We start from the raw sequence: 144,179 nt of genomic DNA on the forward strand, positions 1-144,179 counted from the left end.
ATGTACCATTAAGTCACCCCTCTACTCTCTAAAAGTGAAACTATCTGTTTTCTGTCCCCAAGATCTCCTTATTTCATACATTTCATATAGTGTGTGACCTTTTGGGTCCAGCTTCTTTGAATTGGCTGCTATGAGCAAGACATATTCATGTTGTAACATTTAACAGTACTCGCTTTCTTTTTTTGCTGACTAATATTCCGCTCAATGTGGATCCAATGTACAGACATTGGGTTGTTCTTACGTTTCAGCTATTTTGAAACCATATGCATGGTTTTTATTTATTTGTTTATTAATTGCTTGTACATGAAGGAGCGGAATTGCCATGCCATGCCATAACTATGTCTAACTTTTTGAAGCACCATGTTTCTTTTGCATCTTTTGAATCAGTCTCTAGTGTCAAGTCAAACAGAATAAACTGTTTATACTTGGGGTACAGGTATTGTCTCTGCTCTTTTCCCTTGGGTCTCACCTGATCCTAGGTGGAACAGCCAGTGCCATGCATGGGCCAGCTCAAGATAGGTTGCAAGGCGGTTGAAGCTCTCACCAGTCCTGAAGATTTTATAACATTCTTTATTGAGGCTGAGAGTATTTCTCCATCAAACAATTGGAGCTCCCCAACCCCCATCTCTGTCCACCTCACTCCCTCCTTTCTTCCTTCCCTTCTTCTGCTGGGGATTTAACCCATCCCTCAGATGCTGGACAAGCACTCTACCATGGGACACAAGTAGAACTAAAACTGTACCCAAGCAACAGTTATAAAGTTAACTGGGCACAGTCCGGGTCAATAAAGGAGGCTTCTCTGTAACAGTAAGTGCCAGCTTTTACTGACTGTCTTACTCAGGGTTTCTATTGCTATGAGGGGACACCATGACCATGGCAATTCTTATATAGGAAAAACATTTAATTGGGTGGCTTACAGTTCAGAGATTTAGTCCATCATCATCATGGTGGGACATGGCAACATGCAGGCAGACATGGTGCTGGAGAATGAGCTGAGAGTTTTACATCTTGATCCGCGCAGGTAGCAGAAGGAGTCTGAGTTCCATACTGAGCAAGCTAGAGCAGAAGAGTCCTCAAAGCCCATCCCCATGGTGACACACTTCCTCCAACAAGGCCATACTAAAGGGACCAGTCCCCCATTTCGGCAGCCATGACAGTAACACGTGCTCGCTATGACCTTGTTCTAGTCACTAGAAAGTCAGATCCCTGCCTCGTGGCAGGGAACCAGTCAGAAGTTAGCTGGTGGTGCTATGCTTTACGACCCTGGGTGTGCTTTACGGACAAGCACACAGCAATGACGCAGAGCATAGCAACCACCCTGGGAGGGCCTGTGGGCCATAACAACCAGTTGGCCAATCAACACAGGGCAAGCCCTCCAAGCCTGGAGGGCACACCAATCCTGAGCCTGTGCGTACCCCTAGACACTCCCCTTACACTGCCCTACAAGATCTCTCGGCAGCCGGTTCAAACTGTCTTTTGTAGCCATCCGCCATGGTGGGTGGACAAAAGACCCGAGCTAACATGGGGTTAGCCGTTAAATTACAATAAAGCCTCGTGCAGTTTGCATCAAGCTCTCAAATCTTCCTGGTGATTGGGGTGACTGCAGTTGTGGCCTGGGACCCTGGATACCTGCGTTTTCCGGGGGTCTAACTATACTCCTGATAGTGCCACTTATTATGGAGGCTATTTTCTTTCCTGCCACCACATTTAAAGCTAGTGTTACCTGATTATGTGTGACCAAGGCTTACTTTTACTATGTCTGAGTGTCCTGGTCCCATTCCCTTAAGTTCTTAGAAACCAAACCCAAATTTAACCAGCATTTCTAGAATTCCTTGTCAGTTCCCACATGATATGGCCTGAATATTTGTACCCTACCCCTTTAATCTGTTGAGATTTGAATCCTAACCCCCAAGGTGATGTTACTAAGAACACCCTTTGGTCTTAGTCCTTTTCTGTTACTATAACAGAATACCTGGGATTGGGCAATTTATAAGAGCATTGGGTTACTTTCCATGGTTGTAGAGGCCGCAGCTGAAGAGCAGGTAGCTGCATGGTGAGGGCCAAATGTTGTTTTAACTCACGGTGGAAAGACAAAAAGAACAGCCAACCCCTCAACAAATGAGCACTTGCCACTGTTGTGAAGAACTTGAGTTCAGTTCCAAGCTCCCATATCAGGCAGCTCACAACCACACCTAATTCTAGTTCTAGGGGATCTGATGGCCTCTTCTGGTCTTCCTGGGAATACACATATGGACAGAAACAAAAGCAGGCACATAAATAAAATTAAAATAAATCTTAAAAAAAAAGTAATAGCCCCTCCGTGGCTCTGAAGAAAGCATACACAACCACTGTTTCTGTGTTAAGGTGGCTGTGTCTGTTTTTTTCTTTTTTTTCTTTTTTGTTTTTTTTGAGACAGGATTTCTCTGTGACTTTGGAGGCTGTCCTGGAACTAGCTCTTGTAGACCAGGCTGGTCTCGAACTCACAGAAATCCCCCTGCCTCTGCTTCCCGAGTGCTGGGATTAAAGGCATGTGCCACCAACACCCAGCTGTGTGTGGCTTTTTTGTGTAAGCATTTTTGGTAACCTCTCCCATTGTGACTTCCCTTAATCTGGGTCCTCGAAGGGGCTCATTAAGGAAGAGTTTGTGTGTTTCTAGATAATTTCAGTGTTCAGCTCACCTGTAAAGTGGAAGGAATCCTTTTTCATGAAATCAGGCCTCTCAGAAGTAGCAAGCAAACATTAAATAGAAACACATTCTCCTGTAAGTGATGTTTCCATGAGACCTTCCTTGCTTACCAGGCCAGCAGAATGGTAACACTGGGTGTGTCAAGTGCCCTGAAGTTGGTGGCTAGATACAAGTGCCTGAGATGGTAAGTGCCAAAGCCTCTTCCAGCTAGCTCCTCCCCTCCCCCATGCCCTTTCTTTTCTCCACCCCCCCCTTTCCTGCTTGGTTGCTTCTCTGCAGTAAATATTTATTTAAAAACCAATGAACAAAAAATCCTCCTGTCTCCAGTAAGTTTCTCAGTAGGAGATGCACGCACTTTTCCACAGGAAAATCTGACTAAATCGAGGACTAACTCTTTCCTCTCAGGCCAGTTGCACACAGGAGAGAATGCCAGTTCAGCCCTTGTACTGCTGGACACCTCAGTAGCTGCGGGGCAAATTGGGCAGGTTTGAGCAGTGCAGGGCTGTGCTGGTTTCCTAGCAACCCGAGAAACTATGGGGTAACATGCCACCCACGACCCAGCAGAGATCCTGCAGCCAGCGGCCCATGGCGGAGCGTGGGTTGGCTCCGAGACAGTTGCAGGAGCACCGGAACTGCAGGCGGTAAGAGCGGTGCTACTGGGGCTCGTGCTTCTGGCCAGGAAAGCTTGGATCCCCTGGGCTGAGTCTGAGAAGGTCCTTGCTGCTAGGAGTTGCCTTCTAGCAGTGTCCCTTGTGACCTTACTATTGCAACTGAGTAAAACGACCAGTTCCCCCCCCCCCCCCGCAAAGGGCACAGCCCTTCGGATTTGTTTGTTGCCACCAACCCCCAGGAGAAGTAGTTTAAAATCCCCAGGGCCAGATAGGAAAATGGTGGCACACAGTGGACACTAGGGAGGCTGTCCTAGTCTAGGCCTCTGATCACTTGTCTTCAACACACTCTCTGGGAGTAGCCAATGTTTTTAACAGATGCTCTGGGACCCCTGGTCCAACTTACAGCATCCATGAAGCCTGGGGTCTTTAGCCCTCCAGCTGGAGGCTCTGGTCAAGCAGAATGCTTGGTGGGAGATTGCTTGAGGTCCTGGGAAGGCAGGTCACTACTTTGAAGGGTTGGTGGGGCAGGCAAAATACGGTTTTGTTTTCCCCTTATGAGTGAGTTTTAGCTGAACAAGAGGCACTTCGATGTGGTGATGAAAAAGGCAGCAGGCCTCAAATCAGAAAGGCTAATAGCTCAATATGTAGCCTGTGCTTGCCTTAAGCTGGTAGTCCTCCTGCCTCAGCCTCCAGAACACAGGGATTAGAGTTGTGTCCTCATACCCAGCTCTCTGGGCTCTTGTTTTCTTACTGTGAAATGGTGATGGGTCAATGAATCAGCTTTGCAGGTAGGTGAAGACTCTTGAGACTAATCATACGTAGAACACAGTGTGTTCTGTATGCATGTAAGCAATTATGAATGCTTGGGAGGTCTTAACACCCCACCCCATCCCCCATTGAAAATCTATATACTTTGAAATAATTATAGGCTCAGAGGATATTGCAAATGTCCAAGATCCCATATAGACTTCCTCAGTTGCTTCCAATGGCATTGTATTACATGTCTACATCCCACCACCACACCAGGAAATTGACCTTGGCACAATATGGTGGTTAAATAAGACCTCTGCATTTCATCAGCTCTCACTTCTGCAGAATTTTTGTCTGTAGACTTCAAGATACCAAACTGCTTCATGTTCATAGTATTAGTTACCTTTCTCATTGCTGTGGAAGAAGAGCTGACCGAAGCAAGAGAAGGACTGGTTCTGGCTCATCGTTTTGGAAGATATGGGTCTATGCCAGTGAGAGAAGTGGGCAGCCCAAGCAGCCTTATCCACAGAGATGAGAGCTTTTGGCATGACTTGTGTACAACATGGAAGATCAGGAACACAAATAGATAGGAAGCAGGGCCAGACACTAGAGAGGCTTCACATCCCCCAAAGTTCCATAACCTCTAAAAACAGTGCCATGCCACCAGATGGAGACCAAGTATTGAAAAACAAAAACCTATGCGGGGGGCACTTTACATCAAACAACCACACAGGAACAACTGTGGGACTCTAACTGTCAGTCTTTCTCCCCCAACCAACCATGAATCTGTTTTTCAGTTCTGTAATTTTGAGTGTTTTAAGAATGCTAACTAGGGGCTTGAGATCTGGCTCAGCAATTAAGAATATCCAATGCTCTTCCAGTGGACTGGAATTGGGTTCCTAGCACGTCTGGCAGCATACAAGTGCCTGTAACTCCAGGTCCAGGGAATATGATAAATAAAAATTTAAAAGAAAAATGCTAGCAGACTGGAATAACATAGTTCGTGCCCTTTTGATATTGGCTCCTTTTCACCCATAAAGCTTGTAAGAGCCATCCAAGTTGTATGTGTCAATTATTTGTTCATCTAGTTGCTGAGGAGTGTGTTCTGTGATATGTATATACTACAATTTGTTTTTTTATTCACTTGAACGTATCCTGGCTAGTTTCAGGTTTTGACTATTATGTACAAAGTTGTGAACCTTTATGTACATGTGTTTGGAAGAACATAGATTTTCATTTCTTTAGGATAAACGCCAATATATTTTATACTAATGTCTGTGGAAACAGTAAACATTCAGGGGAAAATGTTTCTAGTTTTATGTTATTGATCAAGCAAGATTATTCATGGGCTTGAGCAAATGTGGAGAGTTGAAGCTGGGGATGTAGCTCAGGCTGCAGAATGCTTACGTAGCATGAAGCTCTGGGTTCAAGCCCCAGTACCCTATAAGTCAAATGTGCTGATGCCTGAATCACAGCATTCAGGAGCTGGAGGCAAGAGGCTCAGAAGTCAAAGGGAGTTCAAGGTTGTCCTCTCCAAGGCTGGTTTGAGAGTAACCTGGACTATAGGAGGCTGTATCTCATGATATATGAATAAATAAAGATGAAAAAGAAAATGCCGAGTTAAGCATTTTAACTATGAGAAGCAGATGAAGTAGAAAAAAACCCTCCCTCCACATTCTTACAGCTCTTAGAACTGAAAGAGGGGTTAGAGAGACTCAGTTTCTCTCAGGTTTTCTGCCTGTTTCAGAATTCAGAGTCTCAATCTAGTTACTATACAGTTCCCATTTTGAGATGTATGGTTGTACTTAAACAAAAACATCTGATTTTAGGAAGTGCTTGGGTGTTTGTTAGCTATAAATATAAAGAATATCAACTTTATGAATTAGTTAATGAGGAGGGTTATTTGCTAATAGGTAAAGCTGACTGGTCACAAATCCCAAGATGGGATTTGGCTCAACAGGCCTATGCCTCTAGCTGTTTGGAGAGTGATTTACAAAGAGTAGAGAGAAACTTTCTGCAAACTAACTTTTTTTGCCCTTTCACCTAGATTTTTATAATGCAGGGACACACACATACATTTACATATGGCAAAGAAGTTTCCGGGGTTCACTGGAAACCATCGAGAACAAGGTTCCAACCTCTTAAAAATGTTATGGCGATGATTACAGCAAAGATTGATGTAGCACGAATAATAAAAAGCCAGAGACAGATATTGGGGTTCAAGATGAAGATCAGAGAAGCAAAGCAGTCAACAACTAAAGGGTTCTTACCCCTACCAAGGGACCAAAGGGGGGCGAGCCTGTCCTCAGAGTGACTGCAGACTGCAATGCTCTCCACCAAAACAAAGACTGCACTGAGCTCCTGCCTTATATTCCTCTGTAGTGCTGGGATTAAAGGCATGAGCTGTTTCTCTTTTAAACTGTTTCACTCTCACGTAGCCTAGGCTGGCCTTGAACTCACAGAGATCCATCTGCCTCTGTTTCCTGACTACTGGGATTAAAGGTGTGTGCTACCACTGCCTGGCTTATATGGCTGACTAGTATGGCTAGCTTTGCCCTCTGGTCTTCAGGCAACCTTTACTAGATCATAAACAAAACATCACTACAGATTGGGTTTGGCATAAAGGGCCATTGTGGCAAACAGGACCTAAAGGCAGAAAAATCTCCACGGGAAGACAGAAGCTTTCAAAATGTCTGAGGCAGGCTGGCATTAATTAGGGTCATCCAATGCCTGGGTTCTGAGGCCTTGCTTTGGCATTGGTGCGTCTGATTATTCTAGATCTGGTATCACTTTCCTTCTTGTGTGCCATCTGTCCCTTCCATCTCATCTCCATGTCCTGACTCCTCCATCCCAGTGGGACCAGGAGAGGAAGAAAGCAGAGAGCCATAGGCTGTGTGGAAGTCAGATGGGAGAGGGGGTGAAGGAGTCTATGGCTCACCTCAGGTGAACAGGGTCAGACCACCCATGGCTCCATGAAAACACACATCTAGTGGTCCAGAACCTAGAGAACCTTCTCATTCTTCAGGGGCATCTCAGATGCCAGATAACTCTGGAGAAAATGATAAAAATGATCAGCTCCAGTGTGCAGCTAGCCACGGTTCACTGGTGCTTTAAACTGCATTCCACCACCTCTTACCAATGAAGCTTTTTTTTATTGTTTCTAGTCCCCCTCTGTGTTTGTGTGTGTGTTCCTCCTGAGTTGAGAAGAGGAAACCAGTACTATCTCAGTTAGGGTTTTATTGCTATGAAGAGACACCATGACCATGGCAACTCTTACAAAGGAAAACATTTAATTGGGGTTGGCTTCCAGGTTCAGAGGTTTAGTCCATTATCATCATGGCGGGAAGCATGGTGGCAGCACACAGGCAGACGTGGTGCTAGAGAGATAGCTGAGAGTTCTACATCTGGATTAGCAGGAAGCAAGATGAGAGAGAGATACTAGCTTGAGCATTTGAAATTCTAAAGCCCACCCCCAGTGACACATTTCCTCAATAAGGCCACACCTCCTAATAGTGCCACTTCCTGTGAGCCTCTGGGGGGCCATTTTCATTCAAGCTACTACAAGGGTCTACTGTGGTTATCTAACACACAGCTACGGAGGGATGGTACTAGTTACCCATCTCATCTCCATGGCAAAATACCCATCACAAAGCAGCTTATGGGGGAAGGAGTTATTTGGGCTCAGGGTTTGAGAGGGTAGTGTCTATTGTGGTGGGGAAGGCAGGGCTGAGTTCGTGGCGGTGGATCTTGCAGCTGGGACTCCCCACACAGAATGGGGAATAACAGTGCTTCCCTCTTCAGTCCACATCTCCATACCATGGCATGGTGCAACTCACATTCAGGGTGGCTCTCCCCTCCTCAGCTAACCCTCTCTGGAAATGTCCTCATGGGAGTGTGTCTCCTAGGTGATTCTGAGTCCAGTCAAGCTGACAGTGAAGTTTTCACCACAGGAGCTACACTGTTACTGAGACTCACGTTCTTCCTACTGTACTACTGCTGTCCCTTGTTTCTGAGAGGGGTAGCAACCTGACTGTCCTTCACAAACACAATGGATTTTTTTTTTAATGTGGCAGAAGTAGTTAGAACAGCAAATGCTTAGATTTACATGTGGATGCACCTATAAAATATAGTGACATGGATGAAGCAGGTGAGACTTTGAAATAGGTTACTTTGTAAAAAAAAAAAAATCTGTATTTAGAGTACATGCACACAGAGGGATAACTGATGCTTCAAGGATGTGTGCAGGCAAAGGTACAGTTCCATCTAGAATAGTGGTTCAGCTTAAGTAGGTGATGGGAGCAGGCCATGGGGACACAGCAGAATAAATAGGAAGGGACTTGCAGAGCACTCGGCCTCCTGTGACTCCCTCTTCCTCTGCTCTGCCAACCCCGCCCCCAGTTGATGGAGGCCAGCCTCCTTACAACCTCCTCTCCCACCCAAGTCCTGGGATGCACACCACCTGACCTGTTGTCTTCTAGGTATCAGGAGAACCTGCCTTCCAAGTGTTTCATGAAGCACACGAGGCTGAAGTTTCCCAGATTCATGAACAGCCAGCACTGGGTGTTTGTGAGAGAGGGACTGGATGACTTCCGGAAAGGCTGTCCCCCACACCAGCACCCCAAGGGTGTTCTGCCTCATATTCATCACAGACTTCCCCAAGCTACCCCTGAGAAGAGGCAGAATGGACTGCCCAAGGGGGCAGCCCGGTCATCCAAGCTTTCACAAGCAAGGAAGGCATTCTTAGAGGACATGGAAGATAACATGGCCCTACACCCCCTGGCTCTCTACCCACATCTGGAAGAAGCTTTGCCTGCTGAGGTGATCTGCTGGGCTTGAGGGAGGGGACTCCTGGGGGAACCTGAAAATAATTCTCTCCATGAGGTCCTGGGGTGCATGCCCCAGGTGAAGATTCTTAGCCAGCCTAGGACAGCCTCCCTTTTTCTACTGAGGAAACAGAAATAGTGGGACACACAGCTGTTTCCTTTGCTTCCTGTGCAGCCATTCAGCTCACCAGAGTGTTCCACACAGGCACTGTCGGCTCTCCCCATCTCAAGTTCTCTTTTGACTTTGCCTTGAGACTGTAGATACAGAAAGTCATGCAGGAAATTACTCAGTGTCACCTATATATGTTTTAGCCTGGGACAAAGAGATCTCTTTAAGAACTCATGACCATGACACTGGAGTATGGCTCTCATTTCCCTGTCTTAGTTCCCCAACTAGGTTTTACAGCTTTGTTTTGAGGCAGGGTCTCTTTATGGTTCAGAGCTGGCAGCCCACATCTCCAGTGTAGGTTTGACTTCACAACTGCAGCAAAGAAACAACACGGTCTAGTTTCCGTGGTCCACTCGATTCATGAGCCTGTTGCATCCCTAAGTCACTGTGGCTCTGGTGTGGTCTTCCCAAGAATGGAGCTGAGGTTAGACCAACAAGGACCAAGTGGGTAGGGGTGGAAGGAGAGGTGGCTCTTGGTGTGTGTGTGGGGGGAGTCATGTGTATGTTGAGATATGTGTGCATATGTGTGCCTGTGTAGTAGGGGCAGAATACAGCCTCTTCTGTTGTTCCTTGGTGATGACCATCATTTTATTGAGCCAAAGTTTCCTACTGGCCTGGGACTCACTGAGCCCGGGAGACAGGCAAGTCTCCATTACTTTAGCCTTAAGACTACAAGTGTGCCCCACACCCAGATTTTTCATAACATGAGTTCTGGGGGTTAAACTCAGGTTCTCATGCTAGCAAGGCAAGCACTTTACTGGCTGTGCTATTTCCCCCAGCATGTGAGGTGGCTTCTTAAAGGAAAATGGAGACACCATATTCACAGCAGGCATGAGAGATGCCCGAGACACCAGTAGTCAAGATGTCTAACAGAGATTCCAAGCTCTGGGCTTTGGGGGCCTGGGGGAGGCTCACAGGCATATTTCTAGAGGAGATGGAACCGTAGCACACCCTGAGTGCCCAATGGCTGGGTGACAGATAGTGCAGTACCCAGTGCAAGGCTTGGCATTTGAAAAGGAACACTGGAGAAGTGACTTAGTGCACTTTGTTATAGAACTGGGGTCTTCCTTTCCTGCAGTCTTCCCCCTAGCCTAACCCAAGTCTCTTTGTAGCTCTTATTGCAGGTGCTGGAAGTACTCGACCCTGAGAAGAAGCTGGTGGACACGTGGGCTTATTGTCGGGATACCAAAAAATTGTTGAAGGAGCCCACAAAGCTTGTAGAAAAATGTTCTTCTCAAGTGTGCTTGTGAGTACTGCTGATATCTTTCCCCTGATGAACATTCTAGAATGGCCTTATCATATGTAGAATAATTTTGCTAATTTGGGTGTTTTGTTTTGCTAGTTAAAAAAAAACAAAAAACAAAAAACCCTCTCAGTTGCATTTAGGCCAGGCTGACCTCCAACTCATTATGATGCTAAGGATGACCTAGAATGCCGAGGTTCCTGCCTGTGTTTTTCAAGACTGGGATTTTAGGCCAGTGCCACCACACCTGGGTACCTAGAATACTTTTAAGAAGCAATGGCAATAAAGTCTTGTGGAGGAAGACAAGTCATGGCTCCTGGGGATGTATAAACATGAGCACCCATCTAGCTTTTATTTGACAAGAAGATGGCAAAAAGCCTGATGATTTATTCAACATGGTAGGCCAGTGGTCGGTTGGATAATTATATGCACATGTGAGCACATATGTATAACACAGGGAATTGTTAATGATGCCCTCACTTGTCGAGCATGGGAATCAAGATTCGCTAGACCCAGTACAGCTTAGAAAGGTTTATTCAGAGAGAACACTTACATAAGAGGCAGGCGGCTGCCGCAGGTTCCAGCTCCAAGGGTTTCAGATAACCCAGGCTGGCTTGAAGTTCTTCATCTTCCTGTGTCTCTATTTCCAGAGTGCTGGGATTACAGGCTTGTGCCACCACACCTGGCTACATGCTTGTCATCTAAAGCAATTATAAAATCTTCTATTTGGAGGCCCTGCTCATCTTTGCATAAACCAGGCCCATAATTGCTTCCTTTTCTGAAACTTTCCAAGCATGAAACTTAAACAAAACTCTTTTGTATCATGCCCTTGCTCTCCCAATCCCATATGTAAATGTTGATATAAGTAAGCATAGACATAAATAGATTTGGGATGAGACACTTTCACTTTTGAGGCTCAATGAGCTCACCATTGGGTACTGCGGAATAGGGTGATCTAGAGACCTCAGGTGACAAGGATACTATTGTAGCATTTCTTGCTCTCTGGTATATCTGGGAGAAACATCTCATCTCACTCCTGCCCTTCTCCTACTGGAGAGGGAGAGGACCCATAGGAAGCATAAATTCTTCTCCCCCTCTGCGCTGGAGGGAAAGTCATCCCTGGTGGGGACTGGGTGGGAGAGTCTACCAGTTTATGTCCCTCCATGAACAAGTCCTCTTGGACCTAAAGTCACACCCTCCAACTCAGCAGCTCCTCGTCATAAAAGTGATAGTTTTGCCGGGCGGTGGTGGCACACGCCTTTAATCCCAGCACTCGGGAGGCAGAGGCAGGTGGATCTCTGTGAGTTTGAGACCAGTCTGGTCTACAAGAGCTAGTTCCAGGACAGCCTCCAAAGCCACAGAGAAACCCTGTCTTGAAAACCAAAGGAAAAAAAAAGTGGTGGTTTGGCTTCTGTCTTCACTGTTTATTCACTGTTTATATTGTCTTTCAAGTTGCTTAGAACCTGGAAGAGAGGAACATTATACATACAGATACAATGTACCATTTAGTAAGACAATAAAGGCAGGATCTGTCTTTCACATTGGGCAATTTACATGGTTAATTGCAAATTAACATGCAAAATCTCTAAGGCAGTGGTTCTCAACTTTCCTAATGTTGTAACTCTTTAATGGGTTCTTCATGCTGTGGTGACCCCCCAACCATAAGATTGTTTCATTGCAATTTCATGACTATAATTTTCTACTGTAATATAAATATCTGATATGGGAGTCTTTAGAGGTGTCACAACCGGCAGGTTGAGAACCACTGATCTAATATAAGACATTACAAACAAGTGGAAGCTAGTTAGTTACCCACTCACTCAGAAGAAGTCCAGCAGTGATATATTAATATGTTAGCACATCATAAAGGAAATGTGTAATTTCATAGAGGTGAGCTGGGATGTTAGCATTTGTATTCGTTTCCTTTGGTTGCTGTGAAATTTTAACACAAACTTGATGGCTTAAAACAATGGAGATTTTTTTTACATCTAATAATAGCTCTGAGGCCTACAGTCTGAAATGACAATCACAGCTGAAATCAAACATCACCAGGGCTGCGTTCCCTCCAGAAGCTGCAGGGAAATTTGTTCCTTGCCTCCTCTAGTCTCTGGTGGCTGCTTGTGTCCCGTGGCTTGTGTCTACATCTCGCCAAATTCAAGACCAGCAATTTCGTGTCTGTCTGGTGTCCTCCTGTGTCCTGCTCTTGTGTTTCAGGTTTCCCCCCTCTGCCTCTGTCCTTACATCTGTGGTGGTGTGTATGACCCAGCAGGAGAATCCAGGATAATCTCCCAGTCTCAGAGGTGTGGATGAATCACACCTACAAAGACTCTTTGAAAGTAGAGTACCACGAGCTCCAAGGATTAGCACTCCATCTCTTTAGAGGCCACTATGACCCTCCCAGAGCAGGTGACACCACCCCTCTTGGAAACAAGTTTTCTTGGCCAGATACTCTATCCTTTCCTCTGAGAAGAACCCTTGAGGGAGGCATCCAAACTCGCTTCCCTCTGGATCCCACAGAAGTCAAGCTTCCTTTTCAGTGCCCACTGAACTCATTGACTTTGCCAGTGGTTAAGGTCACATTGACACCTATGCTGCCACATCAGTGATGTTGTCCATTGTCCTGAAAAAATACCTGGCAGAAGCAGTGTCGGAGGTGGGGGTCGGGGCGGGGGTTATTCTGGCTCACAGTTGGAGATGGTACAGTCCATCATGGCTGGGAAGACATAGGGGTAGGGCAGCCTCACAGACAAGACAACAAGAATGTACCCCAGAGGCCCTGTCACCTGAGGCCCAACAGGAAGTAGAGAGCTTGAGTCAGAAACAGGGTCACATAGCAGGTTTTCTTGGACCACCAGCCCCCAAATCATGACACAGAGATCAATTATTAGTTATGAATGCTCAGCCTTATCTTATGCTCGTCCCACTAGCTTTTATAACTTAACCTGTTATAACCTTCATCTACATTTTGCCTCAGGGCTTTTTACCTGCCTTTCCTTCAGTATGTTCTATTCCATGGCTGGCTGGCTGACCCCAGGTCTCTTTCTTGCTCTCTCTCTCCCTTGTTCTCTCCTTCTCTCTTCTCTTTTCCTATTTATTTTCTCTGCCTGCCAGATATTAGATCAATCAGGTGCCTTAGGCAGGCAAAGTAAAACAACAACAACAACACACACACACACACACAAAAAAAAAAAAAAAAACCAGCAACACACCTTTACATAGTTAAAGTAATATTCCACAACAGGGTCAGACTATAACACTCAAGCTCTGCCCCCAACAGTTTCTCCTACCTTCCTTCCAGAAGTTCCATAATCTGAACATCCCCAGCTGTCGACCAAGTATTAAATATCTGAGCTTATGGAGTAACTTTCCCATTCAAACCTTAACAGTTGTTAAACAAGTGTTCACCAACTGCCACACTGTCATAGAGAGCATAGCTGAAATCACAGACTAGACCACTCCATGGGCAGAAAGGTTGAATTGGGCATCAGACTACCAAAGCTGTCTCTGGGTCAGGGTCGAGGGGGCAGAGAAAGAGCAAATTGGTGGGAATGCAAGTGTATTTTATGTGACAGTGAACAGGATGGGGCTTTGAGCTGATGCAAGCTGTTCAGATTGATTGGGAACTAGATGTCCTTGTGGGAGGGAGTGGACCTTTGGGGCAGACTGAGGAAAGGAGGTTCCTGATTAATGGAATTTAACCCTCTGTTTACCTAATGACCTTTCTGCTTACCTAATCAAAGTCCTGCTTAGGACATTGTCACCAGCACTATCTTTGGGGACAGGGGCTCTGCTTTGGATCTACCACATAACACACAACTATTTCCATAGCGACTGGCACAGCTGATGACATCATCTTTCCCATAACACTTTTCTTTCTGTGACAGTCTCACTGTGTAGACCAGGCTATCCCTATGTCAATCTTTCTGCCTCTACCTCTCCAGAGCTGGGATTCATTACAGATGTGAACTACCATACCCAGACTTGTGACCTTTCTTTTTTTTTTTTTAGCTTCTGGAACATTCTTTTTCCTTAGTTTCCTCCTAGCTCATAATCCTCTCTTTCATTTCCTTGGACTGGTTCCTCTATCTATCTATCTATCTATCTATCTATCTATCTATCTATCTGTTATTTTGAGACAGGGTCTCCCTGTGTAGCTCTGGCTGTCTTTTTGTTGTTGTTCATTTGTTTTAAACCTTGAAGTACTTCAGTCTCTGATGTTTTTTCTGTACATTCACACCCAAGTGATCTTGGCCACTTACAGGTGGGCAGTCCAGGATTTGTCCTTGGATCTGTAACTAACATCACAGACTGTGCAGATGGAAACCAAACTCTTCATTTCTCTTACATATTCCTCCTCTGCCTTTCACAGCTCAAGAAATAGTAAGTAGCCAGTTGCTTCCAGAACAACAGCAATCTGCCAACAAATGGCAATGTCTTTGTGAAATCTGAAGTACCCTATTTAACTAGTACTATTAGTATTATTAGTACTCATAGTATTACTAGTACTCATAGTCTATTCCAGGAAGCCACTGTTTCTTGTTTGTAACATCAAAATAGCTTATACTTGTGTAATGAGAATGGGTCCCATAGGTTCATATATTTGAATGTTTAGTCACTAGAGCACGGTAAGGGTTAGGAGGTGTGGCCTTGTTGGAGGTGTGTCACTAAGAGGGGGCTTTGATGTTTCAAAAACTCTCTCTCCCTCCCCCTCCCCCTCCCCCCCTCCCTCTCCCTCCCTCCCTCCCACCTCTCTCTCCCTCTGCTCTCCTGCCTGTGGATCAGGATGTAAAGCTCTCAGCTACTGTTCCAGCACCATGTCTGTCTGCTTCCCACATGATGATAATGGACTAACCCTCTGAAACTGCAAACAAGTCCCAATTAAATACTTTATAGGAGAAGTTGCCTTGGTCATGGTGTTTCTTCATAGTAATAGGACAGTGACTGAGACAACTGGTGTCATGGCCATTAAGCCTAAACCCCCTTCTTATTCCCTCCCTTCCTCTCCTTCTCCCTCCCCCCTATCTCCTCCCCCCTCTCTCTCTATGACATTGGGGTGATCGTGCATGCCAAGGCGGATACGTCAGAGAACAGCCTCAGGTGTGGGTCCTCACCTTCTACCCTGTTTCAGGCAGAGTCTCTTGGCATTTGCTGCTGGCTTGTGAGCTTGCAGGGAGCCTCCTGTCTCTGCCTCCTCCCTCCATGTGAGAGAACCAGGACTACAGACACTGCTGTCCAGCCTAGCTCTGTGTGCTTTCTGAGGATTTGAACTTGGGACCTCACACCTGTGCAACAAGTGCTTTACCCATGAAGTCATTTCCTGGCCCATTCTATCTTTAAAATAAAAACAATTACATTTTAATTTATTTTAGCTTGTGTGGTTACATGTGTGCCATAGTGTTCATCGGAGGTCAAAGGACAACTCGTAAGAGTTGGTTCTCTCCTTCTCCCATGTGGGTTCTGAGAACTGAACTTGGGTTGTTAGGCTTGGCTAAAGGTGCTTTAAGCTGCTGAGCTGTTTCACTGCTACTGGAGTCTTCTTGTCATACAGCGCAAACCTGGCCTCTCACACACTCGAGTGTCATTCCTGTGCTCAGCTTCCTAATGCCAACTAAAGCCACACTGGTCTACACTCATGTAGTGTGTCCACACCAAGGCCTTGCCCACTTTGATATTTGGCTGGTCCAGTGCTTTCCTCTTCCAGGTCTGTGCTCAGTGTCATTTAGCAGAGAGACTTTCCCTGTAGAAATGAGATGCTTTCCTGCATCCCTCTCCAGCCCTTTCCCCTATTTACTTTTTCTTTGTATTGTTTCTAAGCAACTGGTGTATATTATGGAGTAATCTTTTTGTACACTGTAAAGATGTGTCTCTGACAAGGCACCTTGTGACTGGCCAATAACTAGGCAGGAAAAAGTTAGGTGGGAGAGCCAAACTAAGAGAATGCTGGAAAGAAGAAGGGGGAACCTGAAAGTCACTGACAAATGCAGAGAGAAGCAAGATGGGCAAGAGTTAGCTAGTAACAAGCTTGAGCTACCGGCCGAGCATTTATAATTAATATTAAGTCTCTGTGTGGTTACTTAGGAGTGGCTGATGGGACAGAAACTTTCACCTACCGGCCTATATTTGTCTGCATCATTCAATCTGTCCATCTTACTGAGTTAAAGGCTTGTGAAGACAGGGATTTGGGTTACATTTATGGCTGAGTACTGATTCCTAACACTTAATCTCCAGCACGTATTTGGAACTTAAGAAATATTTCCTAACTGAATGGAAGACAAGTTATTACATGGATATATGAAGAAAATGGTACCATTTTCAGGGGCTATCTTGTGGAAATGCCTCCCTCAGGAAGGGATATGTAAGCTGGGGCTGTAGCTCTGTTGTTAAGAGTGCTTGCCTAGTGCACACAAAGTCTTGGGATTAATATTTGGAATCAGGTAAGCAAAATTCATTGGTACACGGCTGTAATCAAATACTCACGAGGAACAGTAGGGAGGGGCAAAGTTTTAGGTTACCCTCTACTCAGCCTTATGAGTTGAATGATAAGTGACTGCGTTTGACACGCTCAGACTTATATTTAGCAATGAGCATTTGGCCTGGGGTTTAAATAAAGGATTCAGGATTGGGAGGATAGATAGAAGATGTAGAAAGGCCAGTGAGAGCCTTCCACAACAATACAGAGAGGCAGAAAGCTCAAATCTACCAGACACTGATGAACTGCACGTCAGAGATAGGGAGGGTGGGGGGGCACTATCCATGATTCTATTTCCATAAGATTACAGCTCAACCTCAAGTGTAGTGACTTCAACACGGCACACATATTAATTAACTAATAAGTGGTACTCATAACTTAAAAAGCCAAAATGACACTGGATTTATGTTCTTAAGTTTTAATCTTTGAAGCTATGATTCCTGTGACCTTTTAGAGCCCTTGAGAGGTCTGACCTCACTTTCCAGTGTTGCCTGTTGAGATTCACTTGGACTCATCGAGCCGAGTCTTTAATTCTTTGATGACCTCATTGTCTTTAGGCCCAAGAAGATGCCGGTGTCACATTCAGACCAGTGGCTTTGCAAAGAAAAGCCAAACAAAGTGAATTCGCTCTATAAAGACAGTCTCCTCCATGACAATGTACGCAGAGGAGTCCAAGACTTCTGCAACTGGGCCAAGGCACTTGTAAGTTAGCAGTGACGCACAGTTCATCTTTACAGCTAGCTAAGCTGAAGAAGCCTGGGAGTTTTGAAGAGACAAAAGTCAATAAAAATTCTCTGTATAACAGGAAAACAAAACAAAACAAAACCCAGAATACCAGCCCGAGACTGTACTTCAACTGCTCTGCCAACTTGCTGTTTCCAGTCTCAATGACCAGAGTCCTCTAAGTCCCTAAATTCTCCTTCTATCACACTGGCCTGTGGTGTGAGTGCCAGCTGTAACTGGAACTTTTCCTTCTACACTATTGATTCTTTTGCTCCATTGATTGCTCTGTTTCTTCTCATTATCACCCTGCCTTGTTCTGACCCTGCTGCATCCCTTTAAGGCTCTGACTGTTTCACGATTCCTCTCCACAAATGCTACTTCACTTCCAGCTCCAACTCATGATGTTTCCCAATTTTTTTTTATCTCCCAAAGTGGGACTTTTCCGACTCTAGTTTATCTTCCCATGTTAGGCCACATCACAGGATAACAGTCTTCTGGCTGAACCACTCAATGTGTCAATTTCTACCCTACCAACTGCATCCAGAGGGCAGGCAAGGACACGGTTACTCCAAGCACAAAATACCATTGAAATGGCCTTGTCTATCTGGGCCATGGAGAGGGCAGGCCCCACCCCCTTAAGAGGGCCTGGACACATGGCCCAGTGGCTGAGAGTACCTAGGTTCATTTCCCAGCCTCCATGTGGTGGCTCACAACTGCCCACAGCTCCTGCTCCAAGGGCACTTGGCGCCCTCTACTAGCCTCTGAGGACACCTGCACAAATAGCAACATACACATACTTTTTTTTTTTTTTTTAAGATACTATTGGAAAATACTCTAGGAATGTCACTGCTACAAAGTGCTGGAGAATTTTGCTTTTGGTCAGACAGCATTTCCTTGGGGACCCATGGCTTCCTGCAGGTTCTAAGTGGTCTCTTAGACTCCCCAGATAGTTCTGTCTCCAGTAATTGCCCCTGGAGCATTGTCTTTGCCTCCAAAGTCCCTGCTCCCCAGGAGTGGTCAACACCTCCTGAGATGATGAAGGAAGCAGGGAGCTCCTGGCCACCTTCGAGACATTCATGCTTGCAGTGTCCTTGCAGGGAAGTTTGCCCATCGATGAAGAGTTTGTCCTGCAGCAGTTTGACACTGACTATCAGACCAGACACAGCTGTGATGCACTTCATGGGAGGACAAGGATTCAGGTATGTTGAGAACTGAAAAAGAGTTCAGGGCTGAGTCAGCTGCAGGAGGCAGAGTTGTGCCATCAACCAGACCATGAGAGGTGATTCCAGAAAACCCAGGTGACAGCAGGAAAACAAATGGAAAAATCTAAGGAAACTGAGTTATGGTAAAGCCTTAAGTGTTCTTGAATTGTGGTCCTTGCGGGCTCTGGCCTTTTCAAGTAGACCTCTCAGAATGTTGTCATAGTTGATTATTATTTGATAAGAGAATTAATATTTAATATCTATGATAGCAGTTTATATGAAGAAGACGTATCATTTGGAATTGTTACTGACTACTCATTTCCAGAGTCTTTTTTATGTGTTTCCTATGTTAAAACTGTAACATCAAATGGAATATTACTGAATGCTTATTATTTATCCTAAAGAGTAATACAATAATCATTGTGAACACTGTAAATCTTATGCCCAAAGAATTCTTATTTGAATCAAATTGACCACACATAATTTTTGTTAAGAATTTTTAAAAATTATTTTTAGGTGTGTGTGTGTGTGTGTGTGTAGGGATATGTGTACATGAGAGGGGGGGCACCTGTGGAGGCCAGAGGCGTTGAATGCCCTGAAGCTTGCATTACAGGTGGTTATGAGTCCATGTCAACCTTCTGTAGGACAAACCCTTAATCAATGGTCGACCTTCCCTGAGAGAGCACAGTGGGCGCTGGAAGGAACCCCAGGCCTCTGCAAGAGCAGTAAGTGATTTTAACCTTTGACATCTCTCCAGAACACAGCATCTTTCTTGGTCACATTCTCACCTAAAATAAACAAATATTGCTGCAAACTCATAAGTGTGGCTGGAGAAAGAAGATTACAGCAATATTTTGAAGGGAAGTGTCACAGGGAGCCCTGACAATCTGGTCTTTTTAACTTTGTGTTCATTTGCCAATGCAAATAAACATGCATGCCTCATTGTGTAGTGAACAACAGACTTAAGTGCCTGTGTCGAATGGGGAGTGTCTTCCCTGAAAGTCAAAAACAGCACATTATCTCTAATTAGCTCTGAGTTACCTGTAATTTTTTCTTCACACACCTTACCATGTAGTTTTAGTTCTCTGAAGAGGAAAACAGAATCAAATGTGTGCAATTTTTAAAGGCTTCTCTCAGGGTGAGGAGATGGTGCAGTAGGGAAAGTACTTGTTGAAGAAGCACAATGAACTGGGTTTAAATCTCAAGAACCCATCCAAAGCCAGACATAGGAGCACATGTCTGAGATTTCAGCTCTCCTGTGGTGACATGGTGGCATCAGGGATTACAGAGATTCTCAGAAACCCAGAGCCAGATAGCCTGACATCTCAGCAGTGAACAACAGAGAGACCCTTACTCAAGCAATCAAAAGTGAGGACCGGAGCAGAGCTGTCCCTCTGCCCTGCACATGTGTGCAGAGGCATGTGCACTTCCACTCATACACACGCACACCCACACACATGCACACAATCCACATCTATGCACACAGTGTTCTGTGGGCACAGAACTCCCAGTTCACAGTTTTTGCCTTTAGTTCAGTATAATGAATCTGTTGTTCTACGGTCTTGACTGAATTGTTTCTAATGACTCTTATGAGATACTTGACCTGTTCTTCTGAATGTGCTGTTTTCTTTGGTTGCTTGTAGATTTTCCTTTTTGTCAATGTTTTTGAACACACACATACACACACTCAGTCACATACACACACTTACACACACACCTTTCTCTTCAGACTTTTTGTGCTAGGAGTTCACTGAGCCTCTTCAAACTATGAACTTTCAATTTTCATAGACTTTTTTTGCTTTTAAAAATTATTAGTATATATTATTTGTACAAAATAATGGATGTGTTTTGACATTTTCATATATGTGCACAATGTTCTTCTTTCATGAACTTTGGAAAAATTTTGACCATTAGTTCTTCAATTCTGTTTTTGGTTCTGCAATCTTTTCCCTACATTTGAATTGCACACGAGCAGGCTTGATGCTGTGTCCCAGCTTCTGTCCAATGGTTTTCTCTTTTGCTTATGTTTTTCTGTTGATAAGTCTTTAAATCCTGTGATTTCTTTTTCCTGAAATGTCTGTGATTTTGTCTCATAATTACAATCCTTGTGTCTAGACATCTGGTGTATGTCTGCTTTTCATGTCTCTGATGAAGTTTCACAAACCGCTCAGATGAATTTTCATCAGAGCCCATGTATCTGCTCTGTGCCAGTTTCTGTGAACTCGCTTATGTCCTCAGGATACACTGTTTTCCTGCATAGATTCATGCCTGGTGATTTTCTGAGTGGATGCTAGGCATGGTAGTTTTCACTGTAATGGGTGTTTTGGGCACTTAGGGTTTTTTTTGTTTGTTTGTTTTTGTTTTTGTTTTTGGCTTTTCGAGACAGGGTTTCTCTATGTAGCATTGGAGCCTGTCCTGGTACTTGCTCTGCAGACCAGGTTGGCCTTGAACTCTCACTTAGGCATTTTTATAAATATTTTTGAAATTTGTTCTGAGATACAATCAAGTTATTTGGAAAAGTCTGGTCTTATGGGGCGTTGCTTTTAAGATTTCTTGAGAAACAACAAAGTGATGTTCAATCTTGGGCTAATTACTTCATAGTACTGAGAAAGACCTTAAGTGTGTTCTTCCTGGGGGTGGTGGCAGGGCGGTCCTGTGAGGAGGCTGCTGCATTTAGCTGGCTCTTTCCTTGATCTTGGGTGGTTTCCTGTGCTTGTGAAGAGAGGGGACACCCCCCTACCCCACCCCACCCCGCCCTCTGTAACCTGTTGTCCTTTCTGTGCTGTGTGCGGTGAACTTCCCCTGCCTTGCTCTCCCTGGACTCCTGATTCCTCTGTTTCCTCAATTCGGAGAGTCCCCTGGGGTGATTTCAGGCTCCCCCTTCCCATGTGCCCTAGGGACTCTTTCTCTGCACTCATCAGGCAATTATAACACTTATTTTGTTTGTCCCTTTTCTCCCAGGGATTACTATCCTGGTTACTGAGGCTTTTTTTCCCCTTGTGTTCCAAATGTGGGAAGTAGGAGGGAAAGTCAGTCTGTATTCTGGAAATGCAAGTCCCCATCTTTAGTTTTCTACCCCACATAGAGCTCTCAGCACTGCTATACTCCGCCCTCTGATATTCTTTAAAAATGTTTTTTTCCCTCCCACCTTAGCTCTTTTCATGTGTTTGGTCTATCTGAAGACCCCCTTTCCCTGTGTGGCTCTCTATCTCCTTTTAGATAAGGGCATATGTTAATTTTTGCTAAGGATGTTTTTTTCTTCTAGGTCCATTGGTTGAGATTATTTATAATTTTCTTACTTTCCATTCCTCATAGCATTGTGTGCCCTTATTTTTCTGTTTTTCTCTTCTCTCTGTTTGCCAACCTGTCTGCTTATTTATTCATTCAAAAAACATTTCTGAGCATCTGTGTGTTCAAAGGTGTTGATAGCAAATGACACAACACTGGAAGCCTACTTTATATACCCAGGACTTACAGTCTAGCAAAGTCAACAGGCAAATGATTAACTGTAACAGAGTGCTGTCTTGTGTGTACACATGTAAGAAGAAATGATTGATCCAACAAGTATAGGGTATGGGGAGTTTCAATAAAGGCTTCCAAGAAGAGCTTGTGCTGAATCATGGAAGACCACCAGTAAGTTAACAACTCCTGTTCTTTGGTAGGGTACCATTTCTTTCTCCACTCCTTTACCATTCTCGGTTTCTCTTCTTTCAATTCAGGGGTTCTTAGCTGAGGGAGATTTTGCATCCTTTCCCTCCCCACAAGGATATTTGGCAATGTTTGCAGATGGCATTTTGAGATGTCCTAACCCAGTGGGTGCTACTAACATCTCACAGTTAGAGATACTTCATAGTTTAATGTTGTTAAACATCCTAGCATGAGGAGGCCAGCCACCTCACCTCAGCAAAGAGTGATCAAATCCCAAATGTCAATAGTGGCAGAGTTAAGAAACAACACTGTAATTCAGCAAATATTTATAGAGCACCTGCTATTTCCTACATGCCCCAGATGCTCAGGAGGTGCAATAGAGAACAGCCGCCAAAGTCTGCATTCCAAGGGTGCAAAGCACATCAGACAGTGACCAGTGCTGCTATGAAAAGTGAGCCAAGAAAAGAAGACATGGTGTGTTGTGAGGTGTGCAGACTTTTAAATTGGGTGATCAGGGAAGATACTACCAGAAGTAGCATTAACTAGGTATAGGAAGGAAGTACCTGAGGCCCCAGTGCAGCAGTGTGATGGGTGTGTTCCAAAAGGGGGAAGAAGTCAGGATGCCTGAAAAGAGGGTGTTAAGTCCAGCCCTAGGAGGGACTGTCCCCTATCAGCTGCCATATTTTATGTTTGAGACAGACTGTGTAACTCCCACACTTTCCATTATATAGTTTAAACATGGGTAAGAGGACCTGGAGAATGGCTCTGCTCTTCCAGAGGACCTGAGTGGTTCCTAGCACCTATGTCAGGTAGCTCACAACTGCCCATAACTCCATTTCCAGAGAAACTAATGTCCTTCTGGCCTCCTCAGTACCAGTACTCATGTACACACACACACACACACACACACACACACACACACACACACACACACACACACACACACACACACACACACACACACACACCACACACACACACACACACACACACACACACACACACACACACACACACACACACACACACACACACACACACACACACACGGGACTAGAGAAATGGCTCAGTGGTTAAGAGCACTTAAAGCTCTTGGAGAGGACCTGGCGTCAGTTCCCAGCAGCCACATGGTGACTCACAATCATCTGTAACTCTAGCCCCGGGGATCTAAGGTGCTCTTCAGCCTCCACAGGCATAAGGTATACATGTGATGCACCTACATTCATGCAGGCAAACACTCATACATGTAGGAAAAAAATTAAAAACATGAATGTGAGGACACAGAGAATTGTGTTTTCATGTTTCTGTGTTCCACCCTAGAGTTAAGTTGATATTTGTGACAGGACTTCTTGCAGTATTGTATCTAATGCATCCGGCTGTGATGTATGCATTGCAACATTGTATGCACCATGTCTGGCTGTGAGCTTGCAACATTGTATCTGCAGCGTGTGGCTGTGAGTCAGCTTGAAGATCTCTTTAGATCAGTGGAACACAAAGGTGAAGTAGGAGAGTGAGATCTGCTCTTCCTTCACATTTCCTTGTTCCATTAAAGGTGCAGAAGCGTAGGGCCAGGCAGCAGGTTGGTCATACAATGACCCCAGGGCTTAGTAAGTTTAACTTAATAGTTTGGTTCACTTGAGTCTTGTCCAAGATCATCACCTGTGGGTGAAATGTGTGATTTTCACTTGATTTCTACCTGCCTTGCATATGTACTCTCCTATAATCCTCAGGACACTCTCATGGGGTTAGAAACCTGTTGTCTCTGTTTTGATAATAAATAATTAAGCTACTGAGAAATGGAAAGACTGGATTCAAGCCTAGGTCTGTCTGCATCCAAGGCCATGTTCCTAGTAGTTACTCTGTTTTCCTATTTATTAAATCATGCTTCTTTTGTAAAAAATCAAAACACACTGAAACTTTGTAAATTAATTGACAAGGACCAGCTGTAAATTCTGAACAATGACACACCTTTCATAAGATGAGTCTTAGATTATTGAAATGATCAACCAACCAATAAACAAGTAAGTACTGCCAACTAACAACCCTGGAATTATGTCACCTTCTCTAGAATCCTCATAAGCCCAAGTGGGTGAAGATGAGGTATGGAGCCTGGTATCTCAAGACCAACCTGTGGAAGAAGCAAAGAGCAGATGAACCCTTGGTTGATCCCAAGATTTCACACAAAGCTCAAGATGCCAACTTTAAAAACCATCTTCGAGAGCAGGTACGAGTGTATGCCAAGATTTGGTTGTCTGAGGCACAGATGATCACTACACGGTTGGGCACATGAGGTTCTCCAAAGCCTGGATATGTGTACCAAACTCAGCAGTAGGTAAGGCAAGAGGAGTTGTGGAGATCACATAATAAGCAAGACTTGGCTTCAGGCTTCATGGCAAGCACAGTGCCTCTAAACTGGGACAGCACTCAAACATTTTGTGTTTGAGACAGGGTCTTACTATGTAGCCCTGGCTGTCCTAGAACTCCATACATAGACTAGGCTGGCCTCAAACTCACAGAGATCCTCCTGCCTCCTGAGTGGTGAGATTAAAAGTGTATGCTTCCACCCTCAGCCCACTACTACCATTTTGAACAATTTGTCCTATGAATAAATGTTTAAGGGGCAGGTGACCCAGTAGAACCACCACAGTGCTCAGAACTGCTGTGATGACCTGAAGTTTCAGGCAACTAAGTGTGGGACTTGTTTCCATCAGCAAGAGATGACTGCCAAAGAATTCAAAACTGCGCCTGGGAAGTTTCATTGCTAGTATCTCTAAGAGAGGGGACAAAAGTTAAACGCTTAGAAGTGACAAAGCAGCAAAAGCCACACCACCAACCGTGGCCCTGCTTTACTGGAGATAAGCTGTGTGCTTGCCTGTCTCTTGTGTACATGCATCTACTGGAGCAAAGGTCGTCACTGTCACCCTGGAAACAGGGAGGTGTTGGCACATGCTGCACAGGACTCTGATGAGCACATTTGTGGACCTCTTCTCATTTCCAACAGACCAGAGTGCCTCCGGACACTAGGTGGGAAACACATGTGGAAGTAAAACTCTGCACAGATGTGGATGCTTCCTTAGTAATTACCTATCAATCTGCTCTCCAGATTGGAAAGCTAAGACAGATGGTGGTCATTTTTCTGTTTCCCAGTGCTGGGTATAAAAAAAATTGTTTTTAGGAATGAGGTATACCATAACTCTATAAGCACAATGTGTTTGAATAAACTTCAAAATAATATAAATAACAGTAGAATTTCTGAGTGCATGGTTTAGGGGGTGCCCAAATGTATGGGAATTTAATTCATATCATACTTTATTCTGACAGCAAAAGCTATTTATGGTGTCTGTCAGAGTCTTATAGTCAGCTAATGAAGAAGTAGCATCTATTTGGGCAATATCGTTGATATAATAACGCCCTTTATAATTAAGATCTGTAAATTGCGGGGCGTTGGTGGCACACACCTTTAATCCCAGCACTTGGGAGGCAGAGGCAGGCGGATCTCTGTGAGTTCGAGGCCAGCCTGGTCTCCAGAGCGAGTGCCAGGATAGGCTCCAAAGCTACACAGAGAAACCCTGTCTCGAAAAACAAAAACAAAAAAACAAAACAAAACAAAACAAAAACCTGTAAATTGTGGGGCAGTTCATTTGATTCTCTTACAGGTATATGTAAAAAAAAAAAATTAAAATCTATAAGTTGTGGATAGATTCTCTCGTTAGTTTCTAGATATTCCAAGTCAAAACTTTTCAATTGCTAAAATCTGTTGCTTATCCTTTATACGAGTGGAAGAGAAAAATGGGCAAGAGGTTGAAATCAGAAGTCTTTAAAAGCCTTCATTCCTTAAGTGATGAACTTCAGAGTGAGAAGGAAGCGCCTGCAGTGAGGGGCCTCACAGCGGCTTCCCACCAATTTCTCCTTTCAACTGCTGTTTTAGGTGGAGCTGCTCCCAGGCCTGCATGGACTTTAAGGACTTCCTTCTGAGCAGGGGTTACAGGATGCCCAGGGTGAGCTAAGAGCCATTCTGCAGACCCCTGCTGAGGGCTGTGACGAAGACTTCTGTGGATGAGAAGTACCCTAACATAATCAGATAGTCCTCTCCCGGCATCCATAAGCCTCAGGAATGATGTGGTCAAATATTCAATGTTATGGTGGTGCACATCTTTAATCCCAGCGCTTGGGAGGCAGAGGCAGGTGGATCTCTGAGTTCAAGGCCAGCCTGGTCTACAAAGAGAGTTCCAGGACAGTCAGGACTGTTACACAGGGAAACTCTGTCTAGAAAAACAAAAACAAACAAACAAACAAATTCATCATCACTTTTCAGATGGAGCCCTTTGGTTTCTGCTACTGTAGAGAGTCTATCTTCCCGCTGCTTTGAAATCACTCTCCTTGGGACCAAAGTGAGTGGAATTGAGGTGCAGAGCCCGTGCCTTGCACAGCCTGTTACTGAGACATTCTGAGCTCTCTGGGAACTCCTTAAGTGACCTGTATTTTCAGGTCTAAGGACAAAGTTATGAAGCATGGTTCAGCATGAAATGGAGTTGGCACTCAGAACTGTGTCACTACAGTGTGAGCTCTGTCCTAACAGAAACACATGGTGGTTAAAGCTCCTGTCCAGAGGCCTCCCAGCTTCTGTTCTGCCCTCTCCCTGTTCCAGAAGGTTTGGTCTGTCACATGGAAAGGACATTCCAGCCTGTTGTGTGATATTTTGTTTGCGTTCTGACAAATAAAGCTTGCCTGGAGATCAGAGAGTGAAGCTAGCCACTACTTAACCATAGAGGTCTGAGGTCTGTACAGAGAGGAGACAGGGAGTAATAAGGCCGGTGGAGACAGGATCTCGGCCCCTTTCGGTCTGAGAATTCAGAGAGATAAGAAGCGACTGTGGCTGCTCCTTTGCTTCTTTGATCTTTCAGCTTTTACCCCAATATCTGACTCCAGGTTTTTATTGATAAGACCAATTAGGATCACACCTCGCCAGCCTTCTCCCACAGCAGGCTCCTCCCACATCCACCTCCAACTTAAAGATCCCAGTGGGAAGTCAGCTGAGCAGACCATACAAAAGCTGTGCAAACACACAGGCATGCGGGACCAGTCATAGCTAATAACAGGCTGTGCACAGTCCTCCATCATGTCCCTCAGGTTCCTTAGTGACAGATTAGCCAAGGCACTCTGTTAGAATGAGACACTAGATTTCTTTTTCTTCTTTTTCTTCTTCTTTTTCTGCCCCACCCCATGGTTATCATTCTGAGATAGGGTCCCCAGTTAGCCTCAGAATCACTATGTACCTGAGGCCGGCCCTGAACTTCAGATCCCCCTGACCTACCTTCCAAACACAAGACTTACAGGTATGTGCCACCACACCTGGCTTGGATTTCTATTTCTTAAGGGCGATAGAACTAACAGTGGCTTATATTTAATGTCAAATAAATGAACACATTGAGCATGCTCAGAGCCAGCCTGGCTTTAGGTAAGTTTAAAGCATGAGATGGAGATTTAGGATTAAAACATTCCATCATAGAGTTCACTGGAGTGTCTCCATTAGCCCTGGGCAGCAGGCCCAGCAGCTATATTTACTCTATACTCTCTCTATGTATATAGTCTATACATACTGGGTTTGATATACATGTAGTAACTGCTTGATCTGCATAGAAAGTTCACATAAGCTTATATATATTTATATGTAGAATATGTAAAATATGTTTATTAATATTTTGTCATGTATTTTATATACTTTTGTGTATTATGTAAGTATGGTGCATATGCTTTTATTTTTGGAGTTTGTTTGTTTGTTTTAGTGACCTTGAACATATGATCCTCTTGTTCCCAACTCTTTTTTTTAGTGTATGTGCTGCCAAAGCGAGCACATGTTCCCAACTCTTAAGTGCTGGAATTATAGGCAGGTGCCACCATATACACCATTATTGTGTAATATACATACATACATATATATATATGTACATATATATATCTTACACATATATAATGTTATTGTATAAGATATTTTAAAATATTTTAAGTTGTGTGTGTATGAGTGTGTGTGAGAATGTGTGTGTGTGTGTGTGTGTGTGTGTGTGTGTGTGTGTGCGTGCGCGTGTATGAGTGTGGCCCACTGAGGCCAGAGGAGGACATCAGGTATCTATCACTCTTTATTCTCTCAAGACAGTGTCTATCACTTACCTTGAAGCTCTTGTCTAGCATAAGGAAATCTGTGAGAGTGAAGTTTTAAGCTGGGGTATTATAGCAGGAGGGCTGTATAGCTTTTGTTTGGCTTTATAATGAAGAGATTCTCATTTTCCCCCCTGTAGTTCCTTGAGAAGATATATGCTGAGGAGAGAGGTAAATCTGAAAATATTGAGACTCCTAAACTCACACCAACAGAGAGGAATTCTGGGAGAAGATAAGGCAGCTTTTATTGACTGCATGCTTGGGTATTGCTCCATTATTTTAATTATTAAGTAGAATATGGTAAGTGCCCACTATGGAAACCTCAACCAGGCAACATCTATAAATATAAAACCAGACACAGTGTTTCTAAATGGCTTTCTAAATGCTTTAATTGATCTTTGCATTATTTTTAGTTATGTATAGTTGGGTATGTCTGCATGTGGGTGTGTACACATGACTGTAAGGGCTCTCAGAGGCCAGACATGTTGAGTCTCCTGGAGATATAGTTACAGACAATCATGAGCCACTATGTGGATGCTGGGAATTGAACCTTGTTCCTCTGAAAGAGCAGAAGTACTCTTAATCCCTGATCCATCTCTCTGGCCCTCTTTAATCAATGTTTTGTTTGCTTGGTTGCTTTTTGTTTTGTTTTGTTTTGTTTGTTTGTTTGTTTTTTTGGGGGAACTTTCAGGTTCAGCCTTCTTAAGGCAGAGTTTTGCTATGTAGCCTAGGTTGACCTCTAATTAGTTACCCTCCCCTTCCCCTACCCCTACCTTAGCCTCTCAAGGCTAGGGTTATAGTTGTCCACCAGCATATCTGGCTTAGCATTTTGTGTTCTACCAACTATGGGATCAATATTCATGTGTAGTGTTCTCACAGTTTTGTGTTATGAAAATTACATAAGTATATTCATTCTTTGTAAAAAATAAAATCTTAAGTAAAGGCAAAAATCACTCTATTTTTATTGTTATGACTTTGAATAGGTACCTCTTTTATTTCTTTACAGTATTATTTTCTTACCTTTTTAATTAAGCTGACTGAGATGGCTTTTTTTTCTCTCTTCTTAGGCAAGTTAGTCTTGCTAATTAATAAATGTGTACTTGCAGTGGAAGGTCATAGGTCAGAAAGTTTAAAGGAAAGTCAAGCTAATGTGTTTTATTACTTTTTAAAGATAAAGAATTAGGGGCTGGAGAGATGGCTCAGAGGTTAAGAGCACTGACTGCTCTTCCAGAGGTTCTGAGTTCAATTCCCAGCACTCACATGACAACTTACAACTGTCTGTAACTCCAGTTCCAGGGGATCTGATACCTTCACACCAATGCACATAAAATAAAGTTAAATAAACTGTAAAAAAGACAAAGAATTATTTGTGTATATGTGTGTAAAAATACATGTGTGTACTCACAGAGGAGTATGTCTGCTCCTCTGGGTCTGGAGTTACAGGCAGTTGTGTGTTGTGTCATGTGCGTGATGGGAACCACATTTAGGTGCTCTCCAAGAATGGTACCAGTTCTGAAACCCTTAACCATCTCTCTAACCTCTATATTTTATTACTTTAAAAAATTATTTGGGGGTGGAGTTTTTGAGCTGAAACAGTGGTTAAGAGCACTGGCTGCTCTTCCAGAGGACCCGGGTTCAATTCCCAGCAACCACATGGCAGCTCACAAACATCCAGTTCCAGGAGGTCTGACACTCTCTTCTGGTGTCTGAGGGCACCAGACAGGCAGATGATACACAGACATGCATGCAGACAAAATACTTGTACAAATATAATATCCAAATTTAAATCAAAACAAAGAACTTTAGAAATGAAAACAATTATTATTTTGTGTACATGCTTACGGTCATGCATGTGTGTGGAAGGTGTGTGTGGAGGTCAGAGGTGTTCCTCAGAAGCCGTCCATCTTGTTTTCTTGGGGAGGGTCTCTCACTTGGACCTGAGCTCACCAGCTCAGCTAGGCTGGCTAAGCAGTGAGCTGAGATCTGCCTGTTTCCTCCTCCAACACTGGGATCACAAGCTAGGCCACCATGGACTTCTCCATAGGTGCTGGGAATCAAATGTGGATCCTCATGCCTCCACAACGAGCATTTTGCCAACTCCCCAGGTCCTCCCACTCGAATCTCAGCAGTCTTATACCGAACTACATTTTAAATTTGGTTGCTGGTAACACACTTTTAGTTGAGAAAGAGACAAGAAAAAAGTTTTTGAAAAATGTTGTACGTACATGACATGGCAGGACAGAAAATGTGTATCAATGCAACAGTATTCATTTCTACAACTGGTTAGGAGGTGTAATTGTTATACAATTTTCCTCATCCACTTCCCATTCCACAGGCTTCCTCCTTTTAGACAACCATTTGACTGATGGGGTTACCTGCTCAGGAGTGGCCCAAACCTTTATCCAGAAAGGGCTGGAGCCTCCATGATCCTCTCATTGGGGTTTTTATTACTAGACACGGTGGAGTTCCAAGGGACCCTCTGATTTCCATGACTCTCTTGTCAATCATTGTTCTCATTAGTGAAGTCTCTCTCTGACACCAGAATGTTCTTTCTAGTTTTTCACAGAGTATGAGGAACCCACACTAACCAGGTGGTGACGATCGCTGCTAAGTCAATGGAAATCTTGCTGTTTACTGATGGTGGGTGGCTTTTCTCAAGCTTTTATATCCACAGCTCAGTCCTGGGACCAAGGAACAATTGTCCCAGTGGTCATTAAGGAGGTACTCCTCCTGATGTTATCCCTTACACTCAGTCAGACCTGCACATCCAGAGTATGGGACAAAGAGTGAGTGTGGATCAGTATGGACAGCCATCGCTCAGTGTCTGTGTGACACTGGCTCCAGGCTCCTCTGAAATCTGCTGATGCTCTCAAGTCCCTTTCACAAAATGATACAGTGCCTGCATATGGCCTACATGTGTCCTACCCTGCGTGTGGAGTCTTCACTACATGAACTTCAGTACCTACACAATGCAAATTAAGACACTGTGTTACACTGGGCTGTTTAGGGAGTAACAAGAAATAAAAACAGTCTGTTGGTGTCAAGTGAGGAACAAAAACTGCGTGAATATTTTCAATTCTGTTTAACCATGAGGGTGCGGAGCACACAGGTATGAGTGAACAATAGCACTCTACTAAAAAACATTCTCTTTCAAGTGGAGCTTGAGTCTGAAATAAGCTTCTGTGTGCACCATAGTGTCAGCATTGCTTTCTCATTTACTATAGAAATTGTTTCTGCACTTTGCATAGGAGCTCCTGCCTGTAATCCCAGAACTCCAGAGGCTGACGGGAAAAGATGCCAGGAATTTTAGGCTAATGTGGTCTAAAGGTTGAGACCTTGTTCTGTTCCAAATACCAAATGATGATCATGAAAATGATGATAGTGATGATGATGACAGTGATGAAGAGGTGGTGATGATGGTGATAATGACCAATGACAGTGATGAAGGTAGTGATAATGATGACGGTGATAATGATAGATCAAGCAAGTTTCTGCATGAGACCAGTGTTGAGTGGGGAACCCTGGTGGTGAATAAGCCCCCAGTAAGTCTATAAATGTTGGTGTGGGTGGACGTCTGTTAAGCAAGATCAGCAAACCTAAACCCAGAAAAACTTTGGGAACAAAAGATAACTCATTACTTTCTCTTGAAGACTATTTCAATCCATAGCCATTATGGCCCTTTTACTGTTCTTCACACTGTACAGGGTAGAAATCTGAGGGTCACATTTCCCAAACCCATTCATGGTTGCATTCATTAAATAGCCTTACATGTGGGGAAGCACACAAGTGGCATCAAAAGGAAAGTGGGTCTGCTGAAAGCCAGTGGAGGAGGTATCTGATCCTACTTTTGGTGGAATTTTGACATTCAGTTCCACTTTTGGTGGGACTTTAGCATTCAGTCCTACCTTGGGTGGGATTTGGGCATCTGGTCCTCAGATTCTGGCATGCAGGTAATGAGCTGCAGGCAGTGCTGGTTATGCCACTCTGGAGAGAACCCACCAGGGGTACCTTGTTCCTGGCTTTGCTGCAGTCAAGCCTAGTTCATTTTAGGGTCCCATGACTGGTTTCAATTAGGGAACAACTGTCTTAGGGTTTCTATTGCTGTGATAAAACATCAAAGCAGCTTAGGTAGAAAGGGATTGTTTCGGTTTGTAACTCTTAGGTGACATCGCTGAGGGAAGCTGGGGCAGGAACTCATGCAGGGCAGGAACCTTGAGGCAGGAGCTGAAGCAGGGGGCATGGAGGAGCGTTGCATATTGGCTTACTCCCATGGCTTGCTCAGCCTACTTTCTTTTAGTGACCAGGACCACAGCCAAGGGGTGACACCTCCCATATAAATCATCAATCCAGAAAATACACCACAGGCCAATATGGAGGGGCCTTTTCTCAACTGAGGTTCCCTCTTCCCAACCAAATGACTCTAGCTTGTGGCATGTTGATACAAAACTCACCAGCACACAGCTAAACATTCAACAGAAGCAGCAGCCAAATCGGCTGTGATGAGGGGAAATCCAAGTTGCTGAGCAAATATATAGACTGTGTTCATGAGTCACTGGGCAATATTGGAATGTCTGTAGATGAAAGTGACTGAGATATAGAAGATAAATAAACTCTTAAAATTATATTATATATTTAATTACTGTATATGCAATATATAATACATAATATATATAATACATATATGTGTGAGTATAGGTGTCTTAAAAGGCCAGGAGAGGGATCCCTTGGAGCTGGACCTATAGGTGGTTGTGAGCTATACAAGTGGGTGCTGGATACTGAATACAGGTCCTCTCCAAGAGCAGTACATGCTCCTTTCTGAGCTGTTGGACTAGCTTTTCACTGGTTATTGAATACTTCTTGTAGATTGGAGCTTTTTGATGGTGTCACGAAGAATGAAAGAGTCTCCCACCCTCTAGATCAATTCTAAAAGAGTCCCTATATGCTTGTCCCCTTTCTCTCAAACATCCCTGTCACTAGCCTTGCCTTGTTGGTTCTTCCAAGTCTCTAGCTACTGAATTAAACCACCAGTGATTCCTGCACCACAGACCATTGCTCATTTCAGCTCGAGTGGCCAACAGGATCTGCTGTGCTTGTTTTCTGTTGCCATCACTGAAGAGCACAGCTGGGGAAATTTTTAGAAATAGAAGTTTATTCAGCTCGTGAGTGAATTAAACACATTGCCTATTCCTCACACAAAGCACCCACATTTGGTCAGTTTGAATGCATTAATAATAAGCTCTGAGCCACCAATAGCACATCATTGTTGCATTAAGGAAAGAAAGCACTTCCCCTTGGTGTCATTTAATCACGATCAGGCCCAGATTTGAATTCTGTACTTTATGTGCTCCGTCTTCCATCCTCTTTGTTGCATGAGTCTGAATCTGTCGTGTGAATCTGTCCTAGTGTCAGTCTGAGTCTATGTGTGACTGTATGTAACTGTCTGTAACAGAAGGCTTTGTTCTGTATTTAGTGAACAGCATAGAAAACATCCCATGGGGAAGGAATGAGGGGCACTACAAAAATCTTTAACAGGGTTTTACAAGAGATTAAATCGCTGATTCAAATTGACCCCAATTGGCCCAGATAATAGACAGTACTACAAACATCATAGTTTATCAAGCAATATCCTAATGTTGCCTTGAAGATTTATGGTGGATATATATTCATCTTATAAGATTGCTTTCAACCTCTATTTCTGCTGTTTTCAGCACACACACATTACTCTGGGTAAGGAGCATGGAAGAATACATAAGATTGCATTTATGCATTAGCCGTGGTAGTAAAAGTTGATTACACAGGGAATCCAAGGCAAATGATGTTGGCTGTTACACAGTCCAGGTACACAATAGGACAGCAGCCTCAAGTCTTAAGTGACCTCAAGGTGTATTATTAACTCTGGTTGACAGGTCCGGTAAAAGTTCCAATGCTTTAGAATGTAAAAGCTAATTTTTTTATCACAATGTATTGCCACGAACTCATGGTCTGAAGGCTTGGAAGTTCAAGATCCTGTCCTTCTTGATGGTGAGAACTCTGCAGAGTTCCAAGATGGCATAGCTCAGGCCTATTTTCTTTTGGTTTTCTGAGACAGCCCCAGCTGTCCTGGGACTCACCCTGTAGACCAGGCTGGACTCCAACTCACAGAGAGCTGCCTGCCTCTGTTTCCTGAGTGCTGGGATGGAAGGTGTGTACCACCACACCTGACTACCAGGCCAATTTTCTAATAAAGTCACAGAACTATTGGATTAGAAGCCGAGTTTTATGGCCTCATTTAACTTTCTCATGTCCTGCCTCTAACTTTCAGTCTCATTGTTTTTCTACCTCCTTAGACCCTCACAACAGACCTTCACTTTAAAAATAAATTTTAATGGGAACAACCAAATCATAAATGGATAAAATGCTTAAAATTCTAGAAAATTTGTGATTTTTCAGCACCACCCTGGGATGTAATGTACAACTGCTAACAGCATAGTGTACTGGCTCCTCAGTCGGTTAGTTGGACTTAGAGAATATCCCATGAGAGAAGAGAAGTAGGCTTCAGAAAGCATCATAGTGGTAGGAATAACACATGGTGCAGTTGATTGTGTCTTCATTCTCTGCTCAAACCCAATCCAATCCAGAACTCTTTCAGACCAGAGAAGCTAGGTGATTGGGTAATTAGGGACACTGGGTTCTGACTGAACCAGCTGGATAATCCAAGACTTGTTATCCTGTCCGCTCTAGTCATCTCATCTCCAGTAGGAATGATCTCAGTAATAACAATTCCATTCCCAGCATTGTGGTGAGGATTAGGGAACCATTATAGGTGCTGAGAACGGACCCTGGCACATCCCTCACATGCACTGAATGTTAGCTGATGTCCAGGCTTGGCGGATCAGATAACCCGACGCCAGGCTAATGAGGGACACCTGTCACATGGCTACCACCTGTCTCCGGATCAGCCTGCCGTGTTTAACTACTGCCCAGCAAGAAGCCAAGAGAACGGTTTTATGATACCAAGTTTGCGGCTGAGCTGCGGAACACTGAGTGCCCAATCTAGTACTCTTTTTGGACTTGTGGAAGCTCTATTCTGAGCCCTGCCTGCTGTGAAGGCTTCAAGCGCACTGGTTCCATGGGCTCAGGGGGGTTAGAGTGCTTTCTTGAGTGACATGCTGTGCTCAAAGTTGGCAGCTTCTCAGACTACCTAATAAAGGAGCTGAGGCAGCATATCTAAACCTGTCCTCCTAGTCACTTCACAGCCTTTGGACTAAGAGCAAGTGTAACTCTGGTTTCCAAAATCCAAATGGAAGTGCAAGCAGCATACCATCGTACAGTATTCCCAGCATCCAGATGAAGTAGATATAAATAACTGGAGAGGATAGTTATAGATTGTTTAGCTGGGAAGAGGTGAGATGTTTAATCATTGTCTTTAAGAATCAACTACTTAGCTGAAGTGTGTGTAACTGTGTTTCAGGAATGACACTGTGCACCAACCAGCTTACCAAATTCCTCAACAACTCTGTAGATTGGCACCCTGCCTCTGGAACATCATCAATCCTGAGTCATGGCTATGATGCTTTGAGGGGCAAAGACTAGAGAGAACAGGTTTTCTCCTCTCTCTCAAAACTGTTTCTACCAAGTTCATTCCAGAGTCTTCATGGAAGCTGAAGAGGCTTCCATGTTGCGGAGGGGTAAGGGGATTTCTGTGGTAAAGGAAAGTGCTTTAGTTCACGTGGGCTGGGAAACAAACAGTAAAATGGGATTAGATGTCCTCAAGCCCAGTTCCAAGAAAGATCATGGACAGGTGCAGAACATCTGTCAGATGTGGGTCTGATTGTGGGAGGAGTGAAGACTAAAGTAAGGAGACCTTTAGCACCTGCTTAAAGCAGACTGAGGTTTCAGCAGCCCCTGGGGAGTCCCCAGCTTGACATTGCCCTCAGGAGGAGCCTCATATCACCCAGCCTCAGTCCTTCTGCTGTGCTCTGTCCTTGGCTAGGAGGAGGCTCCAGGTGGGCAGCATGGTCTCAGTGTGACAGTGGCTGATCTCCAAGGAAGCGTCTGTCTCCAGGAACCAGTTATTCTTGCTATGGAATCCACGTGCCATAGTTCCGTGGTTTGGGAGTTTAGGGCACTTCAAGCCATCTGCATCTTCCTACATGCTCCCATGTCATCATTGGAGACTCTCCCTTTCTCAGACAATGCCATGTTTTCACATATCTGCTCTGGAGAAGCTACGGATTCAAGTTGCATTGTGGATACTTGGATTAGAACCAAGCCTCACAGTGTTAAGCCCATGCTGTTCACTGAGCTATGGTTTTAGCCCAGAAAGCCTGATTTATAACTGGTCAGTTACAGACACAGGCAAAACTATCCCAGGCTTTGAGTGGTGTCCATCATGGTGAGTACAGTCTTGGGAACCAAGCCCCTCATCTGTGGAATTGATAATGTCTCCAGGTAGATCCTGTCAGAGTTGAACTGAATTAGAGGAAGCACAACTTCCTGCTTCAACGAAGAGTAACTTGGTGGTTGTGGGGAAAGTCCTACACATCTGATCACAGAGGTTGTCTGTGTTGTTTATAGTGTAAGAAAAGAGGAGGAAAAGAGGCATTCCCTTTTTCAATGTACACAGCAAGCAGAAATGCCCTATGTGAACTGAATAACTAAGGAGCTTTTGATAAAGAAATGTTGAGAGGCTTCCTAGCCTCTACTTGCTGCTTTTGTATAAAATAAAGATAAAAAAGTAAAATGAAAGGAACGGTCGTTATGCTAAATAAAAAGCAATTACATATATTATATTCTTTCCCTTGAGCTCAGGCTGACCTCAAAGTCCAGGAACTTCCTGCTGCCTCCCAAGGGCTGGGATTACAGGTGTGCACATGGTTTGTGCTGTTAGTGATTGGAGCCAGGACTCAAGGCACGCTAGGCAAGCACTCTAGCAAACTAGTTGCCTCCTCAACCTCAGGAACCAGGGTTGTACGGGCTGGAAGACCACTGTTTGTTAGGCAGCAAATAATGTTTACATTAAGAAAAAGTTTCTAGAAGATGGTGAATCCATGGAAACAGTCTAAAGATAATTTCAGGATGTGATTGCTGATTTATTTGGATGTCAGAAAGCTCAAAGGAGATTGGTCTCTCTGTGTTATTTACTTAGACAAAAACCAAACCAAACCAAACCAAACACTAAAAACCTACAGTCTTAAATAGATTTTTCTTTTTTAAAACTTTGTCAAAACTAGATACTTTATTCCCCTCAAATTTTGCCATTAGTACTGTAAAATACAGCTTATGAAGGGAGAAAATATTTGAAACCCATATACCTATTAGTGTCTTAATACATGATGTAGAAAAACCTTTTTATGATTTGGAAATAAAAAACCAACCCAATTTTATGTAAGCAAAGGAACTGCATAGCTACCACTTGGGACAAATATATACATGAACAAAAGCTCAATTCCTTGATCAAACAATGAGACTTCTCTGAAGGTGAAAGATGCTGTTCCTTGCCTTAGGACAAAGGAGGCTTGTCTTGATTGCAGAAGCTTTAGGAAGTGGGAGACTTGCTTAAAAACCTTTGATGGTTTCTAGGAAACCATCCAGAATGGTCTGGATCCAGTAAGATTCACAGAAAATGTGTGTTTCCCAAAGACTGTAATAAATATTTCCAGGTTAGACTTTTTTTTTAAAACATCACAGGCTGCAGAAAGTAAAAAGGAGCCCTTTGGATCTCTAGGCTCTAATGGCACAGAGCAAGCCAGGAGAACTTGTCTGGGTGCCCATCCATCACAGTACAGAGGGCTCAGAGCACTGAACCAAGAGAGCAAGTTAAGGCTATGGAGGATGTTTCACAGGCTGTAGTTACATAGGGTCCCAATCTAGTAACTTCCAGCATTCCCTTGGTTCTCAGAGTCACCATGGGAACCGTGTGACTCCTGTGTGCCCCTAGCTCCCTCTTTTTGAACAGGACTGCCTGTGGTAATTATCCTGTAACTCTCCCCCTATTGTACTTTGGGGTGGTTGTCATGGTGTGCAGGGAAATTGTTTCTTGAATTCACAAATCTTTGGATTGAGAAAATATACCAGAATCATTGTGCTTAAGAATGACCACTGGGCAGAATCATCCATAGCTGAGTTTGAGTCACATTCTAGTCTGGATCCCAAGCTAGCATGAAGAAATGAAATTCTGGGGAGATTTTTGCTGTTACACAGGACAGGAAAAAAAGTTTGCTTAACATTTCACATTCAAGCCATAATACAGAGACAAGATTTACAGTGTTGTGACTGGGTGAGTGGTGCCAGGAACATCTAAAGAATAATACAAGAATCGGGAGGCAAGAGGCACCCCAGACTGTATTCATCATGGTTTCTCTAGCTTTGTCAGGAGGGAGAGGAGAAAGGAAGGGAAGCAAGCTGGGTGTGTTCAGTGTCCAGGCACTCACCTGGCACACAGGAAGCCTTGGGTCCAATGCCCAACACTGCAAAACAATAAACCTTAAACAGCAACAGAAAAGCCCCAAGCCCTTTGCACATTTTTTTTTTGGCTTAATTATGATAATATCTTCTGTTTACCTCTCCTGGTATTTGCTGATTCAGCATTGTGAAGACCCTCCTGCACAGGACTCTGGAAACCTTGTGGAACACTCCCAGTGTTTTCTAAGTCTCCACCCTGTGTAGCCAAGTGGCTTGCAGGCCTTGAATGCTGACGAGGGCTGTGTGGTGGGGTACACGCGCTGTTCATTTCATGGAAGGCTTCTGACTGCACCTGGTAACTTTCCCAGAAGCTCCATCACATTTTCTTGCTAATGTTTGCTTCCAGGATAGATGCAGACACCTTTCTTGAATTTGCCTTTCTGATTAGCAGTGGCTTCGAGCATCTCCGTATTTGTTCTTTCTGCCTGTGGGTGCCTGTTGTCTGCTCAGTCCAGATGTGAAGAAAAGAATGTCTCTCATGTTGTTTTCTTGTCAATGTGTGAGAGTTTGTTGGATATCTGGCTATTAATCCTTTGTCTTCAAGACAACACAGCTATCTATCTACTCTTGTCTGGAGCTATCTGATAGCATTGTATAACACCCATTAAATGCGATTATATCGACTCCTATGTTTGGTACTACCACGGTGACAGTGTCTTGGATTTTGTTCTCTTAGCCTTGCACTTTTACCATTTTCATTTAGTTTTTTGTTTGTTTGTTTGTTTTGTTTTGTTTTTCGAGACAGGGTTTCTCTGTGTAGCTTTGGAACCTATCCTGGCACTCGCTCTGGAGACCAGGCTGGCCTCGAACTCACAGAGATGCGCCTTCCTCTGCCTCCCGAGTGCTGGGATTAAGGGCATGCACCACCAACACCCGGCATCATTTAGGGTTTTTATTCCACCTGAAACCCATTGTTTAGTGCATGGCAACTACCCCCCCCAACACACACACACACTTCTCTATACAGCAAGCTAACTACTTTTCCCAATACAGATCGCCTGTTTCTAAAGGTTTCGTCATCACCAAGCAGCTCAGCCTGGAATCCATCCAGATTCCAAGATGAGTCAGAGGTTTGCAAACAGTTGCAGTTAGAAAATGTCTCTATGAAACCTGAGGCTGGGAGGCTCCAATGTGACTGATCTGCAGAGAGCATTTGCCTGCGGTGAATGTCATGCAAAGACACAGGCACAGAGTTTGACAGAAATGGGCAGGTGCTGGTGGTACATTCCCAGAGAGCCAGGGCTTGGAGAGGGAGGGATGAGAAACCAATAACACAGCTACACTTCAGCATCATGCTGGAGTATTCCCTGAAGGCTCCTCTGATGACACATAACCAAATTTGCACACCCACTTCTAAAATGCACGTCTTGAAATGTGAATGTGGTTTAACCAACATCAGGATTTGGTGTAGCTAGAAGTACAGACCTGGGATCCTGGGGTCAGGATGCTGGGTTCAAATCCTAGCCTGGCCGGCTATCCCCTGGATGACCTTGAGCAGATCTGGACTCTGAAGGCGTTGCATGAGATAATCCTGATGAAGCACCAGCCAGGGGCCAGCATCAATTAGACACTCAATAAAAAGCAGCAATAAAAGGGTATATTACATGATAGACTTGGCATTCCATGGAACACAAAGAATGAAGTGCTCTGACCTCCTCCCCCCCCCCCCCAAGGGATTTGAGAGCCAAAGGAAGAGGAGATGAATTCCAAAAAAATAAGTGTAGCCTAAGAGAAAACCTCAGACTTTGCACTAAGAAAGTTCATATGTTCAGAATTCAAATAAAAGAATCCCATATATCAGTGTGAGGAAGGGAGGATGCGCTGAAGTGGAATTCTGAGCCGAGGAAAGCAATGCCAAGTTTTAGGGGAGTTGTTGAGCAGGGTTGAGAATAGTTGCAGAGTGCATCAGAGCTCGAGGCGGAGGTACACAGATGAGGTCCCAGGGTGCCCACACTGAGACTGACAATTCAGAGGCCAGTGGAAGCATATTGTTTACTCTCTCCTACTCTTAAGAACCTAGCTCCAGGTGGCGAGAATTGGTAAGTAGGGAGAGGTTTTTTTTCCCACACCAAGCAATTTTCCAACTCATGGACATCAACTTGATGTGGCTGACACACTCAGTTACACTCCATCGGAGAAAACTGATTTTCCCTTTCCAACAGGCATCAGTTGCAAATAGCCTCTTGATTAGGGTGGAACTTTGTGCTCACTTCTTCCTCTTAGTGCCCCGATTTTGTCTGGTTTGAGCTTGTGCAGGTGTTGTTCATGCTGTCACAATCTCTGTGAGTGCATCAGTGTCTTAAATCATGTTGTGTCTGCCAGACACTGTTTCCTTGGAATCATCTATCACCCCTGGCTCTTGGAATAGTTCTGCCTCCTCTTCCAGGTAGTTCCTTGAGCCTTGAGGAGAGGGGTTTAATAACGCCATCCCATTTAGGGTTGAGTGCTCCCAAATCTCTCACACTCCACACGTGGTCCAGCTGTGGGTCTCTGTGTTAGTCTCCATCGACCACAAGAAGCTTCTCTGACGAGGGCTGTGATGCTCTCAACTATGTGTATAGCAGTATTTCATTTTAATATCCAATAATTTAATTATAAAACAGGAGTCGTTTTATTGCTATGTTATCTGCCTATCTACCTTCTACCTTAGGAGTTGCAGCCTGTGCCAAGAGAGGAGCAACCCACCAGGAAGTGCCTATTAAGAGCTGCTGTATGATCCCAGCAAGGAGAACTGGTGTGATTGATCCTCCCAGAGGGAGCCATGTTAGCAATAGCTCCAAGGCACACACACTCCAGCTGCGGCCTTAGCAGGGGGCTGTGGGAGGATGCGGTTAAGGGAAAGCCTCCAGAAATAAAAAGCCCTGGTGCATAAACCTGAAGTAGGTGTGTGTGCCTATCGACAGAGCAGTGTGGTCCTTCACAGGACTTCTATTGTGTGAGGATCAGTTTAAGTTCATACACAAAACACTTTGAATATATGATTGATGCTTGATAAAGGGTCGCTGCCTTATTAATATTTACTTGTAGGGGCTCCGTCCATGTACAATATCCAGTTAAGGTGGGTGGATTGCGTTGTGTAGCAACACACGCGGCAAAAAGAGGTGGAAGGATAGGGCCATGTCGATGCTGGTCTATAACCCTGCACTTGGGATGCGGAATCAGTGGTTTGAGGCCAGCCTTAGATATATAGAGGCTAGCCTGGACCCTTCTTTTTAAAAAGGAGGGAGTAAGAGGTTCGAGGAGGAAAGGGATTGGTTGAGGTGGGCCTTTAAGTAGATTATTACATAGAGGTTTGGGAAAGCTAGACGTAGCTGGGGACAGGAGTAGAGCTTCCTCTATGCTTCCCTGCCCTCCCTCTCTCACGCCCCCCTCCCCGCCCTTCCTCCCACCTTCTCTCCCTCCCTCCCCTGCTAGCTCCACCCCTGCGTGTACTAAGAGTCCAGCAAGAGTACTGGTCTGTAAGCCCCCTATCTCTTCTGAGCTCCTGGAGTCCCTTGCCCTGGCTCGGTACTGTGCGTAAGCGGTGCGGGATTCAGTAGAGCGGGACCCCGGCGAGGGGAGGGGCGGAGCATGGGAACTCAGTGAGCTCTGGGCTGCGGGGCGGGGCGGGGCGGGGCCGGGGAAGTTCGTGGCCACTGAGGGCTGGGCTGGCCACGGTGAAACCGTAAAAGGCTGAGGCGGGCGGGGTGGGTGTGGCCGTGCGGGTGAGCGGAGCCCTGGTCCGGGGCCCCCGCAGTCTCCCGCAGCCTCCCAGCCATGGGCGCCGTCTGGTCCGCTCTCCTGGTCGGCGGGTGTCTGGCGGCAGCGCTTATCCTGTGGCTGCTGCGGGGCGACCCTGGGGTCCCGGGGCAAGACGGGGGTGCGGAGCCGCAGAAAGACGCACCTCCAGGGGAGGCTGCGACTCCGGGAGGCGGTCCGGGTGGCTGTGGCGGCCTGAGCCCTGAACGTTCCGAGCGGGTGCTGGTCTCCAAATCAGGTATTCTTCCTCCCCGGGGCTCGGGGCAGACGTGACCGGTGTTTCGGAGTTCCCTGGGGAAGGGGGGATGAAAGCCACCTGAAGTTCTCCAGGTGGATCGTGGTGGACCAACTTCCTCCACCTGGGACGGAACCCTCCTCGGGCCCCCTCCCAGGCTGTACTGTCCTGGAGAAGCCACGCGGGTCCTCTAGAGGCCGCGCCCTGCTCCTGCTGCTCCGGGCCGGCACCGGCTCCTCCGCCCGGCGCACTTGGCGGCGCTTGGCGCAGCGCGCGAGGCTGGTTTGGGGGGCATCTCACAACTCTATAGTCTCGATGAAGCTGGGAGGGGCATCCTCTGAATCTTCGCCCCCCTAGCTTCAAGCCCTGACACCCCACACCCCTTCTTAGATCTGAGTTTGGGGCTGGCGAGCGTTGAGCACTCGCTTGCTACTGTCTGGACAATTCTTTCAGAAAAGTAAAATTCAGCTGAGACATGGGTCATGAAGCTGGGAACCCACTGAAGCTGGGAACCAAACGCTGATAAGAATTGTCATGTAAGTTTAGAGCTACGTTCTAGAGACCCCGCACCAGGCAACCAGTGTGCACTGGCACGAAGCCTTACCTTCCTGTGCCCTTTAGCAGGTTGCCGTTGCCTGGCAGAACTTATTTTTAGTGGTGGTCATTTGTAGTTACGTGAGAATCTTTCCCACGGCTGAATTTTGATAAACAGTTCATCTGTTTCCTTGTCTCTGAAGGCCAGCCTCATGTTTTATTTGGGGAATTGAGATTTGTTGCCATCGGACTCCGAAATTCACCATTAAAAAGAGGCAAAATGAAGCAAGAGTGCCCCCAGCTCCTGCACCAAGTGTAGAAATTCAGGTTTTGAGAGCTATTTAGGTAGCCAGGAAAGAAACCAAGTCTTTGGGCGACTTTGTGGACTTTTAAGAACAATCTTTAAAGTGTGTATGGTATGTGTGTGTGTGGGGGGGACCTCATGTGTCTTTGAAGAGATTTCTCTCCCCTCAAGTTCCCCCACCCCCACCCCAACTCTACTCACACTGACCACTCTGCCTTCCAGAGCTGACCCCTGTCCTGCACTCACTTCCAGGGAGTACAGGGCCGGGTAACATGCAGTCCTTTGTCCCACAGAAGCCACAGTGTTTGTGTCTGGGCCTGCTAAGCTCCTGTCCCAACCCACCCCCCAGCATTTTTTTTTTTTTTTTTTTAATGACAGGAGCCAAGTGACTTAACTTTGGATCCCTGCCAACTTGGTCTGGCCTGTGGGAGACTTTGCAACTTGCAACTTCATTGTCTCTCACACTGAGTGTGTTTTGGTTGTTGGCTCTACACGCAAAGAGCCGGGTTGGGAAGGTGCAAATAGACACTTGATTTCTACAGGAGCTTGGCCTACAGGTAGAATCGGATGTTTTTCTCAGTCTCCCTTTGTGAAACCAGCTAATGTTGCTAAACTTTCCTTTCTCAGAACAGCTTCAAGAAAGCAATGGACATTTGATTTCTGAGCCTAAAGATCTTGGTAACCTGCAGGGAGCACAGAGACTTCAGAATGCTGGAGCAGACTGGAGCAATGCCAGAGATTGTGTTCCTGTTGGAAAGAGTCTGGACACGCACTCCAGGGCCAATCCAGAAGTGTCAAGGAATCAAAGCCCACAAGTTCATATAGGAGAATGGAGTCCCTGCAAAGGACAAGAAACAGCTGGGAGCATGGCAGAGAAGCTGTCCTCCAGCAGCCTACTCAGGGACAGAGCTAAAGCAGCCAGCCTTGCACAATCGGTCAGTCAGGACCTGGCAGGCCACGAGGACTGGGAAGTGGTGTCTAGGCACTCATCTTGGGGGGATGTTGGTTTGGGTGGCAGTCTTGAGGGCCTGAGTCAGGGAATGAATGATGGCAGAAGTACTCTTGTGGGAGGAAGAGGCTGGGAAGCAGATGGGAAGGCGACATCCCCTCAGCAGGTCAACATCCAGTTCAAGGTACACTACACCACAAGCACCGATGTGCAGTTCATTGCAGTAACGGGAGACCATGAGAATCTTGGGGGATGGACCAGATACATCCCACTCCACTATTGTAAGGATGGGCTGTGGTCTCATTCTGTCTTCCTGCCTGCGGACACGGTGGTGGAATGGAAGTTTGTGTTGGTTGAGAACAGGGAAGTTACTCGCTGGGAAGAATGCAGCAACAGACTCCTGCAGACTGGCCATGAGGATAAGGTGGTTCATGGGTGGTGGGGGATTCACTGACTCACAGTGCAAAGCATCCTAGCGAGAGGCTGAGTCAGAATGTGGAAGAGGCTAAGGCTGTAGAGCACACTGCATAATTTAAAGGCAGTGTGAACCCATTTGTAGCCATCAGAGTTCTTTCAGAGTTGTTAGTGTGGCTTTTGTCCAAAATGTAGGAAGATTTATGCATGCCCATGATGCTTCCTCTGAGCTGGGACTTTTCCCTTATTGCACTGACTGGTTTGTGCTGACACATCATCACTTGAGGGGTTGATGGTCCCTTGAGGGGTAGTTGGCTTGGCTAAGACTGAGGTATGGACTATGGGCAAGGAGAAACTAACCAACTGCACAAGTACAAGGTAGAGCCTGTAGCTCTTAGAATAGGGAGATGGCAGTTAAGTCTCATTAAATACAGCTAAAGCAACATGTTTACATTTTAAAATGACACCATATTGGAACTGTGACCAGTCAGGACTGGAGTGACACTCAGAGACTCCCCATTAGTTTTTGTTCCATTATTAGTGCTGAGGATAGGTGTGGAGTTAGCAGGGGTGTCTTTGTTTTAATGCCCTAATCAGCATTGGTCATCCAAGAAGTGGAGGGAGTGGGATGGGTGAGAGATGGTGAGGAGGCTTGAAAGGTATACTGTACACCTTTGAGAACTGGGAGTACAGTGCTTACGGGTCCTTGCCTGGCTCCAGCAAGGGTATATGTACCCTTTACCCACAGCGTCCTGCCAGACTGTCTCTGTCCACTTCCCCCACCCCATTCCTACCAACAGATGGGCTGCCCTGGGGAAGTTTTTTCCATCTGTCACCTCTTCACTCCCCTTTCATACCAGTGAGTGAAAATCTACATAGGACCATGATAAGGAAGACTATCTTTACTCAGAGAAGGAATAATTATTAAGTTATAACTGAATAATAAATCCTGAGTGTAATATCTTTATAAAATGTCTGAATTATTCGTTTCAATTTTAGCACCATAACTAGATACAAAGTAATGGTGTAGTATTTGACATATAGAGAAAAGCAAACATCAAGCATTATAGCAAATGACATACGGAGTCTATTTTTTTCCTTTTGGAGAAAGTTTTAAATATTTCCTAAAACTTTGCTTGGAAGGGAATTCAGCATGCTCATATTTAAAGATGAAGTGTTCTTGAGGCAGGGTTTCTGGTAGCCTAGACTTACCCAAAAATTCACTGTGTAACCAAGGATGTCCTTGAAACTGATCCTCCTGCCTCGGCTTTCTCAAGTGCTGGGATTACAGGCATGTGCCACCACACCCTGTTTTATGCAGTGCCAGACACTCTACCTCTGAGCTACATCCCAGCTCTTGATTGTTGTTTTGAGAGGGGATAGCCCGACTGGCCTGGAACTTGATCTATAGCTAAGGATGACCTTCAAGCCCTGATTGTTCTACATCCACCTGCCAGTTTTTGTGTTAAAAACGTATAATATCTATTGGCAAAACAGTACTTAACTCTGGCTAAGATGGTCTTTGCTGACAAAAGCATAGACTCAACTGAAAGCAGCATCAGATGGTGCTTGGCAGGCTGCTTGCAAGCTTTGGGCTCACAGCTCTTTTGGGATGAAATTCATACACTGTGCCTATGTCTCTCATAATGAGGTCCACAGAAGGCACCGGCCATTACTTCACAATGCTTAATACACCTGTGAAGTAAAGCAATTTAAACAAAAGTCCCTAGAATTCTATTTATAGTTACTGATGAAATAAAAGTTAATCTTTCATTAAAGCCAACTGACTTAAACAGATTGTGCTATTATATGTGCACATATTATCTATAATTAAATATAAGTTTATTTTGACCATCGTCTGTGCTTAGAGTAGTAACTGTCATTGGGAGGAACACGAGGTTCCCCTGAGAGAGCATGTCCACCCTCCTAGTCACTGACTGCTGGGTCAGGGCTCCTGCTGGCATCCGTGTAAGAAGGTAGGAACACCATACAGACTTCTTGCCCCTGTATCAGTCATCAGTAGATCATCTCTGAAGCAGCTCCCCTCCTTGTAGAGTTTCCAAATCCCTTCTTTCCTGTGGTGTGGCCATCCTAAGGGCCCTCCCCACCCTCTGCTTCCAGCCTGTAGGAAGGGAATAACTTGAGGAAAAAACTGACTGCAGTATTAACACTTTGACCTGAAGGAGCACACAGTTCTCTGTTGGTGTTCCATTCCACCTGTGAGAACTAGTCAGATGACTACCCCCACAGGTGAGGGACATGGGGCCACAACATGGCCTCCAGCTAGGCAGCTATGTCTCCATGACAACTGTGTACTAGGGAGTAGAAAAACACATTTTTGAGGAACTGTTAACCCCTGCCACATTGTCCCTAATGTTTTGCACAAGTGAGACATTTATGTCTGTCCTCCTTGTCTCATTATATTTGGTTTGAATACTCCCGATTTACTAAAATTTAATTAAGGTAGACTAAATTAATTCAATCTAGAGCTTACCTATTCATTTGTTAAAGATTAACGAAGTATTGTCTTTTCTTTAGTTTTATGCAAGAGGAGAGATTTCTAAGAGTTTTGACTGGGGCCACCAAAGTTTTGTTGATTACTGATATTGACAGAACAATGAGTTCAAGGTCACCAAAAAAGCTGCTGTTTGTCCAGAATGCTGGAGTTTGTCCTTCTGTTCTTGGCACTGTACCCCTTATACCATATGAACACTTTTTTCCCCCTCAGAATTTGTTTAAGCTGAAAAACAAAATGGCTCTACTATCTTAGAACCAGTAAAATAATTTAAAACAATTATACCAACATGCTAGAATTAGCATAAATTAATGCATTATAATATGTGAATACTTTCAAATCTAGCTGGTAATGTTCCAAGTTTTACTTTGAGAGCATTCAAGAAGCTTTTTTCAAAACAGAGTTTACAGGACAGGGTATCTTTTATTAAATTTTTACATAAAAAGAAAAAGTCCACAGGGTACTAATTATAAGTAACATCACAATTAATTGGGCGCGAGCCCTCTGTAGTGAGCAGGTGAGCAATGTGTCATTTTAGTAACATTTTTTCCTGGTCTTTCACTTTCTGAATCCTCTTTTCTTGATTTCTTATCATTGAAGACATTGCTGAAAATGTCAGTAAAGCAAAGTTAGATTGGAAAGTCAACTCGAGTTCTAAGCCCCCTAACACTTGTCTTCGGGGATGAGCCTTTAGCATGCTGATCAGACTGACTCTGAGCCCAGTGGTGTAAAATGGAAGACTTCAATGCAATGCACATTTGTGAAGGCTGTTGTAGTGAGCAAACTTACAGCCTCTGTAAGCAGGATGAGATAAAAGAAGCATGCTGCAAGTGCCTCCAGAGGGTAGGTAATAGAAAAGCCACCTGTCCTCTAATCTCGGGGGCAGAAGTAACTACTGTAAAGAGTTTGGGAGAATTTCTCTGAAATGTGTATATGGTTTTGGCTTTTGGTTGTGCTAGGATTGAACCCATGGCCTTTCACATTTGAGGCAATGTCCTAACACCAAGCTGTATCTACAGCCCTGTACTTTAAATTTTGATAAACTCTGCCCAAACCCTCCAAAACTATTTGTACAGAACTTCAAGAGCCACCCTACCAGGCACTGCCTCTAGTCCAAGGTACTGTTTCTGTTAAACAAATGCTACACAACTTCTAATTAGATGACTTTAGGATGACATAAGTAGGAATAACTCAGAAATATAAATCAAAGTGTGAGTTTAAGGCAGGCCAAAAAAAAAAAAAAAAAAAAAAAACACGTTCTTTTAAAAACAAACAGTAATATGAGCAGCACCAATTATATTTGGTTTGTTAAAAAAAGAAAAGCAAAGTTTGGTGGGTGGGAGAGGAAGGGATAAATCTTAAGGGAAGAAATAAATTGCATAAAATTCTTGAACTAATTTTTTTTAAAGACTCAACCTAAAAATAAATGTTTTCTTACTGTTCAGGGGGACCTGGAGTTAACACAATTCACTTGGATTTTGTTCAATGTGCTGTGACCTCTATATGTTAGAAGAATGTGGGCTTTAGTGTCAGGAACTGTGACCTCCCTATGTTAGAAGGATGTGGGCTTTAGTGTCAGGAACTGTGGGGATTGAGGCCCAGAGCTATTGTCCACTGTGACATAGGACTGGCTGTGCTGTCTTGTGCTCCCATTATGACAATAATAGCTCCCATACGCCCATGCTGTTGTGAGGTCCCATGAAGACAAGAGCAACACTGAGTCCAGGGCTGCACACAGGTGCCAACTGGTTATTGAGTGCCTGCAGAGCCTATTATTATTATTATTATTATTATTATTATTATTATTAATATGCTTACATTTATTGTATAAATGTTCATTGGTAGAAAAATATTTGTGTGTGCCTGCGTGTTGTATATGTGTATATCTTTTTGTGATTTCCCCCCCTAGTTCTTAGCTAGGCAAGCCCTCTGTCACTGAGCTAAACCCAAGGCCTGGAGACCTCTCTCTACTGTACCTTGGTTCTTCAGCTGTAAATCTTCTACCAGGGTTTGCAAACTTTCCAGTCTGTTCTGCAGTTTTCGGCACGTTTTTCCTGTTGTTTCTAGTGACGGAGACTGTGAATCTATTAGAAAATTGCTTAGATGTGATATTAAAAGTCTATTCAACATTTCTTTTAGAAATTTTCAAATTATATGTTAAACAACTTTTCCTAAGAAAATTTTAAAACGTTATTTTAAAATGAAAACAATTTTTATTTAAATACAGCAACACTAACTTATTTGGTTTTGTTTCAAGTCAAGTTGATTTACTATTATTCAACTACATAGTATTAAACAGGACTCAGAAGAATACTTCAAGCTATGACACTTTGTACAGTGGTCAGTTTTCACAGCAAACCTGAGTAGTTCCTAACTGGGGCTTAGGGAACAGGCTCTAATTCAGACAGTGGCACACTTTCCGATGTTAGACTGTCACCCAAGTAGGGATGGTCTCTGTGGTGGGAAAGGGCTGTATGGATGCTGGCACAGCATGGTGACCCTACGATGTGGTAGCAGTAACTTATGGGCCCAGAGGCATGAAGGCTATCTTAGGAGTGTGTAAGTTCCATCAATTTTTGAAAACACTTGATTAGCAAACAGAAGAGTTGAATTTTGATCTTAGTCCTGGATTAGATGACTAATTTTAAAAACATTTTTGTTGACTTTTTTTATTACCAAATATCCTTTTTGTTGTAATCATAGCACTAAAATAATTCTCTAAAAGATTTCCAATTTAAGAGGATGAGAAACAACACCTTAAGAATATTTGAACAGAAATAATATATAATGATGCTTGGTGAGGATCTGAAATGGGGGAAGAAAATGTCTATCACTATGTGATGTCACAGGTGCTGCCCCCTCCTCTAGTGATCACTCTTGATGGTCAGTTAGTTGATTGTTTGCCTCCTGTGGGGCAGTGAATCACTATGTAGCCATGGGTGGCTCAGGATTCACTATGTAGACCTGGCCTTGGACTTTGGATTCCTCTTTTCTGTGCCTCCTGAATGAGATGACACAGAGAGCTTGGAAACAAAAAGACAGAGGGTACACAAGATAAACAAAGTGTACTCAAATGTGATTAGGCTCTGATTTTTGTACTTTTTAGAATCTAAAAATACGTATGTCATAGAATATCAAAAAACTAAGAAATGTTTTGACAATGACACAACACCGTGTGTGGCCTGTGCCTTATCAATTAATGAGAATGATCTCACAGAATGCTGGAATGGTTTTGGTCACTGCTGCATAGAATGAGAAACATTTCAAGTCCAGTCCAACACACTTATATGTAATTCAAAATTCTAAGGCACTTACTACAAATCATTTTTTTCATTAATTTTATAAAACAAAAGCTGAACTTAAAACTTTTGATGAGATTTTATACAAGATTGTATAAGACATCTACACTTCAAACGATGTTGGCTGAAGGAGAGCCATGTTTTAACTAAACAAGAGTGGAAAGTCTCAGCACTTAGACACAACGTATTCTAAAAAAAATTTACAGAAAAAAGTTCACTGTTGATGCTAGACAAGAGTAGAAATGCACTAATATACGATATCTAAGCTTTTAGAGTTCTAATGCATGAGTGTGCATACACAATCATTGACTAAAGACCACCTACTTATAGCACCAACTGCAGGTTGCATATGGGAGGAGCGTGCAGAATCTTGCAGTTCCCTGATGTAAGAAATCAATCAATCCCATCAGCAATATCAGGTCATCCTTACCTTTCGTAGAGCTGGGTGAGTTAATAGACTTGGTGGTGCGATACGGTGATGTGGAGCCCACTGACTCCTCGGCAGAACTGGTCAGGAGTGAGTGCACTGGAGACTTCTTAGGAGAAGAACTGAATGAACGGGAGGTTGAGATCTTCATAGATGGACTTGCTGAGATTGTATAAGGACCAGGGTAAAAGATAGAATTAGCTAAAAATAGTGTAGTGCACTTATAAAAAAGTCAAACCTTTCACAAGTAAAAGGCCTCCAATGACAGGGGTGGGAAGACAACTTCGAACAGTTATGTCCTAAAAAGGATTGAACCTTATGTGATGGCTTACTATTGTTAACTCACTAGACTGAGAGAGATCTAGAAAACTGGTAGAGGATATTTCTGGATTGTCTGTGAGGGTGTTTCCAGAGAAAAGAGGCATTTATGTCTGCAAACTGGATGGGTGGAGACCCACCCTGTATATGGCTAGCAGTGTCATTGGGTTAAGTCACGCTGGAACAAAAAGTGGTTCAGAAGCTTCGTCCGTGGATACTAGCTTAATTGGGTTTGTTTTGATGCTGTTGTTGCCTAGAGACATCAGCATTCAGCATCTTCATCCTTGACTCTCCAGCAAGCCTTCAGGCCTCAGCCTGAATCATTGCCCCCTCAAGATTCTTATATAAGCAACTCTTTTCCCCAGCTATTAACTTGAAGGTGGTCTTTGTAGAACTTCCCAGCCTCTGACCATGGAAGTTAATCACAGTTACACAAACTTCTTAGGTTTTGTTCCTCTGGAGAACCCTGGCTTCAGGAATGAGAACATGTAGGACCCAGAGATCCAGAGATCTCAATTCAAATCAGATCCACTGCTGATCTGATCAAACTGGTCTGGGATTGCCAACACCCTTAGCTATCTACAAAAACAAACACAATGAATTCTGTCCAGAAGGCGACCTCAATCTGAGTCTCACCCCAGCTGTAAAATCTCCCAGGAAGTATCCTATGATAAAAACTAACTAGGCATCTAAGGAGAAAAGATGACATGGTAGAAAAGGAAGAGAAAAATGCAAATAGTAGGTTATTGGTATACAGGAAGATAGATACAATGGAGCTGTCAGCCACGGACTTCCATAGACTCAAACCAAGTGACTTTTATGGATAAGAACTGCTAAAACAAGCAAGCAAACAAAACACAAAAAATATTACAGCTGCCAGTCAAGAGGGGAAAGGAATATTACATTTAAATAGACATCAATTAAATTTACAGCTGACTTTTAGTAGACAAAACGGAAACCCTAAGTCGGGGAAATTACCCACATTAAAAGTAAGGTAAAAGTCAGGTGGTAGCAGTGCACGCCTTTAATCCCAGAACCTGGGAGGCAGAGGCAGGAGGATCTCTGAGTTCAAAGCCAGCCTGGTCTACAGAGTGAGTTCCAGGATAGCCAGGGCTATACAGAGAAACCCTGTGTCAAAACAAAACAAAGCAAAACAAAATAAACAAAAAGGTGTGGTAAAAAGAACTCTGACCTGGAATTCTATACTTAACAGTGCCTCAAAATGAGGAAGAAATAAATAATTTCAGGAACTGAGAAAATTTATCACTCTTGGACATATACTAAAAGCATTAAGTAAAATTATATTACATATATATTACTTACACACACACACACCAAGATGGCAGCATATCAAGATGAGTATTAATTGACAGAAATATATAAATAACCTGTCCTGAGCCAGGCAAGGTGGTGTAGTCCTTTAATCTGAGCACTTGGGAGGCAGAAGCAAGCAGATCCCTGTGAGTTTGAGGACAGCTAGGGCTACATAGAGAGCCTCTGTCTCAAAAAACAAAAACCATAACAAACAAAAACCTGTCCTGTTTGATTTTTTTATTTATTTTTATTTTTTTGTCAGTTTGACACAAGCTAGAGTCATCTGAAAGGAAGGAAGGAACCACAAATGAGAAAGTGCCTCATCAGATTGAGGGCAAGTGGGCAAGCCTGTGGTGCATTTCCTTGATTGATGATGTGGGAGGGCCCAGCTAAAAGTGGGTGATGTCACCCCTGAGCAGGTGGTGTTGAGTTGAATATGAAAGCAGGCTGGTTAAGCCATGAGGATAAAGCCAGTAAGCAGCTCTCCTCCATGGTCTCTGCTTCAGTTCCTGCCTCAACTTCCTGCTTGACTTTCTTTGATGATGGACTGTGTTGTGGAGCTGTAAGTCAAACAAATCTTTTCTTCTCCAAGTTGCTTTTGGTAACCATGTTTTATCACAGGAATAGAAAGTTAACTAAGAAAACAACTGTGTTTATATCTGTAATCAGTCTTTGTTAACAAAACTGTATGACAGTTGGAAGGATACTGAGTGGGGTTAAAGTATTCTTAAGTATTCAGAATATGTGAGAAAAGGCAAATGTTCTAATTTAGAGTAATCTAAAAACGCAAGAGTATTACTTGCACGTCCTGACTAATCATTAAGATAACAGTTTCAAAGGGCTGGAGAAATAGCTCAGTTGGTAAGATGCTTGTTGTGCAAAAAAGAGTACCTCCCCTGGAAGGCCAGGACCCATAAAAAAGAGTGGTAGCATAAGATTGAACTTTCAGCACTGGTGATGCAGAGGAAGGAGGATCCCTGGGGATTGCTGGATGGCCAGCCTGGCCTAATTTGTGAGTTCCAGGGCCAGTGAAAAGCTGTTTCACAAAGCAAGATAGACGGCATGCTGGGGACTGATGCGAGCACACATGCACACACCTGCATATATAATGTGTGGTTTAGCTATACTAACAGTCTTCTATAAATGAAGTCCTTCTCACATTATATTTTACTTTCACCTATTTACATTATGACTGGTCAGATTTATAACCATGTTTTAATCTTTAATTGAATAACTGTCATTTTCATTCTTTCCCAACTACTTCCTCTTCTGTAAGTTAGATAGTTAACTCTCTTGCCTCTTTTCTAAATTTAACACACTCTAAGTTTTCTCCCTTGTTAAGTGTGTCTTCTGTAATTTGTTCCTTGGCTATGTTTTAAGTCATTCTCTGACACTTTTATTTCCCTTTCCCATTCTGAGTCTGGGCACTGTGACTTTTAAATAGTCTGTTCTTTCCATCTCTTCCTTTCAGAAGCTTGTTTTCATGGAAATCACTTTTTAATTCACTGGAAATGACATGGAGAGCTTTGATTCTCCTTTTTTATTCCAGCCATTCGATAAGCATTGACTTAACAGCTGTTCTGCATCAGAAAGGCTCTAAATACTTGGAGTACCTCAGGAAGTCAAAGACTGCAGGGTTTTATCTCCCAGGCTGTGGCATAGCATGCAGTAACAACACCAAATAGAAAGTTACATGGTATGTTAGAGGATGGGGTATAACACAGGTGGAAAAGGTAAGGGGAACTGGAAAGTGTGGGAAGGTTTTTTTTTTTTTTTTTTTTTTTTTTTTTTTTTTTTTTTTTTTTTTTTTTTGTAAGTGGTGAAAGTTCAGGGTTGCTGGGAAAATGACATTTGAACACAATTTCAAAGAGGATGAGGTGGTAAGCAATGTTTGTGGAAGTGGAGGTGCAAAAGCCCAACAGGGAGACAGACAGACAGACAGCCTAGCAGGTTCAACTAACAGTTCAAGATGAGTAAAACAGAATGACTGAACAGGAGGTTTCGAGGAAGCGAGACCAGAGTTAATGGGGGATCAAACACTGCAGTGGTGACTTTGGCTTTATTCTCTTGGAGTGAGAACCTCTGAAGATTTCACTGAAAACTCACCTGTGGATGTGAATGTGAAGCAACTGGACGGATCATCCATGTCTCCTGCATGCAGTGTGACTGGCTCTCTGCAAACATAACAGTTTGTGGTTAATTCCGCCAACTTGACTGGACTGACAAATACCTAGGTGATTATCAAGGCACAGTGCTGGGACGAGGCATCAGTGATGTTTCCAGAGATGGTTAGTTCATGCAGGCTCTGAATGGATGGTGTGGGGGGAGGACTACCAGCCTTGGGAAGATACCACCAATAATGGGCTGGGCCCTCACTCATCAATCACAAATTAAGAAAATGTTCCAAAGACTTGCCTACAGCTCTATTTTATGGAGGCATTTTCTCAATTGAGGCTCCTTCCTCTCTGATGACTCTAGCTTGTGTCAAGTTGACATAAAACTAGCCAGAATATTAACTAAGATTTAAATAGTTCAAGTATGTAATCATTTTCATACTGTTGGAGTATAAAGATGGTTTAGATAGCTCCATTTTTAAGGATTATGAAAACAGAAAAGATTAAAGTAAGGATTTTTCTCTATGTGTTCTATAAACACACATTATAATTTTACACAACTGGAGGGTCAGGACCCAAATCTATCTGCTCGGTGTTATATATTCCAAAGACAGAGGACAGACTGCACATAGTACATTACAGAGCTCATGGTCTTCTTAGTCAGTGAACAAAAGAAAAAGGACATTTTGTAACTTAGGGGCAGGGAAATCATTTCTCACCTGCTAAGAGTTTCACTGGACTTACTGCCTTCAGTGGACTCTCTCAAAGAGTTGTTACTTCTGTTGGCCGGAGAACAGGAGAAATTACAGATGTTATAAAACTGGGCATAGTGGCCTAGGCCTTTAATCCCAGCACTCAGAAGGCAGAGGCAGGCTGATCTCTGAATTTCAGGCCAGCCTGGTCTACACAGTGAGTTCCAGGACAGCCAAGGCTGTCTTGAAAAAATAAAAATAAAATGAAGATAGAATGTTATTTTCTTATTAACATAATAAAATCTGTGAGAGAAATAGTTTATTCTTTAGTGGAGGCAGGTGCTGGAAATTGAACCCAGGGCTGTGTGGAAGAACAAGCTACAACCTAAGCTCAATTTATTCTTAAACTAGTAGCTGACTTTATGATAAAAATACATTTTTCATTTGAGCACTAATTTGGGGCAGTTACAGACTCAAAAGGTTGAAATTAAAGCTTTGGCTTTTCTGGGTGGAGAAAATGGAAAGTCAAAAGACAGCTGTGAGATGCTCTGCAGAAAAAGGTGCTTGCAGCTAAGCCCAACAACCTAAATTTGATCCCTGGAGTCCATATGGTGGAAGGAGAGATGGACTCCTTCCTGCAAGTTGTCCTGTAGGGAAAAATCTTTTAAAAGGGAGAGTGAACCATTGGGAACTGAGAGTAATCAGCTGGGGGTTAAAGACATCTTAGTACAGTGCTTGCCTCTCATGTACAAAGCTCTGGGTTTGATCCCCAGCACCACGTAAACCAGGAACGTGGCCCAGGCCTGTAATCCTAGAAATCAATCGATGGAGGCATGAGAACCAGGAGTTCAAGGTCACCCATTTTTATTTGTACATGAGATCCTGCCTCAAGATTCAAAAAAAAAAAAAAAAAGAAAGAAAGAAAGAAAAAAGGAGAAAGAGGAATAATCTGGTTAGATTAGACAGTACAGCAATACAGCAGTACAGGCTGTGCCTTAGGGTTATGAAACACCACACCAAAAGCAACTTGAAGGAAAGTGTTTTTATATCGCATTCATCATTGAAGAAAGTCAGGGCAGGAACTCAAGGTAGAAACCTAGAGTCAGGAACTGAAGCAGAGGCCATGGAGGAATCCTGCTTACTGACTTGCTCCTCATGGCTTGCTCAGCCTGTTTTCTTAAACAACTCAGGACTACTGGTCTAGGAATGGCACTACTCCCTGTGGGCTGAGCCCTCCCACATCAATGGTTCCTCTAGACAGGCTTGCCCAAGGCCAGTTTGACGATGGCAGTTTCTCAGTTGTGGTTTCTCTTCTCAAACAACTCTGCCTTGTATCAGGTTGACTTAGAACTAGCTGGCAGACTAGTAGCAGAAGCCAGAGACTTTTCAATGCCAGGCGGAGAGGACAGTGTTTGTTGTAGCAGGCAGTGAAGAGGGAAACAATATGTTCTGTGTCTTCTCTAATAAGGGTTGTTACTGGACATTTTTTTCTTTTTCTTTTTGCTAACATTCTTCTCAGGAATTGTCCTCTTTAGTGTTTTATAGATGGTTGTAGGTTTTCTTCATGTTTTTTTTTATGATTTCATTTAGAATTTAGCTATTCAATTACTGATAGATATAGGATATATTGATGCTATTATAACTTCTTTCTGGACCACCCTTCCAGAGTTACAAAAACTGTAAATACGTGTAAATGTAGAGAAAGTCCTTTGGTATGGCATACCACACAGACAGTTCACATGGCTAAACATCAGTGCTTTTGTCTGGATGCAGAATGTCTCCTAAGTCTATGGCTTTGTCCCCAGCATGGAACTGCTGGAAGGCAGTGGAGCCTTCAGGAGGTGTGGCCTTGTGGGCAGTGCTTAGGTCAGTGTGGGTGGGACATCTGAGGAAACTGTGGCCCTGGCCCTCTTCTCTTTTGTTTCTCAGTAGTGAGGTGAATAGTCTGCCTCATTTGTCTTGCCATTTGACATCTGATACCCTCAACAGAGTCCCAAAGCTATGGATGTGCCTGACTGGACTAGAATCTTCAGGATGTGGCAGACATCAACTTCTGCTCTTGTAAGTTATCTCAGGTACTTTGCCATAGTGACAGAAAGCTGAAGACCACTGTCAGCAAGGCTTAAAACAACCGAAAAAAGAAAGGAAGAAAAGGCTTCCAGTTGGTTTCCAGACCCTTGAAGTCCTGTTTAGAGTTAAGCCATGTAACAGCTTCCCTTCTCTGAAGCCAATATACACATCAAGTGCCATGGAAACTATTCAAACCGACTCCCAGATTACCAGGCCCTAGCCAACATTCTTGGACGGTGAATCCATTAAGTTTGATGCTCTCACCTGTGGCAGAGCTCTACTCTCAGGCTCGATTCCGTGATGCAGTCCCTCACCCTGTCATCTCTGTGGACAGACAAACTTAGTTAGCTACAGACACATGCACTTCTGCAGTCTTGCTCTGTTAGAAATAATCGCTCACTTATGCTAAATTTTTCTTTAAGTTACAGCTGTATTTTAGGCAATATTTATCAGGAGCCAGCCAGTTCTTGATTTGGCTCAAACAATGCTTTCTTCCAGGGATTTGTTTGGGGGTTTTAATTTGTTGTTAACAGGTTGGAACTGTGTAGCCCTGGCTGGCCTGGAACTCACTCTGTAACCAGGCTGGCCTCAAACTGGCAGCAATGCTCCTGTCTCAGTGTCACAAGCACTAGGATCTCAGGCATGCACCACAACAAGGGCTTTCTTTCATGGCTTTCTTCAGCATTAGGCAGAAGTTAGAGGTTAGTGACAAGGCCATTTGTAGGGTCATTGAAAATTAACCCAATTCTCACCAAATATGTTTGTTTGATACAGTACTGATATAGTTCAAGTCCACTGAGGACTGCAGTGATTGAAACAGATTGGGGAAGCCATGATAACCCTAGTTATCGGGACAGTTCCTGCTTCTTCTGGTTTTGTCTCTTAGCTTCATAAGAGGTAGGTCAGTCTATGATGAAATTTATTCCTGTGTCAAATGACCTAACAATACTGTCCTGGCTTAGATGGCCATTAGAGATATAAGAAAATGAAAGTGCTCAGCCTGGCATGGCAGCACATGCTTGCTTGTAATCCATACTCTGGATGTTGAGGCAGGAGGATTAAGAGTTCAAAGCCAGCCTGGAATACATAGTAAGACTCCATTAAAGCCGGGCATGGTAGTGCATACCTTTAATATTAGAACTCTGTGAGGCAGGTAGATAACTGAGTTTGAGACCAGCCTGGTTTGCATAGGGAATCCCAGGGCAGCTAGGGCTACACAGTTACCCTGTCTCATCCCGCCTCCCCCCACAGAAAACAAAATGTTCTGCAAGCCCAAGAATTCTTTTCTGGAATAGCCAACAGAATATTTCTGACATTTTGTGACTGCGATAATACAGTGTTGTGATAGGTAATCAATAAATTACTAATGTTTTGCTGTTGTTATTATTAACAATTAGATAAATCCAGTTAATGTTGGTACTTGGGTTAAATATACATCTCAGAACATCTTTAGGAACTAGAGATGAGTTACATATTTCTTCAGAAAAATTTACTTTCAGATATTTGTCATATAAACATTAATGTTACAAAAATAAGATTAGTGCCAACATAGATACCACATTAAAGGCGTTAATCTAAACTAATCTCAATGACAATACGAGAGATTTGAAAAGCACATACTAGTCTCACTGACCTCTGTAGATATGGGCAGGAGGGGCTGGTGAGTTTATCTGTTTTGATGAGACATCTTATTAATTTGATATAAGCCATTGTCATGAATAGCCAGAGACTGGGGCTTTTCCTATATTCTCTTATAAAATTAATTTAACTGCTAAACAGAAATTATGGAACAGCAGAATAAATGATGGTTTATTTTGCAGTGTACAAGGAATACTAGCGTATTCCTTGAATGTTCTAGTCCTCAGTGCTATATAGTTCTAGCTTCACAATGGACTGTGTGCTGCACACAAATCAACCTTCAGGGATTTGTTTTTTCACTTGTAAAATGGGAGAAGAAAACTTTGTCCCACCTTGTCACAGCTGGTGATGTAATACTCAGTATGATTATGGATGTGCAATCTCTTGGGAATCGTAAGTCACTACAAATTAACACTGCACTGGTCTCTTTCTGACTGAATGTGTCCATTTGCCTTTGGGGACTGGCCTCTTTGCTTAACTTCTCGATCTTTTGCTTTTCCTGGTAACTTTACATTCTCTTCAAAGTTGTTTAACCCTTGACCTTCCAGATAGGGACACATGGATAACTTAGTGGTGATGGACTCCTGAGAGGAGCTTTGGCATTAATTACAAGCATGCAGTCTCACACAGCCACCTACAATGCTCCGAGGGACGGTGTCCTTCCATCCTCCTCTGTCTTGCTCAGAGGCATGGCCGGCTCCTCGTTGATCACACTTCTCAACTCTTGGAGAAGCTGCTTCAGGTCCCTAGTTGGGTCTTCCTTCAGTGTGTTGGTTTTCACAGAGTGCTGATGAAAACAATGCACAAAGACTTATTTTCATGTCTGTACACTATATTCTCTTATAAAATTAATTTCACTGCTAAACAGAAATTATGGAACAGCAGAATAAATGATGGTTTATTTTTCAGCGTACAAGTCCATTTCAACTACTAGTCATTTAGACAGCACCTAACTTTTATCTACATAGTACTTTCAATGGTTCTGATGATTTTGTTGCCATTCCAAATGCAGGACTCTTAAAAGTAAAAACGTGATTACTATAACTGACAGGTGGAACAAGTCTTTTTTTTTTTTTTTTTTTTTTGTCTTCTCTTTATTTGTTAAGGGTAGATCTGGATTCTGATTATAAGGAATTTGAATGACTTCAGAGAAAGCCTGAATTTACATTGGCCATGTTTTTCTTGTGTTTTGAAAGTATAAAAAGTTGAACTAAAAATTTTACCAAGTTACTAACATTTTAACTAGAGGGACTAAAAATGTTTTAGCATTAGTAAAATATTAAAATTAAGTTTATTAGGAACTGATATAAAGCCAACAGTTTTTGTCTTGGTGAAGTATTAAATGTGCTGCTACTTAGCATGTGATATGTCATTTATTTGCCATCTGTGTTGCTTTGTTACATGAAACATGCTTGTGTTTGGACTAACTGAAGAACTGAATATAATGCAATTAAATAATTTAATATTTTTGTTATCATTAATCCCATTGACAATTTCATTCTGTCTTTTCCAAGAAAATAAGAGAAGAAAATAGTTTTTTTCATATGTACTCTACTGGATTTCTAGGAATTTGTATAAATCTAAAATCTAGTCATTGACAATGCTAGCTATAAACATTATTTTCATAAGTGACTTTTTCCCAACTTGAATCACTCCCATATTATGTCATTAATTTTATGGGTTACATGACTGGTTACTGACATGAGATATGAAGCTGGCCGTAGACTGGGAGGACGGGACATTGGAGTGAGACCGAGTTACAGATGCCGGCTGCAGAAGACGAGGTTTCATGGAAGGGTTAGAGGTGTAGCCAGGGCCCTGCAGCTCCTACAAACAATGCAGATGTGAACAAGGTAATGCTAACTGCAGCTACAAAGAAGTGTGACACCAAAACTGCTGTTTAACTTCACAGGCAAACCTAGTACTAAAACATTAAAATACTGAGCAACTGAAAATGTACCCATTTCAGTATAAAAACACTTTTTAAAGAAACATGGTTTATCATGTAAATTATTGCACAAATAAGCCAAACATTGATCCTTTGGGTCTTTGGTTCACCTGACACCTGTGTAAGGAAAACTTTCCTCAGGTATTCCCAAGGCAGGCACTTGTGGAACATTGTTTCACTTGCTGATTGTCAACTAAGACTGAAATGTGATTTTTCCATGATATCCTAAATGAGAAGTATGTGGATAGTGTGTAGCAATGCTTCTACAGACTTTATAAATGTGGCAGATGATGTGGAAAGTATATCAAATGTAAAATATGCAGGGATCTGGGAAGCTGGCTCCGATGGTAGAGGGCTTGTTGTGCAAACATAGGGACTTGGACCCCAGTACTTGGAATAAGCCAAGTGTGGTGGCGTGAGGCTGTAATCTCAGTGCTGGGTGGTGGAGATGGCTCCTGGGGCCTTGCTGGCCGGCCAGCCTAACCTTGTGAGTTCCAGATTCTGTGAGGGACCCTCTGGAGAAGTGACTGAGGAAGAAACCTAACACTGACCTCTGGCCTCCACAGTGCTTATTTAAAAACATACGAATATGTACGTACATGCAGACCCATGGGCACACACACACACACACACACACACACACACACACACACACACACACATATCAAAGTGTATCAAGCATATGCATTGCTTCTGCTTAAATTATATATGATGAAAACTACCCTTACTTTTACATCCAAAGTGTGCTGAAGTTTTAGACGCACAGACTCTTGTTCTTGGCGCTGTATTATATCTTGGCATTCTGCAAACTGCAAAGATGCCTACAATCAAGCAACCATAAGTGGTTTATCCTCCATTCTGTATGCACGTTTATTTCATTAACCTGTAGAGTTCCCAGCTCTTCAACAAAAACCACTATCTACCTCGGCACACTGTATTCTAATGACCCTGTTTATCTGTTGCCTTCAGTCTTGTGGCCTGTCTTATCCAGTGGATCCTTGGCAAACACACTATCATTAGTATGAGTGAATGAACAAAGGATGGAATTAGCAAAAAACCTTATCAAAGCATAAAACTCATATTCTTGGCTCAGAGGTGCAGGGCTGTAATCCAAGGACATAGGAGGCAAAAACAGTTCAGTAGTTCAATGCTACCCTGGGCTATATAGCAAGTTTGGGGCCATATCCAAAAATCCAAAACTATGACTGAAAGAAACAAAGCTGGCACTTTCTGATCACAGATTATTTTATCTAACACAAAGATCTGACTTCTGAGGAGTTAATGATGCAGCTCTAGGTTTCAGGATTTCTAAATTATAGGGAGACAGTTTTACCCTGTGTAACAAATGATAAACACAGTGTTGGGCCTTCTCCTTTCTGGTGTTTTCAGCCCAACCTTTCCAGACCAAACAAGGTGTCAGATATTATCATTTTACTAACGTTTAAGAGACTGTATAAAGACTAGATTACTTCTGATGGTAAGTGAGGTGCTCATGGAGGCATGTTTACTTCAGCTACTAAGGATAGCGAGGACATATTTTATCTACTGCTCCTGTGACTTGTGTTAGCCTGAAAATGGTTATTTTTCTGGGGAAAAGGATATGCTATTATGGCTTGAGTCTAAATGTCCCTCACAGGGCATGGAAGCTTTAGGTGGTGACCCAGTAGACAGAAAGGCCTCTAGAGACAGGACAGGACTTTCTTGAGGGGCTTCACACTTGGCTCCCTGGTCAGCCAGGATGTAAGGTATAGCTGCCATACTTCCCACTACCATGGGGGCTGAAAGAAACACGAAATCGTGAATGAAAATAACCTCCACTGCTTCTGCTAGTTTAGAGACAGCCACACAGAGGCACCAACTACACATGCACTGGCTGTGAGCTTTAAATCCAGAGTCTCCTTGTCAGTAACAGCTTGCCTCTGTGCTCTAAGATCAGGGTATGATGCAAGTTGGCGGTACAGCACTTCGGCTGAGAACTACCCTATCCAGCTGTTATCCAGGTGCTAACCCCATCTGCTCAGTCAGTAACTACCTTGTCAAGAGCAACTTCCATGTTAGCCACCTTTTCCTTCAAGCGCCGTTCCTGAGATCGCAACACTTCTAGCTCTCCCGCCATCTTGTTTTTTTCTGTCGCTACGGTACTCAACTCCTGGCTGAGCTTACTCTTCTCTTCCTTCAAAAAATGTTTCTCCTAAAATTCAGAAGAGAAAGTAGTAGGAATAATAGCTGGTATAAATTTGATAAGTGTTGAAGCCTAAAACTTCCATCAAAGGACTCTGAGTTAGATACATTTTCATCTCCCCTAGTATTACTTAGGTACCATGGGTCTTTGGTGACATCTACAAAGTATGAAGCAGCCTTGTATCATAAAAAAAAGGTATTTTGGTGCAGTAGGATTGAATAATGGCATACTAAATTTTACTGAAATTTACTTTAAATAATAAGATATTTAAGGAAGGTGCATTTATCTTGCTTCATGGTTGAGTATTTATTTTACATATGTCTACTATAGATTGTATGACAAAAACAGACAAGTCTTGCCCTGAAGTCACTTGTCAGTGTAACGGTGGTAATAAACTTGCTAATATAATGTCTTTGATACAAACTGACAATGTCATTCAAATTAGTTTTCTCCTTTTAAAAAGTACTGGGACAAATACAAAAACAAGTAGTGGCTAATTGTCAAGGTGAAACACTGGCATTGTGTTCTCTAGTCTGTTTCTTTGTATATTATTTTTCATGATGAAAATGTTCACTATGAATACATCAGAAAGTGTCATCATGGTAACATACTTTGTATTGTTTTTTTCCTTTCCTGACTGGACTGGGCAGGAACATCTGTAGAATGGAGGATAGGTTTTTGTTATAAATCTCTTGTTCTGTTTGAGAGAATTCCTCTGAGCTGTGGGAACACTTGTGTTACATGGAGGCAGGCGTGGGTTGTGGGGCACATTTTATGTGGAGGCAGGTGTGGTCTGACATCAGGCAGTAACTCCACAAAGCTCTAATCAATCAAGAAAAGCACTACTTTAGTTCCCAAGAGGAAATAATAAGGAGAAAGAGAAAAGTATATATTCAGGAAAAGAGAAAAGGAGGGAAGAAAAAATGGGAAAGAACAGAGAAAAGGGGCTCATTGTGGGTGATAAACCAATAATAAATACAAATAATAAAATAATTAATTTAGTTATACTGATTGTTTTTAGTTATACCATCTTTAATTTTTAATGACATTATTTTATGTACATTGTGCTTTGCCTGCATGTGTGTCTGGGTGTTAGACCCCACAGAACTGGAGCTACAGACAGTTGTGAGCTACCATGTGGGTGCTAGGAATTGAACCCAGGTCCTCTGGAAGAGCAGGCAGTGCTCTTCCCACTGAGCCATTTCTCTAACCCCTATCCCATTTCTTTTGTGTGTTCATTACGGTCAGGTTTGTCACAAATATAAAACATAAATTTGTGTCAGATTGAAATCTGAGGACATCCAAACAATGCAAATTTCATGTTGCTATTGAACATTTTTTACTCAGTAATTGTGAAAACTCCATCTGACTAACTATAGCTGTGCAGGAACACACAAAAAGCACCCCCCAACACGGTCTTCAAACATATGCATCAGCTACTTCTGCTTACCCTAGATTATGAGCCACATTTGCTCTTTCACCCTTCACAAAAATGTGCATTTCATGACCAAATTCCAGTTCTTTTCAAGATAAAAAGACCATACACACCTATATATTTATATCTATCTATCTATCCATCTATCCAGCTATCACCTCTCATTTTCTTACCTGGCGACTAAATTTAGGTCAGTGTTCTCTCACTGAGCTAAATCCTTAGCCTCTATGGTATTGAACAACCTCACATATGTAAATCTGTGTTACTGGTCTGTGTGGTCCTCTAGACCTCACTGTTCTTGTAAGTCTGGTAGTATTTATTGCACAATTCTTTACATTAGAATAGTATTCATTACATTTTTTAATGACTCTTTCCTGCCTCTATGGGAATGTCCCTTTGACCATTCCTGCACTTAACACTAGCTATTCTTTAAGATCCTTGTACAGGGTATGGAGGTGGTTTAGAGCACTTGTTGCTCTTGTAGAGGTTTCCAGCATTCACATGGCTCACGATCATCCATAACTCCATTTCCAGAGCATTTGGCACTGTCTTCTAACTTGTGCACACATACCACACAGGTGGTGAACATACATACATACATACATACATACATACATACATACACATACGTGAGGGCAAAACATATATATATATATAATCTAAAAATTACATTTAAATTAAAAATTCCTTTGAGAGTATTCCTTTTAGAAACTTACCCTCATTCTCTCAATCAGAAATCTCTCCCACCTGCACTTCCTGTGTTGTGCCCTCTTCTGCCTTATAGTGTGTTATCAAGCAACTGTGCTGATTTCTTAGGGCAAAGACTCACCTTATTGGCACTTGTCACAGCCTCTTCTAAAAACTGCACCTTGCTCTGCAGGGCATCTATCTGACCCCTCTTGGCTGTGATTTGCTTCTGCATGCCCATTGCCACCTTCATAGCTGTAGGAAAGATTCAAACTGTACACTTTGAGAGGCTACCATAAGTTACAACCCAATGACAAATGAGATTCACACAGGTCCCTGGGAAGTGTCGATTAAAACACCATGGAAAAAAAGCTCTAGGGTTATATAATCACTGCAACAAGTTCCCAGAGATTCCTAACTAGTAAAATCTATGTGGTGATGTGCTGTGGTTTCTTTGCTATTGGCGTTAATTTCATTGACTACTATTAGTTACATGTTTTCATTGGTAATAATCATACTGAACACATTTACATGCATATAGGAAATACACATATAAACAGTATGTTTGACAAAGATGATTTTTTTTCAGAAACCCATGTTTAAAATATCATTTAAGACATTTACTATTAACAAACTTTTGATTCCAGGGATATCACAAACCATTCCATTTCATTCTCATTCCTTACACTCTTAATAGTAAAAATGCCACAGAAGCACAAAGTGGCTGTTTAAGCTGAGAGTGTTTTAATTTTTGAAGATTTATTTCTTTAATTTTTATGTATGAGGTTTTTATGCCTGTATTTATGTATGTGTACCACATGCATGTCTGGTACCTGTGGAGGCCAGATGAGGGTGTCAGATCCCCTGGAGTCATTGATGGTTGTGATTCACCTACGTGGGAGTTGGGAATCTTGCTCTGCAAGAGCAACAAGTGCTCTAACCACTGAGCTATCTCTCCAGCCCAGATGAGAATGGCCCACAGAATCCTCAGGACATGATAGGCTGTCCTTTCATAGAATTTTAAAGTCAGAAAACCTTATCTTTTATTTAGAAGTCAGTTGAGGAAATAGGTTTCATACTAATACTACTTTGAGTCAGGGCTGACTATAAATTAGAGGTTAAAAATGAAAAGGAAAACATACTATTTGTTGAAAAGAAAACATCAGAAAAACAGTGATATTTTTCATTAACAACATATGGTTCTTTCCAGGTGTGGTTGGGCACTCCTTTAATCCCAACACTAAGGAGGCAGGTGGAGCTCTGTGAGATTGAGGCCAGCCTGATCTACATAGCAAATTCCAGTATAGCCAGAGCTACACAATGAGACCCTGTCTTTAAAAAAAAGTTCTCATAATAATCTGCCAAAATCAGGGTTTATAATCCAGGATAATGCACTGATTTTTAAAAATGATATTTTTTGAAAATTTCTTATATTTACACAATGATTTTTTAAATTATATCCATTCAGAACTGCCTCCTGCCAACTCAGTGGAGTGGCTCCTACTGCATCGTCCTCCTGCCAACTCACTGGAGTGGTTCCTACCCATCCTTCCTTCACCCTCAGACAGTCTTGTGTATCCTAGTCTGGCCTTGAATCTGTTGTGCAGACAAAGATGACCTTGAACTTCTGATTCCCAGTTTCTGCCTCCTCAGTACTGGTAATTAGGTTGTGCCATGAGGGCCAAGTTATTTGGTGCTGTTGATTAGAACCTAAGGCTTCATGCCTTAGCTAGAGCCGAAGAGCAACTGATTAATTAACTGACTTATTAGCATATCAAAGAGTGACATCATTTGCTTGACAAATCTAGTCTGATTAAGTAGATTATGGTTGATTTTCAAAGGTGGGATGGCTGGGGTTTGAGAACAGACCCTGAAGTGGCCCCCAGTATCCTTTCCAAATGCCATTCACTTAGCATTAATCAGCAAAGAGCCCAACTGCCAAGACCCACACAAACAACAGGACACTTTAGAATTGTGGGTCCTCCGTGCACAGGGCAGCATAATCCCTGTGCCACTCTGATTTGGGGCTATGTGCTGCCAGAGTCTGGAGTGGTGGCTCAGATTTGTAATCCCAGACAGAAAGAACAGGAGTTCAAGTCATCTCAGCTATATAGCAAGTTGGAGGCTAACCTCGGCAACCAAAAACCCTGCCTTTAAAAAAAAAAAAAAGAAAGAAAGAAAAGAAACAAAGAGAATCTGTGCTGTTGCTCAAGCATAAATTAATTAAAAACAACCCCAAATCCTTCAGAGGCCAACAAGATGGGTCAGTGAGTAAAGGTGATTGCTGCTAAGCCCAACAACCTGAGCTTAATTCCTGGACCCACACGGTAGAAGGAGAGAGCCAACTCCAGAAAGTTGTCCTCTGACCTCCACACAAATATATATAAACATGCACACACACTCACATACACAATGCACACACAGATAAATGTTCATTTTAAAAATGTGGTGAATGAAGTGGGGGCTAGGAGATGGCATAGTTGGTAAGGTCCTTGCTGTAGGAAGCTGGGGGCCTAATTTTGACCCCAGAACCCACAGCAAAGCTGGGCATGGAACACCCGCATGAATCCTGTGCTCTCTGGCCAAGCAATCTACAAAATCAGGAGCTCCAGGTTCAGTGATTGAGAAAGACCCTGTCTCTAAAACTAAGGTGGAGAATGGAAGACAGCAGATGTTGACCTCTGACCTCTAAACACATGCATACATGCAAACACATATGAAAAACAATTGTTAAATAGGAAAACAGACTAAATTTGAGACAGGATTTCTCTGTGTGTCCCTGGCTGTCCTGGAACTCTCTTTGTAGACCAGGCTGGTCCTGAACTCAGAGATCACCCTGCTTCTACCTCCCAAGTGCTGGGATTAAAGGCCACTACTGCCTGGCTAAAGACTAAGTCTTATAGTCAGCTATTGTAGCTATACCCCAAATGGCAGAATAACGTGAGAGGACCAACTCCTCTCATTCTGACGATCCTCGCTCTCACTCACACGGCATGCCCATGGTCAGTTCACTCTCACTCACACAGCATGCACATGGACAGTTCACTCTCACTCACACAGCATGCACATGGACAGTTCACTCTCACTCACACAGCATGCACATGGACAGTTCACTCTCACTCACACAGCATGTGCATGGACAGTTCACTCTCACTCACACGGCATGCACATGGACAGTTCACTCTCACTCACACAGCATGGGCATGGTCAGTTCACTCTCACTCACACAGCATGCACATGGACAGTTCACTCTCACACAGCATGCACATGGACAGTTCACTCTCACTCACACGGCATGCACATGGACAGTTCACTCTCACTCACACAGCATGGGCATGGTCAGTTCACTCTCACTCACACGGCATGCACATGGACAGTTCACTCTCACTCACACGGCATGCACATGGACAGTTCACTCTCACTCACACAGCATGGGCATGGTCAGTTCACTCTCACTCACGCGGCATGCGCATGGTGATAATGACCCCCCATCTAGTAATTCTATTACCAAATCCTATCTCATTTTTATCAGAGAAGAAATCATGAGCTGCCAATTAGTTATTGATCTACAGTTTATGTAGACAATCTGCATGTAAAATATACGAGGTTGACTGAAAAATATCAGTGGCTTACATTTCTATCCTTAAAAATGAGGTGAGACCATGAGATTTGGTAGAACTTGCTGAAATAGCCTTAAGAAGAAAAAGACTGCTATGCTTTCAGATGTTAAGGACTATACGGCACATGGCACTTTCCCTTAAAACACAGTAGAAACCCAGCTTTGTAGCGCCCATCATGAATGCCTATGTGTATTTCTCTCATCACCTGGCACTGTGAAGAGGCAGTAGACAGTATATCTAGGTTTGTGTTCTAATAAATCTAAACAATGGAATTAAAAGCAGAGAGGAAGTGAAGCAGAACATACCATGGCCATCAGATCCTTCCATGGTCTTCAGTGTATTCCTTGTTTGCTCCAGCTCAGACTGGGCAGACTTTAACTGCATCTTTAGTTTGTTTGTAGTGGTTTCCATTTCTTCACTTTTGTTTCGGAAATTCCTTTTTAAGACTTCATAGTCCTCTATATAACATAATGACCAATATTTGTAATTAATCATAGCACCTTTGAGGCTGGAAGAAAACCCATTTGATTAGCTCTCATTTGTTACAGACATGGGATGTACACATGCATTGCAACTATCTGCCGCACTTTGCTTTAGCCGGATCATCCTTTACCTACCTTCATTCAATGCTCCTCCCCAGCCTTTGTAATTAGCTCAAATTTCTCCTGCCTTTCTTTTGGAATATTTGATCATACTGTGAAACCTGACACTGTTAATAAAATTGACCTTGGGTCAAGGGGTGGAGCCAACAACTAGTTGACAGGAATTAGCCACAGAGAGTACAGAGGAGCCAGGAAGATGGATAGAGAGACACACAGGAGTAGGGAGGGACTTGGAGTTTCATGGTTTTGGGATAGGTGGAGAGATGCTCTCTTGTTGGGTCTCTGGCCAGAAAGGATGATGGGCATCAAAGAACCTTCATATAGAGTTTGTTTTCAATGTGGCAAAGCTAGCTACTGGGCAAGAAACTTCCCTTGCTATGACTGCTGACAGTATGGACAAGCAGGACACAAAGAAAGTTGATTGCCAAACTTTGCCAAGACAAGGTAGGTCAGTTAGGATTAAAGCTCTGTGCCATATGCCCAGCTTTATGTCTTTTTCATGATTCCAATCTTCATGGCACCATAATGACTTAAGGCTCCTGTGTGTATTTTCAAAATTTATTTTTCAATTGACTTCCATGTGTCTCACCTTCCTCCCATCCTTAGGTACTACATACTTGAACCCAAGGCCTTGCCCATTATAGGCAAGTTCTTAACCACAAAGTTAAATACTATCTATCTATCTATCTATCTATCTATCTATCTATCTATCTGTTCATTTACTATCTATGTGGTAATTATCAAAAGGCCTGGCATGCAGTCAATGTTCTATCATAAATGAAGGAAGAGACTCACTAGACCCCACTCGTAGCTGAGGAATGACTGACAGTTGATATCTGCTGAGGGAGACTGTGGTTTTTGTTCAGGGTTGTGGTCTTAGAAGGCTGCCCATGATTCAGCAGATGGCCCTAAACTCAAGCATATTTAATCAACACTAATTGGACTCAGTGGATTGTTAAAAAAATAATAAGAGGCCATGTTGGGAGGGAGATGGAAGAGGGTTCCAAAAAGAGCAGCAGGAGATTGAGGGGTGGACATGACCAAAACACATTACATACTGTATGAAAGTCTCAAAGAATAAATACATTTAAAAATACTTGGCATAAGCTGGGTGGTGGTGGTGCACACCTTTAATTCCGGCACTCATGAGGCAGAGGCAGGCAGATCTCTGTGAGTTTGAGGCCAGCCTGGTCTCCAGAGCAAGTTACAGGACTGGTTCCAAAGCTACAGATAAACCCTGTCTCAACAAAACCAAAAAAAAAAAAAAAAAAACCAAACCAATACTTGGCATAAACTCAACCACCACACATTCTATTTACTTATGTATACATGATAGAGATTTTGAGAGGGTAAGACAAGGTCTCATGTAGTCAGGAAGGTCTCAAACTCATTACACTGCCAAAAATAACCAGGAAGTCCTGATTTTCCTTGTCTCCACTTCCCAAGTGCTGCGATTATAAACATGAACCACACTTGGCTATGATGTAGATTTATGATGTTGAACACATAAGTTCAACTCCACATATCCTAAGTGCTGACTCACACGGACTGCCTCTGCCTCACACTTTGCTCCCACGCCTCCCTCTTCCCCAGCTCCCTCTTTATTTGTTGCTATTATTGTTTCCCAATCCCCAAAGTAAAAACCTAGAAGGAATTTCCAGTTACTACGTACTACTGATACAACCTCCCAAAGTACTCTTTGTCTTGCATGTGGGGTGGGGGATGTGGAGGTGTGTGGGATTTTTTGTTGTTGTTTAGAGAAAGGGTCTCATTATATAACTCTGGGCTGTACTGGAACTCACTGTGCAGACAAGGCTGGTCTTGAACTCACAGAGATCCATCGCCTCTCCCTGCTAAGTGCTGAAATGAAAGGCATGCACTACCAACTACCACACGGGCCCAAAGTAGTCTTAATTCTTTGCTCATCTTCTATTCTTGTTGCCACTGCCTCTGTTCAAGTCCTCATCATAAGGATTTCTCCTTCCAGTGGTTTTTCATAATTCTATTTATACATGTCATTTTATTAAACCTTTAATCAAGTATTTGACTCAAAGGATGCAAGATCCCCATTTCCATAAAAGCAAAACAATACAGCCAACACATGATTTCTGCTGAACACCTCAGGCCTGGAGTCTAGATACCTCACCCTACTCTTGGACAGTAAAGGTAATGGTTATAACATCAAGCCACCGAAGCTCCTTGTGGAGAGCTGGGAGAAGTGACATGATGGGAGCAGCATGGCTATCTGTGTTTGTCGTATGAGATCAGATACTCTTCTTTTGTAACTGCGTGGTGCCCATGGTGGACTTCACAGCACTTACCAGAGTGTGAACTGAAATGACATACCTGAGAGACTGTTTAATTCAGTCCTACTAGTCTTCACCTCATTCAAGAGTTGATCTCTCTCTTGTCTGATGTCCTTTACTGCCCGGAGCCGCTCAGAGCCTGCGTTCACCAGCTTCACCTTCTCCAGTTCTAGGTCACTCATTCTGGCTTCGAGTTCCCTGATCTTTGCATCTTTTTTATCTTTTAAAATCTGTTCATGACAAATACAAAGTATAGTGAAAGGAGTAAAAGAATGTGTGTCATTACAATTCTATCTACTTTTAATTTCTTCAATGCTCCTAAGGATACTTATATAGTTTTCTTGTGATAAAGTTCCCACGAGAAGCAGCCTAGGGATGGAGATTTGGGGTGGTACTTTGGTTTGCAGTTTCTGAGGCTACATCATGACAGGCAGGCTACATTGTAACATCTCAGTCCACTGGAGCAGAAACGTGCAGGTGGCTTCCTCGAATCTGAACAGATCCCAGAGCAGAGAGCTAAGGCCAGGACCCCAGGGGTTACTACCTTCAAGACCCACCTCCAGCCACCCATTTCTACTAGGGAGGTCCCAAAGGTTTTACAGCCATCCAAAACATCACTACCAACTGGGGCACAAGCATTCCAACCTCGAGCCTTCAGAAGGCATTCTAGATTCAAATTCTTAACAGCAGCTGACCAAAGGAATAAGCAGTGGGACAAAGCCCAGAAAAGACCTTCACATACAGGAGCCTGCAGGGACATTTTACATTCATTCAGAGTACAACAACACTAAATCTGGATTTTAACATAAAAGTGGTAAAGAGAGCCCTCTGTCCTGCGGCGGATGCCCTGGCCTCTGTTGAGTCTGGGCACTGCTCTGCCCACCCCCCAACCTCCTCCATCAACTGCTCGCTTCTGCCTGACTCCACCCAGACAAGAGTGGACCACCCAGTACAGGAAGGTCCACCCTGAATCCAGACACACCCCACCCTTTTCCACCCACCACCCTCTGTGATCCCACTGCCACCAGAGGCTGGGCCCTCGGCCAGCCACCTGAGAGAGGGAGAGAGACCCCACCTGCACTCACTGGAAGAAGGGATGGGAAGAAGACAGAGTAAGAACACACTCAAAAACAGAAAAACCAGTATGACACCACCAAAATCTAGGGACTCCCACACCAGCAAGATCTGAAAAGCCCAACACAGAGCATGAAGAAGAGATGGACCTCAAAAATTATCTTAGGAAGATGATAAGAGTCCTTTAAAGAAGAAACAAGAAAATCCCTTAAAGAAATAGAATCAAAAACAAGCAAAAAATTACATGAGATGGAGGAAAAGACAAACCAACAAATGCAAGAAGTAAACAAATCTCTTAAAGAATCCAAAGAAAGTCAAGAAAAAACAACCAAACAAGGGAAGGAAGCACTCGAAACAGTTCAAGGCATGAAAGCTGAAATAGAAACAATAAAAAAAAAACACAGAATGAGGCGATGCTGGAAATAGAAGGGTTGGATAAACTATCAGGAACTAAAATGTGAGTATAATGAATAGAATTCAAGAGATGGAAGAGAGAATCTCAGGTGTTGAAGACTCTCTAGAGAATATACAGTCATTGATCAAAGAACATCTCAAGTCCAACAAATCCTTAACACAAAATATCCAGGAAATAAGGGACAATGTGAAAAGGCCAAACCTAAGAATAATAGGTATAGAAGAAGGTGAAGAAACACAGCTCAAAGGTGCAGAAAACATATTCAACAAAATCATAGAAGAAAACTTCCCTAACCTACAGAAAGATATGCCTATGAAAGTACAAGAAACTTACAGAACACCAAACAGACTGGACCACAAAAAGAAGTCCCCTCGACACATAATAATCAAAACACCAAACCTTCAGAATAAAGAGAAAATATTAAGAGCAGCAAAGGAAAAATGCCAAGTAACATATAAAGGCAGACCTATCAGAATCACTCCCGACTTCTCAATGGAAACTTTGAAAGCCAGAAGGTCCAGGATAGATATCCCACAAACACTAAGGGACATGGATGCCAACCCAGACTACTGTACCCAGCAAAACTTTCAATCACTATAGATGGAGAAAACAAGATATTCCATGACAAAAGTCAGACTTAAACAATACATATCCACAAATCCAGCACTACAGAAAGTTCTGTAAGGAAAACTCCAGCCCAACCAAGATAACTACACTCATAAAAACATAGGCAATAGATAATCCAATTCTACCAAACACAAAAAGAAACAGGAGGGCAAAATCCACACACAATGACACCACCACCAATAAATCCAAAACAAAAAACAACAATCAATGGACATTAATATCCCTCAATGTCAATGGTCTTAACCTGCCCATAAAAAGATACAGGCTAACAGAATGGATATGAAGACAGAATCCATCCTTCTGCTGTATACAAGAAACACGCCTCAACTTCAAAGACAGGCGTTACCTCAGAGTAAAGGGTTGGGAAAAGATTTTCCAATCAAATGCGCCCAAGAAACAAGCTGGTGTAGCAATCCTAATATCTAACAAATTAGACCTCAAACTAAAATCAATCAAAAGTGATGAAGGACATTTCATACTTGTCACAGGAAAAGTCCATCAAGATGAAATCTCAATTCTGAACATCTATGCCCCAAATACAAAGGCACCCATATTTGTAAAAGAAGCATTACTAAAGCTCAAACCACACACACTTATAGTTGGAGACTTCAGCCCGCTTTCACCACTAGACAGGACCAGCAGACAGAAACTTAACAAAAGAAACAAAGGATCTAACAGAACTTATGACCCAACTGTGTTTAACAGATATCTATAAAACATTCCATCCAAACACAAAAGAATATACCTTCTTCTCAGTGCCACATGGAACCTTCTCTAAAATTGACCACATAGTTGGCAACAAAGCAAACCTCCACAGATACAAAAGAATTGAAATAACCCCCCTGTATCTTATCAGATCACCATGCTTTAAAGCTAGAATTCAACAGCAATACAAATTGCAGAAACCCTACAAACTGGTGGCAATTGAATAACGCCCAATTACACCATTCCTGGGTTGAGGAAGAAATAAAAAATGAAATTAAAGACTTCCTAGAATTTAATGAGAATGTAGGCACAACATACCCAAACTTATGGGACACTTTGAAAGCAGTGCTAAGAGGAAAGTTCATAGCACTAAGTGCTCATATGAAGAAACTGGAGAATAGTCACACTAGAGAATTGACAGAACAACTGAAAGCTTTATAGCAAAAAGAAGCAAACTCACCATGGAGGAGTAGAGCCAGGAAATAATCAAACTGAGGACTGAAATCAATAAAGTAGAAACTAGGAAAACATTACGAAGAATCAATGAGACAAAGAGTTGGTTCTTTGAGAAGATCAACAAGATAGACAAACCTCTATCCAAACTAACCAAAAGGCAGAGAGAGAGCATGCTAATTAACAAAATCAGAAACGAAAAGGGGGATATAATAACGGACACTGAGGAAATCCAGAGAATCATTAGGTCATACTTTGAAAACCTGTACTTCACAAAATTCGAAAATCTAAAGGAAAGGGACAGGTTCCTGGATAGATATCACTTACCAAAATTAAACAAGAAGAGATAATCAGTTTAAATCGACCAATAACCCCTAATGAAATAGAAGCAGTCATCAAAAGCCTTCCAACCAAAAAAGTCCAGGGACAGATGGCTTCACTGGAGAATTCTACCAAAAATTCAAACAAGAGCTAAAACAGTACTTCACAAGTTGTTCCACACAATAGAAACAGAAGGGATATTGCCAAATTCTTTTTATGAAGCTATAATCACTTTGATACCCAAGCCACACAAAGATACAACTAAAAAAGAGAACTACAGACCAATATCCCTCATGGACATCAATGCAAAAATACTCAATAAATTATTGGTGAATCGAATCCAAGAACACATCAGAAAAATCATCCACTATGATCAAGTAGGCTTCATCACAGGGATGCAAGGATGGTTTAACAAACGAAAATCCCATCAATGTAATCCACCATATAAACAAACTGAAAAAGAAAAACCACATGATCATCTCACTAGATGCTGAAAAAGCCTTTGACAAAATCCAACACCCCTTCATGATAAACATCTTGGAGAGAACAGGAATAACAAGAACATATCTAAAGATGATAAAAGCAATATACACCAAACCAACAGCCATCATCAAACTAAATGGAGAGAAACCGATTTCTCTAAAATCAGGAACAAGACAAGGCTGTCCACTCTCTCCATATCTCTTCAATATTGTACTTGAAGTGCTAGCTAGAGCAATAAGACAACAAAAGGAGATCAAAAGTATACAAATTGGAAAGGAAGAAGTCAAACTTTCACTATTTGCAGATGATATGATAGTCTACATAAGTGACCCAAAAAATTCTACCAGGGAACTCCTACAGCTGATAAACACCTACAGCAAAGTAGCAGGATACAAAATTAACTCAAAAAAAAAAAAATCAGTAGCCCTACTATCCAGATAATAAATGCAATGAGAAAAAAATCAGAGAAACATCACCCTTCACAATATCCACAAACAACATAAAATATCTCGGGGTAATGCTAACCAAAAAAGTGAAAGACCTGTACAGTAAGAACTTTGAATCTTTAAAGAAAGAAATTAAAGAAGATACCAGAAAATGGAAAGATCTCCCATGTTCTTGGATAGGTAGAATTAACATAGCAAAAATGGTAATCTTGCCAAAAGTAATCTACAGAATCAATGCAATCCCCATCAAAATCCCAACTCAGTTCTTCGCAGACATTGAAAGAATAATACTCAACTCTATATGGAAAAACAAAAAACCCAGGATAGCCAAAACAACGCTGTATAATAAAGGATCTTCTGGTGGCATCACCATCTCTGACTTCAAGCTCTATTATAGAGCCATAGTTCTGAAAACAGCTTGGTATTGGCACAAAAATAGACAGATAGACCAATGGAATCGAATTGAAAACCCTGATATTAACCCACACACCTATGAACACCTTATTTTTGACAAAGATGCTAAATCTATACAATGGAAGAAAGATAACATCTTCAACAAATGGTGCTGGCACAACTGGATTCAAACACGCAGAAGATTGCAGATAGATCCATATCTGTCACCATGCACAAAACTTAAGTGCAAATGGATCAAAGATCTCAACATAAATCCAGCCACACTGAATCTTCTAGAAGAGAAAGTGGGAGATACCCTTGAACGAATTGGCACAGGAGACCACTTCCTGAACATTACACCAGTAGCACAGACATTGAGATCTTCAATTAATGAATGGGACCTTCTGAAACTGAGAAGCTTCTGTAAGGCAAAGGACACAGTCAGTAAGACAAAAAGACAGTCCACAGAATGGGAAAAGATCTTCACCAACCCCACATCTGACAGAGGGCTGATTTCCAAAATATACAAAGAACTCAAGAAGCTAGCCACCAAAACACCAAACAATGAAATTAAAAAGTGGGGTGCAGAACTAAATAGAGAATTCTCAACAGAGGAATCTGAAATGGCTGAAAGACACTTAAGAAAGTGCTCAAAATCCTTGGCCATCAGAGAAATGCAACTCAAAACAACTCTGAGATACCATCTTACTCCTGTCAGAATGGCTAAAATCAAAAACACCAATGACAATCTATGCTGGGGAGGATGTGGAGAAAAAGGAATACTCCTCTATTGCTGGTAGGAGTGCAAACTTGTAAGACCACTCTGGAAATCAGTATGGCGGTTGCTCAGAAAACTGGGAATCTTGAGGATAACCTCAAGATCCAGCAATTCCTCTCTTGGGTATGTATATACCCAAATAATGCACTTTATACAACGAGGACATTTGTTCAACCATGTTCATCGCAGCATTGTTTATAATAGCCAGAACCTGGAAACAACCTAGATGCCCCTCAACTGAAGAATGGATAGAGAAAATGTGGTACATTTACACAATGCAGTACTACTCAGCAGAAAAAAGCAATGGAATCTTGAAATTCTCAGGCAAATGGATAGAACTAGAAGAAACCATCCTGAGTGAGGTAACCCAGTCACAAAAAGACAGGCATTGTATGTACTCACTCATATATGAATTTTAGACATAGAGCAAAAGATTACCAGCCTACAATCCTCTTCACCAAAGAAACTATGAAACATGAAGGACTCTAAGGGATAATTGCATGGACCCCAGGAATGGGAAGGGGCAGGAACTCCTGAGCTAATTGGGAGCATGAGGGTAGGGGAGAGGGAGCTGCCAGAATGAGAGGAGGAGAGGAGAAAATGGAGGAGCAGAAATATTGAGTTGTGGGAAGAATAGAGGACAGCAGGATGAGAGATACCATATTAGAGGGAGCCATTTTAGGTCCAAGGAGAGATCTGGCACTAGGGATATTTCCAGAAACCTACAAGGATGACACAGACAATCCAGGCAATGGTGGAGCGGGTAACCTAAACGCTCTTCCCCTAAACTGAGATTGATGACTACTTTTTTATGCCATCCTAGAACTCTCATCCAGTGGCTGATGGAAGCAGAGGCAGACATCCACAGATATACACTGAACTGAACTCTGGAACTTAGTTGCAGAGAGGGAGGAATGAAGATCGAAGGGGTCGGGACCAGGCTGGTGAAACCCAAGAAACAGCTGGCCTGAACAAGGGGGAACACATCACCCAGATGCTGTCTGGGAGGCCAGTACAGGACTGATCCAGACCCCTGAACATGGATGTCAATAAGGAAGCCTCTGCACTCCAGGGAGCCCCTGGTGGTGGATTAGTATTTTTCCCTGGTGTAAGAAGGGACTTTGAGAGCCCATCCCTCGTGAAGGGATGCACTCTTGCCCTGGACACACGGGGAAGGGCCTGGCCCAGCCCAGGATGATGTGATGGACTTTGCAGAGCCCCCATTGAGGGTCCTACCCTGCCTGGGGAGTGGAGGGTGGATGGGGTTGGGGATAGGTCGGAGTGGGGTAGGAGGGGTGTGGGTGAGGGGAGGGAGAGGGAGAAGGGATTGACATGTGAAACAAGCTTGTTCCTAATTTTGACTAAAAAAAAAAAAAAGGAAAAAAGAAAAAAAGTGGTAAAGAGAAAGAAAAGTGGTAAAGAGAGAGAAGAAAGGAATAATTTACAATTCATTTAGACTCAGGTGTCTATTCCCAGGATCACTTGCCATAACCTGTAATTATTCCTATTCTCTGTTCACACTGCAGTGGGTACTTTTTCATATGCTGGGGACACACAGAGCCAGGACTAAGTGGGCCTGCACATGAGGTCTCTATCTTAGACTTCTCTTGCCTTACCCAGGCCCAAGCCTGGATACCACCCACATAATAGCTTTGTCCTCAAGTCTTCTGTAGTGAAGAGAGAGACAGGGAACCACTATGTGTGACACTATGTGTCACACAAAGGGAAGGAGATGTGGGGGGCGGGGGTGGATGTGATGGAGGGAGGGGTAGATGTGAGGGAGGGCCTTCGACTTGAGACGAGCTGGAGTATAGAGAAGTGTTAACATAGCAGGCCTGCTCCTGTCTGTCAGGTCTGCTCACAAGGCTGGTTCTTGGTTGGCATTTAGGGTCTCTGAAGCCTTAGGAAGTGGAACCTACTTGACGGAAATAGATTACTAGGGTTCGTGTTTGAAGGTCACACCTAGTCTATTCTGCTTGCCCATCTATATAGTGAGTTCCAGAACAGTCATGGTTACATAGTGAGACTCTCTCTCCAAAGAAAAAAGAGAAAAGATTTAGTATTACATGATTCATGTTTGAAATCCCAGCATTTGGCAGAAAGATCATTGCAAGCCTGAGGCCAGGTTGAGCCTCCATAATGGATTCCATAGGACCTGGCTTCCAAAAGAGGAGGGGGAGGAAGAAGGAAGAAGAGGGATGAAGAAGAAGAAGGAAAAAGAAAGAAGGTAGGAGGAGGAAGAGGAGAAGCAAAGAAAAAGAAGGAAGAAGGGAGGAAGAAGGTGGCAACAAAAAATACAAAGATGAATAAGGTGTGTGCCTTGCTTTATGAAGTCACCCATGCAGTCGGGAGACTCAATATTTAAACTCACAGTGTAACACAGAAGTGACAGGTACACAGTTGGGTGGGATAACAGAAGTAGGAAAGAAACTAATTCTTTATATAGCCTAATAAAGTTGTGTTTTTGTTTGCCTGTGTTTTTGTTTCCATAGACACTAAGAGTCAGTGAACAGTCCAATGTTATATAGTTATTATGAGGTGATGGGGGCCAAACTTTGCTCTATGAAGACTACCTCACACTGTGGGCTTGGGGAACATTCAGAGAGAGGGTTCCTTGCTATTTTCCTTTTGTACCCACAATCCTGAACCATTTTGGAGCCACACATTCCTTTTAGAGAGTGGCAGTAGGGATCTTTTCTCAAAGACTTATGATAGCAACTCAGATACTTCCTATTCTAGGAGCCCCATAAACATCAAGAATAATTCCAATTTTTCTCAATATATTAATAGGTTATTGTTGCTTGGAGAACAGAAAATTTGCATGCTAATCCACCCAAACCCCACTCAGACCTTAAACTCCTGCAGTTCCAGCTTCCGGTCATTAATCTCTTTCTCCAGCTGAGCCTTTTCCACCTGCATGGCACCAGCGGTTCGTCCATGCTGGCCAACCAGCTGTGTCATGTTCTCGATCTGCTGCCGCAAGATCTCAATGACCTTGTCCTTTTCTGCCATCTGGAGTTTGAGTGCCTCACACTCCGTCTGCACATTTCTTAGGTGGTCCCCCTCATTCTTGAGATGTTGAAGCTCCTGTAACTTCAAGTCCACCCGTGAGCGGAGCTTAGTGATCTCTGCATTGGTGGCCTCAATGGCTCGTTCTTTCTCCTGGAGGGAAGCTGTCAGGTCAGAAACCGTCCTCTCAGAGCTCTCAAGGGTCATCTTCTTGGCCGTCAACTCTTCCACCACCTTGCGCAGCATCTCCTTGGTGGACTCAAGCTGGGCAGTGAGGGAGGACACTTTCTCCAGGCTCTCATTCTTCCCCTGAATGGCTGCCATCTGTGGTAAAGAAAGTTTTACAACTGGGGGTTTAGGGGGAGGGGAGGGGATGGGCAAGTTAACTCAAAGTGTGAAACCCTGAACTGGATAGTCCAAATAGACTAATTTAAATCATTGTGCCATCAGAACATTAGGGCACAAAGGACATTTTCCCCCATGGAAGACACCTGCCACCCGGCAATGGCACAGCTTGCGTACTTTCCCTCACCTGTCGCTCCATCTGGCCCTGACACTCGCTCTTCATGGCCTTGAGCAGGGCCTCCAGCCGCTGCACCTCCATGTTCCTGTCATCCAGCTCCCGACGAAGGTGGTCGATGGTGATGCTGTTGCCAGTGTCGCGGTCCCACAGGCGCTTGTTCTGCTCCTTCTCCAGACTCAGCTCCTTCTCCCTCTTGTGGAGATCTGCCTAAAAGAAGTGAGGAGCGCTGTTCCTCCCATACACTGTCACACAGCCAAAACAAATCCTTCTATTTGCCTTACATGGTCTTGCTGTTTTTTAATTTGAGAAGTCTTTGGTTAGGGGAAATAAATGCTTTTCAACAGCTGACTAAAATGATTGTTTCCTAGAAAGATACACTAACATTTTGCTTAAACATCTTGGTTTAGGAGTGGCACCTCACACCTGTAATCTCTGCACATGGAAAGTGCATCACTTGTGTTTTGAATGTCATTTTGCTTCCAAATGAACATACCACAACTTGAATTTAGTAGATGGCAGTTCTAATTGAAAGATTATGGCTACTTGAAGACCTTATCTAACATGTAACAGCCACAACTAAGGAAAAAGACACAGATGTCTTATATAAACCACTTGAAGTCCGTAGAATGATATCCGGTGTATATGCACACTATTCAGTAAAACCTGTAATTGTATAATGTGAACTGGCTTGTGTAATGTGCTGAACATCTTCCCTAACCCAAATCTCACACTCTAGAGCAGGAGCTCACCAACAGCTTTTGGAGTTGGTCATCCAGATTCCCTGACTCCTGACTGAACTGGTCCCGCTCTGTGCGCGCCTCGGTGAGTTCTGAATTGGCAAGGACTAGCTGCTTCTCCAGCTCTTCTATCTGGAAGAAAAGCCCAAATCAAACAAATGTAGCCCAGGTTGGTGGTGCCAGAATACAAAGCCTATGAGAGCAGATGATGAGCAGTAGAGGCAAAGCTCATGGGTCATACGTTTACAGTTTTCTAACCTTAACATTTCTGTAGGGTTTAGCACGGGCATCAGTCACAGTGGAGCCCTCGTTACTGTTACTTCTGTCACCGCACACTGTGCTTTGTGTTTTCTCTTCAGAAGTTATCTTCTGGAGAGAGATGCTCTATAATTATGGGAATCTTCTGGTGGCATAAACAATGCACTGTAGACCCCAAACAAATGAACTTCACAATACTGAGATGAGATAGCTTGTTTTAGAATATCTGTCTCAGATGGGCATAGCGATGCACACCTTTAATCCCAGCATTGGTCAGCAGAGGCAGGTGGATCTGTGAGCTTGGGGCCAGCCAGCCTGGTCTACATGGAAGTTCTAGGACAGCCAAGGCTAAACAGTGAGACCATGTCTTGAAAAATCCAAACAAACACCGCCCCCCCCCCCGGCCAAAAAACATCAAAGCCTCAATAAAATACTGAATACAGAAGAATGAGTAATAAAATATCTGTTGTCATATTTCAAAAGAGTGAGTAAATAACTATATTTAAAGTTAAGAAAACAATGTTGGATAATTTAAGCATTCAAAACTAAAATAAACATTCAAAACTAGCTATAAACAGGAATGAGAATCAATTTTAAAGAATATATTTGTCCTTCAGTCAGCACAGCTTTTTGTTGGAATAGAGAAAATTTTAGTTCACTGAACCAATGATGTCACCCAGAGTGATACCATTTCCTTCTACAAACCCAGCATGTAGCAGGTCTATAGGAGGACCCAGGCTGCTCCAGGATTGCAAGTGTTCCTACAGCCCTCAACACAGGCTGAGTGGGAGACCCCAGACCATGAAGACTTCAGGTTTTGATTTAAGCTGAACCACACACTATTAAGATGTAGATAAAGCACTGTTTCATAAGGATATGTAATATTTGGTGTTATGCAATGAAACCCACCTATAACTATTTTATCATCCACCTTCTAGGATTCAAAAAGCTTTTATATTGACAGAAATGCTACACATTTCTTCCTAATACTAAGATATATTCAATAGACTTGAAAATGTGTGTCAAGAGTAAAACTTAGTTTAGATATGATCAAACCTTCTTAACTAGAAAACATATGACCAAGACAAACTTTTTCTTAATAACTTTTTATTTTTACTTGAAACAGATTTGTTTAAAACTCTTCATTTATTAAACCAATATATGGTCAATCAATAATCACATTATATATATATATATGTATATACATATACACATATGTAAATATCTCCTTGACATTTATTGTCTATATTTATATACACATAAATGACTTAAAGTGCTAATACATAAGTATCAAACAGTTATGTATTTGTCTATAATGTAGCATCAGTGCCTACAGGACTTAGGATATAAATTTACACATTTACATTGGATATATGTTTAAGTTGGCTGTATGTAATTACGTTATATATTTAAAAAGTATTTCATAAAGATTAAGTATTCTTAAGGATTAAGTACAGAAAGTTTTAGATTCTGACTAATTATATTTGATAATGCTACATGAAATATTATAGATTATATTTGATTTTAAGTTGCATATTAAGAACTATTTCACAGGAATTAATGGATTACCCACCTACACTACTATATCTGGCTTAAGAAGTATTTTTGAACTGGAGATACAACTCAGTGGAAGAGTGCCTGCTAGGTTCAATCCCTAGTGTTACTAATAATAATAGTGATAAAAGAAAAACAAAAATTTCCCTTTATTCTTCTGCTCCTTTGGAGGCATATATTTAGGGAAAACATGAAAATTTAACCTCTGTAGTGTAAGTAACTTCTGAGAAAATGAATTATCAGTTAATATGAGCTTTTCAGTCTTGTCATTATTAGGAAAGCCTGAGATGGCACACTTAGGAGTGAACAGAACACACAGGGAAGAGCCCCAGCATTTACTATGGTCACAGCAGTTCAGCTGGTCTGCAAGGATTAAGCAGACTACATTGGGTTCTGGTCAAGGTTCTCTAACATGAGCCCTGCCTCAATTTTGCTAAGGTACAATGTTTTAAAAGTATTCTAGATGGTCTTCATGATCCCATCAATTCTGTTCCTACTTAAAAAAAATTTTTAACTAATTCTTTAATATTTCACAAATTATAAGAACAGTATCAAAAAGGTTTAGATTATATATCTTCTACTCTTTTGGGCCATAAGTTTAACAAGAATATTTCAGTTTGAATTATCATGAGTACAGCAAACACTTTCTACTCACAGCTTGGCACAAGCCATTTTCATACTTGAACAAAGACCTATTTGTTTATGTGCTTTAAAAATAGGTCCGTTTTTACTGCAAAAAAAAAAAAAATCAAGGTGGCTCTTTCATAATGTCAAACTTGACAATAAGACCTGAGATGGAAACTAGAAGGAGAGAAGTGGGGAGGGGAAGGACACATCTTTTCTGTTTACCCACTGTCAGAAGTTCCTCCAGACCCCTGCAGGAACACTAGTTTTGTAGTTGTCAGTACTGACTCAGCTGCTATAGCTCTGCTTTTACCTTTCACTTTTTAGGGTAAAAACATTTGTATCAATTAATGCATCAAAAAATAAATAAATGGACAGTGAAAGGGAAAAACCACTGAAGTCAGCTGAGCTGGTACCAACAGCTATAGAAAGAAAACCCTGCACAGAAAAACCTTTACAATGTCCAGGAGGCACTGACTTCTGACAGAATGTGAAGGGTTTCTCTTTGCTTTTTACATATAGCAGCACTGGTTTTCCCTTTCACCATCCATGGACAGACTTTTGGGTTTGGATCAATACAAATCAGTACAAGGATTTCATTCTAATTTCACGATTTTAGGGGTATTAGCCAATCATGTCGAATCATATTGGTTTATTTACTTATTTTTTATGGTGGTGTTTTTGCTTTGATTCTGTGCACAAAAAGACACAGATGTGGCCCAGGGAGGGCACTGTGCCTCAGCATGAAGCTGCACAGAACTCTGGGAAGCCTTTACATACTCTTCCAGTATAGTGGACGACTCAGCCAGTGCTACTAAATCTTCACAGCAGACTAGGAAGTCCAGCCCCAGTTACTTTCAAAATAGAAGAAACTTAGAATCAAGATAATGATTTATTTTTGTTGTCAAAAAGCGAAAGTTAAGAGTAAAGCCAAATCTACAGAGCCAATAGTGACAGCTTCTACTGGTCCAAATTCGTAAAGGGGAATTCTGGAGGTTCTCCTAAAATGGAAAGAAAAGAATAGAAGACAGCATTATAGTTAAACACTTTGGTCAACTTTGAAAAAAGCTACATCTAAGTTTTTCTTAGAAACACAATTTCTATTTTCACCAATATGAAATACTTTTTGTTAACCTGAAAAAAACTGCCCTCTGTAATGGATTTTCTCAGGATTTACATACTTTTGGTAGAAAAGTTTTGTTCAGGCCTATCAAAAAAAAATCTTTGTTTTTAAGGCAGGTCTCATGTACCCCGGGTTGGTCTTAACCTCACTATGTAGCCAAAGGTAACCTTGACCGTCTGATTTCCCTGACTTTGCTTCTCTCTTAGCTACCAGGTTAGGTGTGTTCTGGGGACCCTGGTGCTGGGGTGAGATCAGGAGGCTAGGCAGACACTCCCCCAACTGAGCTCCATCCCACCTTCGTGTCTTGTCTTTGTTAACTTCTTCCCTTGGCTTTTGAATATTATATACTAAAATCTGTACTGAAACAGTGAAGAAGAAAATATATTTTAAGATTTTAGCAATGTGAAGTCACAATATAAGATGAAACAAAATATGCACAAGAATATGCTTTTTAAACCCTGCATCCACAACAAAACATTTCACAATACACTATTTGCATCCCTCTAAAGCAAATCCTCGGTAACTTGCTTAGTCTTGGTTGCTCAGTTACACCAAGTATTAATGAAATTTCAGGCCAAAGTGTATTCACCTCTATATAACACTTTGTTCCCTAACTAAGGCAACAGAAGTTGCTTCTTCTTGAGAGCCTAGTTAGGAATTATCAGGTCCATCTATCAGGTTCACTATGATGTATTTTATCAACATTTCAATAATCTGGATCAAGACTGATATGTCCCTTTCCCTTTTTTCAGGTAGGGCCTCACAATGTAGCTAAGGTGGGGCCTTGAATGTCTGATTCTCCTAAATTAGCCTCCCATGTGCTGGCTGTACTCCTTATGTCTACTAACTGTCTTCTATCCAAGATTGTCAAAGTTCTTGGTCATCCATTATTTATACATTAAGATGATGACTCTAATAAACATTGTTTGTTATTGTTTTGTTTAAAAAGAAGAAAAGAGAAATTGTTGAGACATACATAAGACTATAAGTTTATTATAAGGCGCGGCAGAATGGGGAGACTAAGAAGAGGAACAGGGTAATGGCTGACCGCCATGGCTGGTCACCATAGAGAGACAGAGCGAGAAACAGAGAGACGGGAGAGCACACACACACAGAGAGAGAGAGAGAGAGAGAGAGAGAGAGAGAGAGAGAGAGAGCGTAAAGGGGCAGGGGCCTATCTTTTAAAGGGGTCCTCTGCTCCTGCGTGCAGACTTCTTTCCCATGGAATCTTGGGCTGACCAGGGTATTGCCTGAGTGGATTCCACCAGGTAACAGGGGCAGGCCAGCATAATGCCTGACCCTTTCAAACATGATACATTAGACCAGATTAAAAAATAAGCAAACTGTATGAAGCTTATGAAGAGATCATTTTCCAAGCTATGATATAATGGAGAGCCATAGTAATTACAAATTATATAAGTAAACACAGGTGAACTGAGCTTGATTTAGTAGTTTGTGACTTTTCAGTCTGATGTAAATAAAGATGTCTTTTCAAAACGGCTTGAACAGTCATGAATTACAGTTGCTGTATTGGACTATAATACTACTATGATACTATGTCTGACAAATTATAATAATATACTCTCAGCCATAATATACTGAAACCATGACCATCCATCTGTTGGGTTTCTGTAGGGGAGGTCATGTCCTTTGTATAGGATGGGTTTGTCTACAAGAAAGTAAACAATCATCAAGACAAGAGAAAAGAAAACTGGAACACAAAAGTGAGCCTCTCTGGACTACTCAGAGGCTAAGAGCTGTACAAGGGGGTTTACCAAAGAGGGATGTTATTCAAGCTACAACCCCCTTGTCAATCATAAGATCAGCTTAATGATCTTCAAGTCAAATCTGAAGAGGAGAAACTATCACCTCACATTTCCTAGAGATAAATAGTGTTTTGTTGCTTCAGCTGTATGTGTAACTGGATGGGTTACCTTCCTGTGAGTAGTGATCCAAATATCTGAAAGACACAATCTATCATTGATAGTATAGTTTCAAGTTAGTCTCCTCTGATGACTGTAACAAAGCCATGGCAAATTCTCCTTCTCTTGCTACAGGGTTAAAGGCAGACATCTAACTTACATGGTACTACAGTGGCGGTGGAAATGAACCTGCTGCCCATGGAAAAGTAAATGGAAGTGTAGAAGAGTAAGTGCGGCACTATCGGTTTGAGTCTGCCCACACAGACTGGGTTCTTCCACTGCCGCCTAGCAGAACCATTTCATCTTATAAAAGGTCTAATGGCTGTGTCGCCTCCTATTTCTTTAAATCACTACTCCAAAGAACTAAGGCATGGGAAACTGAGTAAACATGATGACAAAACTACACTTATCCCTGCAAGAGTCCACGGGGTGACTGAAGTTGGATTTACCGTCCAAGTTTTCACAAAGACAGACACTGGGACTTGGGCATCTGAGGCAAACAGCTAGCAGCCCTCCCTCCTCAGGAAATGAAGAACATGACCTCTGAAAGGCAGCTTTGATTTTTGGTTTTAGGAATTTCACTGATTTTAAATGGTTGAAATTAATACAATTCTAAGCTTGGAATAAATGGTTGATAATAATATGGAATAACTTTTTAGCTATATAAAACCAAAAAAAGAGAAGTAGTACCAAAAATTTTAAAACAAATTTTAATTACATGTATACCTGTGTATCTGTCAGTGGATATGTTTGCGTGAGTGCTAGAGCCCATGAGATGTTAGATGTCCCTGGAGCTGGAGTTACAGGCTGTTATGGACCACCTGCCGTGGGTGCCTCTAATTGAATTCAGGTCCTCAGCTGCTGAGCCATCTCTCCAGATCTGCCTCCCCAAAATACTATTTGCTTTGTTGTTGTTTTTGTTTTTCGAGACAGGGTTTCTCTGTGCATGTAACAGCACTAGCTGTCCTGGAACTCTCTCTGTAGACCAGACTGGTCATGAACTCACAGAGATCTGCCTGCCTCTGCCTCCGGAGTGCTGGGATTAAAGACGTGCGCTACCACCACCTGACCTATTATCTGCTTTTAAGAGGAATTATGTGATGAAAGATGAAGACCTAAATTCCTAATTTTTATTTTATTTTGGATAATCCTAAATTTTAGTTTTCTAGCCAGAAATGACTAGAAGTTGATGAGTTATAGGTTCCCAGAACTTTGGTGGTAGATATAGACCAGCTGGCACTGAATATTTGCTAAAGCCAAGCCTTATTGACAAATAAATAACATGGTCCTATTCTCTAATTTATTCTTTGTTTATTTTTGTAGTAGTGAGGATTAATCCAGAGCCTGAGGCATGCTAGACAAGTGTTCTTCCAAGAAGCTATGTTCTCTGCTCAATTTATATTTTAGTAATTTACTTGAAAAGTATTTCTCAATTTTTATTATTATAGATAATTTTGCATGTTTGTACACCAACTTACTCTGATTGTAAAAATACTCTCTTTTAATTAGAAATTATTTTTATTCTTCATTTGCATACAAACTATATAAAACACAGTATTGATCAGTGTATAAAACAGTCCTTGGAAGTGAAGTCTAAATTTACCTTATCTTCATACATCCTCTTGGTTTCCCTCAGTTCAGAACGAAGTTGAGAAACAGTAGACTCCAAGTCACTGAGCTGGCGCATATACATGGAGTTTTGGTTCCTTGCTTGTTCTCTAAGAAGGGTTGCAAAGGGTATAAAGCAAATAGCAAACTAAGAATATATATGCGTGATACCTCAAGGGTTCCTCAAATCTCTTAGATACTATTAGCAATCACTTTAGATGGTATCATTAGAGCAAGTGTCTTAATTATGCAGACTTGCTTCTTCAGAGTTTTAGCTCAGGGTTGGGGACAAAGCTTAGAGGTATAAGGTACGTGTGCTATATGTAAAGTTCTGTTCAATTCCTAGCATCAAAAACAAATATTACTTGCCAAAGCTGGCAGCACATATACATATATGTAAGCATAAATATATGTATGCATACATATGTATGTAGGTATTCATTATACTATTCTCTACTTTTGTATATGATTAAAAATATCTGTACTGGGGGCAAAAGAGATGGCTCATTGGTTATGAGTGTTTGCTATACAACCACCAAGACCAGAGTTACAGTCCCAGTACATACATAAGAGGCTGGACATTCTGAAAATACCTAGAACTGCAGCTCCAAAGAATCTGACGCCCTCTTCTGGTCCCCACATGCACACAGGTGCTTGCATCTACACACACAAGTGTATATATAACACAATAAACCTCTAAAAACAAAAGTCTATGCATAGTCTTATACATCAGTTCAAATTATAAAAATTTCATATGCACATGTGTGTCTGTATAACTGTGTTCACATATACATATTTATATATAGATATACATGTAATTATTTATATACAAATATTTATAATATATGTGTGATATATGTTCTTGGTCCTATTATTTGAATGGACAACTCAGTGAATCCCAGGAGCCTGAATACTTGCAATAATACTTTGCATATGGTGACATAAAAAAAATATTACTGTTACCTTTTCTGTTCAGTATTGGAAAAGTTTTTATCACTTTCTCATGGAATCAATTACTAAGCAATTTCAAAAAGGTATTAGGACAGCATATTAATTAAAATAAGTTTTTTAAATTATCATTTTACATGTTTGAGTTTTGCCAGCATGTACATATGTGCACCATGAGCATGCCTTGTGCCCACAGTGGAGGGCAAAAGTTCACATGCATTCAGATAAGCGCTGGAGAAAGCAGGAAAGTTGAACAGCAGGCTTGTCTCTTCAAAGGTGTCTGCCTGTTCTCCGGGAATGCTGAGAAAGAATGTGGTTTACAACCTGGTAACCCTTTGTTGTCTGATGAGCCAGCCCCACCTGTATCCCTCAGAATTTGTTTTATTTATCCTTGAGCATTGCTTCTAGGCCTTAAAACCCATCCTTATGAGAAATGTCACTTGTATTTTACAACATCCTATGTTATCTTAGGACCAGGGCAATACTGACACCCACAGCCATTACGTTTGTCTCAGTCAAGCTCCCTAGACTCTAAATCTTGGGCATGATCTCTGGATCAACAGTATCCACTCTTGTAAAATAAAACAGGTTTACTTTATAAAGAATATCAGTGTAAACATGTCTTAACCTCTGCTATACTCATGGGACTGAACTATCAGAAAACCCTTTTTCCAAAACTGTGCCATGCTTAAATATGGCTAAAATAAACCAACTGGTGTGAGACCCTGGAAGTTTGGCTCAGTACCAGCTACCTGAGTCAAGCTGAGCTGAGTTTCATTCTTCCCTCACCCAGACTGTTTTCCTACTGGCCATGAAGCCAGCAGGGACCCCAACCCACCCCCATGTGCACAAGAACCATAATCATAGATATCAGCCGTGAGCTGCCAGGTAAGTATTGGGACTCAAATCCTTGCCCTCTGCAAATGCAACAAGCGCTCCTAACTGCTGCACCAACTCTCCAGATTTAAGGGATAGTTTTTAAGTGACATCAATTTGAAACCACTAGTATACACATACTGAATGATTTCCAGTTGACTCTCGATACTGTTGGCTTGGCTTCGAGCACTGCTGGCTTTCTCTGTAAGTCCTGTTATTTCGATTTCATGTTCACTTATCAACTGCTCAATCCTACAGAAAGATTGTAATGATTGTTATGATCTGGGGGATTCTTACCTATTACTTATCTCAAAAGTTAATGCTTTCCAACACCTTCAAACTTAGTATTTTGTTTCAGTTTTACACATCCTACTCTTTCATCTGTTTTAGACAGACTTTAATTATGTAGTCTTGGCTGGCCTTGACTTTACAGGCAATCTTCCTTTTTCTGCCTCCTAAGTGCTGCGATTACAGACCTGAGTCACCATGCCTGGTTTTGTAAATGTTACTCCCCTCCTTTTTCTTTCTTTCTGTATTTTTTTTAAATTGTTTCTTTTTAGACAGTTCTCTCTTATTATGTAGCTCTGGTGTCGTAGAACTTGCTACGTAGTTGCTATATAGACCAGGCCATCCTCAAAGTTACAGAGATCCACCTGCTTCTGTCTCCTGAGTGCTGGGACTAACAACATACACCACCACACCTGGCAATGCTGCTCTCTTAATAGCAACTCTAGAAGCCTTAACTTACAACCAACTAGGTTTTCAGAATTCAGAATCTAAGTTTCAGTGTCAAATTATGAGAACCAAGCAAGGCATGGTGTTGTGTGCCTCTGGTCCTGTACTTGAGAAAGTAAAGCATGAAGATCATTGGACTACAGGAATTCAAGGCCAGATGAGGCAACAGTGGAACCCTGTTCTCAAAGAAAACAAACACCTTTGAGTATTATGAATAATATGTTATATAATGTACCATATGTCATATGATATCTCCAGGGAGACCTAGGGAAGGGTCCTATCAACAAAACACATTATGAATTCAAGTTTATAATTATTTACATTGTCACAGACTATTAAATACTTCATATTAGCTAATCAAAAGATATGTGATAGATCACTTTTAGACCAACTGAGGCTGTTCTACCTAAGCCTTGACCTTGACCACTCTGGCTGGTCTTTGACCAAGGCCAACTACAGCAAGAACAGTTTCATTCTTGCTATCTGATCAGTCCTTGACAGCTGATCAAGTTGCTATCCTTCAGTTTAAAACTCTATATCCATGGCTACCTTTAGTAGAATTCTCAACCCTTATGTGAATAATGTTCCACCCACCAGTCCCTCAACTTCTTCCTTGGTTAGAAATCTCTGCTTGTCCTTATTATGTTGGAATTGAGCTTATTTTCCTTCCCTGTAGCAAAACTTACAGTGCTATATATAGTCTTGAATGAAGCCTTCCTTACAGCTTCAATAGGTGTCAGAAAAAAATTAACATAAGTTTGCTATGAGTTGATAAGGAAATATTTTTGTTGTTGTCTCAGAATCCATAGACTTTGGAAATGCAGGTGAGAGAGACACTGAGTGGAATATAATTCACTGTGATTTTCTATGTCTTGGCCAGACACCTACCGATCTTGATGTTGTTGAAGTAGTAGTTCTATTTTGTTCTGTGATTCAGTTTTCAGTGTTTCAAGCTGGTCCTCTACCTGGTTTTAAAATAGAGATATTAAATTGGGTGGTGGTAATTCTAAAGCCTAGAAAATGCAGAGTTTCTATGAAAGGGATGCTATAGAGAGATAAAAATAGAAATAATACTACAATAAACTCTACACCTATATTTACAGCACTTGTGCTCTGGCTATACTTACATCAAACTGTAGGTAAACTGTCAAGAGAGCATTATGTTCATCTTAGAGAACAAAAAATGAGAACCTGGCTTATTTTTAAGGATTTTTACAAGCTATCTCTCAATGCATTGTAATATAAAGTAGTGTTCTCACCACTTACTGGAAATATCCTCCCTTTAAGATAAGAGATTTCTGTGTCTAATTCTCTTAGGATTTTACTAATAGCTGAGCCCAGGTTGCGGAAGTGTATGGTAGACATGCTGTCGTGTTCACATATTTTCTTGCCTGAGGCTTCTTCAAAGTCAACTAAAATTGATCGGATTTCTTGAAGCACACCTTCATGGCTAAGCATCATTTTTCTTAGCTGCTCTATCTGTGTGTTGCTGTCTTTCAACATGTCCTCCTTAAGGCACTTGGCAGCTTCAAGCTCATGAACTGTATTTTGAAGCTGATTTCGTAAATCCTCCTGGGAATGACTCTCCCTTCGTCTATGAAACACATGAAAGAAAAGAAATAACATTGAAAAAAGTCATTTTCACTCAATTTTACAAGGAGTAAAAGAAAAAAAATACTGATACAGAATTTTGCTATATATCCCAGGCTGGCCTTGAACTCAATTATGTAGCTCAGGCTGGCCTTAAACTCAAAGCAATCTTCCAATCTCAGCCACCCAAGTACTGAGATTACATGTATATGGGACTACACCCAACATTAAGAATAAAACCATAAAATTGTTTCTGGGCTGGGGATGCATCTCACTGGCAGAACACTTGCCTAACATGCCTAGACCCTGGGTCCAATCTCTAGCACTGCTGAAGAAGGAGGAGGAGGAGGAGGGAGAGGAATTCAGATACAATCCCAACCTGATGTCGGCCATTGCATCTCTCTCCATTTGCATTTCTTGAAGTTTTGTCTGCAAATCAATAACTGACTGTCGTAAGTAAAATTTTTGTTTCTCATGCAATTCATTGCTCTGAAAAAAAAACTCACACAAATTAATCTATATCTATATTAAACCATCAAAATATAGTTCCTATAGAAGACGATAATTTCCCAAGGGTTATGTATTTATTGTTATGTATACAAAAGCCCCATCACCACTAAAGTTCAGAGCCCAGTGAATAATTTCTCACCTAGATAACTAGAAGACATCAGCAAGGTTCCCTGGCTTGGCCTTTTCTTGTCTATTTTCCGAAACAAATATTCCAGCTCAAAGCAAAAATAGGAAAATGTTTTGTTCCTTAAAACTGAAAAACTGGTTGAAATTATGTATACAGAAAAATCAAATTTTGCCTTCAACTTACTTAAATTCTTGGCAACTACCACTACCATCTAAAACTAAAAGGTGGGTCTGGAAAGATGGCTCTGTGGTTAAGAGCACTGGCTGCTCTTGCAGAGGCCCAGGATTTAATTCTCAGCAACCACATGGCAGCTGACAACCATCTTCAACTTCAGTTCTAGGGGATCTGATGCCCTGTTTGGCCTCTGTGAGCCCTGCATGTACATAGTGCACATACATGCAGGCAAAACATTTATACATATAAAATAAAAATTTCAATGTAAAAATAAAGCTCTGAAAGTGCTCAACTACAGGAAAATGCAGAGATTGCCAAAGCCAGGCACTGAAGCATCTCCCAGCTAACAGGTGATGACCAGTATAGGATGAACATCTTTTTAATTGCCTCATCTTTAAGTCTGAACAGAAAACAAAAACCACTGAAAATGAGATTCTAAGAATAGAGACTAAAATTAAGCAAACAGGAAAACCAAAACAAGATCCAGAGGAAACAAAGATAATGTAGGGATTTTACCCTAACCCTAATTTTGTGCTTGCATAGATTCTAGTACCATACACAAAGATAACAACCATACAGAATAGGAAGCCAGGCAGTGGTGGCTTAAGCTTTTAATCCCAGCACTCAGGAGGCAGAGGCAGGCGGATCATTGAGTTCAACACCAGCCTGGCCTATAGAGTGAGTTTCAGAACAGACAGGGCTACACAGAGAAATCCTGTCTTGAAAAACCTTTAAAACCAAACGAACAAGTGAACAAAACATAAACAATAGGATGCTAAGGCTGGCCACAGTGGCACATGTCTAAATTCCCAAAGTTTGGGAAGCTAAGACGAGGGGAGGCCAAGTTTAAGGCTAGCCTGGGCTACAGTGAGACCCTGTTTAAGAAAGAAGAATAAAGAATGGAAAGCACGAAAATGAAGGAAGGGAGGAGAAAGGGGACAAAGAAGAGGGGGTTGATAAAGGACAAGGAGAGGAAACCAAGGAGGAAGCAGTAGCAGCTAGCAGTAGAGTCATTGCTTAGTGTACGTGAGGTCCTAGGCCAGTAGTTCTCAACCTATGGGCCATGACTCCTGGGGGGGTGTCAAATGATCCTTATACAGGAGTCACCTAAGACTCCTGTAAACACAGATATTATGATTCATAACAGTATCAAAATTATGAAGTAGCAATGAAAATAGTTTTATGGTTGGAGGTCACCACAACATGAGGAACTGTATTAAAGGGTTGCAGCATTTGGAAGGTTGAGAACCACTGCCCTAGGCTGATGCCTACCACAATCAGAGGGACAGAGAAAGTACTGTGTCAGATGCTGAAAAGTCAAGTTAGAAAAGGAACATCAAGTGTCATGTAGCTTCAGCATCACCATTTAACCCACCTGCAGCACAACTCTTACATGATTATTTCCTATTGTAAATATCTCAATCACAAGACTGCTAGGAAGGAACCGCGTCTTTTCCATCTTTATATATCTGGTACCTAGCACATTTCTGTTACATAGGAATACAATAACAGCACTGTTTAATAAATTAGAAATATTTCACAAATGTTTAATGAGAACCAACCAAGTGTGACATACTCTACCAGGAGGTAATAGGAATAAATTAAGCATAGAAAATAAATTAGTGTGTGTGCGCTCTCTCTCTCTCTCTCTCTCTCTCTCTCTCTCTCTGTCTCTCTTTCGACATCTTGTAGGATCCAGGGATTGAACTCAAGTTGTTAGCTTGTGTGTTAGCACCTCTACCCACTGAGCCATCTTGCCAGCCCAGTTACTGTTTCTTTTTCTCTACTACTATGCCTGTGCTTCCTCTGTCTTATTGGTATATGTCTTATTGGTATATTTATCACAAGGTCTCATCACTACTTATTTATAGGACTAACTCATAACTCCTTTGAGAATTGTGGCTTATCTACCTTTTATGCCATGTGTATAATACGACATAATTTTTACATTTAATAAAATTGTAGATTCATCTCCTAAAGTCTAGTCTGATGAGGCAGAATAACATACTAATGGATACAGTAAAATGTACAAAATGTGTACAAACAATACTTGCACAGGAATACTCGCAGTGCTGTCTAGAGGGAAGGCTTCAGAGAAGAAGGGAATCCTTGAAGAGAGCTCTGACAGATTATTTAAGAGTCTTCCAGGAGTTACTAGACAGGCATGGAAATCTAGATTAACAAGGTCCACCCAAGGAGCAAATAGCTCAGTACTGCTGGAACAGAGGGTACCTACATAGAATGGGTACTGAACAAGGATAGCATGAAGCTCTTGTATATGGTGGTAAAAAGTCTGGTTTTTAGAAAGTAAACTCAATACCCACTTTGATTCTACATAAGGTCCACTCATATAGGTTTTAGCAAGCCCTTCTAAATTCTAATTAACCATCCTGTATATATATGTATATAAAATTCTACTTTCTTCCATTGTTTACAAAAGAAGCCAGGTATCATAATAGCAGGACAGCAGGCCTAAACCAATTATTAACAGCATATGAATGACATTAATTATAACACTTCAAAGCATTCAAATTTTATTAAAATTATATCATGAAACCAAGACATTATTATGAGAAAGAAAATAGCATGTAAATGCCTCATTAGCCTAACAGAAAGGAGAGGTCAAATTAACAGGTTTAGCTGATAGACCCATGGCTAAGGTTTTCTTTCTGGGGAGTTAAGTTTTATTTCAAGACAACATGTTTCCTTGTAATGGTGCCAGATGCTAGAAAAGAATGCAACTCACTTCGTTTAGTCTTTTCTGCAAATCTTTAACTTGATGTGAATATTCTTCTAAAACACGTTCAATGTGCTCTTTCCCAGGGTAAGGGATGACCTTTCTCTGAGGATCAAATTCCACATCATATTTAGGGAAAAAAGGCATTTGTGCTAAAGTCCCAGTTGAAGATGCATTTTCAATTATTGTACCACGAGTAGATGACACAAAAAACGAGCTTGAAGAACCTAAACAGTAGAGAATTCATTAATTATTCATAAAACAACTTTGTGGCAAATATTATTATAGAGGGTTCCTTTAACAGACCCTGAAGGAGCACAAGGTCTCATGGGAAAAACAGGCAAGTGAAAGTAATAAGTACAGCTAAGAGCATCTAGAAGGACAAGACCCAAAAGAGGGACCGGCTGGAGACAAGGGTGATCATGTGACCCTGGAACTAGAAAGCCCGGAACAATGTATGAGTGATGCCAGTCTGGAGAAGACAAGGGGACATTCAAGAGTGGAAACACTGTATTAAAAGCCAGCGGGCTTGAGACAGCTGGGATGTTCTGGGCCAAGAAAAGCTGCTGCCACATATGAGGATGAGAATACAGATAACAAGAGGCCTTGCGGTCATGCCAAGGAGCTTCAATCCCAGCTGGTATGGGGTTGAACCTGGAAAGAGATCTGGCCACAGGAAATATTTCTCAGCGGCATCAGGACCCCGCTGAGATAGGAGACAGTGACTGCATGTGGCAGCCTGGTGAGAGATTCATAGCAAAAATCTCCAGCAGCCCAGCCCCCAAATGGAGGTATTAGCTAGACTGATAAGCATCTGCAGTCCCGGTGAGAATACAAATAATAAAGAAAAAGCACTGGCAAGTGATTGGCTGGGCATGCAAACAGAAGAGCGGTATTTTGGGAGTAAATATCAGTCTGTAATAGCTGTTGTCAATCTTTGCAGTATACCAGAATCATTTGAGAAACTTTAAAATAATAATAATACAGTTGCCTAAGCCCCACTCTGGACCTACTGAATCAGAATTTCCAAGTGTGAATCTAAGACATTTAAATGTTTAGAACCTAAAAGGCTGGGGTTTGGGAGGTGTTGACATGGATCATGGCTGACAACCACTACTTTCAGTAGGCAGGAAAACAGGAGTTTCACAGTAACACCAGGGAGGCTGAGGTAAGAGACTGGTTACATAAGTCCAACACATGCTAATAAGATGTGGGAACAAGGATAGGATGGGGCTGGAGAGATAACTCAGCAGTTATCTCTCTTGCAGTTATGGCTCTTGCAGAGAACCCAGGTTTGATTCCCAGGAACCGGATGGTGGCTCACAGTCATCTGTAACTCCAGATCCAGGGAATCTGATGCCCTCTTCTGATCTCAGAGGACACCAAGTACATACATGGCACACAAACATACCTACAGGTAAAACACTCATACACATAAAATAAAGTAAATCTTAAAAACTAAATAAATAAACCAAAACTTTAGAGTTCAATGAGTTGTGAACCATGAGGTCAATATTAAGAAGAAAGATGGTACACCTAAGGAGGAGAGACAACCTAACATTAGCTGAGTTTGACCAAGAAACACTGGAGGACGTGAAGGTGTTCGGAAGACAGAAACAACTTTTACATCAAAAAGATAATGAAAACATATGCTAAAACCAGATATGCTCAGTTAAAACACTAGGTAATCTCTAGTTCAAAAACAGAATTGTAAACAGCATAGTAGACATTCATAACCAAATTCTGTGCCTTGCAGTTAAAACAAGGCACATTTTACACTAGGAACTGAGATGGTTATTATGAAGCTGGTTTAATTCTAATTTTCCTTCATTTTGTTTTAGAAAATACATACCTCCATTGGGTGTGACACCACTTGATAAAAGATCTTCATTATTTGATTCATAAGCTTTTGATTCCATAGTAACTATTTTCTACCTGGTCTTAGAGATCTTGCAATAGGAGTGTTTCCCTGTTTGGATCCTTCAGTTCTAGTCTATGAGAGATAAAGTATTCAATTTTATTACAGTGTTATGTAAAAAAGCTCATAGGTGAACAGGAACTGACTTTCAATGCTTTTGAAATTTTTCCTCTAGAAAAATAGCTATGTATACAGAAATATTTTATTACTACATAAAACTAATATGCAAGTCAAATTTGATTTTAAGACCAAAGGGATTTTGATTGTTTTGTCTGTACAGGGTCATCCAGACAAAACAAGGCATCCTTGGCTGGCTTGGAACTCGCTCTATACACCAAGCTAGCCTTGAATCACAAAGGATCAGCCTGTTTCTGCCTTATTAGTGCTGGGATTAAAGGTGTGCTCCACTATGCCTGCCTCCAAAGGGCTACTAAATATAAACTAAAATTTAATAATCTGATTGGGGGCAGTTATGCTTTTAAGTCTCTTATAAAACTATGTTGCTAAATCATAGAACTTATCTCCCTTACAAGGATCTCAAATCAGCAAATTAGATATCATTACAAAAAAAAACAAAAAACAAAAAACTCAAAACCAAAAACCTTATTTGATGTTAAATATTGTTTATATTTTATATTTTGTCAGGAGGGTGCTTCTAAGTTTGGAAAATAATGGTGGTGACCTAATTCCAAATTTCTCCTTATTTTCACTCAAACAAGTATAAAATCAAGATGGCAAACCAACAAAACTGTGTATTCCGCACTATCAGTATCCTAAAGACAGAATACCTTCAAATGTCTAAAAATAAAGGATTTACCCTCCTGCTGGGACCTGCTGCTGTAGAGAAATGGAAGAAGCAAATGGGAGAAGCTGGAGATATTCAAACAACAGAAGCCAAATTCCAAACCCCAGACTGGACCTTTGGAGTCAGGGCTCTGAGTATGGGTTAGCAGCCTCAGAGAAGCAGTGTGAGAATTATGTTTCAAGAGAGGAGGCTTTCCCTAGAGACAATGTGCTAAAGGGAAGAGAGGATGGAAAAAGTGAAATTAAGGGCCCAGTAGGAACAAAACAGAAGTAGGACTACCCTCTGCACACCACCCACCCCGCCCCACCGCTATTACCATAGAGAAGGTACATGGGAAGAGAGCACGTGTAACCCAGGAGCCCTGTTCTGAAATGAACAAAAGCAGACATCTGTACACAGAACGAATGCAAAATGTCGGATAATCTGCTAAATCTGCTTTTAAAAAAAGACCTCTTTATTTATTTTGTATAGTGTTCTGTGTGCACATATGCTGGCAGGCCAGAAGAGAGCATCAGATTGAAAGACCCCTGCCCCTTAGCCCTTTCTTTCTCAAGTTTGTCTCCTCTTCCTCCTGTCGGCGGCTTCCCCGATCCCCACCCCCGGCGGCTTCCACTTCCCCTGCCACCCGCCGCACACCCGGCGAGCACCAGGTGGGCGGGCCCGAGAACGAGCACCAGGTGGGCCGGCACGAGGGCGAGCACCAGGTGGGCCGGCACGAGAATGAACACCAAGTGAGCCGGCCTGGAGCCCTGCCCCTGAGCCCCGCCCGATGAGAAACACTCCGTCCCAAGGTCTCCGCCCCCAAGGTCAGCCATCTGGACGCGGAGGGGGGGGAATTGAGTCTGTTGTACCAGACACCAGACCTTGAGAATATGCTGATCTGGAATGGCTCTGTGTCTCATTTGAACCATCCAATAGAAATGATTCTGTATTTCGCCTCATTTGAAAGACTCTGTGTTTCACCTCATTTGAATAACTCTGTACTGCGCCTCATTTGAATAACCCTGTATAGCACCTCATTTACATTGACCAATGGGAATAGCTCTGTACAATGCCTCATTAGAATTATCCAATAGAATCCCTGCTTCTAGCTTGCGCCTTTTTCCCTATATAAGGCCCCCTTTCCCTTGGCTCGGGGCGCTTGGCCTCACAGAAGCTAAGTCGCCCGGGTACCCGTATCTCCAATAAAGCCTCTTGCGGTTTTGCATCCAAGCTCATGGTCTCGCTGATTCCTGGGTGCGGGTCTCCTTCTACGAAAGTACCTCTTCGGGGGTCTTTCAAGATCCCATTAGCAATGGTTGTGAGCCACCATGTGGTTGCTGAGAATTGAACTCAGGATGTCTGGGAGAGCAGTCAGTTTCTTAACTCCTGAGCCATCTCTCCAGCTCTAAATCTGCTTTTTAATGTTAGCTAATGACGCTATTAACTTCACTACTAAGTTACACGCGTTAGTATCTTCAGCTATCCTTCATCTAAATTAACACATCCAACTGATCACCGTATTTTGCTGAGTCTGTCAGAGAGCAGAACTCAGAACAGACATCTTAGATGTGGTAAATCATTGGGCAAGAATCCTTGACTGAGTGATCTAACTTTAGTTCTACTGATTTTTTTTTTAATGCTCTCACCAGACCCACTATGAAATACCATAATTGGTATTTCTTCTTTCCCTTAAAAGCAGTGTCATTTTGCCAATCTTGCTCCATGAGTATCAGCAAAACCCTTCCCCATCTGGCTTAAGCCCTCCTTCCCCAGGAGACACTGCTCTGAAGCAAGTCCCCCTTGCTGTACCCTAATTATTGTGCTCTTTGGGTCTTTTATTTGCATTGTTCTTTCCATTCTTCCTTTATTTCCTAGCAAAATCTTTTCTACTTCAGTTTAGAGGGTACAAAGAGAGAGATTCAGTGCCATATTTCTGTCAATGTACATTGACCCCACGATCTTGAAACTGATGTACTAAAGAGAAAGGAAGTGCCGCTGAATAATTAATTTAATTGAGCAACTATGTTTGAAACACAATACAGTTTATCTTCTCTTCCCAATTCAAAACTGGTAAGCTTTAAGTAAGTAATTCCTGCACATAAAACATTTTACACAAAGTTGGCATAAAGCAAGCATTTGATAACAATCATTGTTAATGCAACTTGGGTGGCTTACACAAATAGTTTCTATTAATGCCAAGAATAGAGCTGTCTTACATCAAGACCAATAATGGAAAGAAATCAAAAGTATGTACTTTTCAAATTTTCAGTTTAAAATACATGACTTTGGAGACTGGCCAGGTAAAATGAAGAAAACAGTAAAGAATGGTAGTGTATCATGAGATGGAGTAGTGATGCATTGGGGTAGGTCAGTGGAGGAAGGCCTTTCTGAGGTGGTGTTCCATTTGATGACATTTCTTAAAACAGCATATACAAAAGTGAGACCTTAGTCCCCATTGACAGAGAGAAGGCTAGTGAGCTTCAGTGTGATCATAGGACAAGGCCTGCTCATGGACATCACCTGCACACATGTCCAAGCAGCTCCTTCTGGATTACCCTGAGGAAAAGTTGGCAACACCAGTAGGGCTGAGAGCCATGCTCCTTTGGGGGTTATGAGACTTGCTGTAACTAGTCACTGGAGATTTTAACCAGAGGCATATGCTCCTTCTACAGCTGTGTGAAGAGTGTTCAGGGTAGGTGTGAGGCCCACCAGGAGGAAACTGCAGGAGTCCAGTGCAGGGACTCCAGTTACCATAGACCAAAAGGAGCTAGAACTGGTGCTGGGCTGGGCAGGGCCAACTACAAATGGGATCAGGACTCTTTCTTGGGTGATGAACATGTTCTAAAACTGAATGGTGTGACTGACTACACCAATTTATTATCTACAATTATCTACAATTTATTGAAAATTACAGGACTTCAAGTAGGTAAAGTGTGTAAGTTATATCTCAAAAGGCAGTCTCAGGATGACTTATGAAGAGTGGGAACTGCCTGGATCCCAGAAGTGGATCAGCTAAATTTGAGCACTACTTTTTCCAAAACCCCAAGAATGACAAAACATCTTCATCCCAATTGCTTTGCAGAGACTGCTCTTAGCCAGGTTCCCACAGAAGCACTCTGACCTCAGGTACCCATCTGTCTGCAACTCTTCAATATATACCTGACAGAAATCTAATAATGGCTAAGATGCATGCCTATGCTAATTTTGAACATGTCAATTTTTTACATTTTATTAATTTCATAAGCAAGTACGTTTAAGTAATTTCTAATCCTCCATCTCCCCCTTCAACTCTTCCCATGTTCCCCACTCCTCTCAGATTCTGACCTCTTTAATTATTTTACACACACACACACACACACACACACACACACACACACACACACACACACACGTTACATGTATACACATACAGTCTGTTGAGTCCACGTGGTATTATTTGTATATGTATGTGTTTAGGGCTGACCACTTAGTTTTAGAAAGCCTATAGAGACTTCATCCCCGGAGAGGACATATTCTTCCTCTCTAAGCAGCCATCAATTGCCTGTAGCTCTTCATCTATGGGTGGGGCTTTATGAAATTCCTCTCATCCACACTGGCATGTCGACTGGTGCTATCATTGTGTAGGTCTTGTTTAGGAAACTATATGTTAGAGATGTCATAGAAACAGTTTCTCTGTCATATATAGAGGATAAATCTTGCAGCAGATGTCCTGGTCCTCTGACTATTACAATTTTTCCACCCCCTCCTCATGGATATCCCTGAGCCTTAGGTATGGGGATTGTATTCTAGATGTGTCAAGTGGGGCTGGACACCTCAGTCAGTTGTTTTCTACATTTTGACTATGTGTGGCTTTTTTTAAAGATTTTATTTATTTATTATGTATACAACATTCTGCTTCCATGTATATCAGCACACCAGAAGAGGGCACCAGATCTTATAACCTATGGTTGTGAGCCACCATGTGGTTGCTGGGACTTGAACTCAGGACCTCTGGAAAAGCAGTCAGTGCTCTTAACCTCTGAGCCATCTCTCCAGCCCCTTATGTGTGGCTTTTTATAATGGTCTCTGCTGAAAAAAGAAGTTGGGAGTGTTCTGTTGGTTTTTTGTTTGTTTTGATGAGGGGTGAGAGCTATGCATATCTGAGTGTTAAAGACAAGCATCTAGAACTCAGAAATTATACTGGTTTAGGAAAGTGCTACTAGAAGGCTCTCCACTAGGGTCCATGACCTCACCACCCTTGGGTAGTTGGCTACCTTTTACAGTAATGGTCATGCATGGATTCCTTGTACTGAATGGGCCTTAAGACCAATTAGGCAGCTGTTGGTTACTCCCAAGATACAAGTGCCACTACTGCACAAATGGGTTATATTTTGCCAGATTAGTCATTGTTTCGGTGCATCACTTTTCCCTTTGCTCTCTTTAGCAAGAATAAGCAGTGACATGTCAGTTGAAAAGCAGAAGTCCGGGGGCTGGAGAGATGGCTCAGCGGTTGAGAGCACTGACTGGTCTTCCAGAGGACCGGGGTTCAATTCCCAGCAACCATATGGTGGCTCACAACCACCTTGAATGAGATCTGGTGCCTTCCGCTGGCATGCAGGCAGAAGAATGTTGGCTTAAATGCCAGACTACCTCCTCATCATGCACCTGCATCTTCTTTCTCACAGAATTCCTTATTCAGATTTATAGAAGGCAAGAGAATATACAGTGACTCCATGACTACACCCATTGCTACCTCAGTTTAAAATGTTCATTCATGCAGGGCTCTGCATGACTTACGAGCACTGCCTTGTGTATTTGGTGTCCACGGTGGCAGTAAAAAATCACCACAAACACAGCAGCTCAAAACCACAAACATCTCTTTCATGATTTTGGAGGTGATAGTTTAGTAACAGTCTCCAAGAGCCTGGAAGCAAGATGGGCAGGCTCCATTCTCCCAGAACCCATTTCTGGTCTTTGTTGGTTACCACCATTCCTTGACTTATGGCCACATCACTCTAGTCTCTGTCTCTGTAGTCTTACCACCTTCCCCCCTTCCCCCTTATGGCCTTGAATTTACATTTACGGCAAACTGATAATTCATGATAATCCTTTCCTTTCAACATCTTTGGCTTTGGGGCTAGAGAGAGGGCTACATAGTTAATTGCACTTGTTGCTCTTGCAGAGAACCTGGGTTTGGTTCCCAATACCCACTTGATGGTACACAACCATGGGTAACTACAGCTCCAGGGGCTCCGATGCCCTTTTCTGAACTCTGTGAGAACCAGACACTACCATGGTATACATACATACATACATACATACATACATACATACATACATACATACATGCAGGCAAAACACTCATACACAAAAGTGAATCTTAAAAATTAAAAACAAATCCTTGACTTAAATCATACATGCAAAGACTTTTTCCCCCTCATATTTATAGGCTCAGGGATTAGGACCTAATTTTTTAGGTGCCCATTAGGCAGCTTATTATGCCATATAGTTAGTATAGAAGACAGGTGGTTCAGGAAAGGGCCATTTTTAACAGATGCTACAGGTTTTGTTTGCTTGTGTTTGTTGAGTCAGGGTCTCTCTACATAGCCCTGACTGTCTTGAGGCTCTCTATTTAGACCTCACAGAGATCTACCTGCCCCTGGCTCCTGAGTGCTGGAATTAAAGGTGTGTGCCACCACACCCAGTTTTTAGATTCTAGAGTTTTAAAGTGGCCCACCCCAATACATAAGAACAGAGTCAGTCACCTGTAGGGGAAGCTGTAGCCACGCCTACTTAGGGGCTGGCTACAGGTGTGCCTGGCCATGCCCTCACAAGCTTGCGAGGGCGTGGTCAGGGGACGTAGGGTGACTGCATTTTTGCTTTCGGTTTCTCTTTTGGGTTTGCATACATACTGCTGCCACGCCGGCTGGCTAGGTCGCTCTGTAAGTAAGGCTTTTCCCTATTAAATACCCTTATATTTCTACCTGACTCCGTATTGGTAATTTCCCACTACATCTGGTGTTAGAAGTGGGATATTGGAAACCTACACCCCATTTGGCTGTGGGTTCCATCGGGCCCGCGGCCTAAGCCCGGAAAGTGCCCTCTCTCCACAGACGTTCCTGGCTAGCAGCCGACCCGCTGCAGCTGAGCTGCTCAGAACCATCCACCCAGGTCGGAGACAGTTTCTAGCTGCCTAGAGTCGAGGTAGGCCTCAGCTTTCAGTAGAGGCTTCCCCTGGCCGCTGCTGCGGGAAAGCCACATCTGTTTCAATGGTTGCGGCCACAAGGCCATATACTCTCTAAGATAAGCGCAGCCGCTTTTGTGACCTCTCTCCACCGCTGACCGACTGCTGCCAAATGCCTTGGACTAACTGAACGCCTGTGCTACCTGCTGGTCAAATATATTTACTGCATCTGGAGTAGAAATCAGGTAAAATTATGGCGGAATATTTATCATTTGCTAAAATTGGTAATATTTTTGCTTATTACGTGAATTCACTGTTTGAGGAGGATGTTAATGTGCCAATTACTGGACTATATGCCATAATGGCAGTTAGCTTGCTGGTACAAATAGTATTACTAGCCAGAGGACTCAGGAATAGGGATAAGGATAACCTCACCACCTAGTTACAGGAAATAACAGCTTTACGCAATGAGGTTTTGGAGAACAGATTAGGTCAGACCACAATTATGCAACAAGTGGAACAGAAATTGGATGATAAGCTTGGCTCTGTGTCCAATACACTAAAGACAAAGCTGTCTGATGAGATGCAGTGTATTTATGATAAGATAAACACAGAGAGATCCTCCATGTCTGAGGCCTTAGAGGCTAGGCTGTCAGAAAACCATAGCCAGCTAAAGAATATCTGTAGCCAGCTAGAAACTCAGATAGGCAATGTTACTCATCAACTAGATGCAACGGTGCAAAATACCCAGCATAGGGTTGAAGACTTGGACAATGCCATTCAATCAGCTATTGAAGCATCCAAGGTAGCAGATCAGAAATTTGAGTCTAGATTTGAATGTTTTAAAGATAATTTACAGTACAGGGCTGACAGATTACATAGGTCCATACGGTCGATTGCTGAGGACTCAAAATCAGCAAATCATGACCTCGAATCTAGACTCCAATACCTAGAAGGCAGTTTCCATGCCATCCAGATGCTGCCTAAGGATGATCGTATTAAAGACCTAGAAAAACATGTAGATGAGCAGTTAGAGCAATTTACAGATTCACTAATGTGCTTGGAATCTTTTATGATTAAGGAGATTGAAACTTTTCAAAAGGATATCATTGCTAGGCTTAAAGATCATTGGGATGCCTCAGAAACAGAATCACTCCAATCCCAGGCACCTACTCCACCTAGGTATCGTGACTATTCTTCAAAGGTTGTCACTCATACACCATTAGTGTACCCAGCTACCATGGTACTGGCTTAAAGCCAGCTTCTAAGAAACACCTTCATGGACAGATGGCTTATGAATGGCAACCTATACAGCTGAAGGATCTTAAGATTATTAAAGAATCAGTTGTCTCCTATGGTCTCCATAGCCCATACGTAAAACAGCTATTACATTCATGGGCAACCTTTAACAGGGTGACACCACAGATTGGGAACGATTGGTAGCAGCTGTACTTGAGAATTCATACCAAATCCAGTGGAAGGCATTAGTAAGGGAAGAGGCAAAGCTCCTTGAGCATCAGGGCATAAAGGAAGGTTTTGAAGCCCCTCTAGATAAGCTTCTTGGTCAGGGAATTTATGCTGACCCACAGGTTAAGGCTGAATATGATGACGATATACTGTCTCTATGCAGGAAAGCAGCATTAAATGCCTGGGATAAGGTTCGTGAGCCAAGAGAATGCCTAGAAGCTTATACCAGAATAGATCAGGGACCTACAGACCTACAGGATTTCTTACAAAGGTAAACTAGGGCAGTAGAATTACAGGTAACAGATCCAGAAACAAGACAATCAATTATATATACAATAGCTTATGAGAATACAAACCCAATATGCAAAAGAATACTTTTGCCTTTAAAGATCAGATCAGCTCCGCTAGAAGAATGGGTTTTGTATGCAGCCAACATTGACTATAATGTGCAAGATACTGGAGCTTGGGTAGGAGAAGCCATCTCCAAAGGTTTAAAACGGCAACAGGAAATTAAAAGGTCTAGAGGTGAGGATGTAAGGGCTTGGCAAGGAGAAGCACCTTACAGAGGTCAACATAGATACCAAGAGGCTAGAGATTACTACTACTATGAACCAGAACCTTGGGTAGGAAGAGCCTTCCCCTGGAGACCACGAAGGCACCAGGAACCTAGATGTTTCAACTGTGGTAAAATGGGACATACTAAGAGAAACTGTAGACAAACAAATTCTAACAATGCCTCATATGGAAGGCCACTGCCTTCTGGATTGTGTAGAAGATGTGGTAAGGGCAGACACTGGACCAATGAATGTAGATTGACCAGGGACATACAAGGAAACCCATTAAGGTCGGGAAACCCGAGGGGGGGGACTCAAGAAGGCCCCCACATCGAGAAAGGTCGAATCATTCCCAGTTGCAGTGGGAGACAGTCTCTCACAGGAACAATAGATAGTTCTTTGCCTATTGTGAAAAATGATACTGCTCTAGTTTGAATAGTGATGAAGAATCAAGTGTGAGGGGACAAAATGAGAAACGCATATTTTGGCAAGTTTCTATTAATGATAAAAGGCCTCAGTTGAAAGTGAAAATTAATAATAAAGTTATTTCTGGCTTAATGGACACTGGGCGGATGTAACTATTATTACTCAAAAGTCTTGGCCTCAGAAATGGCCTCTTAGAGAGGCAAATGTACAATTTTTAGGAATTGGAACTCTATCTAGAGTTCGACAGAGTGTTAAATCAATGGTCTACATTGGACCGGAAGGACAGAAAGGGATACTAAAACCATACGTGGCAGATATAGCCATAAATCTCTGGGGTCGTGATCTCTTACAGCAATGGAATACTCAGATTAATATTCCTCCAGTGTCAGATACAAATTATGTACAATCTTTAGATAGTAGAAAAGATCTGGTAAGACGCTATGGAAAACATTTACCAACCATCCATGCTGTACAGAAACTAGGTACAAATGATGGACCGTCAGAGGAGCCAAAGGCCCTGCCATTGAAATGGCTTACAGATAAACCAATTTGGGTAGGACAATGGCCTATGACCTCTGAGAAGCTAGAGGCTTTAAAAAATATAGTACAGGAATAGCTAGATGCTGGACATATAGAGGAATCTACCAGTCCTTGGAATTCTCCTGTATTTGTTATCAAAAAGAAGCCAGGTAAGTGGAGAAGGCTGACAGACCTGAGAGCCATAAATAAGGTAATTCAACCAATGGGCTCTCTGCAACCTGGAATGCCATTACCTTCCTTAATACCTAAAGGATGGCCTATCATAGTCATTGATCTAAAAGACTGTTTCTTCACAATACCATTACAGGAAAATGATAAGAGAAAAATTTGCATTTACTGTACCAACTCTTAATAATTCACAGCCAGTTAGGAGATATAAATGGAGAGAAATGCTAAATAGTCCTACTTTGTGTCAGCACTTTGTACAGCAACCTTTAGAAATAATTCGTAAGAAATTTTCACAATCTCTTGTTTATCATTACATGGATGACATTCTTTTATCAGATTCTAATAAGGAAACTTTGGAACGTATGTTTAAAATGATGAAGGAAGTTCTGCCTCATTGGGGATTACAGATTGCCCCAAAAAAGATACAAAGAGGAGATGCTATTAACTATTTAGGTTACAAGATAGACTTACAAAGAATCAGACCTCAAAAGGTACAAATTAGGAGAGATAGGTATCAAACTCTTAATTCTCTTCAGAAATTATTAGGGGAAATTTCTCAATTACAGACAATTATTGGTGTAGAAGGACATGACTTAAAGCATTTTAAAATGTCCCTTAAAGGTGATAAGGACCTAAACAGTCCTAGAATATTGAGGCAGAAAAAGAGTTACAATGGGTAGAAAACAGAATATTGGATACACATGTAGATCGGATAAACCTTGATTGAGACTGTATTCTGGTTATCTTGCCATCCAGAGAATACTCTTCTGGAATTCTGATGCAAAGGGAAGACACTATATTGGAATGGATATTTCTGCCACATAAACAGAATAAAAAATTAAAGACATATGTAGAAAAGATTTCTGATTTGATTTTAAAGGGTAAATTAAGACTTTGTCAGCTGACTGGAAAAGATCCAGCAGAAATTATATTACCTTTAACTAATGAAGAAATTTCTTCCTTATAGAAAGATAATGAATATTGGCAAATAGCTCTTACTGACTTTTTGGGAGCCATTAGCAACAACTATCCCAAAACTGACAGAATTAAATTCATAAAAAAGACAGTCTGGATTCTTCCACGTATTGTAAGACAAACTCCCATTTCTGGAGTTCTTAGCTTCTACACTGATGCCAACAAATCAGGTAAGGCAGGTTATAAAGCAGGTGATTTAAGTAAAATAGTTCAAAGTCTATATAGATCTTTACAGAAGACAGAATTCTTGCAATTCTCATGGTACTTATGGATTTTACAGAACCTCTTAATATAGTTACTGATTCTCAATATGCAGAGAGAGTCGTGTTACATATTGAGACTACAGAATTTGTTCCTGATAATACAGAATTAACTTCTCTGTTTTTACAATTACAGGAAACAATCAGAAACAGAAGTAATCCTATATACATTACACATATCAGATCCCATACGGGTCTGTCAGGCCCACTAGCACAAGTCAATGATGAGATTGATCGTTTATTAATTGGAAATGTGCTAGAAGCCTCAGAATTTCATAAGAAACATCATGTAAATAGCAAAGGTTTGAAAAAGGACTTCTCCATCACTTGGCAACAAGCCAAGGAGATACTGAGAAACTGTCCTACTTGTTCCTTTTATAATCAAACTCCATTGCCAGCAGGTTGTAATCCTAAGGGCATTCAGAGAAATGAGGTTTGGCAGATGGATGTCTTTCACTTTGCAGAGTTTGGAAATTTGAAATATGTGCATCATTCTATAGACACATTCTCAGGGTTCCAATGGGCTACTGCTCTTAACGCAGAAAAAGCTGATTCTGTTATTACACACCTGCTAGAGGTGATGGCTGTTATGGGTATACCTACACAAATAAAAACTGACAATGCTCCAGCATATGTCTCTACAAAATTGGAACAATTTTTCAAATATTATAACATAAAGCATGTTACTGGTATACCACACAATCCTACAGGACAAGCAGTGGTTGAGAGATCTAATAGAACACTTAAGGAGATGCTCAACAAACAAGCTTGGAAGACTAAACCCCCCAAACATAGGTTGCATAATGCTTTATTAACACTAAACTTTCTTAATGCCAATGAAAAAGGACAAACAGCTGCAGAAAGACATTGGACTACGGAGAAAACTGCTGAACTGAATCAGCCGGTATACTTCAAAGATATACTAACCTCTGTATGGAAACCAGGACATATGTTACGTTGGGGTAGGGTTTTGCATTCGTTTCTACAGGAGAAGAAAAACTTTGGATACCATCAAAGTTGATCAAGATTCGAGTAGAAAAGGAAAAACCTCTCAACGAGGACAAATGACAGATTTCTACTAAGGTTTATCTTATAAACTAAATAGAAATCCCCCAAAGGAAAGGGAAGTGTTTTGCTTTCATATTCACAGGAAAACTCATATCCAGAAGGCAAAGGACACTGCATGGGTAGATGCTTAAGAAGAAAAGGTAGCTATAACCATCAAACAAAAGGAACGTGCCATATGGTAAAATTTACAGCTGTCTCTCGGAGAACTCTATTTCTCTTTATTTCCTAGTCCCTATTCAATTAAACCAATGCTGGATTTAGAGATGGATTTGGCTTTCCTCCTCTAAAATCCAAGCACATTATTTAAATAAACTTTAGTGTTTCTGTATTGTATCAAGAAGCCATTTGATGTAATACAAAATGAAAGAAGAATTTGGGGACTGCCTTTGTCTTTTTTTGGATCTTTCTTTCAAGGTGTGCACCCTCTCATAATCATTATACTCCCATGGTTGCCTTTCCCAGGATGCGTACATCAAAAGCAAACATTTCTCTGCTATCTGTTTATGTTTGAGTCCCACACAGCCAATGAAGACCTGCCTGACAACAATCCCTGAACACCCTGGAAAGAAAATGGGCCACACCTCCTCGACTGCACTGGATCCAACTTGCTCCATTTCAGCTGACACTCCGGCCAAACCTTCGGGTACTGACTTCAATCAAGTTGAGGATTTCAAGCGAGATCTTCAATCAAGTGAATCCCATCTAACATGGACTGGATACTAACATTTTCTTCCTACAGGACCCCACATGACTATCATTGTCCCATTTCAGCAGGAAGTAACTTGGAGGATGCTATGCCCCCTTTCCCCATTGTTGTCACTTAGGATAGTGTATATACCTAGTTAGGGATAGCTTCCTATTGTTTATGGTTGGGATTGGAAGGAGGTGTTCAGGCTTGGACACCTCTTTCAGATGACTTTAGGGTTTAGTTAAAATAGATAGTTATGATGTGACATAAGCAGATTGTTGTATCTTCTTATATTTTACCTTTATGATTGTTAATTTTGGATACTTTAAACTATTAAGTTTTAATCCTATTTTAGACTAAAAGGGGAATTGTAGGGGAAGCTGTAGCCATGCCTACTTAGGGGCTGGCTACAGGTGTGCCTGACCACGCCCTCACAAGCTTTCGAGGGCATGGTCAGGGGACGTAAGGTGACTGCGTTTTTTGCTTTCGGTTTCTCTTTTGGGCTTGCATACAGACTGCTGCCACACCACCTGGCTAGGTCACTCTGTAAGTAAGGCTTTTCCCTATTAAATACCCTTATATTTCTACCTGACTCCGTATTGGTAATTTCCCACTATAGTCACCCCAAATAAAAAAATTATAACTGCAAGCAAAGGCTTTGTATATACATCAAAATACATCTTCAACTGTTATTCTCAATTAAAGGGTAAAATAGCACAATGTCATGAAAACCACTTTACACGAAACTAAATAGGTAACTGTGTTAAAATTTAAAATACAGGGTTAGAAGGATGGCTAAGCCTTAAGAGTACTTGATGCTGTTTGTTCAGTTCCCAGCACCCACATGGCTGCCCAAAGCCTTCTGAAACTCCTGTTCCAGGGGATCACACAATCTCTTCTGGCCTCCACAGGCACCAGACACTCACATGGTGCACTTACACACAGTCAGGCAAAACACTAATATACATAAAATAAAAATATATGTTTTAAAAAAATAATAATTGTGGCGCAGGGTGGGTTTCAGATCTCTGCCAAGCTTCCACACTCACAAACCGTATGTATACACACATAAGCAGTCCTGTCTAATATACCTCCAGGAAGATCCAAGGCACTGTTTTTTTTCTTATGTGGGAAATAGTAGTTAACAGTCAACACACCCTGAGTCATGTCACTTGTCTTCTACATTCCCATGACCTTAAAGCCGGCATGACATTTAACAGGAACAACGCCTAGTAGAGCTGGAGTGAGGACTTCCCTCCAGGGTTGTGGGAAGGGATGGATGGAGGCTGTTGCTGATGGGGAAAAGCTGGGACCTGCAGTGGATTACCAAGAGGGCTCAAGTCACACAGCGTGTAACAGTGCCATGTGGGATGAAAGACTGGTGGCAGTCGAGGTCTCACTCCTGTCTGTCCCCACATTTCCCCATCTCTTTCAGTGGTTCCAGGAAGCCAAGCAGGAACGTAAGTCCCATTGGACCCAAGGATCTCTGCAGGACCCCGTAATCACGAAGACCCAGTTTTCCTGCCACTGTCCCTGGCGAACTTGAACTCTCCTAAAACAGCGTACAAAGTTACTGGGTCAGTACCACGTGGGAACACAAGGCCATGGAAGGTTCCAGAAGTAACAGGAGTTGATCCAGGTCCTTCGGAGAACAACCCAGCCCTGTCCCCTGGGACGCAACCCGTCCTCATACCTGCTACCTACACCTTGTCCGAAGAGACCTGCCGCATGTCTGTGGGGGCGGCGGCCGCACCAGCGCGACCCCGGGACCCGCCGGCTCCCACTGAGCCCCGAGGCCGCGGCCCGCGCAGCTGCCCCTCCTCGGCGCCTGACCCTCCACCGCGCGGCCTCGTGTTGCTAGCTCCCACCGCCAGCTGGTGCTGCGCGAGCCGGACCGACGGTTGGCAAAGGGCAAGCCATTCTGAAAGAAGGGGCGGGGCGTGAAGAGGAGGGCCGGGGAAAGATAAGGCACGAGAGGGGCGGGGCGGGCGAGAAGGGGCGGGGCGTAAGCAGGAGGGAAAGTCAGGCAGGACCAGGCACGAGAGGGGCGGGGCTGAGGAAGAGGGCGGGGCATGAAGAGGCACGAGAAAGGGCGGGGCGTGAGAAGAAGGCGGGGCGTAAAGACGAGGGCGGGGCTGAGAGGAGGGGCGGAGCGGGCGGCATATGACACCAAGCCGCCCCTGACTCCTGCGCGCTCCCCCGCCCCCACGCTGTCGCTGAGGCAACCTGGAGGGCCTGGCAGGCCACTTTTTTTCACTTTTCCTACTGCCCTGCAAGCCAGCTCTTCTCCTCACTCTCGTCACCCTCACAGAGGCCCCACAAAGATCCACCCAGATACCGGTTGGCACAAACCCTTCCGGTGACTTGCGCGCTGAGGAAGGGGCAGGCTGACACCGTCACTCATCCTTGCAGTCCTGTTCCCCCTTCCCCTCTGTTCAAGCTAACAGAGTAACTCGCCTTTTGCAGCCCGCCTGTGATTATAGCCTGTTCTTTTATGCTGAACCTCCTTCCCAGAATGTTTTTTCCAGGTTTAGACGTGTTCTCGGGGTAGCTGACCTCTCTGCCTCCGGAGAGCTGTTTCCTCCGCAGTGCTTCGGTTACTCTGTCGTTAACTCTAACGTGGAATTTAGCAGCTTGAGATTGCACACTCCGACTCCTGCGTGCTATTCAAATTAGCATTCCAATGGAAGGGTTTCCAGAGAGGCGGGAGTCTGAGAGACACAACCTGGAGGAGGTTTTTTTGTTGATGTTTTGAAGACAGAGATTCTCCATATAGCTCAGGCTGGCCATAAACTTGTGATCCTTCTGTCTTAGACTCTGCTATTACAGGCGTGCACTGGTCAACTCTGACTTTGTGATGTTAAATTCTGTTAACTATCAACGTTAAACAGACTGCAACAACAAATATGTAATGTATAAATTGACTGAGTATCAGTGTGTGATGCAGTTACGAAGTGTACCACCTCATGAATCACCATTAAAGGCTTTATCATACCTTCAGTTTTTCTGTTTACTGCCTCAGAGTTATATAGTTTTACAATATCAAGTACATAAACGGGAATTTAAACCATAAATATTTCTAGGCTCTGTGACCGGACAGAAAACAATTTTCAGTTAGTTTCTTTTTAATGTTTTTATTTCTATTAAAACATAAGTATGTTCTTGGGCTGGAGAGATGGCTCAGAGGTTAAGAGCACTGGCTGCTCTTCCAGAGGTCCTGAGTTCAATTCCCAGCAACCACATGGTGACTCACAACCATCCATAATGAGATCTTGTGCCCTCTTCTGGTGTGCAGGCATATGTGGAGACAGAATGTTGTATACATAATAAATAAATAAATAAAATCTTTAAAAAAAACTTAAGTGTGTTCTTATGGCATAAAATATTTTAATTGCCTAATACATGATTTTTATTGTTGTCTCATTTTTGCTTGTTTCTCAAATATAGTTTTTTTTCCTTCTCTTTTTGAAGTCATAATCAGGTTATTTGAATCTGGAAGACTCACCCTAAATGTGGGATCCAGACCAGATAGAAGTGGGAGGGAAAACTCTTATGAAGGTGAGTTTGTTGTTTCCACCACCATCCTTTGCTGCCACCAGAACCATTTCTTCAGCCTTCCCATGAAGACCAGGGCCTCCCAGACCTGCTCTGCCAGACTGGGATTGCTATGCACTGAATAGCTACTGGGTTTTCAGCTCTCCAGTGGGATATAGTCCTTATTGTGAAAGCCTGTCTAAGAAAGCCTTTCTCAAATACAGGTTGGCTCTGTGGGTTCTGATCCTCTAGGTAAGTGGTTCTCAGCCTTCCTAATGCTTTGACCTTTTAATACAGTTCCTCATGTCGTGGTAACCCCAACCATAAAATTATTTTCATTGCTACTTCATAACTGGGATTTTGCTACTGTTATGAATTATAATGTAAAATATCTGTTTTCTGATGGTCTTAGGTGACCCCTGTGAAATGGTTGATCGAGCCCCCCCCCAAATGGATCATACACAGGGTGAGAACCACTGGTCTAGAGAACCCTAACTAATACAATAAGGGTGCAAGTAGAGTTCAGAGGTCAATATGGGCTGTCTTCCTCTATTACTCTCCCTTAGTTTTTAAATATTTATTTACTTCTTTATTATTATATGTATGTGATGATAGGGGATGCTAATGCTATAGCACACATGTGGCAGTCAGGGGACAACTGGAGATTAGAGCCCTCCTTCCTTCTTACATGGGTTCTGGGGATCAAACTCAGGTCACCAAGCTTGCCAAACAAGCCATCTTGCAGGCCCCACCTTAGTTTTGAGATAGGGTCTCCTTCTGAGCCTGGAGCTCATCAATTGGCTACACTGACCTACCAGCCAGACACGGGAACTCTCTGTCTCTGCCTCCCAAGCTTTTAAAAATGTGGTGCTGGGGGGCCCAAACTCAAATTGTCATGCTCTCATGGCAGTCAGTTTACTGAGTCATCCTCCCAGCCCACTTTAGGTATTTTTTAAAAGACCTGAATAAAAAACAAAATACCTTCTTCCCTTTTAAAACAAAGAGTTTAAACATGAAGAAGGGGTCCAGGAATTGACAGGCTCCATGGTTAAGTGATGAAGTACTTCTTTTTGGGTCCCCAGTTTTTTAAAATTTTACATGTATGAGGTTTTGGCTTGTATACGACTGTGCATCGTATCTGTGCAGTACCCAAAAGATGTTGAATCTCTTGGGATTGCAGTCACAGACAGTTGTGAACTGCCATGTGGTGCTGGGAATCAAATCCCAGTCTTCTGCAAAGAGCCTCAAGTGTTCTTAACCACTGAGTCATCTTGGCAGCCCAACTACCGTGTATTTGTCTCTTTCTTCCCCCTGTAGTGATAGGAATCAAATCCTAGACCTCATACATGCTAGGGAAATGCTGGACCACTGATATATATCCTAGCCCCAACAGTGTTTGATATCTTTTAAAAGTACTTTAAATACTAAATACTATGCTAAACAACTGTGTTGTGTTAAAATATACATAAAATGATCATTTAAAACCTTTTTAAAATTACATTTCCTTATTTATTTGTGTGAGACACATGTAGAGGTCAGAAGACACCTTGCAGGGGTCAGTTCTTGCCTTCCACCAGGTGTGTCCCTGGGATTGAAGCCAGTGTGTGGGGTTTGGGTATAAGTACATTTACCACTGAGCCATCTCACCCACCCCATGGCCCCATTTCAGGCATTTTAAGTATAAATGGCATTACTTTTTTGTTTTTTATTATTACTTTGTTTTTAAACATATTGTTGTTTGCAACCATCATTGATATCCATCTCCAAAGCTTTGTTTTGATTATTCCCAAAAAAATTTGGATCGACTGTGCTGGGATCATTTCATGACAGGCTTGACTGTAGCTCCTGAAGCAGATGCTGTCCTTTGCCTACTGAAGGTTCCCTTCTTCATTCTCAATGAACCCATTATGTGGAAGTATTCAACGAATATTCTATAAAGCTCTGTACTTCGGGGAAGTTCTAACATTAAGATCCTAACCATTGACTGGGCAGTGGTGGCTCACGACTTTAATCCCAGCACTTGGGAGGCAGAGGTAGGTGGATCTCTGTGAGTTTGAGGCCAGCCTGGTCTTCAAAGAGAGTTCCAGGACAGACTAACCACTGTGCCTTCGTGCCTCTTCCAAGTATCTTCTTTCAGGATAATGTGTAAGCCACATTCTGGTTTTCAGAGGCCAGGAGATGTTGCCTCCATAAGTTGCCATATTTTTTTTAAATAAATGCTTTTTTTTTTTTTTTTTTTTTTTTTTTTGGTTTTCCGAGACAGGGTTTCCCTGTGGCTTTGGAGGCTGTCCTGGAACTAGCACATGTTCCATGGAGAGCCATGAAGAGGTGACTCTTGTTTTGTTTCGAGACAGAGTTTCTCTGTGGCTTTGGAAGCTGTCCTGGAACTAGCTCTTTTAAAAAAAAAAATAAGGAATTCTTTTTTTTTTTTTTTAAGATTTTATTTATTTATTATGTATACAACATTCTGCTTCCATGTATGTCTGCAACCAGAAGAGGGCACCAGATCTCATAACGGATGGTTGTGAGCCACCATGTGGTTTCTGGGAACTGAACGCAGGACTCTGGAAGAGCAGTCGGTGCTCTTAACCTCTGAGCCATCTCTCCAGCCCATGGAACTAGTTCTTGTAGACCAGACTGGTCTGGTACTCACAGAGATCCGCTTGCCTCTGCCTCCCAAGTGCTGAGATTAAAGGCGTGAGCCACCACTGCCGGGCAAGAGGTGACTCTTTTTGTCTCTGAAATACTGCCTAGAAAAATATACAAACTTTAAAATGAGGTGGTTTTGTTTTAGATTGTTCAGAGAGAGTCTAAGACTAAATAATCTTTTCAACCTTCAAGTCTTGTCTGCAATGACTTTAATAATTAGTGACCCTGAAGTGCCACTAGATGTCACCCTCGCTTCATATTTCAGAGATGTTCTGGCACAGTTAAAAACAGCAAAACCAAAACCCAATACTTTGAAAATGAGTTAGAAGTAATCTTTAATCCCAGCATTTAGGAGGCAGAAGCCACTAGATCTCTGTGAGTTTGAGGCCACACTGGTCTACATATTGCTTGTCAGGCCAGCCAGGGCTATATAGTGAGACCTTGTTTCAACAAAACAAAAAAGAATGAAAAGCACTTTAGAAATGTGAGCAAAAATGGGGGCTGGAGGGGCTGGAGAGATGGCTCAGTGGTTAAGAGCATTGGTTGTTCTTCCAAATAACTGGGGTTCAATTCCCAGCACCCACATGTCAGCTCACAACTATCTGTAACTCCAGCTCCAGGGGTCCTGATACCCATGGGAAAACTTCAATGTATATAAATTAAAAATTAAAAATAGGACTGTAGCTTTTGTCTAGCATGTGCAAGGTCCTTGGTTGGATCTCTCTCTCTCTCTCTCTCTCTCTCTCTCTCTCTCTCTCAAAAAAAAGACAAAAATAAAAGAAAATGTTAGTAAAAATAAAGAGAAAATAGTAAAGGATACTATGTAAAATTAAAATCAATAAATGGAAACTTCACAAAGAACAAATTTGTTTTTCTTTACACAGTGTTAACAAATAGAGAGATGTGTGGTTTCCAGAATGTCACAACTGTGACTAAACAAACGTCATTTGAAAGAGTTGAGTGTGGGAATGCTAGGTGGGGAGCAAGGTGTTGTGATTTTGTTTCTCCTCTATGGACACAATATGATATTTGTAAGAAAGAACTTAATTAGAAACAGAATTTGTCAAGGATTGAAAGCACAGTTGCCACCTGACTGGATGTGTCTGCTGTAAAAGGACTTTTTATTGATAGAGTAGAGGCAATTCTAAATTAGAGGCAGAAGGAGAGGGTGCCTTAGATGATGAGAAAGGAAATGGTGAAGTTTTTTTGTTTTTTGTTTTTTTTTTTTTTTCTGAGACCTTTCTTACAAACCAGGAAGATGCTGATTGGCTTCCGTTGTGCATAGCAGAGACCCAGTTTCTAATGGTTTTCAGGGGACCATATTTATGGGGTTAGAGAGATAGTTAAGGTTCTTGTCTTCAAGCCTGACCCACAACCTGAGATTGATCCCTGAGACACTCCCATAAGTTGTTGATCCTCTGACTTGCACAGGCACACTATGGCTGTCAGGTCAAGTTACCTCTATAGCAAGATGACTATGGGAAGACCTTGTGAAACTCAGAGGAAAAAGCTACACTATGGCATGTGTGTGCGTGCGTGCGTGCGTGTGTGTGTGTGTGTGTGTGTGTGTGTGTGTGTGTGTGTGTCTGTGTGTCTGTGTGTCTGTGTATCTGTGTGTGTCCTTGGGGTGCACATCACATGTTGCTCATGTGGAGGTCAAAGGTCAACAATGTCACTGCTTGCCTACTACCTTGTTTGAGACGGGGTCTCTGACCACTGCTTCATACAATTAGTTAGTTGTGTGGGGTGGGAGTGGGGTGCTGGAGAGATGGCTCAGCGGTTAAAAGCACTGGCTACTCTTGCAGATGACTCAAGTTCAATCTCAGCACCCACATGGTGGCTCACAGCTGTCTGTAACTACAGTTCCAGGGGATCCAATGCCCTAAAGCAGACAAACATGCAGGCAAAACAATAGGCTAGTTGGCTTGTGAGTTTCCTGGCTGACTTCCAAGCTTCTGTGCTCTCCAACACTATCTTTGGTGTTCCCATAGGACAACAGGAATTGCAGACGCATGGACCACCATGGCTGGCTTTTACACAGGTTCTGCGGATTTGAACTCACTTGCACAGCAGTCCTTATCCTATTGAGCCATCACCCCACCCTACTATTTTCTATTTATTTTTGAGACACAATACTGCTATATTACTAAGGCTGAGCTGTATTAGAACTCAGGATTCTCCAGCTTCAGCCTGTGGGCTACAGACACACCACCATGTCCAGCTTTCCATTTTATTAAGCATTCCCTTTTTATTACAAATTAAGCTGCAAAAGGAAATATCAATTTAAAAAATAGCCTAAATTGTTTTTAAGGACTTACCACTTTCATTTGGCATACCTATGTTTCCATTAGACTTACCATTATATATAAAAAAAAAAAGATACATTCCCTGGCATTGGGCCCTTCTGGTAGAGCTACTACTGCAAATAAAACAATGCATGTTCTGTGCTGTGCATTAAATAATAGTCTTTTGAGGAGGGAGGGGTAGTAGAGTCTCACATACCCATATTGGCATGAACACTATGCAGCTATGGAAGACCTTGACCTTTGGATGCTGCTGATGCCGTGCTACCTAGGGCTTCCCATATGCTAAGCAAGCACGCTACCAGCTGCACTACCCCCAGCCTCAGCATCACAGCCATTTTAGCTTATGTATCTATTTATTATGTGTGTATGCATATGTGTGTGTGTGACAGAAGAAGAAGAAGAAGAAGAAGAAGAAGAAGAAGAAGAAGAAGAAGAAGAAGAGAGAGGGAGAGAGAGAGAGAGAGTTTGGGCACACCTGTGCCTTGGCGTGCATGTGGAAGTCAGAAAATAACCTTCAGGACTCATTTCTGGCTTTCCACATTCCTGAGGTGGGCTCTTGCATTGTGTCTGGGGCTGTGCTGTGTACTCCAGGCTATCTAGACCTTAAACTTCCAGGCCATTCTCCTGTGTGGACCTCCCACTTTGATGTAGCTGTGTTGGGATTGCAGATGGGAACCACCACATCTGGCTTTGTATTTAGGCCCCCAGGAACAGGCAGTTAGGCTTACTTAGCTTGTGTGATTTACCTAAACCATTTGGCTGGCTCAATATCACACTATCCCTATAACACCCCGGTCTTATTTGCTTCTCAATATCTACTTTTCATTATGAGTAAGTGAAAACACTAAAATCACATTGTTATCACAACTTCAGTTTCCAAAAATAAAATTCATTTTATCACAAATTTAAATTGAAAGAGTTGGGTAAACATATTCCTTTAGAAGAACTCTAATTTGTCCCAATAAATTTAGAGCAGAGGATTCTGGGCAAGACAAATTAGCTATCATATACTCCTCAAATTCTGAGTGGAAAATAATGTTAAATGTTATATAATATTATTACAAAGTTATACTGATAATCTGGTCAGTAGCATTCAGCCCTGAGTGCCTAGGGTGACAAACAGGCTATCTTGGGTCGACCACAGTCAAAGGCAGAAAAAGCCTTCCTTAGTTTGCATAGTGAAGCAATTTCACTGGAGAGGCTGGTCATATGTAGCCTGTGGCATATTCTTCTAATGAAATCAACAAAGCACTTGACACTTGAATGTTGTCCCCAACCGCTTAGCCACAGCCTCTCCGACTTGGCTGCCCAGCAGAAGTGCCGGGAGGGATTTTCAAAATACCAACGCCCGCTCTAGGTTCTGCTTTAATTAGTAAGGGGCGGGCTCTTCTGGTAACTATTTCTAGCCATCAGCTTCCTCGGTGTTATGGACTGTGGGCCAGCTCTCATTGCCAGGTCTTTGTGGCTGAATTCTGCAGAGCTCGCTCATTGCGCCCCAAGGTCGCCACGCTGCTGCTGGCCTCTGCTATCCGCACTCTCAGGGCAGCTGCAGAGGGACCTCCGACCATAGCTAAAAATGCCAAAGAAAAGAAGCGCCTTGTCTTGCTGAGATTTGGGGGATGGCTTCCCCCGCCTTCCACTAAGAATTTACGCGCCCCATCCCTCTACTTCCCTCTTGTAAATCTCCCCCAGTCCGAGAAACAAACGTTGAACTTAATGCTTGACAAAAATGGGTACAAAGTTTTCTCACAGTCTCTCCGCCCCCAGGGACACGATCGAAAATTCCGAAAGCACCACTAGCGCCCGCTTTCTTTAAACGCGGTTTCTGCGGAGGGCGGAGGCTATTGTCATGGTAAATTTCACTCGCTGAGGAAGAAAGAGTTGATGATCAATCAAAAAGGAGATACTCCTTTGCGGTTCTGCCGCTTCCTGCACCGCGGCGTTAAAGTCTTTTTACTTTTCTCGGTAAAAACACACAGAGAAAAGGCTCTGGCGCGTGTGCGAGCCTAAAGTAGTCTGCGGTGACCCTTAGGACGTCGGTGCGAACTCAGTGGGCAGACCCCACTTGGGGACTTCCTCCAGAGCCCTGAATTCCAACAGGTCTACCCGGAGAAGCGCGGACGGCCCGGTCTCCAGTCCGCATCCCCGGGGAGCCGCGAGTCACGCCGGCCCAGCTGAGAACGTTTCTCCCCGCCCGCGGTTACGCCGCTGGACCATCTAACCCCAGCAGGGAAGCTCTGCTCGCCTCCATCTAGGTCAGGCACTTTCAACAGAAGCCGACTTGACCATGTGTTGGGCGTGATGAGGACTCCTGGGAACTTGGAGGAGCCCAGCTCCACACCAAACCCTAACAGGACCCCCAAGGCGAGGTTCGTTTATCTAGAAGCGCTTCTCGAGGGAGGGGCTCCCTGGGGCTTCACTCTGAAAGGTGGCCTGGAGCATGGAGAACCGTTAATCATTTCCAAGGTAAGTTTTCTGTTCAGTGTTGACTTCAATGAACTTGTGTTTTGTTTGCAGCTTTTTTAACTTGTGTCAGATTTGTCGGAAACTGGAAAAAAAAAATCCTGGGCATTGCCTGAATACCACGTACCACTTAATTTGTTGCTTCATGCATTCCTGATTATCTGGAAAAAAATTGTTTTTTGATAGCTTGGTGTTTGGAAGTTTGTCTAGCTCATTTATTCAGTGAAATCTCTCAAGAAAATGTGCTCATTTGACGATCAATCTTCTCTTTTTGTGTATGAAATGCTAGATCAGTTCCCATATGAGCTTTCTGTTGTAAAAAAAAAAAATCCAGATTAAAGATGGACAACATCGGGGAAGGACGTGCCATAGTTCACGGTCAGGAAAACCGCTCCCTTCAACCGAAAACACCCAACTTTAAAACTATTTTAAATGCTCTCATAATTTTAGATCATTAGCCCAGGTGTGGTGGTGCATGCCACCGAACCTAGCAGGGGACACAGAGCCAAAATAGTCAGCCCAGAACAAGTTAGCAAGACTGTCCCAAAAGCCAAATGAACAAATATTTCTGGAAAATTGCTTGCTTTATACACAGAAGGAACTGAACCAGCTTTTAGTATAGACAAAAACCCTCTTCCGTCCCTCTGTGTATTATAGGTCTGATTTTGGAAACAAGTGATCCTGCAATATAATTCGATCTTCATTGATCTTTTGGTTCTATCTTTTGTTTGTTTGTTTTTAGGTTTTAGAGTTTTCCTATGTTTCTCTGAAACAGCAGACATCCATATTATTTGCTATAATATTTATTTTGAAATTACAGATTAGTAGCCGTCCAGGGCAATGGAATATTTTAGGGCTTCCAGATAATTACATCCCCCAAGGAGACATTTGTAATTGAAGGAGGAATTCTTTTGCTTTGAGGGTGGAGGAAGAAATAAATAACTGTGTTGAATTTGAACTCTGTTATCTGGTAAGGTTACCCCCCCCTTTTACTTTGTGTGTGTTTTGAAGAAGCCCAGAGTAATCTTAGTGTGGATAAACCAGGAGGAATTGGAAATGACAGCAGCTGGCCTTACATAGGCAGTACTTCATGCAGCCTGTGTGACTTTCTCAAGGAAAACAGGATACGAGAAAGAGAGAGAGACAGAGACAGAGACAGAGACAGAGCATACATACGTACATAAATATGTACATACATACATATCCACTAGGAAGGATTTCAGTTATTGAAAAAGGATAGCCCCATTTTCACGGCCTTCAGTAAACTGAAGATTGTTTTTCTCAAGCTACAAGAAGTCTAGGTAGAGGTCAGCTGTTAGGCATGGAAACAGCTTAATCAAATCAAGAATTCCACTTAGATCTTTCATTTGCCATTCTAATTTGTGGCCCCTTTCCCCTCACGATGCATGGTGTGAATGCTGCACCTCCAACATTGCATCTTCATTCCAGGCAGGTCTGGAGCTTTTTGCTTTCTTGTCAGACTTTTGCTTATTTCTCATTGGCCAGAACTGCACTGCATAGCTATCCTGTAGATAGCAAAAGGAAATTAATGACCATGACTAGTTTAGACTGGCTAGAGTTTCCCTCATGAATTCTGAATAGGGCCCTACCCTTCTAGAAGTCAAGGATTCTTTGCTACTATTTGGGAGGGGAGGGAATGTGGTTCTTTTTATGAATGAAGCAGAGTTAACTGCTGGGTAAACAACTGAGAATGCCTATAGCAAATGTGTTTTAAAATGTCTACATCTTAGTCGGGCAGTGGTGGTGCATGACTTTAGTCCCAGCACTCGGGAGGTAGAGGCAGGTAGGTCTGTGAGTTCAAGGCCAGCCTGGTCCACAGAGTGAGTTCCAGGACAGCCAGGGCTACAGAGAAACCCAAGTCTCGAAAAAATGGAAAAAAGAAAAAAAGTCTACATCTTAAACCCGATTGCACAACCTTCAGACTTTTAATGATAGAATCCATTCGTGTATTCATGAGAATGCTAGTAGTGGCTCTTGCAGAGGTCTAATCCCACTTCTACTGGATTGCTAGAACCTGCTGGTGTCTGCAGGTTATGGGCATAATACTCTACCTCAGTGAACTGCAGAGATTAAATATGACTTTGAATGTAGTATGATGTCTGCTACAGAGAGTTTTTGAAAATCTTGATAAAGATTATGTCTATTGCTCTTCATTATCCTAAGAGAGTTGTGTGTTCAATATGCTAATTAGTTTTCTTGCTTTGGTGACAATGTATCTGACAGAGCAGTTTAAGGGAGGAGGGGCTTATTTTGGAGCACAGTTTTAGGGATACAGTCTATCCAGGTAAGGCAGATGTTGTGGTTTGAAAAGAAGTTGGCACCCAAAGGGAGGGGCACTATTAGGAAGTGTGGCCTTGTTGGAGTGGGTGTGGTCCTGTTGGAGGAAGTACATCACTAGGGAGTGGGCTTTGAGGTCTTATATATGCCCAGTGTCTCAGTTCACTTCCTTTTTGCCTTTGGATTAAGATAGAGAATTCTCCAGCACCATGTCTGCCTACATGCTGCCATACTCCCAGCCACCTTGCTCCTCCATCATGATGACAATGGACTAAACCTCTGAAAATGCAAGGCCCCCATCTCAGTTAAATGTTTTCCTTTCCTTTATAAGAGTTGCCTTGCTCATGGTGTCTCTTTACAGCAATAGATACCCTAACTAAGACAGAAATTGGTACCAGGGACTGGGGTATTGTTGTGATAGGCCTGAACCATGCTAATTTTTTTGGAGGAATTTGGACTTTTTAAGTTTGGGTTAAGAAAGCAGTGGAATGCTTTAAGCACTGACTAATGATACATACCAGTAGGAGCATGGAAGACAGTGGTGCTAAGAGTTATTTTAACTGTGAGGGAATGGGTTAAGAGGTTCCAGAAGAGAAGAGCTTTTAGTATGTGGCCTAGAGATCATCCTTGTGATAGTTTGGTGAAGAAAGTGTCTGCTTTTTGCCCTTCTCCAAAGAGTCTGCTTGAGGTAAAAGTGAAGAGATTTGGATTAATTCCCTTGGCAGAGGAAATCTCAAAACAGTCTAGTATTGACTCTGTTGTGTGGTTATTACTGGTCGCTCTTATACAGATTTATAATGAAAAAGATTAAGAAAATGTAAAAATTGAGAAGAAAAGGAGCATCCGAAAGTGGAATGGCGCTAAATCCCGTGTTAAAAGAGATAAACAGATTAAGAATTGGAATAAAGGGAATGGTGATCTTGAGGCAAGATCCCACCCAGCTAAATTTCCAACTTGTGAAAAGGAATTAAAGAAAAGCTTAGAGCCAGGCAGGTGTGGTGGCACACACCTTTAATCCCAGCACTCCAGAGGCTGGCAGATCTCTGAGTTTGAAGCCAGCCTGGTCTACAGAGCAAGTTCCAGAACAGCCAAGCTTAGGCAGTGAAGGAAACCATTAAAACAGAAAGTTAGTAAAGATGTAATTGAACAAGGAGGCCATGTTCTAGCCCCAGTAAGCTGCAGAACTTGGCAGCTTTGGCCATGTGGTTCTGGAGTTAAGGATAGAAGAAAGAGGCTATGGAATTTGCCTCCATGACTAAGGAAAGCCACTGAGGCCAGGCATGTGTCAGGGGTGTTCCCAAGTGGAAGCCTAGAGAGGCCATTGCATGAAGCTGTGAAGTTGAAGCCTGGATTTCCTTGGAGGCCCCGAGATGTTGGAGATGCCAGAGTCATGGGATACCCGCTGAGGAGAGCTGCTAGCAGGGAGTAGAGCTAGCTCAAGAGAAAGAAGTGTGTTAAAAGAAGATGGCCCCCAAAGGGAGTGGCATTATTAGGAAGTGTGGCCTTGCTGGAGTTGGCATGGTCTTGTTGGAGGAAGTGTGCCACTAGGGGATGAATTTTGAGGTCTCATTTATGCTGGAGGTACTGCCTGCCCAGTGTCTCCGTTCACTTCCTATTGCGTTTGGATCAAAATGTAGAATTCTCCAGCACCCCCAACTAAGACAAGATGCATAGTGGCTAGGGAGAATCCCTATGGTGGTGCCCACTTGCAGCTGGATTTCTCACATCTCTTAGTGGTGAGGGACACCCCGCCCCCATGGTGGCACCGACTTGCAGCACAGCTTGCTCACATCTCAACAGGCCAGGAGGCAGGGAACCAGAGGTTGTTATCAACATCAAGGCCCACCCTCTTCTAGTTAGGTCACAGTCCCAAGGGTTCTATAACATCTCAAAACAGCTGAGAACCAAGTATTCAAACACAAAAGCCTGTGGGGACAGTTCACATTCCAGCTGGAACAGGAGAAAGTTTGTCTACATCTATTTAAACAATCATAGCATTTATATTTCTCCTACATGACAGTCTAAACATAAGCTGAACTGAAAAGTAGCTATTTATATCGACAGATAAAAGTTCCTTCCATTTTCCTACCTCCATCCCAGAGTGATGTCCTATTGGCACGATCAAGATGACTTGTTACTATGTCTAATTCCTACCCATTAAGAAGCATTCAGGCCGGGCGTTGGTGGTGCATGCCTTTAATCCCAGCACTTGGGAGGCAGAGGCAGGCAGATCTCTGTGAGTTCCAGGCCAGCCTGGTCTCCAGAGCAAGTGCCAGGATAGGCTCCAAAGCTACACAGAGAAACCCTGTCTCGAAAAACCCAAAAAAAAAAAAAAAAAAAAAAAAAAAAAAAAAAAAAAAAAAAAAAAAAAAGAGCATTCAAGAGGGAAAGGGAAGGCAGGATCCACAGGGGTATAGTCGACTTCAATCTGCTTTGTCCAATATGGCTGCCAACAGCCATTTGCATTTCTATTTCAGTGAAAGGCAACAGAAAACGAAATTAGATTTAAATCTGACCCTCACCTGCACTAACAACATTTGAAGTGTCACATGGCACCAAAACTTTTGAACATCTTTCCCCACCTTGTGCTGAAAGCAAAGCCCTGCTCACTCACACATCCCCCTCAGATTTCTCTATGTTCCCAGCTCAGTTGTCTGGTCTCTCTCAATACTCCTATATCATGTATTCATTGCTGTAGTGTGATGTTTTACTCTTTTGACTTTTTAGTATTGGGGGGGGGCACCACCCAGCTCCCATATAAATCACACATGGAGACTTATTCTTAGTTATGAGTGCCCAGCCTTAGCTTGGCTTGTTTCTTGCCAGCTTTTCTTAAATTATCTCATGTATCTTTGGCCTCGGGGCATTTATTTTTTTCTATTTCTGTATATCTTTTCTTCCCTTACTCTGTGTCTGGCTGTGTGGCTGGGGGGACTGGGGGCTGGAGGCTGGGGGGCTGAGTGGCTGGCCCCTGAAATTCTCCTCCTTCCTCTCATTCCCAGATCTTTCTTCTCCCAGATTTTTTCTTATATATTTACCCCCTCTGCCTGCCAGCCCTGCCTATTCCTCTCTCCTGCCTTGATATTGGCCATTTAGCTCTTTATTAGACATCAAGTGTTTTAGACAGGCACAGTAACACAGCTTCACAAATGCAACATGAACAAAAGTAACACACCTTAAAATAATATTCCCCAACACATCACACTGAATCATGGTGTTTTATTTATGTTTATTAATTTGTTGAGGGCAGGCAGTATCTTCTTCAGTTTTGCCTAACCAGAGTCTGTAGTAGGGGGTCTAACCTCCCAAGAAGTCAAGGCTCGTTGCCTATGTTTGAAAACAAATGCTGAGTAAATGAGAGGATGTGGCTATGTCTAACTCATCTCAAACTATCAGGACCCGGCACAGTGCCTGACAGAGTTAGCATTTAATAACCTCTACTGAATCAACTACCGAAAGGCGAAGTCAGGCAGGGGGCAGTTTAAGTAGGGAGACGGAGTTCCCATGAGATGGAGAAAGCTAGATGGATTTCCAGAGGTTAGGTATGTGCCCGTTTCCTATTGCTGCTATAACAGATTACCCCATGTTTGGTGACTTAACACAATGCAGGTTTACCAATCTATAGTTCTGTAGGCTGGAAGTGAAACACAAGTTTCTCTAGGCTAAAATATAAGCATCTGTATGGCCAGACTCCTCTCTGGAAGTTCCAGGAGAGACTGTTTCCTCTTCTTATCAGTTCTAGAGGTCCATATTCCCTGGTGCCCAGTCCCCTTTATCTTTCAAGCCAACCACACATCTTAAGTCTCATTTATCACTCCACCCTCCACCCCTGCCTGTTACAATAAATTTTTCCGCCAAAAGCTGCCTGAGCCCCACGGCCATGTGTATGCTTTACACCAGCCGCCTGCCCGAGTTAGGCCCAAATAAATACACAGAAACTTGTATTAGGTTCAAAGCTGCTTGGCCAATGACTAGGACTTCTCATCTGCTAACTCAGTCTTAACTATCATAAATCTGTATGTTTTATAAGACTTATTTATTGGACGCTTTATTGGCATTCCTCCTTGCCGGTGGATCACATCTTGCTGCTGGAGCAGGAGCAGAGGGGAAAAAGGGGGCCCTTCCTGTTTCTCCTTCGCTTAAATATGAGTCTCCTTGCTATGTCATTTCCTGCCTGGATCAGCACTTCTCTACTACATTTCCCAGAATCCTCTTTGACTCCTAGTCCCGTCTACTTGCTGTCTCATTGGCCAAACTATTTTATTTAACAATCAATAAGATAAACATACACAGTACATTCCCCATCACCTGCCTCACTTTTACTTTGTTAGTTTAGTTACAGTTCTGGGAGTTGAACTCAGCATCATGCATGCTAGGCAAGTATCTATAGCCCCAATCCTTTTGTCAACTTTTTAAATATCCTTGTGATTTCATGGGACATAGCATTCCTGTTTGAAAAGCCAGCTGATTAATAGCTTTATTTCCATTTGGTTCTTCCTTTGCCATATAGCCTAACATGACTGAAAGATCCAGGGATTACAATATGGATGCCTTTAGGAAGAGAGGGTGTTATTTTTCCTACCCTGAGGTGCTTAAGCATTAGTGAAAGTTCATAGAATGAAGGCAGAGCCAGGGAAGAGTCTACAGCAGTGGTTCTCAACCTTTCTAATGCTTTGGCCCTTTAATACTAAAGAGACAGGACGTACTGAGTCCTAGGGAAGGCACGTCTGCGTTATGCACACAGTTATAAGCAGCTGGGTTATAGATGACAGTATAATGCATGAAGTATCACTTTTCTTTGGTTACAAAATGAGACAGGAAAATGAATGGTGGAGAAAACTACAAAGGGGTGGCAATAAAAGATTATTTTCTAATTGCTTTCTTTGGGATTCAGTGTCCTTGAAAAGGAAAGGTGGGGCAGAGAAATGAACCTCTGTAACCTGTGAGCTTCAAATAGAAAGGGGACCTTAAAAAATGATGGTTGTAAGTGGACGCTCAGACAATTCAATACTCCAGGAAGTTGGCAGCCTGATTTGATTATGAGTCATGTGCTCAGTGCAGGAGCTGGGAAAAGCAGTTCCTCCTGATGTAGGGCTGCACCTGCTCTGCTCCCAGAGCTCATCATTAAATAGTGATAACAATAGCATCAAGTGGTCACTGTAGGCACTGCCAAGAGCTTACTGTGCTCAAGGCTCTATCCCAAGACATCTGCATGTGTTATTCATTCCAGCTCCATAAATCCCAGAGGAAGGCAATCCTGGTGCCTCAGTGATCTCCATGAGGAACTGGGGTACAAACTGAGAAACCCTGGGTAAGGTGTTACCATCCCACTGAGCCTCACCCCATGGGAGGGGCCGTTACATTATCTGTTTGTCACGGGGTGTTTAGGTTTGACAAAGAGGCGAGCAAGGAATGGCTGTTTGGGGAGCTAAAGGTTGTCCAAGATCAAGTATAATTAGGCTCTAAACCTGCAACATTCAATCCTCTCCACATCCCTGCAGTTCTCATCCACCCAAGGCTTTGGAAACAGATTCTTTCCAGGAATTCACACTAGTAAGTGATAGAACTGGGGTTCAAGACCCATGAAATGAGGGCATCACTTACCACTTTGGAAAGCGTTTTCATGGACCTACTTAGCTGGAGAAGTGTTGTCTTGGCTCCTTTTAATGTAGGCTTTGGGATTGGAGAAGTCATCAGGCTCATCAGTGCTCACCAATGTGGTCTTCCCCTGGTGCTCCTGGGAGGCTTTGTTCCTCTAGCTGGACTCCATCTTGTATTGAATTCCTGTGCTTTCCACCAGTCACTGCTCTTCACCGAAACCCCTTCCTCCAACTGTGAGCTTTTCTTCTCAGTCCCAGTCAGTCTCCATAGACATGGTGCACTAAGGCTTGACTCATGAACCCTCCCTTAACCTGTCTTTCCATTAAAACAAAACAAAACTGTAGAGTGATTACATTGGTTATGTAAAGCTGGAGGGACCTTCAAATGTACATTGCCGCATTCATTTTTAGAAAGGATTTACTCACCACGTTCTTCTAATGACGTAGTAGTTCTCCTTACAATCCTGCCCTGTAGAGACTCATCTAGAACATTCCAGTCATCCTGCCATTTGAAAGTCAGACAAGTTGCTTTTCTCTGCCATGAGACACAGTAGACATGTAAGCAGGCCAGGAACAGAGACATCCGTGGGTGGGAACAGAATTGTCCATGGGACTGTGTGACAATTATTACTTCTGAATGTTCTCTGTCTAGAATCAGCACTTTTTGCCTTTTCAGCTTTTCTGTCATCCCTTGGCTTTGTCACAGTAACCTCAGCAAGAAATCTCTTGGTTCACTCCTTCTTCAGTAAAACAGTGTTTAATTACCAGATCTCTAACCATGGTCCCCGGGTTCAATTTGAAATGATTTTTAAGTATTTCCTTAAAACTCTGGGCTGGTTAATTGGCTCACTGAGGTCATCTTTTTTTTTTTTAATGTCTCCTTTCAAGTGTTAAAGTTATATCAGTTTGCTATTTATTTTTTCTTCCTCTTCTTAATTTGAGATAGGGTCTCATGTAGCCCAGGCTAGACTTGGATTTACTATGGAACCAAGGCTGGCCTTGAACTCCTAATCTTTCTGCCTTTCTCTCCTAAGTGATAGGATTACAGCTGTGTGCTTATTATTGAGCTGTCCTTTGCCTCAGTCTCCTAGGTGCTGGATTTACAGAAGTGTCATCATGCTTATTTTGACATTTTCAAATGCCTGGACTTTCTGAACTTCTCTCCTTAGCTTCCTTCCTTCCTTCCTTTCTTTCTTCCTTCCTTCCTTCCTTCTTCCTTTGACACCTGTTCTCCTTACACACACCCCTAAGTCTCTTAAATAGATGCATGTCCCCTGTTGATGAATCTCCTCCTCCTCTGCTTTGGCTCTGCCTTACCTTTGCCACAATTTTCTGCAGTGCCTTTATACACCTGGTCTTCTAATAAAAATGTCCTTTGCTTTTAGTCGTCTGTGGACCAACTGCAGCCTCCTTAAGGCCTCATGGGTTTTACTTATGCTTGTATATCCTGCTTTTTCTGCAAAATCCCTCTCACTTCACATGCAGAAATTCTCAACTTAAGTGGCTTATAGGATTTCAGAGCTGGAAAGAACCTCAGCAGTCATGTGATCCAACTTCCATATTATACTGAGAAAAAGAAAAACAAAACTGAAGCACAGAAGGTTCATGTATTTGCCAAAGTGCTTTCTGTCTTAGCTAACAAAGTGTGTTTGTATTTGTGGTGTCTGTGTATGCATATGCAAAACCCAACTAGTCAGATAGTAATTGCTTTCTGTTGAGCCATTTTTTGCTTGTGCATGAACCCTACCTTCCTTTTAGATTGTTGACTTTTAGAAGGTAAGGATCTCTTTCAATTCTTTCCTTCCCTTGCTCTCTCCCCCACCTCTTATCTTCCCGTTGTGCTATCCATAGTGCTGAAATTATGAATAGCAGTTATAAAATGTGCTAATGAGTAGAGAGGAAATGATTAATATCAAAGCAGATCATGAAATTGATCTGGGTTGGGTGGCACACATCTGTAATTATAGTACTTGGGAAGTGGAGGCAGGGGATCAGGAGTTAAAGGCCAGCTTTGGCTGCATAGCAAGTTCAAGGCCAACTTGGGATATATACTATCTCAAAAAAAACAATATCTTCTTAGAAGACTCTCTAGGGTAGTATGCAAACAGGATATTAGAAAGCCCCGCTTGAAGGCCAGGTATACAACTCAGTTGGTGGAGTGTTTGCTTAGGATGCAGGAAGCACTGTTTTCAAACCCAACCCTGTATAAATGAGGCATGGCGGTGCACATCCCAACACTCAGGAAATGGAGCAGGAGTTCAAAGTCTTCCTTGGCTACATAGTGAGTTTGAGGTCAATTTGAGCTATACTAGACTGCATCTCTTGAAGTAAAAAATTTAAAAATAAATAAATACATTCCTGCCTGAAAAATAAAGCATATGTGTGTATAGATATATACATATATGTAGAACTTAATATATGTAAACATTTCATATATGTAATATATATCTTATACATATCGTACATATGTGATGTGTTTGGTAAATGTCCGATTGAATTAAATTAGTCAAAAGGGGGAAACACATGTTTATTTAACTTTTAGTATGTTATCCAAGCTTTGGTTAAAGTACTACATGCTTTGAGAAGCCAGCTAAGGTTGCGACCCTTTCTGTGTTAGATGGGAAAAGGTTTTATTCAAAATCCAAGTTAATCTTAGATGCCAAGTGGCTCTGAGCATCAGTGAGAAACTCTGCTTTCTTTTAAAGCTAACACATCCCGCCAAGCTTTCTCTCCTACACAGAGAACACAACTTAATTGAAGAAATGTTCATCTCATTTTGGTGAGCCCACAGTGCAGCTGGAGACACATAATGAGAGGTTTTCTATCAATCTTTGAAAACAACAAAACCTCACAGGACATTCTGGATCCAAGCTAACGCACAGACAGAGTCTTCCACATCACAGCCTTTGATGTGGTTCCAAACAGTGAGCATCTTATCCAGAGAGCCACAGAGTTGTTGTTCTCTGTCCATCCTCATCCATCCAGGGAGTCCATCCATCTCCCAAGCTCTGACCTCCCAGGCACTCCTCAACACAACAAAATGAGGCAAAGAATCTCTGCTAAATCCTGGCCCCCCTCCAGTGACTTTTCCCACAAAAGCAAAGTTGGTGTATCTGACCTGCAGAATAGAAGTGACATTTCTTTCCTGCCTTCCCAGGATGCTCTACTAACTTGGCAGACGGGACACTGTCCTGGGCATCAGAGCCTGAACTTGTACTTAGTCAACTGCATTTTTTCATTCCTCCCGTCTATTTGCTGTGACCCTCTCCCTTTTGAACTGCATTTTTTCTTTGAGATTTTATCTAAATCTTTATTTTTAAGAAATACTCCTTGGTATGTTTGTAATTTCTGTAATTTTCATCATTTGGAGTAAGGCTGTCAAGTGTAGCAAAATACACATCCCAGATGGTGGATGGCTTGGAGTGAAAATAAACATAGTAATACGACTGGTCATGAGACCATGTTCAAGGAGCTCAGCTTTCTCAAGACTTCATCTTCTTGTCTTTAAGACTGGAGCATCCTGCTGGGCATTGTGACCCATGCCTTTAACCCCAGCACTTGGGATCTCTGAATTCAAGGCCAGCCTGGGCTGTGTGAGTCTGACAGCAGCAGGCCACTCCTGTAACTCCTGTGACAAAGATGGTTCCTGACTGGTTTTCCATACATGGCCAGAGTTGCTACACTGCAACAGTGCAACACTGAACAAATATCTTGCCCTATGGCAATAGATATGTTTGTACAGGACAATTCCAGGATACAGTAAGTATTATTAAGAACAAAACCAATACAATGTGCTCCTGAGGTATGGTACCCACGGGGACAGGGAGAGCAGAACTTATCCTCAGTCAGGTGATGAGAGGAGAGGTCCCCATGTTATATTTAAGCTAAGACCTAGTAGATAAGAAGTGGGTACTCAGACATATGAAACTTGTAAGTTGGAGGCATGAAAGGCTCGTCACATTACATAAAAATAAAACAGCAAGGCAGTGCTGGGGAAATGACTTAGCAGGTAACAGCTCTTATTTTGCAGCCATGAGGACCTGAGTTTAAATCCCAAGCACCCACATAAAAAGTTGCGCATGGCTGCATGCACATACCTATAACTCCAGCACTACAAAGGCAGAGACACGAGATCTCCAGGTCTTGCCAGCTACCAGTCTAGCTCCAAGGTCAGTGAGGTACCCTGTCTCAAGAAAATAAGGTCGATGGATGAACAGGAGAGTCGAAGTCCTTCTTTGGGTTCCATGAATGCATATGAACATGTATACCATCCCCTTAATTGTGTGTATATCACAAACAAAAGTAAATTAGTTAAAAATAAATTAATATCCACCACCCACCAAAAAAATCAAGCAATTCTTGGAGGTTGCTAAGCAAGAGAGAAAGTGGATTGAGATTAAAATGGGGGTAGGGTGAGGGCTGACTCAGTGGTTAAGATAGCTCAGTGGTTAAGAGTGCACACTGCTCTTTCAGAGGACTTGAGTTCTGTTCCCAGAAGCTGCCATGTTAGGCAGCTCACATTGCCTATAATTCAATGCCAAGGGAGCTGTCACCCTCTTCTGGTCTTCACACGTACTTGCTCACAAGTGGTGCACATAAACTCATGCAGACACCCAGACATACATACATACATACATACATACATACATACATACATACATACATACATCTTTTTTTTAAAAAAAATTGCCCCGAAAAAGACAGCAACAAAACTAACCAACCAACCAATAGAGCCATATAATTGAAGTGGAATTAGTTCGACTAAGTGTTTAGCACCTTGGGTATTAAATTCTGTTCTGAGCCATGAGTTTGCTTATTGTAGAACTAATCATCTTTCTCTTTTCTTTTGTGGGGTGCTGAGGACTAGACTTAGGCCCCTACACATGCTAGGTAAATGCACTACCACTGAGCTGGATCCTCAGTCCTCTTTGTTTGCTTTGAAAAGTTAAAACGTTTAATGGGAAAGATGCATGGGTATAATTTAAGCTTTCATCATCTTGTGTGTGTTCTCTGAGACACTGGAAGTTTCAGGACTTGTCTCATGGAAACTGGGAAGTGAGCTTCTGGCATTCAGGTTCAGCATCTGGGTGGTGTCCAGAAATGAATACATATGTTGGGTATTGAGATAAATAATTGAAAAATTGGACAATGAATAACCTTTTGAGGATGGGAAGGGAAAATAGCATGGCCCTTTCTTTTGCGCCAGTGTGTGTTGTTTGCTTTTCATATTTTTGCTTTTGAGTGTATACTAATGAGCAGCCATCCAAAAAGAAGGCAGCCATCAAGCTAAGAATAAGACAGCAGGGGAAGGTTAAAAGAATTAGCCATATTCTTCAGGGTTGCATTCAGAGTTGCATGGTGGTGCTCTTGGCTCGGAGTCTACAATTCAACAAGTTGTTGGCACTCTTTCAAAAGGACTGCCACCATACTTTCTCCAACACATGGAAGTCCGTGGGTATGATCTGTTAGAAGAACAGGCCATTTAGACTCCTTCCAATGGGATGAGCTATGTGACTCCTTCCTGATCCCAGGTACTAAGTGTGATTGCTATCTAGCTTCTTAAACAGGGAACTCAGGACAAGAAATGGAGAAATACATGCTGATTTGCCCTTGTGAGTCTGACACTGTGTTAAGCTATTGTATTAGAATGAGATTTGTTTTTATATATGAGGAAAGAGCTTTCTTCTAAATCTTGATGGAGCCAGGATTTAAAGCCAAGTCATTTCATTCTCTCAATACTATATGTAGCCAGCTCATTATTTATTGAATGTATAAAAATGTGATGGCCTGGGAAACATTCAGTCAATGAGTCCCTGCACCCCAGACTACATGCTTCACCCCAGACCACATGCTTTCCCCTTTGTCTTAATCTACTGAAGCTGAATGCCCACATTTCCTTACTCCCCACTTGAGACTTTCAACTGCCACCATTGCAACTCTTTGCTTAAAGGCTTTATTTTGACTCTCCTTGGCCACCAGAATGAATGTCACCTGTGGTGATGTTTTGTTTATAAACTAACAAATAAAGCTTGCCTGAACAACAGAGTGGAAAACTACCCACTCTAGTTAGACATAGAGTCCAGGCAGCAGTGGTGCACACCTTTAATCCCAGCACTGAGGAGACAGAGACAGACAGATCTCTGTTAGTTCAAGGCCATCCTCAGCTACACGAATATATATATATATATATATATATATATATATATATATATATTCCATCTATAAAAGAAACAGAGCTCACACAAAGAGGATCCCAACACTTGGAATCCCATGCCTTTAATCCCAGCACTAGAGAGGAATATGAGGCAGGAGGAGACAGGAACTCAGTGCAGTCTGAGGATGGGATCAACTTTTCGGTCTGAGCATTGGTAGAGGTGAGAACTCTAGTGGATGGCTGCTTTGCTTCTCTGATCATTAGCTTTAACCCTAATATCTGTCTCTGGGTTCTTATTATTAATACCAACTATAACTCTTGCTACAGTTGCCAGGAACAACCTTCTGCCTATGGTCGACTGGAGTTGCTGAAGCTCACCTCAGATAGGATAACTCTGACATATCTTTATGTTAACTCCTAAAGGATGAAACAGCAGGTACCTGTATTTAGAGCTGGCTTGATGGTACGCCTGTGAAACACTCTTCCTTTCCATATCTTGCTCACTTCCCTGTTAATGTTATCCACTTCCCAAATAAATGGCTTACATTTGGAGTCTTGTCTCAGGGTCTGCTTCCAAGAAAACCCAAATATAACCATTTTAAGGAGAAAGCTTACTTTCTTTCCCCTAAGGGAAAGGGGAAAGGCAGGGCCTAAAGTAGATCTTTGTTTCTAAAGCCCAGAGTCTGTCCCCTTATCTGTGAGATTCAAGCAGAAGAGTTGCTGTGGGCTGGAGAGTTGGCTCCACTGTCAAAAGCAAGTACTGCTGTTGTAGAGGACTTGAGTAGGTGTAATTCAACTCCCTGTGTTGTCTGTTCCCAATTCACTATGTTGTTGTTGTTGAATTCACTAAACACTGACAAATAGTGACAGGTAACAGCCATTAGCCTGCTTTAAACCTAAACTTAATCTTGAATGGACAGAATAATGAGTAGATTTCTTGTCACATAATTCATTACTAAGTATATGAAATAGACAATTGAAGAAAAACTAAATGTGGTTTCTGTCTTTTCTGAATTCATATCTGGTTAAAATTGTGCTGTCACTTAAAGCCCTGCTGAACTAGGATAAGGAATCTCTTAGGAGACACACCTTTGAGCTTGTCTTAGAGGTTTAACTGAAGACAGAAAACCTACCCTGAATGTGAAGCCAGGCAAAAACACACACAATACCAATACCAAGAACTGAACTCAAACTTTACACAAACTAGGTAAGTATTCTAACTCTGAGCTCCAGCACAAATAGGATCTTATTTTAATTAGTGAAGGCAAAGCTACATTTAGATAATTCTGGGACCAGCAAAGATAAAATCTGAATTCATTGTTTCTTAACCCGTCCTAGAGAAAGAGAGAGAGAGAGAGAGAGACAGAGACAGAGACAGAGACAGAGACAGAGACAGAGACAGAGGTACAGAGAAAGACAGGGAGGGAGGAAGAGAGAGAGAGAGAGAGAGAGAGAGAGAGAGAGAGAGAGAGAGAGAGAGAGAGAGAGAATGGGTCAACTTGTGTCCACATCTTTAACTTTTTGCCTGGCTTCACTTACCAATAGTGTTTGGGAAAACCTGGGTTCAGTCCAGTTCCTGTGAAAGCTAAGCTAAGCTCCTAAGCAGGAATCCATTCAGAGGTCAACAGGAGTGAAAGTGGGGGTAGAGAGGGCCCTCCATGGCCCTACTCATTTGGTAGTTTAAAATTGCCTTTTATTCTTATTCCTGTAACCTCTGTATAATCTGTGAAGAGTGGGGATATTTTCTCTATGCATTTAATTGTAGTAAGAGACCAATGTCTCTTTAAACATAACCAGCAAAGAAAAGCAAACTTCTGCGGCTGGCAAACTGGGTAAAATGGTAACATAATCTCTGGTTTGTTGTTTGAATCCTATTAATTATAAGCATGTAGCGCTGTACAGTTAGAATGCATTGGGGGGTTTGTAATGCTAGAGTTTTCAAAGACTACATTCCTCATTAGACCTTCCCCCATTAAGGCATGCTTGAGTGACACTACACAGCTGAATACTTGGGATTTTTCCCTCTCTTGTCACAGTTTGAAGACAAAGGATTCTTCCGCTTGCCAAAGTTCCCCTGGAGCCTAGGTTGAGCCGCGATGACAGCACTTCGGTGGGGAGTGGGGAGCTTTTTATTCAGCCTTCAGTCAGGCCTTATTCACTAAATAGATCAAGTTGGAGCCCTATATAGAGGAACTCCCCACCCCTTGCTCCTCAAAAAAAAAAAAAAAAAAAAAAAAATGGAGGAAAACGTCACAGGCAGTGCCTTGCATCCTGTCTCCTTTCACAAATGCTGAGTCATAATGCAGCCAAGGCAAAGGACCAGATTCTTCAGGCTCTAACTTCTTCACGGCTCCAGCATCATTAGTAAGTTGTTAGTGCTAGCATTAGTATTGTAGTGTGCTTGCACCCTCCCTGAGAAGCAGCAGAGATGTGCAGAGAATTGGGAGTGCTGCCCTCTGTAGTTGGTTCTTTTCTTTTTTCCCTCTCTTTAGGGGCTCCCCGCCACCCAGCTCCCAAATAAATACACAGAGACTTATTCTTACTTAGGATGCCTGGCCTTAGCTTGGCTTGCTTCTAGTCATCTTTTTTTAAATTAACCCCTTTCTCTTCTACATTTTGCTTCTGGGCTCTTCACCTTTATTCTGTCTTTCTTCCATTTTTACTTCATGGCTGGCTATGTGGCTGAGTGGCTGGCCCGTGGCAACCTCCTCTCCTCCTTTCCTTGTTCCTACCTCTTCTCTATTTATCTCTCTCCTAGCCCCGAGTATCCCTTCTCCTGCCTAGCTGTTGGCCATTCAGCTCTTTATTAGACCAATCAGGTGTTTTAGGCAGGCAAAGTAACACAGCTTTACAGAGTTAAACAACTGCAACATAAAAGAATGCAACGCATCTTTGCATCATTAAACAAGGGTTCTGTGGCAGAAACAAATGTAACAATCTTAAACTAATATTCACACATCATAAACTAATATTCCACAACAGCCCTCAGCTCAAAGAGCACCCCACTCCCCCGCCGCCCCCCACACCCCCTGCAACGGCACTCCCACAATCCTGCTGGCTGCCAGTCTACCCTAGATCCAATATCCTTATCTGTGTAATGTGCATCGTGAACCTCAGCTTCTCATTCACAAGCATTGGGCAGGGGTTATTGCAGGTGGAAAAGGCATGTTACACTGTCAAGTCACACTTCCTGTTCATTAACATTCAAACAAAATTCAACTTCAGAAGTCCTGAGTATGTGGCCACTTCTGATGATGTGAGTAGGGACTTCAACTATGACCCAAAGAGATTTTTTTTTTTTTTTTTTTTTTGGTTTTTCGAGACAGGGTTTCTCTGTGGCTTTGGAGGCTGACCTGGAACTAGCTCTTGTAGACCAGGCTGGTCTCGAACTCACAGAGATCCACCTGCCTCTGCCTCCCGAGTGCTGGGATTAAAGGCGTAAGCCACCAACGCCCGGTGAAAGTTACTTTTAAATGAAGCATAAGATAAAGTACTTTACTCCCTACGGTTCAGTAAAAGTACAGTATCTATGAACGGCAAATACACTTTGAATCGTGTGTTCCTTCTACAATTCGATGGTTGGCTTGATTGACATCTTGACTTGGTTTAGAATCACATTGGGTGGCTCACAACTATGTGTAGCTTCAGCTTCAGAGGATCCCATGCCTCTGAGCTCCTCAGGCACTGCATTTACATGCACCAGACCCTGCCTGCCCCCAAAGCACACATAATTAAAGAATAAATAAAGAAAATTTTAAATTAAGAATCACCCAGAAGACACACTTGTGGGTGTGTCTGGGAGGGCGTTTCCAGAAAAGTTTAACTATAGAGGGATGGCTCTATGAACATGGGTGACATAGACTGGGGTCCCAGAATGAATAAAAATAAAAAGCAAAGTAGGAAAGAGTATGTCTTCAGGTTACTTTGGCTGTGAAGAGACACCATGACCACGGCAACTCTTATAAATGTTAGACCCCCGGAAAACTCAGGTATCCGGGTCCCAGACCACGACCACGGTCACCCCAATCACCAGGCGGACTCGAGAGCTTGCTGCAAACTGCATGAGGCTTTATTGTAATTTAACGAGCTAACCCCATGTTAGCTCGGTTCTTTCACCCACCCGCCATGGCAGATGGCTAGCAAAAGACTCTGAGAAGCCACAGGACCGAGATCTTATAGGGCAGCATAAGGGGAGTGTCTAGGGGTATGCACAGGCTCACTATTGGTGTGCCTCCAGCCTTGGAGGGATTGCCCTGTGTTGATTGGCCAACTGGTTGTTATGGCCCATAGGCCCTCGCAGGGTGGTTGCTATGCTCATTGCTGTGTGCTTGTCTGTAAAGTACACCCAGGGTCGTAAAGCACAGCGCCACCAGCTAACTTCTGATTGGTTCCTTGTCACGAGGCAGGCATCTGACTTTCTAGTGACTAAGACAAGGTCAAACAAGCATGTGTTCGGCCACTATAACTGCCGAAAGGGGAGCTGGTCCCTTCAATAAAGATCATTTAATTTAAGTTGGCAGCTCACGGTTTCAGAGGTTCGGTCCATTATGATCATGAAGAGGAACCTGGCGTGTGCATGCAGACTTGGTGATGGAGCTGAAAGTGCTACATCGTGCAGGCAACAGGAAGTCACGCTTCCTGGGCGCTATCCTGAGCATAAGAAACCTCAAAGCCTGCCCCCACAGTGACACACTTCCTCCAACAAGGCCACACCTCCTAATAGTGCCACTACCTTTGGGGACCATTATCTTTTAAACCACCACAGAGTAAGAATCAGAGTCCTTCTCCGATGGCTTCCTGGCTGCAGACACAAGACCAGATGCCCCTGTACTGTCACTATGCCTTTTCCCCTTGATGTACCATGCTCTCAAAGCGTGAGCCAAAAATGAACCCTTTCATTCTTCAGTCGCTTTGTCAAGTGTTTTGTAACAGCAGTGCAACTAATACATTTCCCTTTGTAATGATTATCTAAATTACTTTATTATAAAGTCAGATATGGTGTTAAACCTGATTGATCAGAGAAGCGGTGAAGAAGCGACCAGTGACTTCTCTCTCTCCTTCCTCCATCCAAAAAGGATGGTGTTCTTTCTAAACCCCTCCTTACTACTTCCCTGCCTCTCTATATGTCCTCCAAAACCTCTATGACTAATTTTGGTCAGCTAGTAGCTAGCTGTGCCCTCCGATTCAAGGTAAACTTTATTGTCAGTCTCAGGAGTGTCAGAGTGCAATCAAATGTTCCATAACACCACCTTCAGGAATGTGGACTAATTCCCTTGTTAAAAGGGCTCAAGGGGGTTGTGGAAGCTCACTGACTCCAGACTGACAACTGGGGAACCTGCGTGGGACAGAACTGGGCCCTCTGAATGTGGGTGACAGTTATGTGGCTTGGGCAGTCTGTAGGGCCACCAGCAATGGGACAAAGATTTATACCTGGTGCTTGCACTGCCTTTTTGGATCCCATTCTCTTTGGAGGGATGCCTTGTTCAGCCTAGATATAGGGGGGAGGGCCTTGGTCCTGCCTCAAAGAGATGTGACAGACTTCCCTGATTTTCCATGGGAAGCCTTACCCTCTCTGAGGAGTGGATGGGGTATGGTGAGGAGGTGGGGGGACCAGGAGGAGGTGAGGGAGCAGGAACTGGGATTGGTATGTAAAATGAGAAAAGATTAAATTTAAAAATGTTAAAATAAATAAAGGGCTCAAGGGAACTAGCCAGGCCTCTTTGCTTGTTCTGCCGTAAGGAAACTATTAGAAGTTGTGATCAGTGAGGAATGACCCTCACTGGCAAACCTGCAAACACCTTCTTCTTGGATTTCTCAGCCTCCAGAGCTCTGGGGAAACAATTCTGTTGTTTGCAAATCGCTCAGTCTTGGCACAAACAGACTATGGTAGAATCCATACCCACTCTTTCTTTTTTCGTAAAATCTGGAATAGCACAGCAATTGCCCCAAAACTGCACTGCTAACAATGCATCTGGGGCAAGTTATGCGGCCTATTGTCCTTCCGTCCCTTGTTTACAAAGGTGGAATAGGAAGCAGAAAGTGCTGTAACCCCAAAACTTGGGAGGTGCAGATATAAGGATGAGAAGTTCAAGGTCATCCTTGGCTACATAGAGAGTTTGAGGCAAGCCAGGGTTCCATAACACCCTATCTCAAAAAACAAAACAAAACAAAACAAAAAACAAAAACAAAACAAGGAAATGAAGTGGTAATAACTCCCTTAGGGTTAAGTCACTGTGAGCTTTAGAGAACTTCACAAAGATAAAGCTACCAGGGCAGTAGCAAATACAGTGAGCACTGTAGGATTAACTACTTAGTTAATTAACTGGCAGGGGTTGGGGACAGACAGAAAGAGCCATGTGGAAAAACAAAATCTGGAAAGAGTTGTCACTAGCAGAAGGATGACAGGTAAGACAAGACTCCAGACTGACAGACACACAAACACAACAAAACAGACCCAAAGGCAAAAGCACTTTCACTATTGTCTTGTGAACTTTGTGCCCCTTACTTCTGAAAGCTTTTGGCACCAAGTTATCCTTGATGCCATAGGCTACGAACTAGTTTTAAACTCTTCTATGAAAATACTGCAGACTGTGCATCTTAAACAACAGCAAACTGTCCCACAGCTTTTGGAGCCAGCAATCCCAGACAAGGGTCAGCAGAATGGCTTGCCCTTGAGTCCCCCTTCCTGGTTTTGAAGAGGCCTCTCTCTGTGGAATTTCTTTGGGGACTCACTCCCTGGCTAGTCAGATTGGATTAGGAACTAACATTGTAGCCTATTATAATTCAATTCTTTTAAGGTTCTAGCTCTAAATATAGTCAAATTCGGAGATTATAACAGTTGGAACTCTGAAGCCCTAACAAGATTTCATAAATGCTCTTGAATTCATAGGTGAAATTAACCAGACAATAATGAAGTTGTCCATCTAGTAGTAAGATTTGTTAGGGACTAGAGAGCTGGCTCCATGGTTAAGAACACTGGCTGCTCTTCTAGAGGACCTGGGTTTGGTTCCCAGCGCCCACGTAGTGGCTTATAACTGTCCGTAACTCCAGTTCCAGAGGATCTGACACCATCTTCTGGCCTCCAAGGGTACCAATTACATACATACATTCAGGCAAACACTCATATATAAGAAATAAAAATAAGTAT

At 42.5% G+C, this 144,179-nt stretch overlaps 3 protein-coding genes across 5 annotated transcripts; 2 read left to right on the plus strand and 1 right to left on the minus strand.

Moving 5' to 3' along the window:
* The first annotated feature begins 8,531 nt into the window (after positions 1 to 8,531).
* On the plus strand, positions 8,532 to 28,716 carry LOC100760554 (protein FAM47E). The gene is given in 10 exon segments (XM_035453434.1): positions 8,532 to 8,865; positions 10,152 to 10,277; positions 13,951 to 13,958; positions 17,309 to 17,453; positions 18,572 to 18,673; positions 19,321 to 19,401; positions 24,393 to 24,548; positions 26,253 to 26,278; positions 26,280 to 26,322; positions 28,621 to 28,716. Coding segments are annotated over 10 exon segments (1,092 nt in total). The 5' UTR covers positions 8,532 to 8,556.
* Positions 28,717 to 42,615: 13,899 nt separating this feature from the next.
* On the plus strand, positions 42,616 to 49,743 carry LOC113832440 (starch-binding domain-containing protein 1-like). Its single transcript, XM_027388430.2, has 2 exons — positions 42,616 to 42,899; positions 44,362 to 49,743. The coding sequence occupies exons 1-2, from the start codon at positions 42,680 to 42,682 to the stop codon at positions 45,135 to 45,137; spliced, it is 996 nt and encodes a 331-aa protein (XP_027244231.1). The 5' UTR covers positions 42,616 to 42,679; the 3' UTR covers positions 45,138 to 49,743.
* On the minus strand, positions 48,142 to 98,933 carry Ccdc158 (coiled-coil domain containing 158). 3 transcript variants are annotated; one of them, XM_035452629.1, is made up of 23 exons: positions 98,867 to 98,933; positions 97,024 to 97,241; positions 93,846 to 93,955; positions 93,143 to 93,470; positions 92,765 to 92,841; positions 91,283 to 91,393; positions 89,313 to 89,427; positions 82,241 to 82,360; positions 81,501 to 81,698; positions 80,810 to 81,292; positions 72,305 to 72,494; positions 69,662 to 69,814; positions 65,879 to 65,991; positions 63,465 to 63,623; positions 62,161 to 62,241; positions 61,186 to 61,311; positions 60,123 to 60,271; positions 58,111 to 58,170; positions 55,804 to 55,863; positions 55,077 to 55,144; positions 51,342 to 51,500; positions 49,589 to 49,696; positions 48,142 to 48,218 (listed from the first exon to the last, which is right to left on the minus strand). In XM_035452629.1, exons 1-23 carry the CDS (start codon positions 98,931 to 98,933, stop codon positions 48,142 to 48,144), a joined length of 3,330 nt encoding a protein of 1,109 aa, XP_035308520.1. The 3 variants fall into 3 exon arrangements, with proteins under 3 accessions (XP_035308520.1, XP_027244232.1, XP_035308521.1); XM_027388431.2 differs by having other exon boundaries at positions 62,161 to 62,253; XM_035452630.1 differs by lacking the exons at positions 48,142 to 48,218; positions 49,589 to 49,696; positions 51,342 to 51,500; ... (11 more) ...; positions 81,501 to 81,698; positions 82,241 to 82,360 and adding exons at positions 85,625 to 85,662; position 87,087.
* Positions 98,934 to 144,179: the final 45,246 nt, after the last annotated feature.

Source organism: Cricetulus griseus (assembly GCF_003668045.3).
Source record: "Cricetulus griseus strain 17A/GY chromosome 1 unlocalized genomic scaffold, alternate assembly CriGri-PICRH-1.0 chr1_1, whole genome shotgun sequence".
Classification (NCBI taxonomy): Eukaryota; Metazoa; Chordata; class Mammalia; order Rodentia; family Cricetidae; genus Cricetulus; species Cricetulus griseus.

Bases quoted from the DNA above. Each gene is read 5' to 3' on its own strand.
- LOC113832440 (XM_027388430.2), top strand. From the start codon at position 42,680: ATGGGCGCCGTCTGGTCCGCTCTCCTGGTCGGCGGGTGTCTGGCGGCA. The intron at 42,900-44,361 runs GTATTCTTCCTC...TTCCTTTCTCAG, and splicing joins GGTGCTGGTCTCCAAATCAG to AACAGCTTCAAGAAAGCAAT.
- Ccdc158 (XM_027388431.2), bottom strand. From the start codon at position 98,933: ATGGAATCAAAAGCTTATGAATCAAATAATGAAGATCTTTTATCAAGT. The intron at 81,293-81,500 runs GTGAGGGAAAGT...TCTTTACCACAG, and splicing joins AGGGCCAGATGGAGCGACAG to ATGGCAGCCATTCAGGGGAA. The intron at 62,254-63,464 runs GTAGTTACTGAC...GCTTGATTGTAG, and splicing joins TGGAAGTTGCTCTTGACAAG to GCATCTTTGCAGTTTGCAGA.